The 144,179-nt window shown below is 40.3% G+C and overlaps 1 protein-coding gene across 2 annotated transcripts; it reads right to left on the bottom strand.

Moving 5' to 3' along the window:
- Nucleotides 1-32,112: 32,112 nt before the first annotated feature.
- Nucleotides 32,113-94,441, bottom strand: ABCA5 (ATP binding cassette subfamily A member 5). 2 transcript variants are annotated; one of them, XM_082860864.1, is made up of 38 exons: nucleotides 83,150-83,610; nucleotides 81,873-82,077; nucleotides 79,916-80,077; nucleotides 78,924-79,012; nucleotides 77,152-77,381; nucleotides 75,405-75,546; nucleotides 73,880-74,068; nucleotides 72,301-72,448; nucleotides 70,217-70,385; nucleotides 69,024-69,082; nucleotides 67,703-67,813; nucleotides 66,061-66,236; nucleotides 65,422-65,541; nucleotides 64,225-64,363; nucleotides 63,644-63,734; nucleotides 63,317-63,456; nucleotides 62,227-62,346; nucleotides 59,263-59,464; nucleotides 56,397-56,566; nucleotides 53,745-53,872; nucleotides 53,214-53,351; nucleotides 50,921-51,034; nucleotides 49,427-49,597; nucleotides 48,340-48,453; nucleotides 47,815-47,949; nucleotides 46,383-46,457; nucleotides 45,514-45,605; nucleotides 39,517-39,643; nucleotides 39,095-39,212; nucleotides 38,902-38,993; nucleotides 37,962-38,137; nucleotides 37,510-37,585; nucleotides 36,823-36,917; nucleotides 35,977-36,096; nucleotides 34,730-34,879; nucleotides 34,272-34,351; nucleotides 32,928-32,983; nucleotides 32,113-32,410 (listed from the first exon to the last, which is right to left on the bottom strand). In XM_082860864.1, exons 1-38 carry the CDS (start codon nucleotides 83,249-83,251, stop codon nucleotides 32,303-32,305), a joined length of 4,929 nt encoding a protein of 1,642 aa, XP_082716990.1. In that variant the 5' UTR covers nucleotides 83,252-83,610; the 3' UTR covers nucleotides 32,113-32,302. The 2 variants fall into 2 exon arrangements, with proteins under 2 accessions (XP_082716990.1, XP_082716989.1); XM_082860863.1 differs by lacking the exons at nucleotides 32,113-32,410; nucleotides 32,928-32,983; nucleotides 34,272-34,351; nucleotides 34,730-34,879; nucleotides 35,977-36,096 and adding an exon at nucleotides 94,394-94,441 and having other exon boundaries at nucleotides 36,733-36,917; nucleotides 83,150-83,269.
- Nucleotides 94,442-144,179: the final 49,738 nt, after the last annotated feature.

The raw sequence follows: 144,179 nt of genomic DNA on the forward strand, positions 1-144,179 counted from the left end.
TCTGCTTCTGTTTCGTGGGTGGGTTCCTTTGTGACCTGGGCTGTTCATTCTATTTCATATTTCCTCCTCCATCAGATTTTACTTAAATCAGGCAGCTCTTCCGTGGACCTAGCGCCATTGCTGGGCAGATCATGCTTGCTGGGGAAGCCACGTTCAGCACCTTTACCGCTATTCGCCAAAACCATAAACATCAGGTAACACCCTCAGATTCCCCAAGCTTTTCGTCAGGAATCTTGGCTTATCTCAGGGCTTCTCACAGTGACGGCTGGAGTAAAAAGGACATCCAACTGGTATTACTAAATTTAAGAATAACTGATAGATTAAAAGTATTCTTTTTCCTAAAATTTTAAAAGAAGGAAGGCGGATGAGTAGCTCCCACAATTGCCTTTTCACAGCAAGACATTAAAATACTGAGTGCTTTTTTAAAAAGCACAACAAATTTTCGCTCCTTTGAGCGTAACATTTAAGCACATGCAAGGCTGGTTTACTTTTTAGAAGCAGCAAATGTCCAGGCACCACAGCTGCTTTCTCCCTCACGTGGAAATTCTTTCTCCTGAGTATTTCTCCAGTGCAGTGTGGGTCGTTATGGATCCTGGCTGCCAAAGGGTCCAGAGCATCCCAGTAAGAATATGTTTAAAACACGTGCCAACCACCCCAATCGTTCCGTGTTCCTTGTTCCCGAGTCTCTCAGATGGACCTGAAGGCGGGAGCCTGGACCTTCACCTGACAGGTTATCTGATTCCCGTGTGACAGCCTAACGTTGTAAGTCTGCAGTGTGGAGCTCCAAAGTGAAGACGCCAGCTATGTGCTTGGAGATGTCTTGCGAGTAAAAATGCTCCTTGGCCTTTAAAAAAAGAAAAAGAAGGGGGAAATGCAAAAAAAAGCAGAAACGTGAATAAGCCCATTCTAAGCCACTCGTCTTTGGGTGAATTTGGATCAGGGTCACGGAGCCTGTGGGCCCATCCTGCTGTGTTGGAAGGGCAGTTTCAGGGCTTTGCAAACAAGTCGTCGCAGAGCTAGGACTCCGTGCACAGTGAATTATTTGAAGCCTTTACAATTAGAGACTCACTCCAGGAAACTGGCCACGTTGCGACAGACTGGCCTGGCCATCCAAACAGCACAGGACTACAGCAGTCACCAGCACTGTGAAACATTCCATTTTAATACGGGCGTCACTACCCCTGGGCTGTCCTAGGTTCTTTCCTAGGGCTCACATCACGCAAACTTCTGTGAGTGACGAACTTCATTCTGCAGCGTTGTTTCGTTCAAATTGAGGACTTTTTCCTCGGATGCACAGAGCGGCCAGGAGAGCACATGCTACACACTGACAGGAGAGGGAGTGCTTGTAACTCTGTAACGACAAAAACCATGGTTTTCCCTTTATATAACAGGGCTTTGTCTATTTCTTAAAAGCAGCTCTTTCTACAGCTGCGCGTAGCACTAGATGTTCTCGTTGTGAGGTTTGGGCACGGAAAGCTTTCTGAGGCCCGAGCACATGTTGTTTCCAGAATCCCCACCTACGCTGTTTTTCCATATTATTTACCCAGCACAATCCAGTATTCTTACCACCATGCAACCTGGAAGCCCGTGCAATCCCTTAAATGTAGAAAAAATAAACACACGCAAACTAGAAAGAAGAGGAAGGAAATAAAGTAAAGAGTAAACCCAAAGTAGAGGACCTCGGAAAAAGCTGGAAACAGGGCGGAGGAAGTGTTTATGCCTGGTGAAGATAATTGGCTGAAAAGTAGAAAACAAACAGACAAACAGCCCACAATGCCTGCAAACTCTAACTATTCATGTATTTTGTTTCCATTATGCAAAATATTAGGCTTTACATTTTTCCACCCAAACAACTTATTTACATCTTACAGACGCAACACAAAGGGGAACGAAGACAATGTGAAATCCGTGTCACAGCTTGTGTGTCTTTACTATTAGATAGAACCACATGAAACTGTCAACATTTGACGGTTTTTGACCTACAGAAACGGCAGCTTCATACCGTTCAAACTCATATTCTTGCCAGCGAGACAAGGTTGGGGATAGAATGTGTACACATGTCACAAACTGATTTGAACCAGTTTGGTTATTACAGTGATTAACTTCTTCCTAGGAAATATCATAATGAAGGTGGTGAATTGGCCTGTAAGTCAAATCTGGCCTGTTTTGTGTGCCAGTTAAGAGTGGTTTTTATATTTTTAAAAGGTTGTAGGAAAAAAAAGAAAAGAATATGCGACTGAGACCATGTGTAGCTGCAAAGCCTAGAGTATTTATGATCTGACCCTTTACAGAAAAAGGTTGTGAGCAATTGACTCCCCAGAAGGACCAGAACCCACACTGCTTTATCTCATTTTGCCTTATATCTGTTTTATTTTTCTTTCATCATGGTAACCATAACCTAGTAACTATTGAGGACTAACCAGCCATGTGTCAGGCACCGTTCTAAAAACGTATATGTTAGTCTCTTTAGTCCTAACACAATTCTGCAAATAGGTACTATTATTATCCTCATTTTACACAACTGGGAAGATTTGAAACAGGGATTTGAACCCGAGGACCTGACACTACCAGTGGAAGGTGTAAGACGATTTCCTTCTCTTGGTGTGATTTCAGACATGATGACATGTAGTTTCAGACAAACTACAGGCTAGTGGTTTGTCAAGGAGGGGCATAGGAAGGGAGAGAAATTAATTTTCTAAGCACATGAAGTCTTTTTATTCATTTGAATTTCAGTTGCTGGGCCAGCGTATCTTGCTTAATGTTTAATTCAGCAATTGACCAAATTATTTATTAGGGGATTATTTTGTCCTAGGAGTCTGGGAGCTCTAGGTGGTTCTGATAAGGACTGCATAAAAGAAAAAGGAAACAATGAAACACCAAGAGCCCAGCAAAGAGGTTACTGTGGGCAAGCCCCCCACCGAGTACTGTTGGTTGTGCGCTCATCAGGTACTCTGGTAACTGATGGTCCATTTAACGCATTTAGGTAGCATTGACCTACATTCAGTCTACTTCTGTGCGTGATTTCTGAAAAGGATGAAAGAAAGAGCACATGACCCATCTAAAGAACTCCTAGATGAAATCAGGTTTGATCAAACACTGATAGTCAGGAGGCTTCTCGTGTGCCCTTTGCTGGATCAGTAGTCAGCCTGGGACATGGCCAGTGTGACTTTAAGGTGGAAGGCGGTGGTGGAGCTCTGTCTGGAACATGATCAAAATGTTAGGTTTTCTCCTAAATATTTTAATAATTCGTGGGGTTTTTGTGGATAGGTTTGTAATCAATTTAGGGCTTTCATTTCTGAAACATGTGAGGTAAAGATCAATATTTCCTTTCCCCCAAATCTTTGAAATGGAACGCTTTCCATTTTTCCAGCACCATTTATTAATCATTCTCTCCTCCACAAACAAATTACTCCTGTTTGTGCAGAAATATGTGTAAGAGAATGTTCATAACAGTTATTTTTGTCATAATAAAAAGTAGAACTTCATTTAAATGTCTATCACTACGTAGAGGTGTTCACATCATATTTATGCTGCTTTCGCTTCCGGAGGGTCTTGGAAATGTAGTTTGATACTTTCATCAGTTTGGGAAAATTCTCTGCTTGTCTTTTTTCTGATACAGCTTCTGCCCCATTCAGTCTGTCCTTGCCTTCTGGGAATTCCAACTGCATGTATGTTAAACCTTTTGACTACATCACACGTATTTCTTGTGCTGTGTCCCAGCTTTCCTTTCTTTTTTTCTCTTTGTGCTTTAGTCTGGATATTTTCTGATGACTCGTCTGTGAGTTTACTAATCCTGTTTTCTGCTGTGTCTCATCTGTTGTTAATCCCGCTGAATAATAATCAGTATCAAGGTTGCAAAGAACAAAGAACTTTATTTAGGGTCTTAGGAGTTGCAATTCGAGAGACACAGACTCAGGTAAAACTGAAAGAGGATTTCAGGAAAGACAAAGTGGCTTACAAAGGTAAAAGTCACAATGTATTTAAAACTGTCTGGTGAGAATTGTGATCGACTCTGACACAAGAAAGGAAATATTTGTTCTTAAGGGACAGGCGACCATGAGTTATTTAGGGTAAGGGTCCAATAAGTATCTTGAGTTTCTGGAACATTATGCAGATGTTCTGGGTCCTGCGTTAAGACAATAAACGGTCATAATTCAGATTCCATCTGGGCTGAGACATGCCTGAGTCTCACTGCCTCCAGAGCCTCCGGGCTCCGTTCAGAGAAGCTCTTTTTGCAAAATACAGACTCTGCTTTGATTTTCCTTTCACAAGCCTGTGCAATGAGTTACTAATTTCAGATATTATATTTTTATTTAGAAAATATTCATTTGATCAAAAAATTCTAGTTCTCTATATAAATTGCTATTTGTTTATCTGTTCTTTTTTTAAATTTTTATTGGAGTAGAGTTGATTTACAATGTTGTGTTAGTTTCTGCTGTACAGCACAGTGAATCAGTTATACATATACATATAGCCCCTCTTTTTTAGATTCTTTTCCCATATAGGTCATTACAGAGTACTGAGTAGAATTCTCTGTGCTATACGGTAGGTCGTTATTAGTTATCTATTTTATATATAGTAGTGTGTATATGTCAATCCCAATCTCCCAATTTACCCCTCCCCCCTTCCCCCCGGTAACCATAAGATTGTTTTCCTTTTAATATTTATTTATTTATTTAGTTGCAGCATGCGGGATCTAGTTCCCTGACCAGGGATCCAGCCCAGGCCACCTGCATTGGGAGTGCGGAGCCTTAACCACTGCACCACGAGGGAAATCCCAGTGAGTTTGTTTTCTACATCTGTGACTCTATTTCTGTTTTGTAAATAAGTTCATTTGTACAATTTTTGTTTTGGTTTCCGCATATAAGTGGTATCATATGATATTTGTCTTTCTCTGACTTACTTCACTCAGTATGACAATCTCTAGGTCCAGCCATGTTGCTTCAAATGGCATTATTGCATTCTTTTTTATGGCTGAGTAATATTCCATTACATATACACCACATCTTCTTTATCCATTCCTCTTGCTTGTCTGTTCTTTCTTTTCTTTTTCAGTTCAGGGTGGACATTAAGGTCCTCACCTGCCAACTTCAGTATCTGAAACTCTTGAGGTTCCAGTTCTCTTGTTGGCTGTCTTTCTTAGCTGATAGTCAACTGACTCCCTTTTTATCATTGGCTGAATGATAAGTTATAGGGGCTCTGGTTTTCCTTCCAGATGGGTTAAGCTTTTTTGGCAGCAGACAGAGACCCAGCAGTGCCCCCTTGACCATGAGCTGTGTAAGGGCTTGTCTACTTAAGTTTTGCCTTTCTGTTTTTCAACAGAAAACCCCTCTAACTTGGCAGACTTTGCAAGTACAAGGCAGCTTCTGAAACCTCTGTGAGCAATTTCACCCCCTTCTGCTCCCTTCCACGAGATTTCTTGGAGTTCCAGCCTACACTGAAGCTGTTCAGGTATACACCAACTATTAATATTCCAGGGAAATGTGTGTGTAGAACTTGGGGCTCACATTTTGTGGTTCCCTCCTTTCTAGGATTAATCTCCAGCCGCTATGAAAGCCATGAACTCTGGGCTCTGTCTCCTGAATTCAGTATGACTGCTACCTTCCACTTAGGCTCTATTCCCAGAATTGGTAAGTACTGGAAATTTCCCTTAGGAGAAAAGCTGGGTACATAATGGAGCTTGCCTAGCATGTGTCCCTTTTTTTAAGGATTATATTCTATCCAGTTTTTGCATGCTTGGGTTGTTCTCCATTGCTTTTGAGTAATTTCCCTCAAGTTTTGTAAGGGTTATGTCATCAGGAGGGTCACTCTGACATAAAACTATTTTGTCAGGGTGGGTCTGGCACATTTTTGTATGGATTTAAGTGTACATTGCCCTCAGAAGAGTAAGACAGGACTTTAAAACTTGACGTGATACGGAGGAGGGGTTGGGGGAGGGATGGAGTGGAAGGCTGGGTTAGCAGATGTGAGCTATTATACACGGAATGGATAAACACCAAGGTCCTACTGTAGAGCACAGAGAACTATATTCAGTATCCTGTGATAAACCGTAATGGAAAAAAATATTTTAAAAAGAATGTATAAATATATGTATAACTGAATCACTTTGCTGTACAGCAGAAATTAACACAACATTGTGAATCAACTGGACTTCAATAAAAAAAAGATGCAAAAGAAAATTTGACATGATAAACGATTTAGTGACTCAAATAAATAAGAGAAATTACAGTAGATTGTGTTGGAATAAGCTTCAGATTGCAGGGTTGATGCCATTTTGAATATGTATGAGAGCTGGAAAATACACAGTGTGTGGACTCTTCGTTCCTTTGGCAGGAGACAGCACTACAGGGCAGCACAGTGTCCCTGGTGTGGAGACTAACTGTATTTGTAGGACATAATGTTGACGCTTAAAAGCGCCTTCAAATCTGCAAGCATTACACTTCTGCAATGCGCATCCTGTAGGAACGCATTTCCCGCGCGCGCTCGTCAAGAAGCTTGGGTCAGATTCTCAGAAGATTTGAGACATTTGATGCCACTCAGGTGGTGGGAAGTAGAAAGCAAATGTTTCTCTATTAGTGCAGGGACCATGCATAGGAAACTTCTAGAAGCATCCCAAAGTGGAAGTCCAGGGATATTTAACAACTCAAACCAGAAGGTGGCATCCTTTGAAAATTTAGCTTGGCAAATAAAAGGAAAAAATACAGACAGGTGCTCCATCAGTTCCAAAACGTAATGCAAGCTGGGAAAAGAACAGCACTTTATTAATGACCTGAAATGACATCTTAATGATGCTTTGAGGGATTTTTCTTGTTAAATTGTTTTCGGTTTTGAAAAAATTGGTAACAGAATCTCATGTGCTTTCTGGGAAAGTTGCAGACATTTCACAGTGTTCTAAAGAAAGTTTCAAAGGAAACTTTTTTTGTTGGTGTAAATGACAGCATGGAGTCAGAGGCACCTTTCTTTTCATTCTCTCGTTACTAGGGAAGAATAGCTGCTAGCTACAGAGGCAGGAAGTGAAATAAAGCTGTCAGCCCTGAGACTTCTTGTACTAATGGTACATGTAGGGGTAATTGACTTTCTAGCATCAATACCTAGCATTAAGGTTAATTACTTCTTAGAATCAGGAACCAAGGCTGGCCAGTATAAGAACTCAGTTAAAATCCTGCCATGTTTAGAAGCTGTTAACACATAGAAATTTCTTTTGCTCTGACTCAGAGGGTATTCATATTTTGCATCCATATCTGGAAAATACGATAAGTCCCAAACACAGGAACACAGAATTTAACATTTACTGGGGTTGCTGCTATAGAACATTGGAAGAGGTTTTCTCTCTTCCACATTTCCATATTCCTAGCCTTAACGGTGCTCTCCGTTGACTTGATTTCTGATGATGGAGTTTCATCTCTTAGGGCACGCCGCCTCACCGACCATTTTTCCGGGACCCAGGAGAAAATTTTAAAAAGTAATATGTTGTTCCCAAATTTTGGGAACCCACCCTCTCCGTTTATAGCCTTCAGATATCCTTCTCTGCTCCAGGAATCCCTCTGGCTTTGCTTGGTCTACTACCAGCACATTGGGAAAGAGAATCTTAGTTTCATTATTATTCCTTCTCCAAATAAATCCACGTCCCTTTCACCCAAATACCTACCTTTGTTTGTTGCCAGGGAGCAAAGCGTTGTTTGTGGTGGCTCACAGTATGTGTGTTGACAGGGAAGGGAACAGGGTATCTTATGAAGAAACCAAAATAGAAAGCGGGGCAGGTAGTCCAACTTGGTCATTGATCCCAAAGGACAAGGATGAGAAGGGAAATGCGCTGCGAAATAAAAGACAGAGGCCAAAGTCGAGTGGAAGGCAGAGCCTGGAGAGGTCGTCTGGATGTAGGGACACTTTATAGATTTTATAAGTTGCCTGGACCCTGGCATACAGGCAAGCAGTTCTCAGGGGCGCTCATCTGGCTCAAGGTGGGGAGGTCAGAGTAGGATGATGGGGTCAGTACATGTCCATATGTTGCCACAGGTTGACTGTAAAGATAGAATTTGCCAGGGAATAGGGTGGGGAATACTTTTCTTCTCTCCCATCGATATCAGGCAATTTCCGAGTCTCTGGTTACTGTCTGTTTCAAACTATTTTTGCTCGGATATCAAAGGAGTCCAGTTTTCCACCCTTGAGACTTACAGTTTACTGCTCACACCACAGTGAGAGGGTCCCTTTCAAAACATGTGCTAGCTTGAGTTAGGGCTCAAACTCTCCTGTGACTCTCCACCCCTCCCCTCTCCAAGCCCAAGTCTAAGCCCTTACAGCCACCCCTCCTCCTGCATCGTCCCTGACCATGGCTCCTGCTTCTCTCCATTGCTCCGTCCATTGCAGCCCCCCAGCTGTGTCTTTTGTTCCTTGCATATGCCCGGCATGGTCCCATGACAACATCCTTCCCCCACTCTTGCTTCTCCTGCCTGGAAGAGTCCTGCTTGCGGTTAATTTCCTCACCATCTTCAAGTCTTGGCCCAGATCTCACTTGGTGCTCTAACCACTCTATTTAAAAGGGCGATTCACCCTCTCTTCACTCCTCATTCTCAATCCCCCTTTCTCTGCCTCCTGTTTTCTCTTCATACTTATCACCACCTAAGGTATCCTTTACTTATGATGCTTATTTAATTGATTGCCTGAAATAATTTAAAAATGATGGCAGTCAAGACATGGAAGCAACCTAAATGTCCACTGACAGAGGACTGGATAAAGGGGGTGTGGTACATACATACAATGGCATATTACTCAGACGTAACAAGAATGAAATAATGCCATCTGCAGCAACATGAATGGACCTAGAGATTATCATACTAAGTGAAGTAACTCAGAGAAAGACAAATACCATTTGATATCACTTATATGTGGAATCTAAAATATGACACAGGGACTTCCCTGGTGGTCCAGTGGTAGAGAATCCGCCTTCCAATGCAGGGGACACAGGTTCGATCCCTGGTCTGGGAACTAAGATCCCACATGCCACGGAGCAACTAAGCCCGCACGCCGCACCTACTGAGCCTGCACGCCACAACTAGAGAGAAGCCCGTGCGCTGCAATGAAGAGCCCGTGTGTCACAACTAAGACCTGACACGGCTAAAAATAAAAATAAATAAATAAAATTTAAAAATAATAAGTAAAATAAAATATGCTTTAAAATATGACACAAATGAACTTATCTATGAAACAGAAACAGACCCACAGCCATAGAGAACAGACAGTTGCCAAGGGGGAGGCGGGAGGGAGAGGGATGGACTGGGAGTTTGGGGTCGGTAGATGCAAACTATTACATTTAGAATGGAGAACAAGGTCCTACTATATAACACAGGGAACTACGTCCAGTCTCCTGGGATAAACCATAATGGGAAAGAATATTTAAAAATAATGTACATATGTGTGTAACTGAGTCACTTTGCTGTACAGCAGAAATTAGCACAACATTGTAAACCAACTATACTTCAATAAAAATAATTTAGAAAATGGTGGCAATAATTATTGTTCCATTGGAAGGAATACTTTTAGGTGATGGGATAACTTATCTTGAAGTTTATGTACATTCTGGGAATTTTCTTTTGCGGTATGCGGGCCTCTCACTGTTGTGGCCTCTCCCGTTGCGGAGCACAGGCTCCAGACACACAGGCTCAGCGGCCATGGCTCATGGGCCCGGCTGCTCCGCGGCACGTGGGATCTTCCCGGACCGGGCCACGAACCCGCGTCCCCTGCATCGGCAGGCGGACTCTCAACCACTGCGCCACCAGGGAAGCCCCAATATTGCTTATTTTTAAAATCTCTGTTTCTTGTCTTTGAAGAGAAAGAGGGGTAAAGCGCATATTTATGGCAAACACCCTCCCCAGTAACTAATGCAATATTAACTGAATTTTAAAAATCTCTAGCCAGTGCAAACCCTGCTACCTTGGACAGTTCTGTATCAGGAAAACTTTATGCTGCTAACTGATACATGCATCACATTTTTTTTTTCTTCAACTCAGGGAAGCATAAGCACAATCCTTACTTATTTTCTACCGCTATTAAAATCTAATACAGGGGTCTTCCCCGGCAGTCCGGTGGTTTCGACTCCACGCCTCCACTGCAGGGGGCACAGGTTCGACCCCTGGTCAGGGATCTAAGATCCCACGTGCCACGCAGTGCAGCCAAAATAAACAAATAAATAAATTAATTAAAAAAAAAATAAAATCGTAAACAAGTGAGGTCATTAAATTGAACACATGCAAAAACAACTCGTCAATGCATCTCATTTCTTTATAACCTAATGAGTTTCCCCATGTATTAATGTGTAATACACAGGTAACTTACCAGAAGGCCGACTGCACTCTGGGAGACCCGTCACTGTCATCTTAAATTTTTTTCATTCCTTTGTAATGTTTAATGATGTATACAAAAGGGGAGAAATAAACTACACAAATAAACCATTCATTTGTAGTTTCTTCCTTAGAAATGAAAGGGGGTGTCCTCATGTTTATTCCAATAACTGATGTCAACTCTTCCATCACAGAACGATTTGTTGTGACCTAAATTGGGTTGTTAACAAACAAATGCATTATGTTAACTGTAGAAGAAATACACAAGAAAACCACATTTTGTTTCTTTCCATTTTCATATAGAAGCATTTACATATTTCTATCAGCTTTTTAAAAATATGGTGAGATTCATAAAAAGGAATGAAATGGTGCCATTTGCAGAGATGTGGATGGACCTAGAGATAGTCATACACAGTGAAGTAAGTCAGAAAGAGAAAAACAAATATCATATAACATTGCTTACATGTGGAATCTAGAAAAATGGTGCAGATGAACTTATTTGCAAAGCAGAAATAGAGTCACAGATGTAGAGAACAAACTTATCGTTACCAAGGGGGGAAGGAGAGGTGGGACAAATTGGGAGCTTGGGACTGACGTATATCCACTACTATATATAAAATAGATAACTAACGAGAACCTACTGTATAGCACAGGGAACTCTACTCAGTGCTCAGTGCTTCCCTAAATGGGAAGGAAATCCACAAAAGAGGGAATATATGTATACATATAACTGATTCACTTTGCTGTATAGCAGAAAGTAACACAACATTGTAAAGTAACTATACTCCAATAAAAAATTAATTTTAAATGTTTAAAAAATTTTTTAAAATATGATGTGTTAGATAGATAGATAGATGAGGCTGGAGGAATAAACCACTCTCACAGTTCAGGCAAGAGATGCTAATGTCTTGGACAAGTGCTGGTGGCAGAGCTGAAGAGAAGTACGGAGATTTGAGCTTAGAATTAACAGGGCTGGATGGGAGACAGGATGTGATGGGTGAAGCAGAGGAAGTGATCTCTGATAATTCCCCAGTTAAGTGCATGGCTTTGGCATTCACTGAGATAGAGAAAAAAATTTTAAAGACTCAGTCACATTTAGAGAAAAACACCCACATTCAGTTTGGAACATACTGGTTTGAATTGCTTATGGGGCATCAAAGTAAACAGTCAGCTACTTGGGACTACAGTAGAACAAACCTCGTCCGCCACCCGTGTTTGCAAATAAAGTTTTATTGGAACCAGTCACGCACATTGCTTTATGACTGCTTTCACATTACAACAGCAGAGCTGAGTATTTGCAACAGAGACCGTCTGGCCCCCAGAGCCTAGAATATTTGCTATCTGGTCCTTTACAGGAAAAGTCTGCTAGTCGACAAGTTGAAGCAGGGTTCTTGGAGTTACCAGCATGTAAACTGTAATTAAATTTATGTAAATGGATGACACTGTGTAGAGAAAGTTTATAGGGTGGAGAAATATGCGTTGGATAGAACCTTGTGGAACTACAGACTGAAAGAGGTGGGAGTGTAATGATGGATAAGATTGCAAGAAGACTGAGAAGGAATGGCTAGAAAAGTGAAAGAAAGCCAGGCGAATGCTGCTGTTTAGTTAAAAGATCAAGTAAGACAAGGAAGGAAAATTGTTGATTGACATGAGAGCTGTTACTGACCTCAGAAAAATTCATTTTGGTGGTGTGGTGGGAATAGAAATTATAATGAGTTGAGTCGAGCCTTAAGTGAAGACAATCCTTCCAAGAAGTGGAGATGTTACAGGAAAGGAGAGTATTTGCTTGAGGAGGAAACATGGATGAGAGAAGGTTTTGGTAATAAGGGAAGAAACTGATCATTTTAAATACTGAAGAGAAGTATCTAGTTGAAAGGGGGAAGTTGAAGAAAGATGACACAGAAGGGAAAATCCGTTGTGCAACTTTCCTGATAGTGTTAAAGGGATAATGTTTCCAGCCTTTGAACTGAGGAAAAGGGTGGGTGTAGAGAGGAGTACGGCCATAGTTTGTCAGGGTTTGTGTTGGGAAGTTGGGGAGTGTTCCCATCCTACAGGTTCTATTTCCTCTGAGAATGAGAGGCAAAGCATCATCTCCTAAGAGTGTAGGGGTAGAGGGTGGAAGAGGAGGGAGAGACTACAAGTGAGGGAAAGGATACAGAAGATTTAAAATAGGCAGTTACTTCTATAATTGCAGCATTAATTGTGGTTTGAAAAGCCACAAACCCTCTTTGCCAGTATGTTGTCAAGGAACAAAAAATTTCCTCACGCATAGCCCAGCAATGTTCTTTAAAGAGGAAGAAAAACATTCCCATCATTATGCACTGGAATCAATTAATGGAATTAAAACACTAACTTTGGCTCTGAAGTGAAACATCCAAATGTCTGCTCCAAATCCATGGTTACACAATCTGGAGCATTTCTAAAGCACTCTGCAAAACTGGAAGAAAGAAGAATATTATTAAATGCTTGCCACGGTAGTGAGACTCATTCTGTAACAAAAACTTACCGTTACGTTCAGGAGCAAAAAGCGTATTACTTCCTTTCTTGATTTTATTAATGTTTCTATCAGTCATTCCCAATGGGGGATTCGATGAAGTAGCAAAAAAGATTGGAATCAATTCTCATGTAGTTACCTGAGTATTCAAAGTGTTCTCTCATGACTGGGACTCTATGTCCCCAGCTAAACTTCAGCCAATATGAGTGAGTATCATTAAACACAATTCCCACCATTTCCGAGTAGTTTTTTGCAAGTACTATGTCCATGGTTTCTTCATCAGGAGTCCCAACGATTGTTCTTCCTGCCATGTGTAAAAAAATATAATTAATCATATAAACTTATTACTAGAGGACACAAAACCAAGTTGCAACTGCTTAGGGTTCCCATAAAATTATTGGTGTTATATACTACCCCAAAGAGGTGCCTCTAAGTTAGGGGCTGAAAGTCTTTCCTATTGTTTTAAGTTCAGTGTGAATACGTGAGAAGATGTGAGTGATACACCATTGACCCTCAACAGTGGAGGTTTCAACTGCACGGGTCCCCTTATATGTGCATTTTTTCCAAAAGTAACTGCATTACTACACTACCCAGGAACCGGTTGAATCTGAGGAGGCAGAAAGGTGGGTGGAGGAACCTCAGATGCTGAGGAAACACAGATACAGGGGGCCGACTAGAAATTGCTTGGATTTTCGACTTCCTGGAGGGTGGGCTCCCCTAAACCCCCTGTTGTTCAAGGGTCAACTGTATTGTTTTTAAAAAACCAACTGGCAGCATATTTTTTAGCATAATCGTAATCCCCATTTCAGTAAATAAAAACTGAGTTTGTGTGCCTATGTGCATAGAGTAATATACGTCTATATATGTGACCATGTGTATGCTTGTGTGCCTACTATCCAGAAAAGATACACACAAATTTATAGGGAAGGAAATGGCGGCTAGGATGAGGGCAAAAGCTCTCATTGTTTGCTTCATACAAGTTTATATTGCTTAACCTTTTAGGCTGGCTATTACTTTGGTAATTAAAATAATTTTAAAACTAGAAAGAAAAAGTATTTTAAATAACCAATAAAAATACTTGAGAATTTGGTGGGGTTTTTCCCTGCCAAGATCAGAAACTGATTTCTCTCATGTGAAAATAGTATGCCAGTAGAAATAAATTGCATGCAAAGAACCAGAGTACAGAAATCAGAAGTAAAGTTAGAACCCACAGAGAGTTTTTGGAGTCAAGGACACTAACTTAAGAATTAAGCTCACACAACATTTATAATGAATGAGTTTACAATCTGCAGAAGCAATCCGCCCAACAGGTGGTTAATAAGTCCGCTAATACTTTACGAAGTCCAATTTATGGCCTCCTTTTAGTACTTTTTTATATTTGCATGTTTTACGTCCTAACACTTTTACTCCTTTTAGCACAGTGTTTAAATCCCATGCAGGCTGATGTCTACGTGAAGAAGAAACAGATACTTATTTTCATAGGGCGGCTGCATCTTTCAAAACTACTCAGCCTTCCCAACATAGAGTAAAAGGCCGTGGAACTTTTATGAGGCCAATGCAGATTTCACTGATTTTTCTCTAGAGGTTATACAAATCCTGTCAAGGTCAGAACAGCAAGAGTTAGAAGGATACAGACCGAGACAGTGAAAGAGGCGCTGTGGCCGGGCCGGGCTGGTAGCTGGCGTTGGGTGTTTCTATAAGAAAAGGAGAGAGTCCGATGAGCCCTGAGACTGGGGGCTGGAAGCAGCAGCCGGCTTGCTGCGTGCAGCAGAGACTAGTCCCCGAGGCTCGTGTAAATGCTTCCGGAGTCACAAAGAGATGAGGTCAGGGACCACACGGAGAATGCACGGAGCGCCAGGTCTGGGCAGAATCCACACTGGGCAGGAGAGCCCGTGCCCAGCGTGGGTAAGCGAGGCGTGCGTAAGTCAGGGTTCCAGAAGCTGCAATGAAGAAAAAAAGAACGGGGCAAAGTGGCCAGGGGTAAAGTGTGCAGTCATCTAGCATAGGGTCCAACCTTGTTTTCCTGCTCCAACCTTACTTTTTGGGGCATGCAACATACGCACAATAATAATGACTCACAACACCACAGATTTCCAGGACGAGAGGGTGGAAGGTGTGGTTGCTCTTTAAAAAGCCCCCCGTTAAATCTAGTTCCCTTCGAGAGGCGCCCTTACTTGTAGGTCCACAGCAACCCCTCCACCACGTATGAAATGAGGATCCTGCAGCCAGTTGAAAACCACTAACCCACAGGCTGGGTGAATAAACTCAATTTGCAAAACAAACTTCAATTTAAACGTGAATACGTTGCATGATAGTGAAACGCGGGTCACTGAACAACACGCCTTTCATAAAGGAAGCCAAAGCCATCTTATCCATTAGCCTCCGTGTAGGCCACCACCACCAGATCAAAGGCATTAAGCTTATCCACGCGTCCCAGGACTTGAAGAGGCTGTTCATGAAAATGAGTAGCTTTGAAGAGCGCTGAAAAGAAGCACAAAGAGAGCCCCAGAAGCAGCGCTGTGGTCCACTCCTCCAGCACACGAAAGAAGAAAAATGAGCCAGGTTATCATGTGGTCCAGAGCAGTGAGAAACCGTCAAACACGTTTTAAGACGGAAAGTATCGTCACTGAGCGTGGCGTCATTTCACCCTCCAACTTCCTTCCTTTCCCAGCTACTATCTATCCTTTAAAGAAAACACCATTTCAAAAAACATACAACTTTGAGATAATATCAAAAATGTCTATTGATCTTAATCTAGAAACACAGCTCCCCTAATAGTAGAACCACTGCTGATTGTATGCCCTCATATGGATGTAATATAATTACATAGCATCCCATAGGAGATATTCTTGTCCAAAGGGTTTAACCTGAAGCCAAAATCCAATTTTTTGATCTAAATTCTGTTTGCAAGAAATGTAGGTGGTTGTAAATCAACTATACTTCAATTAAAAAAAATTGCTTTAATAAAAAATAAATAAAAAAGAAACGTAGATGGGAAAGGAATGAGTTAAATCACAGAATGCAGAAGCGATCAGGTAAATACAGAACGTGGGTATTCAGCAAGAGAACAGCTGGGGTCTGGTTGGTGCCTCGCTTGAACAAACCAACTTTAAGAGACGTTTGGGGGCAATTTTAAGAAACTGAATTTGGACACGGAATTCGATGATGCTGTGCAATTACTGCTAACTTTATAAAGTGTACTAGCGGTCATGAAGGAGAATATGCCCTTAATTTTCATAGATGCCAGCTGAAGGCTTTAGAAGTCCAGTGTCATATATTTTAAGAGGGGAGTTGAGGGGAGATGGGGAGAGGAAGCCAACATGGCAGGATGTTAGCAGGTGGGTGAACAGGATAGGATGTGAGTTCATTGGACTAGCATTTCTGCATTTTGAGATTTTAAACATTATTAATACGTTTTTTTAAAGGTTACGTTGGGTGATCCCTGTAAGTGTACCCTTTATCAACACAGCCACTAAAATATTAGAATTGAATTGCTTTAGGAGCTAAGGATGGCGTGAACTCTGCTAGCTCCCATCCAAATGTTATTGGCAACCTAAATGGGAAAAGAATTTGAAAAAGAATAAATATATGTCTACGTATAACTGAATCACTTTGCTGTACACCTGAAACTGACACAACATTGTAAATCAACTATACTTCAGTATAAAATTAAAAAAAAAATTAAAAAAAAATTTTTTTAATAGAAAAAAGAAATGTTATTGGCTCTTTTTCAACAGAACACAGCCTCTTTGTGGCCAGGGTGGCCCCAGATAGACCTCATGGGAACATACAGCAAACCTCTTTGTGCTGATGTGCACGTCCTTATACTAGAAACTAAAGAGAGCGCAAAGATGCTGACAGTCAGTGATCTGGATCCTGAAACCACTCTTACGTTTGTAAAAGTATAGTCTTCAAAACAAATCCCCCCAAAGTTCTCTACGGTTGCTCATAATTTTTTCCCCCAGCCCCACCAATTAACAGAATCTTATCAAAATGTCCCCAGCAGAGTGCTATGATTCAACCATTAAAATCTATTTCATTTTGCCTGGCTTTTTTACATTTCTTTTTTTCCTACTACTGAAGTTTGCCCAGGGTAAGTCTGAATCACTCCACAGATTCAAGTGGATTACTTATTTGGAGAATGGCTAGCTTTATTCAATAAAATGTTACTTACTTTGTTTTTCAGGAACTGACATATGAGCCCATTAGTTAATTTTACCTTTTGACATAAATATTATCCTATTCTGCAACATTTGCAAAATATTATGTTTACAACCCCAAATCAACTAGCCCATAGAATGTGTGAACATCAAAAAGCAATAAAAATGGCATACTATGAAATGATGGATTTTCATTCACTAAATATGGTAAAATATATATTGTGAACCATACCAATAAGCTCTCTTTTTTCATTCTCCATTTTTTAAGAAAATTCTTAGACAGAAGGGCCTGAGTTTGTTGACACACGTGCCTCTCTTTTTTAATCATTTTGTCCTGTTCATCAAGAGAAGAGACAGTAAATATCACACAGCAACAACCAGGCAAGAAAAAGAGCAAAAAATAAAAAATAAATCCAGTTACCCAAAATAGCTTCTGAACACTTTGAAAACATACTCCCGGATGCCCTCGTTGAATGCCTTATTTGACATTACAGTAACACACATTCACTAGTTTTTAAAGAGTATAAAATATTAATGAATGTAAAATATCCTGCATGTGGGCCTTTCTCTCCAGGCTTTGGTAATGAGCTAGATGAGGGCTAGGGTGTGTCTTGTCTCAAAAGTAAAGTTTTCTGCCACATCTTGACATTACAACAACCTAGAGTAAATAACTAACACAACATCGTAAAGCAGCTATACTCCAGTAAAAATTTTTAAATAAATAAATAAAGTAAATCGGAGAATAAGATGTTAGTAATGTTTAGAATCCAAAACAGACTTTGCCCTTGACTTAGTTTTTTTTTTTCAAGTTATAACAGAAGTAAAGGAAAGCTGAATCACTTTACAGTCATTCTTAGAATCCCAAAGAACTCATTTCTCCTCTTTAAACTCATGGGTCTCCCTTTAAGAAGTAAGTATGCCAGATACATACAGATGAAAACCAGAAACATTGGTTAGCTAGTATGATTGGAGTATACGATACGTGTAGAATCATGATGGGTAACAGGGAATCCTTCTGTGTTTTCAATTTAAAATTCCGGAGATGATCATTTGGTATCACAGCTCTGGTGACTTAAACGCATTCGAATAAATGTTGATGTTATATGCAAATTGCAGTGTTTAGAGAACTTGCTGGATTTCCTTTTTTTTTTTTTTGATAAAAAGCTAAAGCTACCAAATGCCAAAATCATCTCTAAATTCTAACGTGAGAAAGTGTCTAAGGAAAAACACCCATCTTCATGAAAAAGAACCCACGGGGAGAAGCAACTCGTCCTAACGCACACACATTCCCAAGAAGCTAAACTCTGCAAATTCTCAGACGGCCAACCTGAGAAGTGTAAATCTGGCACTCAACAATGTTAATTATATTTACACACACTTCTGAGTCTATCTTCCATTTTACTCTCATGCTAAAATACGATTTTACTGAGTTTAAAAAATTAAATCACTCATTAGGTCTACAATATAAAATACAGAATAATTGAGAAGTATCAGAACAATCTGATAATTTAACAATGTCAGTCGAGATGCTTGGCACTGGCTATGTCCTTTGCGCCTTAATTACCTTATACAGAGTAAAAGGTAAAAACAACAAGTTTGACTTACTGTCAGGAAAATCGGAGTGAGGACCTGAGAAGCACCTTTGACTCACTGGTTTCTTTTTGTCCAGAAGAACAGTTAAGAATCCTTCAAGGACTTTTTCACAAATGCTTGCCTCTTTTAAAGCTGTTTTCATTCAGTTTGGCTTCTGAAAACAGGCCATCGTCTGTGTGTAACAAGCCTGCCAAACACATTCTTTACTTGGTAAGTTGTTTTCTTCCCAGGTCTTTCTTCTAGTCCAATTGTGCCACAGGAAGGGTGCAGCTGTGGATTGGTCCCTACGTGTATGTCACGTGGTGTTTGTTTATTACTCTACCTTTCGGGCATATGCAAAAAAGTGATCAGATTCAAAAAGGGAGAAACAAAACCCCCAGTTCTGGGTAAATCTATATTAACTCTGAATGATTAAAAATTCAACAGCCACGACAAGAAAGAGCAGATTCAAAGGAAAGGACGTTGAACAGAGAAAGAAAGTGAGGATCTCAGAAATCACAGTAATTTACACGAGAAAACTTTACCGAAGACTTCACTGCACTTCAGTGAAGTGGTTCTTTGTACTGGCTGATTCCTATGTGCCAGAAGGTATGCTAAGGGTTTAAAATGAATTATTTTATTTACCCTCAAAGCAAAGCTGTGAAGTTGGTACTATATTTGTACACAGTTCACAGATTTGAAATGCAAGACTGAAAGTCGAAGTAATTTGCAGATGCTCAAATAGAGGCAGAGCCAATATGTGAGTCCAGAGCAGTGTCTGGACTCCAAACCCACTCACGCTTAACTACCACTGTGAAAATTATGCTAATAAAAACGATATCTAACATTCATTTAAATAGCTTAAGAGTTTAGACTAGATGGGCAGAATATTTTTTTTTTAGCTACAAATGCTGGACATTCTCAGAATTTAAATAACCCCTGTTTATCAACCCTGAAAATCTGCTTACACGATTTTAACTGTAATCTATACATTTCTTGGGATGTGTACACAAGTTAATAACCACTCATGAAAGTGAAGGAGAGAGGGTGAAGCACTCAGAGACTATTCAGGTGATCACCATTTTCATTAAGAATATGGAGATAGGGCTTCCCTGGTGGCTCAGTGGTTGAGAGTCCGCCTGCCGATGCAGGGGACGCGAGTTCGTGCCCGGTCCGGGAAGATCCCACATGCCGCGGAGCAGCTGGGCCCGTGAGCCATGGCCGCTGAGCCTGCGCGTCTGGAGCCTGTGCTGCGCAACGGGAGTATGGAAATAAATGTTTTCTTTGACTTTAATTGCACTGCCTCCCTGTTGTGAGTCACATTTCTCTTCTTGTTTTCCCACTCGTTGCTTGAAGTAAAAGTCCATGAACAGGAAAATACCAAATATTTAACCTAGCTCCAATCCCAGACATTATTGACAACATTTATTTTAATGGGTGGAAAAAACAACTAAAATGATATCGTAATACACACACACTTTCTTAGTAACTAAACTCAAAGGATAATTTTTCTACTTCTGTAACTTTAAGGATTGTAATCTCCAATATGGTGCAGTGAAGCGGTTACAGGGTTAGGAGTCTGAGGCCTACATTCCAAGCTGTCGCTCACCAGCTATGTACCTTGGACAGGTGACAAAAAGTCCACAGGCCTCTGTTCCACATTTATAACAGGAGCCAACCTTTCCTGTTCCAGGCCTCTGTGCATTGATGACGGTGCAGCACTGCTACAGGTCGCAATGCTTACATCCTCCAAACTTGGATTTACGCATGACCATGCTACGTGATGTTAACCCAGCCCCCCTCAGTACATGTCTGATATCTAATTTTTTTATATTTCTTTTTTTAGTTGAAGTATAGTTGATTTACAATATTGTGTCAGTTTCAGATGTACAGCAAAGTGATTCCATTTTATATATATATATTTTTTCTGATTCTTTTCCATTATAGGTTATTACAAGATTTTGAATATAGTTCCCTGTGCTCTACAGTAAATTCTTGTTGCTTATCTAGTTTACAAATAGTAATGTGTATCTGTTAATCCCGTACTGCTGGGAGTTCCCTCGCGGCCCAGTGGCTGGGACTTGGTACTTTCACTGCCGAGGGCCTGGGTTCCATCCTGGTTGGGGAACTAAGAGCCCACAAACCACTCATCCAAACAAACAAACCAACAGCTCATACTCCTAATTTATCCCTCTCCCCCCGCCTTCTCCCTTCGGTAATCATAAGTTTGTTTTCTACGCCTGTGAGTCTGTTTCTGTTTTGTATATAGATTCATTTGTGTTAATTTTTAGATTCCACATGTAGGTGACATCATATAACATTCGTCTTTCTCTGACTTACTGCACTAAGTATATATTCTCTAGGTCCACCCATGTTGCTGCAAATGGCAATATTTCATTTTTCTTTACAGCTGAGCAGTATTCCGCCGCATGTATGCACACCTTCTTGATCCAGTCCTCTGTCGATGGACACTTAGGCGGCTTCCATGTCTTGGCTACTGCGAACAGGACCGCTCGCCATGAACACTGGGGTGCGCGCGTCTTTTCGAATTAGAGTCTTCTCCAGAGGTACGCCCGGGAGTGGCACTGCACGATCACATGGCGGCTCTGTCTTTAGTTTCTAAGGGCCTCCACGCTGGTGTCCACAGCGGCTGCACCCGTCTGCATCCCCACCAACCATTCAGGAGGCCCCCTTTCCCAGCTCTCTTTTCTCAATCGTCTCCTTAGCCTTCTTCCTCCCTCTGGGTCCTGGGCCCGAGGTCTGACCCTTTGCTCCCGGCAGGTGCACCTACCGTCTCCCCTGCAAACCCAAGCCCCCGGGGGAGGGGCAGCTCAGCACCCTCCGTCTTGGCTTCACGGAAACGTGCAGAGACGATCAGCCCATCCGTCCTCCCCCGAGTCAGAGGCCCAATCTCAGCAGAAAGCACTTGATTGCTGAAACGTGCCAGCCAGCCGCTGAGCCTCTGGGGGGAGTCGTAACCTTTTGCTGGTCGAGGGTCTGGAATATTCGAGAATCACCAGAGCGCGGGGCAGGCACGCGCGGGGCGGGGAAGGGGCAAGGGGCGGGGCCTCCGCTGCCAGAGTCTTCCAGGCCTGGGCAGGGGCCTCAGTCGCGTCCTCACGGCCTCAACGACACACCACGCGTTCTGTTCGCTCGCAGGGCCGCACCCTTAGGAGTCCCGCCGGGTGGGGCCCGCGGGCAGAAGGCACCCTCTGGGGTGGGGGAGGGGCGGGGCGGCTCGCGGGTCAACCAGAGGTCACGTCCTCCCCGTGACCTTCCCCCCCCCCCACACCCTAGCGGCTGTTGGCCCTCACAGCTGACGTTTAAGAGAATTCACTTCTGTATCACCGTGAATCCCACCCTCCCCGCAACGTGATGAAACTCGTGTATTTGGGTCACTTTTACATCTTTCAAGAAAAGTCACATGTTTTGCCCTCAAAGTCTTCCGTGTCTTTTGCAAGATGCGTTTCTACGAAGCACAGAGTTTCTGTTACAAACGTGATAGGATCTATTTTTTAACATTTTCTAATTAATTGTTGCTGGCCTGGAGGAGCAGGGTTCATTTTGCACGTTAGTTTTGAGCTCTGCGGAGCTCTGTTTATTCTGATTGGAAAACTTCGGAATTTTCTAAACCAAACGTTAATCTGCATAGATTGTTTTACGATTTCTGTTTTCTAGCAATTCTCACGATTCTCTGAAGTTGAATTCCTGGGATAAAGCCGATTGTTCCTGATGTAGTCTCACTCTCTGACTCTTTTATAATATCCTGTTTCTTTTCACGGTGCTGTATTAATTGTATCTTTCGTAGTTGGTATTTCCTTCCATAGTCTCCGCTTCCTCCAAATTGCTTTTTTCTCCGTTTGCTCATTAATTTTAAAAGCACACAGCTAAGCTGTGCTCAGATTTCTGACCTAGAGAAACTGTGAGTTGATTCATGTACATTGTTTTAAGATGCTACATTTGGGGATGATTTGTTATGCAAAAATGGATAAGGAATACACCAGTTACTTCTGTGTAACTCCCCAAAACACTCTAAGCCCTGTAAAGTCAAGACTCTGTATCGTTAGCCTCCGTTTCCCCAGCTCCTAAGCTAGTGTCTGGCCCAATGTAGGAATTGAAGAACAAAAGAAAATGAATTTAATCATTGACAGACTGACCCACTACAAAGCTTGTGACTGAATTTCAGTCCAGCCTGGGGGGCCCCAGGCACTCCAATACCTCAGAGCGATGTAAGACTTTAACTCGGTAAAAGAATCTTCTGATTACGGATTCTTCACAAATGTGGCTTATTGAAGTGAGCGAACGGCACCTAAGTCAGGTAGAATTAATTTTCAGGAGCCTCCCAGGGGAAGTTGCTAAAATCTCCAGAGAACGGTTTCCTTCTTCAGGCCTTTGACAACTTTTGTCCAGACCCCTCTGGTTTCACTTGAATCAGGATCTTCTCGAAGCAGGCAATTTGGATACATTCAAGCCTGAAAATCACCGCTGTAGCTAATGCTGATTCTCGTTTTACTGCGCATTTCACAACCGACCACTGCTGACTGATATCTTCAGCTGACTTGGCAGGAAGACAAGACAAATGGTGGGACTTCAGCCACCACTGGCCACCTTTGGCGACGTGCACCCCACCTGTGTGTGGGAGTACGTGAACACCCCTGAGAGGTCTGCCTGTCACGCATGGGGCTCCCACTAGTGAATTCAGTATTCTGCAAGTATCGCAAGACAGAAGCCAGATGCCATGACAGGGCTAAGTGTCACTTTATGGCAGGAAGGGATGGAGAATATAAGCCCTGATGTTACACTGCCTGGGTTCAAATCCCAGCTCAGCCACTTAGGAACTCAGGGTCACTGGGTAAATCACTTAACTTCTCTGGCCTCGGAGTTTCCAGCTGTAAAGTGGAAGGTGAAAATAAACGTCCTTCTTTCTCGGGGTTGATGTAAGGATTAAAGGCGATAGTCAACACCAGTGGTTCTCAGACTTGAGCCGCATCAGAATCACCAGGACGGCTTGTTAAAACACAGATGGCTGGATCCCACTCCTGGGGTCTCTGATCCCGTAGGTCTGGGGAGGATCTAAGAATTCACACGTCTAACAAATCCCCAGCTGATCCTGATGCGTCTGGCAGGGAAGCATGAGCCTACAGAAGTGCATAGAACAATGGAACAACGCCCTGCACAGAGCGAGTCCTTGATAAATGTCAGCAATCGCGCTTTCTAAATCTTAGGTGTTACACATCGAGTCTGCTTTTAAAATAGTCCAATAACATGGCACTCTTGACTCATCTTGATGCTTTCTCCCGCCTGAACATTATCATGGACATTCTTAAGTCCTCATTGATACGGGAAGAAGATAAACTGAGTTTTCTCACATGTGTGGGTATCACTAGTCTTCCTATTAGGGGGAGCAGTAAAACTCAGACTGTGATTATATCTTTATTGCCAGTGGCTCCCGGAGAACCTGTTTCCTGGAGGTTTTGTGGTCCCGTCTCTGCCCATCCGTCTCCCCATCATCCCGGCTGCCAATAACATCGACTTTCGGGATGAGAGATAACAGGATTCCTTGCCTGTCTTTTCGAGAGTCCCTGAAAGGTTTACTTTTTGTGGCTCCTTAAAGGGACCAAAGGAGACATTTAACACTGATGGTTTAAAGCCCAGTCTCAAGCTCTTGCTGCACACAGCTCTGGTCCTTTCTAACCTCTGGCTGTCCTGCGGGGACTTCTCTGGCTCGCTCATCACGTGTTCTTTGTTCTGACATTCTGAACCTTGCTGTCTCCTATTTCCCAAATGAACTAGCACAAGGATGACCCTTCTGCTCCGTGGAGTTTAGGCTCCGGCTTCCCAGGCTGACTTGCTGGCTCCAGCTTGGGCTCTTGGGCCACGGCTTGCGCTGCCTCCATCCACCCCTTTCTGGATGGGGACGGGGCTCCTGCAGCACAGCCCTCTGCTGCCATCTGGTGGCCAGAGGCTTCCCATTTTTGCCGTGTCTTCACGAGGCACTTGCAGCCTGTACTGTGTTGCGTTCACATCTGGCAGGATTGGAAACTGTGCGTCTAAATATCTCTGCGGTGGTGGTCGGGGGGCGGGGGGAGACTGGACCTTAATTATGAAGTCTGAGATAAAACGTTTTTGAATAAAAAACTCCCTGGCATTGCCACATTTCCAGTGTGAGAGTCATTCTCCTCCAGCTTTGAATTTAAACTGTAAGCTGTTATTCTAATTTCTTTTGACTTTCAATTACACTAAAATGACCGAGAAACTTGCAGCGGCTTTTTAATACAATTCAGTCCTCAATTTTATTTGCTCAGTAGTCTGCTGGATAGGCCTTGTATCTCCTACTGCACGAGAATATCCAGGAAGCCCAAGACAAGATCCTGGGGTTTGCATCTTGCAGTAACAATATATGTGTTGATTTAAATGACTGTAAGTCAAATAGAGCCAGTAGGACTTTTTTAAGGTTCTTACCTTGAACTTCAAGATGTAAGCAAAGATATACAGACGTGTGGCTCTGTATAGACAGTTATGTTTATCTCGGGCACACATTTCTAATATTCATAATGAAGGCTTGTAAATAGTGATCCCCGCCCCCAAACGAACAGTCCCCAATTGGGAACCTCATTAAGAAATGGCTTAAGAGGAGCAGAAAAATAACTTGACATGTAAGAAGAAGATAGGTCACAAAATAACCAAAAGATAATCCAAGATGAACTCAAAACAGCACTAAGAGAAGTCTTCCAATATGTACACAAAGACCTTCAGAATGTTTGCAGACGGATTCTATCGAACTCTGATACAACATCTATATTTTAAAAATCAGAATTTAAAAGATGTGTCTTCTACCTCAATCCGAGTGGACCAGAACCAGGAACCCACCACCCTTGAGCAGAATATGGAACACTACCTGTGTGTGCAAAAACCACAGAAATGTGTTAAAGATAACTTCTCCGCGGAAACCTTTGGGTAAATGAATTTATTTTCAACTCAAATCTATGCATTAAATCGGTGTTCTCAAAGAGGGATATTTTCTCCCGAGGGGACACCTGACAAAGCAGGTTATGCCAACTCCCAAGTGTGTCTATTCTGATCATAAATTCAGGGACTGCAGACAGAAAGCCCAGAACATTGCAGACATGAGAACACTGGGTCTCAAATGTGTTCTCAGAATTGCCTTTCTCTGGATGGGATCCTTGACTTCCGGCGTCGTACCTGAACGTTATCCATTTTACTACTGCTAAGACATTCTGCACTTTTTACGCCACTGTGATTCTCAGCTTAGGAGCCGGTGCCGAAACCAACACTGCTTCAGATGTTCATTTCCTTTACCTACTGGGCCTCTCCACTCAGACGTCTAACGAGCACCTCAAACTTTAAAACTTATTCCCAATCTTTCCCCCACATCCTTAAACCTGAACTTTCATGCTCTTCATCCCATCTGATGTTAATAGAAGATGAGGTCAAAGAGATAATAACTGAGGACAATTCCACCCTTCCAGTAGCTCAGACAAAAGAAAACTTGGGGCCGGTGACTCTCTTTCCCACTGCGCCATCCTAGCTCTACCTTCCAACCATTTCTCACCACTTCCTGATTCAACTCATCTTAACCTCTTGCCTAATCAGATGCAGTTGCCTCCTACCAGGTCTTTCTTTCTCCCCCTTCCCCTCCCCACCACTGCATCCCTTTTACGTTCAACACAGCAGCTAAGTTGCTCCTGTTCAAATATATCAGATGATGTCCCTCCTTTACTCAAAGCCCTCCCATGGCTTCTGGTCGCACACGAAGTCCACACAATGTCCATCACAGCCCCTGGGGTCTCCCTCTGAGCCCATCTTTTACTAGTGCCCCCAGCTTGATCCGTCCACTCAAGCCTCACAAGTCCTGTTGCTCTCAAACAAGCCACACACTCTGCCTCGGGCCTTGGCACTTGCCGTCCCTCTGTCTACACTGCTCACTCCCCAGCTCACCGTCTCAGTGTGGTGTTACCATCACTCACCTGCAACATCCACTCCACTCCAACATTCCTTATCTTCTTTTCTCAGCATCTAATGCATTATATACATACATATTTTTTAGTAGTTTGTCTCATTCTGCTATATTGAAAGTTCAGCGAGGGCACAGATTTTTTTATTTCAGCTACGTATCCCCAGTGTTTTTAAGTGCTGATTCAAAAGAGGCATGCAATAAAATATTTGTGAATACACGAATGATACAGGAAAAGCAATCTTCGTTTAAACCTTAAAGATTTTGGACACCGTCACAGTTCTCAAGGACTACCTAATGCCTTGGTTTGGGGAAGGTAAATTCTGAAGCATGCATACTTAGTGGTTACAACCACCCTTTTAAAGTTGTATTTCTTTAACCAGCCAAATAAAAGCTAGACTTGCATATATTTGAAGACCAGAACTTCCATTTTTTAGTTTGTAGGAAGATTTATTCTTTCCTTAAAGAGCAGAAGAGCAAGGATGACTTACTTTTTTATTCTTTACTTTTTACTTTTAAATTTTGAATCATGTTGTGTATATTGTCTATTCATTAAAAATTAAAGCAGGGACTTCCCTGGTGGCGCAGTGGTTAAGAATCTGTCTGCCAATGCAGGGGACACAGGTTTGAACCCTGGTCCGGGAAGATCCCACATGCCGCGGAGCAACTAAGCCCGTGCACCACAACTACTGAGCCTGCGCTCTAGAGCCCAGGAGCCACAACTACTGAGCCCACGTGCCACGACTACTGAAGCCCGCGCACCTAGAGCCCGTGCTCTGCAACAAGAGAAGCCACTGCAATGAGAAGCCCGCGCACTGCAACAAAGAGTAGCCCCCGCTCGCCGCAACTACAGAAAGCCTGTGCACAGCAACGGAGACCCAACACAGCCAAAAATAAATAAATTTATAAACAAAAAAAATTAAAGCAAAAACGCCTTTAAAAATTAAGGAATATAGTTGACATTAGAATTAAGGGTTTATCAATTTATAAAGCTGGACCGAGAACACTTTTGATCTCATTCAGTCACAGACTTGATTTCACATACTTTTGACGTGTTTGGATGTAGTCAACGGAAAACAAGTATCAATTACATAATAATTACTTAATAATGTCTACAGTATAATGTGGCCAAAGAAATTATGGGCCAATACATAAACAAGAGAGTTAGCATTCAATATCTTTTCCTACAATAAGAATTAGATAATGTGATGCAGAACAGTAATGATATCACACTGTTAATAAGATGACTACAGTATTGTGGTTAATGAGACATATAAGAATTACAAATAAAAGGGAAATAAAATTGCAACCCAAGTGAGGGATTCATTTAGCCAGTCTTCAACTAAGAAGGTTACACTATAGTTACAACACAGAACTTGGAAAATCCTATTACCACGAATTTAGATGCAACCTGACAATAAAACTTAAGTGATATCCTGTCTTAGGAAAAAGCACTGGGTTGCAAAAACCTGAAACTGTTAAGTCACAGCCAGAAGCTCATAAAAAAGCAGTCACCTGAACAGTTGCCAGCTGACTCTTTGAGGGTAGATGCGGGTTTTATGCTTATGTTAGCATTTACTGTAATTACGCCCTTGAGCAGTTCCAGTCTTCACCTGGGCAACCTCACCAGCATCACCCACCTCTTAGTCTCAAGTTATCAAGAGGTGAACTTCGGTGGCCTGAGATGGCCCTTTTATTGGCAACTGTTGTGACCCTGGGAAGGTCTGTGTGTAGACATGGGATGAATTGGGAGATTGGGATTGACATATATACACTACCATGTGTAAAACAGATAGCTAGTGGGAACCTGCTGTAGAGCACAGGGGGCTCAGCTTGGTGCTCTGTGATGACCTAGATGGGTGGGAAGGGGGGAGGGGGGAGGGAGGTCCCAGAGGGAGGGGATATATGTATACATATAGCTGATTCATATGGTTGTACAGCAGAAACTACACACAACATTGTAAAGCAATTATATTCCAATAAAAAAAATTACTTTAAATTAGTGATTTTTTTTGGAATTCTGTATTTATGCAAGTGTGGTAGCAAGCTTTCTAATCATGTAGTTTTGAGTATGCTATTTTTAAGGTGCTTAAAATTATTAATTTGCTTAATCTGATGAATTAGATTTGCAAGAGCTGCTTTAGGTACTTGAGAAAAATTGGTTCATTAAATTTAAAATCTTACCTAAGTGTTAAGAGAATCAATTTATTCAAACATTCTAAGGAAAATGATAAATATGTATTAAATATTTGGGAATAATTTAATTTGTTAAATGTAATAAAATGTAAGTAAAAATGATTGCTTTATATTTTCACAAAATAGATTGGAGGTAAAAAGATCTAAAGAATATCTAGTTTAAGATTAAAATATGAATATGAATTTAAACACAAGTAACTGTCAGTGTTCCCCCTTGAACATTCTTGTAAAAACCCCACAGATACTAAAAATAAATTACTAACAATTCTAGTGCCAGGTTTTTTCTTTATTTTTAATATGAGACACTCATTATTCGTTTATCGACACTAAATAACAAAGAATCCATTTCATACAAAATGAAGGGTTGTCTTAAGTTTTCAGTTCTTAAAGCTTATTACTAATAACATAATCATATTTATTTTTCTTAAATGGCAGCATAATTACTTACATATAACACATTATGAATGAAAAATAAGTAAACTTTTACCTTATAAGAATAGCTGATATAACAATTATTCACCTGAGAATAGATTCTTTCATTTTATGTAACGTGTTCTTTCAGGAAAGAAAATGAAAAATCAATGTTAGGAATATTAAAAATACACGAGGGGTAAGCATTTCTATTAAAAAAAATTAATGTGTATTTATGTTACATAAAAATACAGCATGATTTTTCCTCAAATTCAGAGCACATTTAGAAGAAAATGTTGTGTGACCAACAGAACAACAAAAGCATGACAACACTTACCCTAAACAGAATTGTGCCCCAATAAAATAGTGTTACTACCACTAGCAAAGCATCTGTCATATTATATTAAAGTACATAAGTATCTAACCTCTTTCTACTAGACTATAAGATCTTACATGGCCAAAGTGGATAGTTATTGTTCTATCCAAAGAACCCATTGCTTGAAACTTGATCACTAAGATGTCTGTTGAATAAAATTACTCTAAAAACATTTCAATGATAAAGATATTGGTTTCAGATAGTTTGGGCCAATTTAAAGGAAAAAAAGGCTTTAAAGAAAACCCACGGCCTTTTACTGAGAACAAACTGGAAGAAAGATTAAGAGCTCACAAAGAGAAATGTAAAGGACGCTCATCATTGTGTTTTTCAGGCCTCATTCCTGACGCTGCAGACAGATGTTTGCATTATTAGTCACGAACCACAGTCGCTCTGTGAAGTCCGGGTGTTCACTTTTAAGATTTGATTGTGGGTGGAAAATATAAGGCAGGTGATGTGGCTTTTTCTAATTTTTCCTAATATATGTATTTATATTTATTTGTACTGGTACAGAAAAAACATTTTGAGATTATAATTTAAGACATTTTGAACTGTACACTGTCAATAAAGATAAATTTCATATTTGACCTGCTGTGTCCTTTTCTTCCCACCCCACTTACCCTTGTTTTCCTAAGTAGTAGTTAAATTATATTTCTGAATAGAAAAAATTCTCTTACTGTGAAAAAATGGGAACAGAACACTCCTACATTTTAATTTTAATTAAATTAAAATAATTTAATTCATGACCAAAATATATTCACTCAAAGTATGTAAAAACTTTAAAAAAAAGTCCTTTTTCAAAAAAAATGCTTACAAGAGCACAATAATAGTGAAGTAACTGAATGAACTTAATAGATAGGAAACGTGATTATGATTGGTCAGCAGAGCTACAAAAACACCGCCCCCCCCAAAAAAAAAGAAACCCTGGGTATTTACATGAATATCAGACACTAAAAGATATCTCTTTACGGCACTGGTTAGCAATGACTTGCTTAGAAAATACAATGTGCTATTTACTAATTTATCTACAAAGGTAAAGATTTTCTTTCCAAGGTTTCCTACTTGTCTTCATCGTGTAGTACTGTGGTGTAAAAGTTACAACTTTTACTAAAGATGGAAAAGCGAGATTCTCAGGTGAAGAACCAAAAGGTAGGTATCCTGAGGCAAGTGCCCTGATAATAAAAGATTAAACGCACTAGGCCACTGAATCCTACGAGGAGAGGTAACTTCGCTGCAGGCTGTGGAATCCGACCAGAGGCTGTGTAAAACAGCTCATTTAGATTGGTTAGAAGACAGACCTCTGAGACGGCACGTAACGTACCTGCACTGTTAGCAACGTGGCCAAAGCAACAGAGGAAGGTATCAGTCATGTACCTTGTACCGAGGCTGAGAAAGGTACACTATTGTACATCAGCTGCTAGAGCCTAAAAGCACAGCTGTCTTATTACACGGGATGGCGAGTTTCACCTACGTTAGTTAATAGCTTCACTAAAGGGTTTGGATCTTTGGAGGAGCTCAGTACCAAATCCTTCTGCTGTGGCTGCTGTGCTTTCAGACACTTCACCCCTAATACATTTGTTTTCACAAAGTTAATAACTTTCACTCATCTGGTTGAAATATCATGTCCACTAGTAGGATTTATATTATATTATATCTATAGTCCACACGTGGGCTCTACAAGGAAATATTTCTAAGACTGTCTTAACCATAATCTTACTTCAACCCTGTCAGAGAGTGAAATTCTGGCTTCTTATTAAAGAGAATTATGTATAGTTTACTTATCCTGAATTTAAGGCCCCAAAGCTTATTTACATTCCACCACGTTCCAAGGTGAATCTGAGATGAGTAACTACATAAATCTACACGGTGATACAGTTAAAACTCTACAAAGGAGAGAGACATTCAAATAATACGGTTTATTTCTAGAATAAAAGAAAATGTGTCCTTTGGAAGGAAGATGACAAAAAAATTTCTATCTTCCACGAGGGGTGGAGGTATGGCTTAATTCTTGTAGCTTTATAGATGTCTGTCATTCTAGCCACAAGCAGTCAAAGAATCAGACTATTACACAATAAGATTCTACACATAGTCTTCCACAATAATGGAAACACCTCTGAATTTTACCGTAAGCAAAAGAACTGTGACGAGAGCACCGTACCTGAGTTACTTGTGTCTAAAATCACTAACAGAACGAGGTCTCCTTCCAGTTATTCTGGCTGATGAGTGCCACCCAGTGAATGTCACTTCCTGCAGACCTCTACGTGCACTGAGACCGTCCAGTGTTCAGGTTTTTAGGACGCCAACTTCCATTCAGTTTCTTTTAGAAATTAAAAAGGAGAAGCAAACTTTTGCTTTATGTCTCTGTTCTATGTGTTATTTATGTATTCGTTTTTTATTTAGATTGGGGTATTACATACTTATGTAACAAGATGGTATAAACTTAAAAGATAACTGTTCAAAATAAGATGATTCTATCACTATTTCTTCAAATCATAAAATCACAAGCACTGTTTCTGAAAAGTGAAAAAGTACATGTTCAACTTCACATACAGACTACAGTGCAGTATACTTCAGATACAAACGTGCAGTTTCAATGCATTATACACAAGTTTTATTTGAAGAAAAGCAAAACACACAACCAACAGCATTTCAATTAACGAAGTCAGGAAAATCCCACGTGCTTTCATGGTTCTCCAATTACCGTTCAAGCAATAAACGTTTAAACCAAAGTTAAAATAAAGTGAAAAAGAAAGAAATGCAGTAAGCAGACTGAGCAACACAAATTCAAAATACTACTCTGTCTTCCTGTGTCCTTTCCCACCAAAGTGTGCTGTTCGAAGTACCACAAGTGTTATCTTCTTCCTCTTGTTCTTTAGTGAGTTCTATAAAAACCTAAATGAAAATAAATTAATGAATACAATATGCTGCTGTACAATTATCTTACAAAAATTTTAACTAAATCAGCAATAGCATAAGGCAATACCTAATTACATTAACAATTCAAGTATCAAGAGATATACTGCCATTAATATTATTTAAACAGAATAATCTCCACTAATCCCACAAAAAGATGAATGTTACTTTAGAGGATTAATAATTTGTTTTTTGATTAATATATTAAAGTAGCATCATAAAAATATTTATAAATATTTAAGCAATGTAATTTCAGATGTGCTAATATGAAATACCACCCATCATGACTCATTTTTTTCCAACTGAAGAAAAAATACTGAGCTATTCAAAATAAGCAGATGGAGAAGCTCAAGTTGTTATTTACAAAGTTTAGGAATATTCTATAGCGATTGGTCTCTGGCTCACAATCTCCTTCCCTGTCCAATATATACCTAAACAATTAGATACTGGACACTTTCTTCTACAGAAGAACTTTTAAAATTTAACTTTATAGTACCTGTTCCAATGTCGCTTGAGAAAAGCTGTATTCTTCAATGGCAAAAGTACGTTTAGCTGTTAAAATATAAAAATAATATTTCACTTATTAATATTTTCAAGTAATAAAATGGCAATAACTACTGAGTGGCTAACAATCTGGTTTTTGTTGTTGTTGTTTTTTTAATCTCTATAATCAACTCATTTCGATTTAAAGCTGCCAATACAGGTCACTTTCCTCTATCTGCTTCCTTTCTCTCCCAGCCGCCCAATTCTCTACGGCCCTAAGCGCAACGTATTTCACGGGACGGACTTGCCTTACTCTCCTTTTCCAAGCAGCCCCTCTTTCCCCTCCTTTCCTCTTCTCCCTCATTCCTCCTGTTTTCACGTGTCTTCTGCTCCTGCTCTGTCTCTCCCATCCCCCAGTCCCAGTCCAGTCCACTCTGGACTTCTTACACTAGGTTCTGGATATCATGGGTCACGTGTCCACACGCTTTTCTGTACTTATTTTAGGTCCGTTTGCATTCTGGCCCAATATCAAATTTCTGGTTTTCTATTCATTCCTTTAATTCTCCCTAATTACTTCAAATGTTCTCTTTAATCATAAAGAAAACACGAGGAGGGACTTCCCTGGTGGTCCAGTGGTTAGGACTCTGTGCTCTCACTGTGGAGGGCACGGGTTCAATCCCTGGTCGGGGAACTAAGATCCCACAAGCCGCAAGGCGCAGCCAATAAACCAAAAAAAGTATATTTAATGAAGTAACACTTTTTTTTTTCTTTTAAAAAGAAAGCACCAGGAAGTTTCGTAGTTTGCAAATGCCGTAAAATAACCTGTACATGAATACGTGCCCCACCCAGGAGACTGCCTCTCTCTGCTGGTGAGGTATCTTTATCCCACCTAACATTTATTTTTTAAATGCCAAGATCCAATAAACTTCTTTAAGATTTAGATTTAGGAATGCCTACCCTCTTGCACTATGAATTTTCCTCTCCCTTCTCTGCCTGCCACTGGTGTCTTGCTACCATTGCTACCTCTCTGGTCTAATACGAAGTAAGGATTCACGAAATTCAGTGCTCCCACTTCTGGACTGAACTGGTGAGGGCTAATTAGGATGAACTTTCTCAGAGATGCAACGTGAAAAACCGCGGTGATGTCCAGAGCGAAAGGTTTACGCTACAATACAGTTAATCTACAAAATCCCTAGCGTGTGAGTATTTACCTACAGCTTAGATTAAATTAGTAAAAGGTCATCTTCTTACTTACCATAGTTTCTACAGTAAACTTGAGTCCCAACTTCTAAACTTTTTAATAAAATTCTTTAATAATTCGAAAGCTACCTCACAAAGTTTTTCAAATATTACTTACCTTCTTCCAGCTTAGAAAAAGATTGTGAAAGGGATTGAACATCTTCCTTAGGAATTTTATAAGCCAAAATAGAAGAAAAACTGAAAGCAAAGATAAAATACAGGTAAATTCAAAATAACTACTATGCATTCTGAAGCTTTGAAAGTTCAAAATAAAACTCCAATAACTTATTTTGATACTTATTTAGACAAAAATTATTTGAAATCTTAAAAATATTTCCATGCACAATAAAATAACTCTCTCATTACTCCTGGATAAGAACTTTAAAAACTTTAAATACTATTACATGTTGAAAGATCTAACATTAAAAATGAGTCAGCTTCATAAAACTCCATTCATCAAACTACATTAGTCCAATATTGGTTATACTACATTTTTTCATTAATCCTTAATACAATAACCAATTTTTATGATTATTGCTGTACAAAGAAATGTAACTAAATTTTTTAAATCTTTACCTTTCCTGACGGCTTGCATTTGGGAAAATATGCTGAATTTCTCTTTGAAGACGGTCTACTTCTAGGTTTTCTATCCAGTCCTTTAATTTGATTTCCAAAAAGTATCCTTTTCCAAATTTACTCTTTAGATGTTGGACTGTCCCAATACATCTGTAGTAATTTTTAAAAGGAAGTACAGATATAAGATAACCTGACAGTTTTGAAGATAATTTCTCACTTAAGAATGATTTAAATAAAATTCCCACATTAGAATACTTGTCAATTTATATAAAAGGTGAAAATATAAGAGATAATACAGAGTTTTCATATACCCCTTCCCCAACTTCAGTTTCCCTAATACTGTCATCTTGTATTACCGTGACACATTTGTCAAAATTAAGAAACCAACGCTGGTATATTATTACTGAGTTTACTGCCTTTACTTGGACTTCACCGGTTTCTCCACTAATGTCCTCCTTCTGCCCCAGAGTCCACCCAGGATCCCACTGTGCTGTGTGGCCACACCTCCTCAGTCTCCACTGCTCGGGGACACTTTCTTATTCTATCCTTCTTGGTCTTGGTCATGACTTGGACAGTTTTGAGAACTGTTTTTGTAGGATGTCCCTCAATTTGGGGTAGTCTGATGCTTTTCTCATGATTAGACTGGGGTGTGGGTTTTTGGAACAAAGAACACAGAGCTGAAGTACTTTCTCATCACGTCCCAGGGGGCATGTGATGACCACGTGGCCCTGCCTGCTTAGGGTGGTATTTGTCCCATTTCTCTGCTGTAAAGTTACTATCCACCCCTTCCCATACTTTAGAATACAGACTGGCTTTAAGTCCAGGCGATACTTGGGAGATACTACACAATCTGGCATCTTTCTGTAAAGAGATGTGTCTCTACTCCCACATTTATTTACTTACTCCATCGCTTACCTATATGAGTATGAACTCGTATATTTATTTTACACGCTGGGTTACAATCCCATACAATGCCTACCAATTTTTAAAAATAGCAAATATCATGCCTGAAAATAACACTCTCAGTTGTTGAATAATTAAGCCAATTCCAAACGCAGAGTGGCTGGCCAAGTTTTGGAAGAAAGTAACATACTTCCAAGTGATTCTACAGAAAGCTGATAAAACAAGGGAGCATTTTTTAACATTTAAGCTAATGTGTATTATTATAAGTTTCTGAAATGACGGCGTTCCAAATCCAGACGCGTGCTCCGCCCTGCGCGCCTCCCCCCTCCGCGGCAAACAGCCACCTTAGCTGCCCAGACACCAGGATAGCCACTCGGTCACAGACAGCCTCCACCTCCTCCATGCAATGAGTGGCCAGGATAGCTGCCCGCGTTTTGTTCTTAAACGCAGCTCTAATTGCTCTCCTACAAAATATAAATAAAACGAAAAGAAGGGAAGGTGGCACCTGAAAAGTTCATGAAAATACCTGAGTTTTAAAAATCCAACTATTTGGTTAATTTAAATTTATCAAATATCATTGCTATAATTAGTATATTCTGCCCAACTGTGATTCTTCTATCCCAACTCATTTTACCTTATTTTTGAAAGCTTGTCAAATGGAAAGAAAGTTCACGATTTCAAGCGTTTCTATGGGTTAAAAGTATGCTAACCAACCGATTACAGAAACCGATGGCTTTTCACGTTATAACAAAAATAGCCACAGAGTCATAGGGAAAACTTAACATGCGTCTGAACCAAACCTCACATTTTATAGACATGGAAACCTAGGCTCAAAGAGTTGCTCAAACAATGATGAGTGCCTAGAAAGAGAGTTCCAATGGACATTTAGGACAATACTGTTATGAGATGTTTACTTACATATGTTACTTTATACAGGAAAAAAAGCCTTTAAAAAACTATTCAGACAACAGTACACTCATTTTTGTCCTGGCACACATAATATACTGTTAACAGCTGATGAAAAATATGATCAGGTTTAAAAAGTTTAAGGGGATCTCGAGAAATTTTTAATTACGATTTCTCCTTTATGTGCAGGATTTTTAATCGATACATGTATGTAACTAACACAAAACCACCCGTGATGATGCTACAGCACAATGGGTCTCAAGCGTCCCTGACGTCATACTTACCACATGTGCTGTTTGGCTTTAGGGTCCATACCTGTGGATGGCTCGTCTAGCAGAGTAACGGGAGGGTTCCCCAGCATACTCAGAGCAAAACACAGCTGGACGGAAAGAAAACGGAGCGCGGGGAGGCTATAAGAAACTCTATCAGGTGGACCTAGAGTCTGTCATACAGAGTGAAGTAAGTCAGAAAGAGAAAAACAAATACCGTATGCTAACACATATATATGGAATCTAAAAAAAAAAAAAAAAATGTTCTGAAGAACGTAGGGGCAGGACAGGAATAAAGATGCAGACGTAGAGAATGGACTTGAGGACAAGGGGAGGGGGAAGGGTAAGCTGGGACAAAGTGAGAGAGTGGCATGGACATATATACACTACCAAATGTAAAATAGATAGCTAGTGGGAAGCAGCCTCATAGCACAGGGAGATCAGCTCGGTGCTTTGTGACCACCTAGAGGGGTGGGATAGGGAAGGTGGGAGGGAGACGCAAGAGGGAGGGGATATGGGGATATATATACACGAATAGCTGATTCACTTTGTTATACAGCCGCAACTAACACAACAATGTAAAGCAATTATACTCCAATCCAGATGTTAAAAAAAAATAGAATGTGAAAGAAGAAAAGAAAAGAAAAAAGAAAGTCTACCAGGCACCAGACTGTACACACGCTTGTCGTTTAATAAAAGTACCTTTCGCTTGATTCCTGCAGGTAGTTTCTTTACCGTTTTCTGGAGATGTTCTTTTAGATCAAGTGCATTTGTTATTCTGCAAAATACACAATACAAAATGAGTGTACCATGATGCACATAAATACAAATATAAAGTGATCACGGACACTGTTTTTTTCCTAGAACAATTACTCTGTTGAAGCTCACTTTAAATAAATTAATATCTTGATTAAAAGGTTCACTTTAAAATAGGTTTCATGACATTTATAGGTACATCCATTCTGTATTTATAAATAAAAATGTTTCCTTTTCATTTTCATGGCTGTCATAATTTGGTAAAGAATATATGAAAAATTAATGACCTTCTTCTATGAAAATTATGATCCACGGAAATGCCTGTTATGAAATTTTAAAGCCGTGGCATGTGAACCTTTCTCCAGGTAACAAAAGGGCTCTAAAGACAATTATTTTACCGAATTATGACCTCTTTCATGTCACTGGCACTCATTCCTTTCACAGCTCCATAAATTTCAAAATGTTCCTGTAATGTAATCTCCGGCCACAGTGGGTTTATCTGAGGACAGTAGCCCATACACTTTACGGAATCATCATCTCCAGCTGGGTCTGAAGAATAGTCTCTTAGAAATACCTGCAGAAATATAAACCAAGTGTAATGACTATTTTTGCTTAACTTACATCGTAAAGGAAGTGGCAAGTGGGTTAATTCAAACTCCTTCCAAACTCCTGACTTCCTAAAGTCAGGGTCACAGCAGGTCAGATTCTCACCCTTTTCTGATGAAGAAGCGACACACATGGCTGCGTCAGAGATGAGTGACATGGCTAGGAAAGGTGGCCGGGGATGCAGGGTTTGGTGGGAAGGCAAGGCCCGTTTTAACCAGGAGGATCAGGGGGCCCCACGGAAAGGCGTTTTCTGAGCCAAGGGAACATGTGAATTTGCTCATCTGGTTTTCTGTGGGGTAAGGAATAGCCAACATAAGGAAAACCTAAGGTAAAAGAAGAGTGAAGTGTGCCCGGCATTTTCCAGCAAAGAATGAGCCAGCGTGGCTGGTGTGATCGAAGGCTAGCTGACAGCAAGGTCAAGGTTAGCTCCTCTATTTCCTGAAGTTAATACAACGGGCTTCTATTAAGTCAGTGGACAAATCACCCATGCTTGTAATCAGCATAAAAGCAGAAATACTGTACATGTGTGTGTTCTGCATGTGTGCATGCAAATTTGACTATGTACATTATTCTCACAGATAACCAAAAAGATCATAATTTGATTAAGCTATCCTAAAAAGTAAATATTAAAAACATGAAATTTGAGCATAAAAATCCCATTTGTCACTAAGAAATTTATTGTAATTAAAAATATAAATCATATTCAATATATCCCACACCATTATACCATACCTGGCCTGAAGTTGGTTCTATATCACCAACCACAATATTAATAATCGTACTTTTGCCTGCACCATTTGGACCCAGTAGTCCCAAGATCTCTCCTAAAGGAATTAAAAGAAAAATTGTCATATGTAAATCAAACTAAAGAATGAAAATTACTCTTCCAGAAAAGTTATTCAAGAAAAAATAATTAAATACCAGCCTTTTTTCACACAGAAGGAGACATATTTATTTGCCACTTTCTTTATTTTTCTTGTAGGAAGAAAATCTTTCTTGTCTTCATATTCTTTATGCAAATTGTTGACCATAATGGCTGGCTTCTAATAAGGGAAATAGGATTTGAAAAAGAGTTATAACTCAGATATCCATCGTTCAATGACAGGCCGTACACAGCTCATGGCCGTGTCGTAAGAACTATATTTGCTAATAAGGGATACTGCCTAGATAACTATCCATCTATGACGGGAATAATGGCTTGTTCAAAAGAAAGTGGACAAACATATTTTTTCAAGACAAACTTCCTGGCAATCGATTCATATAAGGGGACAATTTTCGAGGCTAACCCTGTGCAGAGGGGCTGCTCACTGCTCACCGCACGCGGCTCAGCACGAGAGACTGAGTTACCTCCTCGTGGCGCTGGCAGCTCAGCAATTCTTTGACCTTCACCCTTTCAGCTCTGACATCTTCATCTTCATCCTCATTGTTTGGTGGTTCTGGAAACTTCTTACTTTTGGACTTTGTTGTAAGGGTCCTGAAAGTATAAATAGATTTTCAAATAATTAAAATGGTAAGAAATTGAAGCACTACCTAGAGAAAAGACTGAAAAAAATATAGCAACATGAGATCTGTTGTCGGAGATCAGTTATCTCTTAAAGGTAGAAATTACAGAGCTATTTTTCACTCACTGACATCATTTGGATGATAGTATCTAAATTCATTCATTTATTCAACAATTATTTATAACCAGTATGTGTCAAGCACTAGTTCACAGAAAGATAAAAAAGATTTAAAAAAACCCAACACAGACCCTGCTCTCAAAGAATTTACGTCTTGGGTGTACATGAGATGACCCAGGCAGCGTGGACAGAGAGGCTGAAGTCAGCATCCGCAGCAACACCATAAAGGTGGGCAGAGGAAAGAGCGCTTCCAAAGGAAATTCTGAAGTACTATTAAGAGAGGTAAAGAGGCAAATAGAAGTTGACATTATGGGAAAAAAAAAAAGAAAGAAAGAGGAGAAAAGTTTAAGGGAAGAAGTCAGTCACATTTAAGGCTGTAGATCAGTTAAAGAGGGTGAGCCTACTTTACCAGACAGAGAGGAGCCGTTAGTTTACCTTACCACAAACAGGAGCAGCCAAGAGGTGAGGGCAGGAGCCAGATGGCAGGAGTTAGGGAGTAAATGGGACATGAGAAAGGAGGTGACAAACCGGAGGTGGAAGCTTTCTGGCTATAAAAGGAAAGAGACTGTCTTTTCTCCATTGTATATTCTTGCCTCCTTTATCAAAGATAAGGTGACCATATGTACGTGGGTTTATCTCTGGGCTTTCTATCCTGTTCCATTGATCTATATTTCTGTTTTTGTGCCAGTACCATACTGTCTTGATTACTGTAGCTCTGTAGTATAGTCTGAAGTCTGGGAGACTGACTCCTCCAGCTCTGTTCTTCTTTCTCAAGATTGCTTTGGCTATTCGGGGTCTTTTGTGTGTCCATACAAATTGTGAAATTTTTTGTTCTAGCTCTGTGAAAGATGCCAGTGGTAGTTTGATAGGGATTGCACTGAATCTGTATATTGCTTTGGGTAGTATAGTCATTTTCACAATGTTGATTCTTCCAATCCAAGAACATGGTATATCTCTCCATCTGTCTGTATCATCTTTAATTTCTTTCATCAGTGTCTTATATTTTCTGCATACAGGTCTTTTGTCTCCTTAGGTAGGTTTATTCCTACGTACTTTATTCTTTTTTTTTTTTTTTTTTTGGTGGTACACGGGCCTCTCACTGTTGTGGCCTCTCCCGTTGCGGAGCACAGGCTCCGGACGCGCAGGCTCAGTGGCCATGGCTCACAGGCCCAGCCGCTCTGCAGCATGTGGGATCTTCCCAGACCGGGGCACGAACCCGTGTCCCCTGCATCGGCAGGCAGACTCTCAACCACTGCGCCACCAGGGAAGCCCTAGATACTTTATTCTTTTTGTTGCAGTGGTAAACGGGAGTGTTTTCTTAATTTCATTTTCAGATTTTTCATCATTAGTGTATAGGAATGCAAGAGATTTCTGTGCATTAATTTTGTATCCTGCTACTTTACCAAATTCATTGATTAGCTCTAGTAGTTTTCTGGTAGTGTCTTTAGGATTCTCTATGTATAGTATCATGTCATCTGCAAAGAGTGACAGCTTAACTTCTTCTTTTCTGATTTGGATTCCTTTTATTTCTTTTTCTTCTCTGATTGCTGTGGCTAAAACTTCCAAAACTACGTTGAATAATAGTGGTGAAAGTGGGCAGCCTTGTCTGGTTCCTGATCTTAGTGGAAACGGTTTCAATTTTTCACCATTGAGGACAATGTTGGCTGTGGGTTTGTCATATATGGCCTTTATCATGTTGAGGTAAGTTCCCTCTATGCCTACTTTCTGGAGGGTTTTTTATCATAAATGGGTGTTGAATTTTGTCAAAAGCTTTCTCTGTATCTATTGAGATGATCATATGGTTTTTCTCCTTCAATTTGTTAATATGGTGTATCACATTGATTGATTTGCATATATTGAAAATCCTTGCATTCCTGGGACAAACCCCACTTGATCATGGTGTATGATCCTTTTAATGTGCTGTCAGATTCTGTTTGCTAGTATTTTGTTGAGGATTTTGCCTCTATGTTCATCAGTGATATTGGCCTGTAGTTTTCCTTTTTTGTGACATCTTTGTCTGGTTTTGGTATCAGGGTGATGGTGGCCTCGTAGAACGAGTTTGGGAGTGTTCTGCCCATATACAATGGAGAAAAGACAGCCTCTTCAATAAGTGGTGCTGGGAAAACTGGACAGCTACATGTAAAAGAATGAAATTAGAACACTCCCTAACATCATACACAAAAATAAACTCAAAATGGATTAAAGACCTAAATGTAAGGCCAGACACTATCAAAGTCTTAGAGGAAAATATAGGCAGAACACTCCATGACATAAATCACAGCAAGATCCTTTTTGACCCACCTCCTAGAGAAAGGGAAATAAAAACAGAAATAAACAAATGGGAACCTAATGAAACTTCAAAGCATTTGCACAGCAAAGGAAACCATAAACAAGACGAAAAGACAGCCCTCAGAATGGGAGAAATTATTTGCATGAAGCAACTGACAAAGGATTAATCTCCAAAATTTACAAGCAGCTCATGCAGCTCAATATCAAAAAAACAAACAACCCAATCCAAAAATGGGCAGAAGACCTAAACAGACATTTCTCCAAAAAAGATATACAGATTGCCAACAAACACATGAAAGGATGCTGAACATCATTAATCATTAGAGAAATGCAAATCAAAACTACAATGAGGTATCATCTCACACCTGTCAGAACGGCCATCATCAAAAAATCTGCAAACAACAAATGCTGGAGAGAGTGTGGAGAAAAGGGAACTCTCATACACTGTTGGTGGGAATGTAAATTGATGCAGCCACTATGGAGAACAGTATGGAGGTTCCTTAAAAAAACTAAAAATAGAACTACCATATGACCCAGCAATCCCACTACTGGGCATATATCCTGAGAAAACCATAATTCAAAGGGAGTCATGTACCACAATGTTCATTGCAGCTCTATTTACAATAGCCAGGACATGGAAGCAACCTAAGTGTCCATCGACAGATGAATGGATAAAGAAGATGTGGCACGTATATACAATGGAATATTACTCAGCCATAAAAAGAAACGAAATTGAGTTATTTGTAGAGAGGTGGATGGATCTAGAGTCTGTCATACAGAGTGAAGTAAGTCAGAAAGAGAAAAACAAATACCGTATGCTAACACATATATATGGAATCTAAGAAAGAAAGAAAAGAAATGTCATGAAGAACCTAGGGGCAGGACAGGAATAATGACGCAGACCTACTAGAGAATGGACTTGAGGACACAGGGAGGGGGAAGGGTAAGCTGGGACGAAGTGAGAGAGTGGCACAGACATATACACACTACCAAATGTAAAACAGCTAGCTAGTGGGAAGCAGTCACACAGCACAGGGAGATCAGCTCAGTGCTTTGTGACCAGTTAGAAGGGTGGGATAGGGAGGGTGGGAGGGAGGGAGATGCAAGAGGGAAGAGATATGGGGATATATGTATATGTATAACTGATTCACTCTATTATACAGCAGAAACTAACACACCACTGTAAAGCAATTATACTCCAATAGAAACACTAAAAAAATAAAAAATATACATATGACCAAAAAGAAAAAAGGAAAGAGAGGGGATAAGAGCTAGAGAGGGACTCAGGTTTCAATGCGATTGATGAGTACTTTGTTTTATATGGGAGGAAGGCGACCCCCTCCCAAAGGGAAATATACCCTAATAAGATCCAAAAGGGAAAGACACAGAACGAGAGAGCTGACTGAGCAACATCCTTAAGCAGACAGAACACAGGAAGACCTGGGTAACAAGGGGGACACCTTCCTCTGGGGCTGGGAAAAAGCAAAAGTGACGAAAGATGTGGACAAGTGTGTACACATTTTATCATTTATAATCAGGTGCTTCTGTTTCCTGAGACAGATGGCACGATCACCCACTGAGAAGTAAGAAGCGAGGTGAGCTGAGGTGACTCTGAGAACCTGAGGGATACAAAGAAGGCCTGCGAGAACGATGGAAAAGAAAAACATAGGAGGGGGCTTCCCTGGTGGCGCAGTGGTTAAGAATCCGCCTGCCAATGCAGGGAACATGGGTTCGAGCCTTGGTCCGGGAAGATCCCACATGCCGCGGAGCAACTAAGCCCGTGCGCCACAACTACTGAGCCTGCGCTCTAGAGCCCACGAGCCACAACTCCTGCAGCCCGTGTGCCTAGAGCCTATGCTCCGCAACAAAGAGAAGCCACCGCAATAAGAAGCCCGCGCACCACAACAAAGAGTAGCCCCTGCTCGCCACAACTAGGGAAAACCCACACACAGCAACGAAGACCCAACTCAGCCAAAAAATAAGTAAGTAAATAAAGAAAAAAAAGAAAAAGATAGGAAGCTGCTGAGTAGGTAAAGGCGTAGGGCTGCCAAACAGCGTTAAAACAGAGCTGAGTTTCTACGGGATGAGTATGTAGCATCATCAATGGCTCTGATGCAAACAGAGGGTGAAGTGGAACAGAGACAAAAGTCCCTGGCTTGGAGAAAATCAGAAACTGAGGGGTTACGATGTTGGAAGGGTTACCTGTGTGGATGCTGAAATCTCCCCCAAAACGAGAGCAGGAATAAAGGCAAAGACACAGAAGGAGAGCCAGACACTCTGCCTCAATGGATGAGGGGCGGGTCCAGTGGCTAGTGAATAACCACTATAGGTTTTCCAATACTTTCCAGTTTTCTCCAGAATGTGAATATTCAGCAAATAAACAAATACGTGAGAAATATAAAAAAGAAATTCAGAACCAATTTGGTACCAATGGCCATATTTCAAGAAATAACTCTTCTTCAAATTTGAAACATCCTTTGGAAAAAAATGCACAGACTTGGAGAAAATATTTTAAAATATATCTGATAAGAGATTGTAACCAGAATATATTAAAAAAACCTCAAAATTCAATAATATAAAGACAACCCAATTTTTTAAATGGGCAAAGGATTCAGATTGACATGTCTCCGAAGTAGATATAAAAATGAACAATAAGCACATGAAAAGACACTCCACATCATGAACCATCAGGGAAGTACAAATAAAAACCACAATGAGACACTAATGTGCACCCACGAGAACAGCTAAAATCAAAACGACAATAACACGTATGGGCAACAACGTGAAGAAAACAGAACCCTCATCCGTTCCTAGGAGTAAAATGGTGCAGTCACTGTGGAAAACAGTCTGGCAGTTCTTGAAGAGGTTACACATAAAGCTTGACCCACAATGACCCATCAATTCCACTCCTAGGTATCCTCCCCAGAGAAATGAAAAGATACGTCCACACAAATACTTGCACCCAAATGTGCATCGTAGCATGACTCATGGTAGCCAAAAAGTGGCAACAGCTCAGATGCCAACCAACCGATGAATAGATCAAGTGTGGTATATCCTTACAATGTAATATTACTCAGCAAAAACAAACAAAAAGGTAATGAGGTACTGCCACATGCTACAACGTGGATGAACTTCCAGAACGTTACGCCCAAGTAAAAGAAGCCAGACAAGAAAAGACCCCACCTTGCATAATTCCATTGAAAGGAATGTGTAAGATACGCAGATCTATGGAGACAGAAGGTAGATCAGTGATTACACAGGGCTGGGGGCCAGCTGAGCGGGGGAAGGACGTGCCCAGCAGACACAAGGTTTCTTTTTGGGGGTGATGGAAACGACCTGCAATCAGATTATGGTGATGGCTGCACAACTCTGTTAATACAGTAAAAAAAAAAATTTTTAATTAAAAAAAATTAAACCTGAAATTTAAAAAACTGACCTGAAAAAGGGATCCTTTCTTAATGATCTGCCTCCGTATTTTTTCTCATAGTACTGTAAGAGGAAAATCCACAGCACACACTGCAGGTAAGGCTAAAAGGAAAACAGGTTACAGCTCGTGACTGAATCATTTTGGGTTTTTTTTTTTTCCCCCGTGTACCAACAGAACCAAAACCACATACATCAGGTTCCTTTCCATCACTGAAAAACTTCATCACAATTTTTTTTTGCATGTCATACAATGAGTTAAGAATAAATGTTAATGGATGGACATATATACACTACCAAATGTAAAATAGATAGCTAGTGGGAAGCAGCCGCATGGCACAGGGAGATCAGCTCAGTGCCTTGTGACCACCTAGAGGGGTGGGATAGGGAGGGAGGGAGGGAGACGCAAGAGGGAGGAGATATGGGGATATATGTGTACATATAGCTGATTCATTCTGTTATACAGCAGACACTAACTCGACATTGTAAAGCAATTATACTCCAATAAAGATGTTAAAAAAAAAAAGAATAAATGTTAATACAAACCAAGGTTGATTTTTAGTAAAATGACCCTTCACATACTTTTCTACCTCTGTAAAGTTCATCTGTTGTCAGCTTCATAAATTATAATTTTAAAAAAGCTTTGTTTTTGCTTCTATGGAAGGCAGAATTATCATTAAATAGAATTAACGACGTGAAAAACACAAGTACATTAAAGTGGATGTACTCAGTAAGTGAAATGCATATTAGCTAGCATTAACTAACACACTTGACTTCTCATGCACCTTCATTTTTATGCAATGGAATAAAAACTAAAAAGAGAGTTAAAACCATATGACCAAACCACTCATAAGGTAACATGCTAACACAGTTATTTCTTACCGATATAACAGCCACCAAAAGGCGATCCCATGGGTTGTAGGTGTCCTCTTTTTTTTGCATATTCTTCCAAGAAATCTAAGACAAAACATTTTGAAAATTTATATGTGGCTGTGATACTGTGATATAATGAAATGTGGTGTTTGACCACAGTTCCTGGCACAGAACTTCTAAAACCCTTGGAATTCTCATCGTATAAAACAAGCCCCTCTCAACCTCAGCTGAGTCTATGCTAATGAGGGGACTCTCAGAGGAGGATGGAGGCGGACTGACAGAGGACCAGCCAGACTAGAGGGCTGGAACTTCCGGCCCCAGGTGCCACCACCAGGGAGGGGAGAAAAGCGTGGAGACTGATTAGCTCATCCTGCCCGGGTCATGGGACCTCCACAAAGCCTCTAACATGCTGGGAGGACGACTCTCTCCGAACTGCACAGGGACAGGAGCTCTGCCCTTGGGACCTTTCTGGGCCCTGTCAGCCAGTTCTAGAGCAAAGTACTGACCCCCGGCAAGGGGTCCAAGTCAGACAGACGTGGGTGGCCTGGGGACCCACGACCCGTGACTGGAATCTGAAGCGGGGGGCTGCCTGCAGGACTGAGCCCTGAACCCGTGGGGTCTGCGCTAACTCTGGTCAGTGTCAGAACTGCTGAATGTCAGGGAAAACCCACACGTTTGGTGTCGGAAGCGCTGTGCGCAGAGGAACCAATTTTCTTTTAGCTGCGACGTGTAGAAACGTTCAGTTAAAACGAAAAACATGTATTTAACAGCAAACACGTCTTCTCTATAAATTAGCTACCTGTTAATATTTATAGCCATGTTTTGTAGTTAGATTAAAATCTTCCTCACCCCAAAATATGCCTATCAGAGCAGGTATAAATTATAAACTTAAGCCAAAAAAAGGGAAGGGAGAGAGGTAAGGAGGTGTGTCAGTAGAATTAATCAGCAATCGTCCTAAATTAATTCATCACTTAATTTTTTTCCTAACCACAGAAATTGTTTTCAATTAACCAGGCTTAATAAAATTAATTTGTTCCTCTATTTTTTTCTTGAAAAAAAATCGCTCAAACTTCATTTTTCCTCATCCCTGTATAGTACAATACACTTGAAAAACTCCCCCAAAACACTCCCCCAAAACTCCCCAGTCCAAAACATATGGACTGCAGTCAGATCATACTTCTAATTTATGTACATTGTTTTGGGCATGAAAGACCATGTAATGAACACAGTCCTTCTCCTTTGAGAATCTGCAGTTTAGAAACATGCTTGAAAAGATTCCACAGTAATTTTATATTTACTGCTACATTAATAATATTTAAAGCAAGTACTAGCAGTCAACATTTTTTTTTTTTACCACTTCAGTACAAGAGCTAAGACCCCAAAGATTAGGCAGTAATTATTTACCCTTTTTAAAAAATACTAGAACACCTAACAGACCTACCTTTATGAAACAAATCAGGCAACCTAGAAGCGGATAGATTGGAACGGCTATGCACAAAGCATAATGAAGAATAACTGCAACTGTATATCCCATAAAATAAGTTATTTCGGTGACTGCAATGCAAACCAATGCTGTCTAAAGAAAAAAATGAGAAAACAAGTGAAAAGACGTTTAGCAATTTCAAACAAACTTACTGGGTGCCTCAGCATTAACTATGTCTTTAATCTTCTAATAAAACCTGGAACCACAGCAGATACTTAGCCAGAAAGTGTCAGAGCGCTGATACCAGTTTTTTGTAGCTGGCATCCTTGTCATGCTAGCTGTTAAATGCAACAAAATATCATCCCTTCATGGAGTGGGTGGGGCTGAAGACGAACATACACACTAACAGACGCTGCTAGCTAGCTAAGCTCTGCACTTAGAAAAGACACAGTAACCCTTCCAGTATAACCATGAAAAGAGTTCATGACTTTCAAATAACGCGCTAGGAAAAGCTGAGACAAAATAATATAAAATGTGACTTACCGCAGAATAGATAAATGACCAAAATTCTTTGGTATTTACAATGTTTTTAAAAGTGAAAGAAGTAATATAGGTAAACAGAATAACTGATGGAACATAACCAATAAGGCAAAAAACCTGGAAGACAGAAATGTGTATTTTTATTTAAAAATATGAGTAGCTAACCGTATATATGATGTAAAATACCAGTCACATTAAATCGTTAGGGAATAATTACTCTTCAAGTTTCATTGCTCAGCAAATCGCTCCAAAAAAACGGAAACCTTAGTTCCTTGAGGAGTTTCTCCTAAATCAATAAAGCTCATGTTTTTACCTGCTAACACAATCTTGAATAAGCCATTTAAACTAAATACTATTTGTAGCTCTTTTTTTATGCCAGGTAAAATACTGTCTCTTACCATGTTATTATGAAAAGCAAGCATGGCTGGTTACGGCTTTATCATCTCCATCAACTATTAGCTTCCTTTTACTGTACAGCATTTAATGCACTTTGTAAATTTTTAAGAAAGACATTTATTAAGTTATAAGGTGGAAATTAATCTGTAAGGTCAGGATGGCCTCTGGCAAAGCTCCTAAGTGGACCTTCAGCAACCCCAACCTACCAAGCTCTGTTTTCGCTTTTTTCTAATATGATTCATAGGAAAGGATCTAGTGTCAGTCATTGACATACGAATATGAATATGAATACAAATCACACTCTTCCTTAGTATTTGAAGCCATACTTTAAATCATGGAATAAAAGAGCTTCTTCTCTGTGAAATTATTTTTGGGCACAGAGACAAAGAAGACATTTAAAGGAAGGACTGTTTAAGTATTCCTGATTACATACAAGTAGGCAGTCTACATGAAAGACCACCTCAGTTTCAAGGAATTATTTCATAATGGTAAAGTTATTGTTTTTAAAAATCACTCAGGGCAATATAAACTGCACTGATGATAGGTATCGTACACAAAAATTAAACAGATGTCGGTTCTGTTTTCTGGAACGTCACCATTACTCAATCAGACAATTATCACATTTATAAAGATCTAGCTTTTTAAAATAACATTTTATTTATAAATAGCATGAATACAACTGATGTTAACTTACCACAGAAAGGAACTTGACAGCATAAAAATATAATCCGTGATGAAATGAAAATAAACTGCCTAACATCAAAGTAAGAACCACAGTGAATAAGGGGACGTCAACAAGAGCCTGCCCAATCCAGTATGCAGAAGGCAGAAGACCCGAAAGTTTAAGTTGAGTGTAAGCTTTGATCTAAAAAAAGAAAAAGGCAAAAACTGATTGTCATTTTAAACATCTTGCAAACGAAAAACTCTAGCAAATGACTGTGGAACTTTTAATTTTACATCAACAAAAAAGGTCACATTCTGTCTACAGGTAATAAAAGCCCTCCTACAGCTAAATATAAATTCTATCTAGCCTGTAATCTGGCTCATTGTTTCTGAGGTGTAAACATTTCAACAGAATTTTTCAGCATCAGGATACAGCAGTGCTGCTAAGAAACACAAAACTAAAATAAAGTAAAAGGTGTCATGGGGGTTATAGCTGTGCAAACAGTAAGCGGCCAAAACATAACTGCTTTGGAAATTCTGTGGAAATAGAGAGAAAAACAGGTTTCTCACTTTTAAATACTGACCTTTCATGAAAACACTAATAAATGGCCAAGTACCTGCTGATTTACACAGGGCTTTCAGCTAAAGCACTGGTGATGCATTTGAAAGCCTTTTACACACTCCTGTGTATAAAAAATGTTAGCTGTTTCTTATCACCACAAGGGACTAGCATTTGCAAGTGTACAAACAGTAAACTTAAATGATCATTGTTTTCCTAACCCTCTCGTTATTTAATTTGAAAATTTAAGAATCCTTCATAAATCCAAACACCTAACAATCTTATTCAGTTGATTTTTGTCATCTATGAAACATCTGTTCATAATAATTAAATGTGTTATAAGAAAGAGCTAGCCATACAGGAGGTAAGAGAAGAGTGGGCTATAAATATTAGTTAAGACAAAGAAGAGAAATGATTTAAGAAATGGACAACTTTCGTGTTCAATGAATTAGAAGAGGGAAAATATAAATTTCAATATAGGTATAAAAACATAGACCACGTCCAACGCGATGATTTTGGATAATCCATGCTTTTGTCATTCACACATTGCTGGTAGGAATGCAAGATGGTTCATCCACCCTGAAAAGCAGCTCAACAATTTCTTATAAAACTAAACATGCAATCACCATACGACACAGCGAGTATACTCTCGGGCATTTATCCTGGAGAAATGAAAACTTACATTCACACAAAAAGCTAAAGCAAATGTCCATAGGATCTTAATTCATAATAGTTAAAACTGGAAACAATCCAGATCCACACCATGGAATACGACCCAGCACATGACGGGTCCTCAAATAATAAGTGAGAGTTACTACTATTACCGTAATAAATGTATTTATACTCCATTTACTTCTTGAAATAATGATTGCACAGAAGTCTTGCACTCACACAAGGTAGGCTAACTTTTTGTCTAAGATTTCTTATTAGTCAACTGCACCTGTAATTTTTTAACTGAGTCATTACCTTATGATTCTCTGCATTCTCCATGGCAAAGTAAGGTGGCATCGCGGTAACAATAACCCCAAGTAAAGCTGCTTGAAAATACAGCTCGATTTTAAAAACTATGTCTGTAATTCCCTGAAAGACAACCACAGAATAAGAAATAGAACTGGGAATCACTTTATATCATGTTACTACTTTCTAAAAGACTATCAAAACCTCCGAAGAAACATGTTAGGATACCTACCCTAGACAGCAGTTGACATGAAGCAACAGGTGGCAGAGTCAGCGGGCTATAGTACCAGTTTGACACATTAAGTAGCTATAGGATCCTGAGCAAATTACTGTCCTTCCATTTTCTTACGGAAGTACACAGAATAATATAGCATATTAATTAAGGTTCACCATTTAGTTAAAAATTATACTGTCCGTGAAGCACAGTTAACCTGTCTCCCAGTGGTTCTACGCAGGCAACGAACGTGGCTCTCTCAGAATGACCTTGATGCCTTCACCAGTACCTGGACTGGACTACAAGTCAGCTGGGATCTAGGAACCCCCCTTTTCTCCGCTGGGAAAAGTCATACCCGAGCTCAGCTTCCTACGGAGCCAGGAGCTGCTTATTCCCAGCAGGGGGGACCGTAACTCCGATAGGCCTTTGGATCCAGGTGCGGACAGCAAACGCTCCCAGACAACCTAGTAAACAGCTGGTGCCCCAAATGCAAACTACCCAGAACCACTCTCAATGCCACGGGATGATGCGGAAAGAGGCTGCATTCTGTCGGCCCTGGCCTCCCGAGTTTCTAGCAATAAAGCCAGTTCCTTAATTCATGCCATATGACGTTGTCAAATTTGTCCCAAACTCTGGTACCTTACAGTGGAAGACCCAGACAGAACCAACAAATGTGTAAGCTGAGTAGCACAAGAAGTGGAGATTAATGAGATGACAGTTGGACTCAATTACACAGAATCTCATCACTGAAGGGGAAAAAATGTGGAACGTGAACAAGATTGTATCTGTGAATAGGGAACTTTAAAAAGTCTCACTCTTTCCCTCTGGTTTTAAACAACGGTATGGTTGTATGTCAGTGTTTGATGGAAAATGTTAAGAAGCAAGATCTTTTGTAATAGTTACAAAATAGTTACACAAATGTGGTAACATGATAAAGACGTGCACAGGAATTAAACATTTGAACTGTGGAGGAAAGAAGACCGGGGAGGGATGCACTGGAGGTTTCACCTGTGTCTTTAACGTTTTAATAAATAAGAAAAAACAAGATACTAACATTTGAAATATGTGGGTACTATATACACAGTTGTTTACTTTCTGTAGGATTGAAATATTTCACAACAACAGCAACAAAAATCACAAGGGATGATCTACAACTTCGATGATGATTTCTATATCACCTATGCAATGCTGACACAATATTTATTTATCACAATAAATATTTATCACAAATATTTATTTCCTGCCCAGAAATCTCTCCAGATTCATACCTTCAAATGCCACCAGGATAACCAATCCCTCCACAGGCTCAAAGCTGAAATCAGTATCTCCATTCTACCAAAACGAAGCCAAAATCTCTCTTCTGCCTATATTCTCAAAATTGGTGACTGATACTACTACTATGTACCGCTTTACCCCCAAAATGTAAGAAATACGATGCCTCACAAAAGCAAGAGTGATAGAGTATGTCACGTCTTTTAACACAGAGTTGCAAAACTCTATGAACATAATAAAAACCACTGAATTGTACATTCATATGGGTGAATCAGATGGTGTTTGAAGTACATCTCAGTAAAGCTTTTGAAAAACAGTATGGCAACAGAAAGCAGAAAATGCTATTACCGAAAGATATCTGTCCATTTATTTTTCAACATATGAAAAACAATACTAGTATTCAGAGCAAAATGTTGACTGTTTCCCTGGAGACTTAAGTGGCTTTTCGTATCTATAATCCAACAGTCTGTCCTAGAGGAAAAATGACTGGGTGACTTCTCAAGGTTCAATACCCAGCATGTAGATTTCCGATGAACAATATTCATTTTTAATTGTCTAAATTTTTCTTCTCTAATATAAAAACTACTCATGCTTTACAAAAATATCAGTACCAAGACAGAATCTCCTTGACCATGAAGCGAACTCATACTACAGACTCCTAAACCCAGGATGTGAACCATCCCCAGCTCAAGTTTTAAGACTAGGAGATGTCACAAGATGAACTTCTACAGATTTCATCGGTTATTATCACTTGGCTCTTACTAGTTATTTTATGCACACACACACACACGCACACCTATTTTTAAGTTTGCTTACTTGAACGAATGGGGTATTCCAGATCTGGATGCTTTCGGCCACATTTGAATGATAAAGATAGTAGTTGCTAATGATATTCATCAATACAGGTAAAGAATAAACCATAGTACCGTTGAAAACAGCAGTAAAAACATAGTCCTACAATTCAAAAAAATAGAGTTATTATACAGTATACAGAAATATAAATGACTATATGATGGCTATGTACCAAGCTTTTCTCACCAGCTAAGTTAACTCTCACTAACCGTACTGAAAACGGGTTCAACAAATCATAGAAATAATACTCAATGATAGATAAAAATAACCTGGTTTGGAATCTAGATATTTTGATATTTTAAACAAAAAAATGACATAAAAATAATTAAATTCTTCAGAGCTTTATTTATTGGTCCTCCATCGGGGCATAAAATATATTCTAAGTAAACATAGCCAGCTATTTCCAAAAGTAAATTTTAATTTCCAACTAATAAGGTCAAATCAGCAAACAACTGATTTTGGAGGAAATAGCTTAATCCCACACACGACTCTTACCTTTTCTGACTGCATCACATTTAAAGCTGCGCTGTGCGGAGCGGCAGACACGTAGTCACTGTCATTAAACATTGTCACCATTATGTTCTGGGTGGTGAAAAACCTAAGAAGATCACTGATATCTGAGTCTGGTATTAGAAGATAAGCAAATAACAAAGAATCAGTTTAAATGAGAAACAGACACAGGCTTTTAGTAACATTTAGAGCTCTCTCTTTTTTTTTTTTTTTGCGGTACGCGGGCCTCTCACTGTTGTGGCCTCTCCCGTTGCGGACCACAGGCTCCGGACGCGCAGGCTCAGCGGCCATGGCTCACGGGCCCAGCCGTTCAGCGGCACATGGGATCTTCCCGGACCGGGGCACAAACCCGTGTCCCCTGCATCGGCAGGCGGGCTCTCAACCACTGCGCCACCAGGGAAGCCCAGAGCTCTCTTTTTGAAGAAGTATTTTCTCTCCATTAGCTAAGACACGATTAAGAACATTGGCTCTGGGACCAGTCAGCATGAATTCAAATCCAGGTCCAGACACGCAGACCTCAGAACAGAGCCTGACACACAGCTACTGCGCCAATTTCAGCTGCTGCCGCTGCTACTGATATTACTCGCATTCAGAGTGTACCTATAATATGTGAGATCTGGTCAAACAGTAAGAGTACAAATCTATCTGGCAATTTTATGTAACAAGGTAACATGCCACGCTCAGAGAGGTGGGAGCCAGGGTGTGGAGTTACGTGGCATCACTCCCTGGAGGCTTGCTGCATGATTTGAACAGACAAACAGTATAAATGTCAACTGCGTTACTACTTTAAAATAGTAAAACCCATAACCAGGTCTCCATCTATATTCTCTAAATAGCCTGGAGCTAAGGGGGAGCGTCTGAATCCTGTCCGAGGTCTAAATCTATACCAACATGCCTGATGAGTGGAAACACTTCTCTGTCCATCACAAAAGCCAGGATTCAAGGACGGACAAGTGTGGCTTCGAGAGAAATCAAAACCAAACAAAGGAAAACACTAGCAGTAACTGAGCAGCACGGCCGGTGGCTCAGACTCAGCAACAAACCTGAGTGTCAGAAAGAAGGGTGCTTCTAGTGATAGGACATCTACTCCCAACCTAGTGCCTTAACTGATCTCTCATTTCCAGATGCCAGAGAGGCTCTGTCCTCTCGAGAAGAGGGCTCTGTTATAACTGAAGGAACTGTATCACCTGTAATAACAGAAAGCTTTGCCAGGAGGATAAGAGACCACCCAATACATACACACAGAGACCACTGAACACTAAAGGAAATGTGCCTTTAGGACCAACAACAAGGTCTAGGAAAATGTGAGATAGACAGATAGAAAGACAGACGGATGTAAGCAACTCTAGAAATACCTAAAATTAACAGATGGGACAAAACTTTGAAAATACTATAATTGCTGCAGATCAGTAAGAGTGAACACCAAGCAGAAATACTTGAGATAATGTACAATTCCCAAACACACAAAAAAAGTCACAATATCAGAGTGTAAGGCTCCATGTAGTACTATCTTTCAGCAATGTGAAATGTACATTAAAACCAAAATAAGAATTCTAATGGGAGCAATAAATTGAGAAACATAACGTTTTCTATTCAAGAGTGTTTTCTATCACTAAATACCTTCTTCCTCCAAAAGAATAAAAACAGAGAGCTAGAATTGAAGAGCCATGATTGTAACGGCCATCTGTAACTGTCCCTAACTATCACTATTATTTTAACACCGGGCAAAGCTTTTCAGTTAATAGTGAATCAAAAAGAAAAGATACTACAATACAGGTGAAGTGTTGGGAAATGTTAAACTCCAAAGAATTTGTGCGTGTAGAAAGGGTGTACGAAATGCAACTTTCCAACATAGTTCAGCAAGATAAGCAAAGGAAGCTGCGTCTGCTTTACTGTGAACTACAGAGCAGCTCACTTTCCTCTTCAAGAACCTCAGGACTATAAACTATCCACACAGATGGGAGATGGTGTAGAAACGTCTAATTCACGTCAAATTCTGAATTAGGTTTTAATATTTTGAAAATGGAAGTCCTATATCAGGCTTTTAAAAATTTATCCTGAGGTTTGCGCAAAGCCGTATGTTTTAAAATTTCTTTCATATTTGATTTAATTATGTAATAAAAAGAATCAATAGCAAGTCCAAAAATATCCATTACAGATTTAATGTATTTGATCATAGAGATTTCTAAGACAATTGTCCTTAGTTCTAGTTTTTCAGATAGTCCTTAAAAATTGTTTAAACACTTCTATTTAGATATATAACTGCATAAATATTACATGCTGTAACTCTTTCTAAAGAGGGTTTTTCAACTTCTGAAGTTTATTTTGCGCATCATAAACTTTGAGATGAAACATGCTGCTCTGAGGATAATTTCGCTACTCTTAAAAATGGAAATTTTATGATTATATACAGTATAAATCAGAATATTTTAAAAACTGTCATCTACACTTAAACCAAAATTTCATTTCTGTAATATATTACTCAGCATCAGTGAGGAGTTTTACTTAATTTAGGTTCATGCACACAGACCACGCCTTTAACATATATATATTTCTAAAATCCAAATCTCTGGCCTGTATCTACCTCTCACCCCAGGCCCCACCAACACACATTCACAAACCTGCACATACTCTCACCGGTAGAATTTTGAAGAAGCAGGCTTGTTCTGTATTTATGAGGCTTATCTCCAGGCTTTAGGAAGTATAAGTCTGGAACAAGTTTGATAGGAACAACAGCATTTTTAAAAGAGTGATGCACCAGAAACATAAAAATCTGAACTGCGAAAAAAATTAAAAGCAGAAGCAACCTGAAAGGAAAAAAAATACACAGTTCAAGGCACATTAATATATAAATCTACAAAACAATCTTCCTTCACATGACAGTTAAAAGGTACTCATTTAAAAAAGAAAAAAGAAAAAGAAAGAAAAGAAAAGGAAAAAAAAAAAAACTTGAAAAATTCCCACTTGGGAGTAGAAATTCGACTCTCCAAAATGGTCTCATGACAATGTTGGAAAGAAAGCCAATATTCAATAATAAAATTAAAAGTTATAAAAGTATATTTTAGATCAGAGCCACCCTGAAATTTTTATAGGTCATGTAAACCTGTAGTTATAACTTTAAAAAAAATACACATTATGTCACATTTATATCTCTATTCTCCTGAAGGAACTATTTCCTGCCCTAGCTCTATCCTATGTACTCTCCAAATATTTTAGAAAATATATGATACCAAAATATTTTAGATACAGTGAAGAAAATAAAAATACAGTGAAAACTTCAGATGACTGGTATCTTTGAAATGTCATCCTAACCACATCAATTTCCATTTCTCCTCTACAGTGAGTTATAAGGACCATAATGTGCAGCTGGCCCAGCACATAATTCTACTATAACCACTCAAAATGCCCTTCCACCTGAGAGACAGGTAATTTTTTTTTTTTTTTTTTTTTTTGCGGTACGCGGGCCTCTCACTGTTGTGGCCTCTCCCGTTGCGGAGCACAGGCTCCGGACACGCAGGCTCAGCGGCCATGGCTCACGGGCCCAGCCGCTCCGCGGCACGTGGGATCTTCCCGGACCGGGGCATGAACCCACGTCCCCTGCATCGGCAGGCGGACTCTCAACCACTGCGCCACCAGGGAAGACCCGAGACAGGTAACTTTTCATCTCAGCCTGCAAAAAATCTCTACAGTGTGTGTGACAGGTGTCACAACAGTGGGTAGAGAGAGCTTAGGTTATCACACATCAGCATTTTATAATTTTCAGAAACCCTACAATTTTAAGTCATTCTTAAATTGTTGTAAGTAGACCTATATCAGCACTGCCAGAAGCACACTGCGTTGAACTCTAGTTCCATAATAAGTTAGTGGGTGTTTTAGGTTAAAAACAAAATTCATGATTAAAAAATATTTGGAAACTCCAAGTTAAACAAAGTTGAAATAATTTCTTTAGCATAGAACGGCTCATGTGTTTTTATATGCTAATGGACAAATCTTTAAGAGAGGAAATGTAAGTTATAATATTTTCTACATGCATGGTCAATACAGATTTGACCATGGAACACTTCTTGTAGCAGGCTGAATGTCTGTCACCCTCCTCCCAAATTTATACACAGAAGCCCTACGCCCCAAAGCGATGGCATCTGAAGATGAGTCCTCCGGCAGGTCATCGGGGTCAGATGGGGTCACGAGGGCATGGCCTCATGACGGGATTGGTGCCCTGAGAAGAAGAGGCACCAGAGAGCTTGCTCTCTGGTGGCTCTTTCTCTGTGTGCACACACAGCGAGGGGGCGGGGGGGGTGCCCAGCTGCAAGCCAGGAGAAGTCCTCAACAGGACCCGACCATGTGGACCCTGACCTCACTCCCAGTCTCGGGAACTGTGGGAAAATAAACTTCTGCTGTTCAAGCCAGAAGATAAACTTCTGCTGTTGTTATGGCAGCCGGAGCCGAGATTCTTTTATTACTTTTCAGGGAGTATTTTATGAGAGTAGTATTCAATTAAATAAACGGACACATGCTGATTTAAACAAAGGTTTTTCTCTCACTAATGCTGACACAGGAATAAATCAGATACGTGATTGACATTTCTTTGATATTGAATAAGTCTGGGCAAAAAGCAAATGAATTCAGCATATTTCAAACATATAACAAAACTCTTATTCTTTATATATATATATATATATATTTTTTTTTTTTGGAACGCGGGCCTCTCACTGTTGTGGCCTCCCCTGCTGCGGAGCACAGGCTCCAGACGCGCAGGCCCAGCGGCCAGGGCTCACGGGCCCAGCTGCTCCGCGGCATGTGGGATCTTCCCGGACCGGGGCATGAACCCGTGTCCCCTGCATCGGCAGGTGGACTCTCAACCACTGCACCACCAGGGAAGCCCCTCTTATTCTTGATTATTAAGTTTTATTTCTACCGCCATTCTGGATCTAACAAGATAGCGTGGTGTATAAAAGTACTTAACGTTACTTCTAAATAATTCAGCGTCTAGTAGCCCATGGGAACCTAACTGACAGAGACACGGCTAAGTGGAAAAGACGTCATTTTGATCCCAGTTCTACCCGCTGTAAGCCCTTCTTTATATTTCTGTTTCTTCACCTTGATAAATAAGGATAAAACTTATTCTTCCTGCTGTTTACCAAAAAATGGTCATAAATATTAGTAACAGAGGCAAAACAATTGTGAAAAATGTAAATGCAAAATAAAATTTAAATGCAATGACAGTAATTCAAAAATTACACAATTAGAGAGAGAAAATTATTTGTCACTCCCTCATTTTATAGATGAGACCAAAAAACTGCTAGTTTTAAAAAAGAGTTAAGGCTCTAATGATATCCAATGAAATCACCAGAGGTATAATTTTTTTCTCTGACATTGTGAAATTGCCATTTTAATCTCTCAAAACTACACAGATTATTTACATATGTCTACAGTTTAAAGATGGTAAATCTAGTTTGTATCCTTAAGAAAACAACTCATCAGACGGAAGAGCAGTTATACTTACACTGATCTCACTGATTTGCTCTCACGTTTCAAGGTAAGGAAGTGAAACTTTGCAATTTTAAACACCTGCTGTTTCCAAACACTCATGGTGCTCACCAGAGAAGCCTTGGTTTCAGAAAGAATAAGCAAGCTCTGCTCCATTTCATCAAAGGGTTTTGAATGCACTTCTTCCTCTGGTGGCCGCTGAGTAAATACACTATAATCTATTTGCCAAAACAAAACGATAGAAACTTATGTTATCTTCCTTAAAAAGATGAAAACCTTTCTGAAGCATGTAAATTTCAAAGCAGCACACACCTGGCAGTGATACAGGACAAAGGGGACAGTCATATACTTTGGCAATGTTATCGAAACTGAACATGTGCACAGTTTATGACCCAGGACATTCTCTCTCAGGTATAAATCCAACAGAATTATGTACAGAGGCTCACTGAAACACATGCACAAGAATATCCTTAGCTAGTACCCTGTGCAATAGCCACATGCTGGAAAGAACCACATGCTCTATCAACAGGTGAAAGAATAAGTCATGAAATATTCCTGTAATAGAATAGTGTAAAACAATGAACGTGAACAAACTATTGTATAACCATAGTAGTTTGATCTTACAAACATTACATTAAGTCAAAGAAACCAGAATAAATATAAGCAAAAGAGACATGCTATATGATTGATTCCATTAGACCAAAACCTGACAAAACTACTGGATGGGGATAGAAATCAAGATACGTTATTTTCACAACAGTGATTTGACTTAAAAGAGATGAAAAATAATAAAAAGAGACGAAAACTGGTTTCGGTATGAAGAAGGACTTAGGCTAAGTTTAAGAAATGAGTAAACATTAAAAATTTTAAGAGTGGAGCAGAATAATGTATAAAATAATATTTAGGTACAACCTGGCTGTCTTGGCATCTTACCAACTCAACAGTCTGAACGGATGACTCAGTAGATGGACAAGTCCAGTCCCTGTCTTCCCCTGACACAGCGACTAATCAAACTAAAAGCAGGTCCTGAAATACTGCATATCACAATCATAGTACTCAGTGAGCTCCAACTGGCCTTCTACAGAATTTGATATATACTAATCTTTAAAAAATAAAACAATTAAAATCGACCAAACTGAAAGCAAGCTGATGTTAGAGGTAAATTTATTTTGCATAATGGGCTTAAAGGTACTATAGAGAAAAGTGAATAATACCTGAACAGAGCTCACCCTTCTCATTTTCATTCCCACTTCCCAGATGTTTCTAGAAACTACTTCGTATGCCTCAAAGTAGTGAGCAACACACACACAAGCACCTTCTCCATCTAGCTCTCTCCGCCATCCTCAGTATTACGGACATACGCACTGTTAACGCATTCTACATCCTGACCTCTAGCTCCCTTCATTCCTTCCATTCCCATACCTTTATCTCTACTCAGTTTCATCAAACTGACGGATGCCCAAATTTAAGATCTTGCTATCGCTCCAACTGATCCAACATTTTCACGTGAACTTTCCTTCTCTAGCTGCAATCCACCCCTACGTCCTCATCGTAAGCTCACCTTTCTTCCTCCACGTTTGAGAGAAACATTCTTTTTCCTTCACTCTCAGGACCCAGCACCACACCAGTCTCGCTACCCTTCAACCCATTCTCAGCTTAAACCTCATGGATCTCGACGGCACCACTGAAATCACTCGCGTCAAGGTCACGACCGGCTCCCACCCTTCCACATTCCCCGTCTTCTAAGCTACCAAACCCCCTTTTTGTGCCGCCATCTTCCTCTTCACAGCAGTCAGCAGAGAACTGCCCACTCGCTCTTGCCTCAAACACCATGCTGCCCCAGCTCCTGCATCTTCTTTCGTGAAGACAGAAAGGGCGCTACTGGTGCCTTCCTGGTCAGCCCTCCCTGGCCCTTCACTGCTCACCCTCGGGGCTTCCGTCCACTGCGTCCGCGCTCGCCACCGAAGCACCTCATCCAGTCCCACAGGGCCATCGGTACACAGGCGGATCCAGCGTTTGTATCTTGAGCCCAACGCCCTCCTTTAGCTCCAAGTGTGTGAATCAAACAGCCCACAGGCATCATCTCCACTGGGATGTCTACTAAACCTCTCAACAGTATAACCAAAATTCACACCTGGAGTCCTTCATTCCACAAACCTGCTGCTCCCCGTTTCTCAGGAAAGGGCAATTCCATTTCCAGTTCTCAAGCCAAAAACTTAGACACTGTTCTTGACCTCCCGTTCCTCAACCCCTAGCGCTAAGCCATCAGCTGCAAGTCACCAGCAGCGCCTCTGGGAGAAGCCCGCGCTGTGCATGTTTCCCTATTGTCACAACCATCCTAGTTCAAACTAAGACGAACTGAAATAGCTTCCTAGCTGCTCTTCTGCTTCCACACTTCCCTTAAATCCACTCATCATTCAACAACCGGAACGCAGTTTTTAAAAATGCAAATCAGATCACGCTACCCCTTTGCTTTCAAACTGTCTGGTAGCTTCATATCACACTAAGAAAACAAACAAAATGTTTTTCCAGACTAAACATGTTCAAAGACTAAATATGATGTGGCCCCTGGCCTCCAGCTCTGAGCCCACTACATGCCACCCTCTCCTTGGCTCTCCACGGCGGCCTTTCTTCGTCATCAGAAACATCCAACCCATCCCTCAACCAACACCTGTGCAGTAGCGAGTCCCTTTACCTGGAAGGCTCTGCGATGAAATCTCACTTTTCTTGCCGTTCAGGCCTCACTTTAAATATCACCCCAACCCAGTCCCCCCTGAGATGCCATCTAAGCTATCTGCCTCCTGAGACCGCCCCACTAATCCCTTCATGACTCCTATCACTCTCTGTAAATATCTATTTACCTGTTTATTTCTACCCTTTCTTCCCCAAAATACAAATTCCACATGCTTCTACAATTATTTGTCTTGATCACTATCTGTCTGGCTCATTGCCTAAAATGTGCCGTTAGCTTTGTTTTTACCTGCTTGGTCAATTTCCGCTTCAACTTCTAGTTTTAAGAATACATCTTCCAAAGTCGTCATGGAAACACCATAAGAAATAACACCCAAATCTGAATGAGTGTCTAGAGCAGCAAATAAACCTAAAGGAGAAAAATGAAAGAGCGTTGTGTCATTAAGCACACTACCATGAATTCTTCGAAAATGTCGTTTTAAAATAGCACATGACTAAATTTACTGGGCCGGCACAGTGTTCTCAAACTGTTTGGTCTCAGGACCCCGTCAACATTCTTAGAAATTGCTAAGGACCCCAAGGAATGTTTGTTTAGGGAGATATATATCTATTAGACATGCATCATAATATAAATTAAAACTAAGAAATATTTTATAGACAGAGTGATGGGCAGAGTACATTACGTTGACACATGTACTTCAATTCAGTTAATTAATGATTCCTTATTCTCAAAAGGAAACCATAGAAAACCGCATAGAAAATTTCTATCTAATTACAGGAATGCTATGGGAATTCTGCATAACGTATCTTCAAGAGTAAGAAATATCCTTTTGTTTATTAAGTCATCTGTCAACAGATAAAGGACACTGAGTTTGAGTTCCTCATCAAAAAGCAGAAAACTAAATGTCACAAATAAAATAATTCAAGGGTTTACCGTATAATAATGTAATTCATTATGAAATCATGAAACTGGAAAAGAGCTTAGGACTTATACAAACAACTGTGTGTGTGTGTGTGTGTGTGTGTGTATACACATTTGTGTGTGTACGTATGTATATATTTGTGTATATGTATATTTACATTCTTATTCCCAGAACAAAAAAAGGGAACAATTTCTTTCTTTCCTGACAATAAAACAATTATTTACGTAAGTTAACACACTAGTTGGAGTTTCTTGCATGCCGTTTATAAAAAAAAGAAATGTTAGCTTACAGCATTTCTGATTTTCAAAAGCAAAATAAAGCAGAAATGGAATATTAACTCTGGCGACCTGCGAGCACGTAAATATTATATAGAAAAATAAACCAAGTAAATTAAGAAAACTCATCCCCAATGCAAGAACCTGGTTCAGCAGTCAAGAAACTGAAAGTAAGGAATACCCGAAAATTTGTCCATGTCCTTGAAAGGCAAGCTATACACAAGCTGCTGGTCACTCTGTTGTAATAAAGTAGCTGCAGGTATATGTTGTTTAACCAGAGAAGAGAGAGATTCCGTGGCACAGCATCTGTCAATATACATGCTAGAGAAAACCAAAAACGATAATTTTTTATGATTACTCAGTCAACAGCCAGAAGTAAATTCTGAATGCTTTAAGTTAAAGTTAGTGCCATACAAAAATGGCCGAAGCACATCATGGCAAAGCTTAAACACAGTAACAATAGCTCAAGAATATAATAAGGAACAAGGCAGTAAAGAATGAATGATACCTCAGGCGGTAGCCAATCCCCCATTTACTTTTGAGAAAAATTGAAGAACCAACACATTTTAACATTCCTTGTGATATGACAGCTTTCCGATCTGCAAAAAGAGATTTGCGTTTCAATTTCAGAGTTAGTAACAGCATTAATAATTGGCATTTATATTTTCTGGATTAACCTATGAGACACCAGTGTATGAGCTCATTAAATTATCACAACAGCCTTATGAGGAAGGTATAGATTATCATCACCTGCTTTTTCGATGAGAACAGGAAGGCAATAAGAACATGTACAGTTTGCCCACGTTTCACGTGGCTATTAAGTGACAAAGCCAGGGGTTCCACCCAGGCAGCGTAAGTCTACAGTCTACTTTCCTAACATGCTCCAAATGTCTCGAACTCTTCCTATAAGGTTACTAACAGAAGTGCTTTCACAACTTCCTTGATAGCCAAATGTACAAACGACAAGAAAGCAACAGAAACAAAGAACGCACAGCTTCCTTATTTATTCCTCAGAATTTAGCGTTTCTATGTCTAATCTCCCATTTGGCCCCATGACCTTAACCTTTAAAAATAAAGTAAAAATCTCACCAGCAAGAATGTCAGCTTCATCCATGAAATGAGTACTAAACACTGTCACCCGATTAGCTTTTCTGTATTTAAGAAGATTCCAAACAATATGACGCGAACAAGGGTCCATTCCAGCTGTCGGTTCATCCAGCAACAGTACCTGTGTGCAAACGGGTGGGCAAGGCAGGGAATCCTCAGGAAAACTAAAATATATAAAATTCATGCAGACCCTGCAAACCTTCCCCACTTAAAGTTACTCTATCCAATCAGAAATGTATTAGGTCTGAGTTTTCCACTCATATATGAGTTAGCATAAATTTAAAAAACTATCGGTTTGGCATATGAATACCTTCTTTGGTTTAATTTTAAAGTACAAATGTCTGTAATGTATAAGACATAAGTATAATAACAATCAGATAGACAAACTAAAAAACAAAACACCGAGTATTTCGCTTTTACCTGAAGAATTAAATTTTGTAGATGTAACAACTGCTCGTTAGAGAATTATGCTCTGTATTAGTTCAGGGAAAGAAATTTATTTTAAGACTATTTTTAATTTTGAAAATATGGTGGTGGGGATTGGGAGGAAGATAAGTTGACACAAAGCCTGAACCACAGTCCTCCCCAAGCTACAGCAGCAGGGCATGTGGCAGGATGGTGGGCACCCAGGGGGCTCCCGGCCACAGGTGTGCACCTGGCAGCTTTCTAACACTGTGCAAAGCAGTGACCAGCTGGTTCTCTGCTTCTGCCAGACAGAGAAGAGCACAAAACAGACCAAAAAATCAAATCAACAGAACAGTGAAAAACGGAACTGTTCGTTTGATTTTGTTCTTACTTTTAAATTTTTATTATAACCATTACAAATGTATAGAAAACTGAAGAGAATAATAAACATAACAATACTTTTATAGCCACCACTGAACTTTAACAAATGTTATTTTACTTCAGATCTTCTCTCAGAGAAATAAAACTCTGCAGGTATAAAGAAAGTCAGTCCTATCCATTCCCCTTCCGAGAGATGGCCACTAAATTAAAGATGCTGCATATCTTTCTGACTTCAGTTTTAAAATCTTATTACTGTAATTACATCCATAATAACATACAGTATTTTATGTATGTTTAAAATTTATACAATGTGTGTATGTGTATCTTTCTACAACCACTTTTTAATTCAACATAATTTAAAATTATCTCATCAATGACACTATATCTGCTTACCTTTGGATCCCCAAGAACAGCGATTCCTACAGACAGTTTTCTTTTCTGGCCACCACTTAACTTTCTGGCCTGATTATCTTTGATAGCCTGCATGTCTAAATCCAGTAAAACCTTCTGCACCTATGAAAGTAAAGTGTCAATAAACGTTTTTAAAATCACATCATTTACATAATTATCAATATGAATTTTTAAGTGTTCTAATTTTAATGCCAACTTTTAAAATGTTCTTTTAGTCCAGAACTAAATTTTGACATATATCCATGCATAATTTTGAAATAATAGCTAAAAGGATTCCTGATGGGAAGGTCTGCTGTACTTTTGTGACCCCTGGGTGGTGGGAGGGGATCAGTGCAAAGGCTCCGTGTGTGTCTGTGTGGCAGGGGAAGGGGGTGGAGGCGAAAAGAAAAGAAAAGAAACATCTATATTGAGTGACTAGAATCCTCCAGATGAAACAAGGACTATTTTCTATGTGCTAAAACTTTTGCTCCAAGTTCTAATTCTTTATAATGACTTTCTGTTTACTGGCTCAGAACAGGTTTTATATTTAGATTTTCAAGCATATTTTTATTACAGAAATTATTGCACAAGGTTACTAATTTACAGCAAATAAAAGTAAAGATTTCTATATAAATAACATACTTCTTGTATTATATTATTGGCTGGTACTCCTTTGATTGAAGCCAAAATGGATAAATTTTCTTCTACAGTCAAAACATCAAAGTGTATATCTAACTGTGGACAAATGCCAATCATTTTTCTTGCTTCAAACATTTCATCTATTTCTGAGACTCTGTGTCCATATACAGATGCAGACCCTAAAAGCAAAATATATGTATTTACATTAAATATATTAAGAATCAAAAAGTATATATGTTTTAGTATATACTAATAATTTAGTTATTTGTATGTAACAGACATAAAATAAGAGTCAATATAAATTTGGAGGACACAACGCACCCTCATTTCCATACTGGTGGAAATCACCATCATACTGGTGATTTGCTGCCACGTATATTCCAATCTCATTTTCCTTCATTTTCAGGGCATATTACAGAGTGGAAAGAGCAAAGAACCACAAGTTTAATACTAAACAAAATTATCTATCAGTGCATTAACTAATATTCCAGGCACAATTTTCCCTCATTTCCAGGCATTATGCAACAGTAAAGAGAACAAAGAACTTAAAATTTACCCCTAACCAGCTGTGTGGCCTTGAGAAAATCACTCAATCTAAATCCAAGCTTTTTCCTTCTATGAACTGAACACTAATATATCCCCCTTTACTGAAGAACTATTAAACCAGTGTGCTAATGTACGGAGAATTGTAACAAAAATAATAAATCCTTATATGAATGAAAGGTATTATAATTACCCTCAAAGAGTGACACAGAGATAAGCAACAAAATCAAACTAATTTTAGAAGTGAAACTACATCTAAAAAGATGCAGAATCAGGGCTTCCCTGGTGGTGCAGTGGTTGGGAGTCCGCCTGCCGATGCAGGAGACACGGGTTCGTGCCCCGGTCCGGGAAGATCCCACAAGCCGCAGAGCGGCTGGGCCCGTGAGCCATAGCCGCTGAGCCTGTGCATTCGAAGCCTGCGCATCCGGAGCCCGAGCTCCGCGACGGGAAAGGCCACAGCAGTGAGAGGCCCGCGTACGGCAAAAAAAAAAAAAAAAAAAAAAAAGATGCAGAATCAATACACGGAAGTTTGGCCCTTTCTTAAATTAAAATATTTATTGTTCTGCCACTCTATTTGGTTACTGCGGAAAAATGGAGCTGCTGTACTGAATTCTCACCTACAGGGCAGTCACATGTAACAATTATACGTTTGAGGCATTGCTCTTACAAATCTATTTTAGGAGATTGTACTGACACTCGTCATTCTTTCCTTTTGAACTACTGTTGGATACTTAGAAGTCTTTATTTTCTCAACAAAAATGTCTATGGGCCTCATTTAATTTCCAATTAATTACTGATTTATCCTTCCTTGAAAATGAACAGTAAACAAAAACACAAGTAAAATATCTGCTAAAACAGGCACAAAAGTAGATCCTCCTTATTAAATATGACTGAGTCACTTTTATTTTCCATTGAAGAGAAAACAGATGTGTGTAATCAAAAAACAAAGAAAAATATCTTTACAGACACAGAAGTTGATCCCAAATCAGTGACAAAAATCAATCGGTACATATCACAAGGATAAATAATTACCATGGTACCTTAGCTAATAACCCTAATAAAACAAAGTAAGGGATTTTTCTCTTTAAGTCAAAAAACTCACCATCCGAAGGTGGGCACAGTCCACAAAGAATATTCATCAATGTACTCTTTCCTGTTCCACTGTGGCCAAGTAACGCAGTAATCTGGCCCTCATATATGTCAAAGGATAAATCTAGTTCAGGGAAAAGGAGAAGTCTCAAATGTGATTCTTATTTCTGTTGGGCCATGTAAGACAATACACAATACTTGAGCAACCTTGAAAGAAGTCAATACATTTAAAGACAGATTTAAAGTTACCGGCATATTTAATAACATAATATTTAATATTATAACACAATAATAATTCTTTGTTATAGTCAATGGTATGAACAATAAGAAAAATGATACAAAATAAGCTTTTTCTTTTTTTATTACACTAACCGATTTAGAGGGGGCACAAAACATGGCGGGGGGGGGATTTCTGTGTACCCGCTTTGGGGAACTTCCAAGGGAATTAAAACAAAAGGACAAACAAAAATTTGTTCCCAAGGGTACTTAGAGGCATGTTAAATCTACTGGCAAAAAACCAGAAATTAACCAATAGCTTGGAAAAGGCTAAGTAAATGCTTTAAAAGTTCAATTTAAACAGGAGTAAAGTAGAATGAATATCACCAGATGGATGTGTCAGTGTCTGAAAGGAGACAGCAGAAAGGGGGCTGAAAACCCAGCTTCAAATAACTGTAACCCCTGATCTGATGAAGGTGATCTCACGCTGACAGCATCCCAAGACCTGCAGGCCAGACGCAGCTTCAACTCCTGCCTGAGTGCCCAGCCTGCCAGCCCCGTCCTACAGATTTCACACTTGTCAAGCCCCACAGTCGTGTGAACCAATTCCTCAAAAATCATCTTCCCCCCTTCCCGCCCGCCCCTCCCCACAGTGCTCTCACTCTCTGTGTATATGTGTGTATATAGATTCTAACGATTCTGAAGAACCCTGACGGACACATTGCTAAACACGCCACAACTGTCAGGACAGCTCCCCGTGACAAAGAACTATCAGACCCAAAACGTCAATAGTGCCAAGGCTGAGAAACCCTGTGTTAGGACAAAAGGAAAAAAAAAAAAAGGAACTAACATGTATACACATGCTAATAATAAAATGAAAAAGGACACAGATTTGTTCAAGGAGTTGACTATTTTTCATCTCGATAGATATTACTTTTTTCTTTTACTACTTTGATGCTAAGTTTTATTATGACCGTTAGTCACATAAATAAATGGAAGTATCCCTAAAGGAAAGAGAGAAAATTGTGGTAAAGAATTTAAATTTCCCACAAGCTACGTACGTTGTTTTTCCATTTGTACTTTAATGCTATGGACTGAACACTAGGAAAGCTACTTACTTCTCAAAGCCTCCACATTTTCACCTTTCTTTCTGTATGTCTTCTGAATACCACTGATTCTGAAAAACACCATGTTCTACTTTATAAGTATTTAAAGCAATCTATAAGTACGTGTTTCCATGTATAATATTTTTAATCAAAGCTGTCATATTTAACGGGAATAATAATAAAGTATCTTCCTACTAAAACAATAAACCAAGGAAATCTGACAATAATAATAAAAGTATTTTAAAGAAACTACAAGAGAAAAGTATAGTATTCCTCTCCATTTTAAGTGTTATTCATTCAGTTTTCATGACAAGCCAACTTCTAAAAAGAAACTGAAACATCTGACTCAAGCAATTTATAGATTTCTTATTTCACATTGGATTCTTTTCTGTTTGTAATTAATCAATACTTGTTTATCAGTTAAGGGAGATTAAAAACCGAGTGCTATTTCACATCAGCACTTGTCTATAAATGTGAAGTGATTCTCTCCTTCCACTTTGAATGTTTTACATAAGTTTTGAAGGAATGAACGGTCTTGTTCACCAGTTTAAATTTTACTCTTAAGAAGGCAGACCGCCAGCCCACTGACTGCACCTTAAATATCTAACTCTCCCTTGCTTTTATACATTTTTCTTAAATTTAAAAAACACAAATTATACTCCACTTTTTCTTGCACTTTTATTTCTTTTCTCGGTCTCATTATTTTTTTAATTTGGTTTTGACTGAACTAGAAGGAACAGTAATGAATTTCCTTCATTCTCAGAAATTAAGTTGATGTGACAAGTTAATTATGTCACAATTTCTAAGGGTCTATGAAATCAACAGAGCACAAGTTAGTGTGGTGTATATCTCAGACAATGTAGCCTGAATAAAAATAGAAAGTTAATGTTTATTCTGTTTTAATCTACATAATGAGGAAACTTTAAAATAGCTTAATTTTATAAATACTAGGTTTTATTACTTTTAAAAATTTCTATTCAAACATAAAATTTCAAACCTAGCAGCAACCTTATTCTAAATGGCCGCAAAGAAAATAAAAACTTAAAAGAGAATTAGCCCTTAATACTGGTTTTTAAAAAAGCATGGAATGTGCACCAAATCTTCAAAGATACCATACGTACATGCATTATGTAAAAGATAGGATTTAAATGTGGCATGTTCCATGAGCAGTTCTTAGACCTAAACTGCCAGAGATTAAATCATACCTTATGGCTTCTTTTCCTATAAATTCTGAAGAAACAGGCTCAACAGTTTCACTAAAACTAATACTCCCACTAACATTGCCCTCCGATAACTCCTTATAATTTCTTCTGCTCTTTGACCAATATGATGGCTTCAAAAAATAAAACGATGATCTCCGTAAACCAAATTCTCCTGAAAAAAACAAACAAACCTGAGTTATCCTAACACATTATTTCTGAAAACTAGTTATTAAATCATAAAGGCAGTCTGTGAAACCTAAGACAACCTAGATCTAAAGTTTAGACATAAAATACTAAATAGATAGTGTGTGAAAAATAAAAGTTTTACTGAAAATAACTCTTGTCCATAAATAGTTTCAGAGTTGCTGAGAGTCTAGGGAACGTAAATGTAAGCAAAGCACATTTTCTGCCCTACAGAAACTTACATCGTTATGACTACACGTACATGCTAAACGGCTGAAACACAACGTACAGCATGAGGCGTGCCACGCACAGTGCTAATAAGAGTTCAGAAGAGGAAAAGTTTACATCTGGATAGCCTGAAGGCTTGAATGAGTATCAGCTTAGTGTTTGAAAACAGACAGTATTCAGAAAACTTGATATTGTTCATAAAGAAGACTTTTTAGAACTAGGAGAAAAACACAGCCACCAGGACCAACACAGGAGACTTAGCTCTGACTGCCCACACAGCATGTACGTATTTTCTCCCTTTCTCCCCAAGGAAGCGACCCTTCCTGTCCTTTCTAACGTCCACCCCTCCTCTAGACGAGCGCATGTTTCAAAGGGCTCTGATCCCAACTACAGAGAGATGCCAGTGGACCTAATGAGCCCCTGGCAGGCTCTGGTGGCTGCTACCACTGCAGCCACAAGCAGGTGCCAACCAGACAGGAGCGAAGGGTTTACTGGGGGAAAGGCAACCTCTCCCTCTCTCTCTGGACGGGAACAAAGAAGCACAACCCCGTGCAGCCAGGAGGAGAGCAAACCTGCCAGATTGAGACCAAGAGGCAAGAACTCGGAGAAAGTGGGTCCCTGATGACACAGCTGAGCAAGTCCAACTGACCTGGGGTCCACCCTATCTTTGGACTTTAAATACAACGCTTGGTTTCCTTCTTGTTTAAGACAACTAAAGAGGTTCTCTGTTATGGGTAGCTAAAAATAATGTAACGGATACACTGCAGGTGTGTTTAAATAGATAAACAGGACCGTGTGGATGGATATAAAATACAATACAGAGGGGCACAGTGGCTAAGAAGTGACTAAATACATAAAAGCAGCGTGGAGGAAATTAACATATAACAAGTTTCTACTTGATTCTCCAGGCTGTGCCCACCCTGCAAGGTGTCTGAGCAGGAGGTTAGCTTGATTAGAGGGAACGGTGAGGTGCTTAGACAGACGTGAGGTAGGCAGTTAGATGGGAGCTGCCACAGCGGTCTAGACTAGCAGAGCCCACCATGCCTTCCTGCAACTACAGAAACGTCCTCATCTGAGCTCTGCAGTGTGGTGACTAACAGCCAAGCGCGGCTACCGAGCACCTGGCCTGTGGCCTGCGCTACCAAGAAGGAACTGTTAGCTTATTTGATTCCAAGTAACTCAAGTTTTAAAAGCCACACCTGTCTTTCCATATAGGACTGCAGGTCTGGCACACAGACAAAATGAATGAGGAACTCAGGGGGAAAAGGAAAGGGGGTGTTCGATATTTGGTAATGTTTTGAATCCGCACAAGTCTGCTATCGGTGCAGGATGAGGGATGTGGGGAATGGGAGGGGTCACCAGGTTGCTCGTGGTGTCGGAGCTTATCGGGTGAAAAAACACTGTAGCCGAAACGATGGACGTGGGGAAGGACTGAGTTGAGGAGTTCAATTAGGGACTGAAGGTTTTCAAAACAAACTGACCTCTTTTCACCCACAATCTCCTTACACATTCACTAGCAGTTAATGAATAAGGTACGAAATATGCTTATTTAAAATTAAATTAAAAGCTGTAACAGTGAATACGACTTAGAAGAAAAATTTTTTAATTAAGTTAACCTTATGTGGGCAAAGAAACCTAAATATCTTTACCGTAAAATCCAATAACTACCTGCATACCTGGAATGACTTGATCAAGATAGACAGCCAGAAGGACATAGAATATGCTGTTAAGGGCCAGCATGATAATAGTAATAATCAGAGGATACGGCCCTTCAGTCAAATTAGAAAATAGAGCACCTTCATTAAAATCTTCTAAATGCATGACCTGAAAAACAGAAATACCAACTTTATTATGTAAAAATGATAACATATTTTATCATTTTATAAAATAGCTAACACTATTTAGAGCTTCTCATAATATCCAGAGTCAGTAAACTGGGCCTTTGAACAGATTAAACAGTCTCCACCAAACTGGTAACATGAGTTTATAAAGAAAACAACAAACTTGACCAAACCGTGAGCTTACTACAGCAACCCCTTTCAACCATGTTTTCAATGCTGTGCTTCTAAAACCAGTATACATCTATTCTTGGGGCATGTGCAATAATTCTAATGCTATGATTATCAAATAAAATAAAAACTGATGCAAACAAAAGGGTTATGGTCCACAGAGAAGTCAGACAAATTAAGTATTAGAGGATAAACTTATGGTCAGCACCTTTCAACACTGAAAAGGGAGAAGGTGCTATAATTAATGAACACAGCTATTAAATTATTCATAGTAGATACAGGTGATAGAGCAGAAGGAAAGCAATAGAGACTGAGGCCTCGTTTAGGTCTCAGCCCTGCCATTAAGTAAATAAACTTTAATTATGCTATTCTGGACTTCAGTCTCCTCATCTGTGAAATGAAGGTGAATTAAATGACATTCAAAGTCCCTCCCACTCAACAAAAACCTATGAATCTATAATTCTCCCTTCCTAAGGGGACTCAGTGGACTCTCAAAACACGTAATAACAGCTCTTAGGTCTCAAATAATTCAAATTCGTTTAACTCAATATTCATAAACAAGCAAAGTCTCACAAATAAGAAGTCTATCCAGCCAACATGAATAATCTCTTGTATTAAGTAATTACATTTTTTCTTTACACATTAACCGAATTTGTGTTCTAATACATAAAGCAGTTTCTTATAAGAATTTTCCCCTTAGAACCTGAGTGCCCCGTAAAGACAAATAAAAATCAAATTTGTAAATTAAATACTATTTAGGTAAAGATAATCTCATGAAGGTTGGACCTATAAAATCCACAAGGTACTACTTTCACTACTACAGTCAGGAAACATTTGTTCTGCTTCACACACAATTTTCTCCCAGGCGCACCCTGAGATAAATTTACAACAGGGAGCAATAAATCCGGGCCACAGGGCAATCTAGATTGCCTGACTCATAAACCCGTGACTCCCAGCAAACTGAGTTACTGCAGTGAGACAGGCTACTGGGACACACTAAAGCGAAAAGTGGAGACCTTATTTACAAACAGGTCATATAAATAAAAAACTTTAAAAGCGGAGAAAATATAAATGAAACCAATATAAAATGTACTCCAATATTCAAATATCGTTCCTTTTTCATGTTGAAAATTTTAAATAATTTTTTTTGCAAACTAAGGGCAGTATGCGTGGTAGTATAATATGCTGCATGGAAGTGGAGAGAAAAGAAAATATTTAGTGAAAGCAAGATATGTATATTACCTACCTGTGCAATACCAATCAAGAAAGTACACTGACAGAAGGGACTTAGAAGCCACACTAAAGATTTGGGAAAACTTTCCACGAGGACTATCAAAAGGCCAACAAATCCAAGAGCCACAGTGACTAAAAATTCAACTATTCCCACATGTTTTGATTTTTTAAAAAGAGGCGTCAGCATTAAAGCAAAAAATACCTGTAAGATATAAATATTAAGGTTAAAGCATTGTTCATATACACTGGTATGAAAACAAAATTAAATTTTCCTTGTGAAAGAACAAGTTAGTTTCATTAGAAAATACATTCATTAAAATACAATTAATTTCTAAAGGCCATGGTGAGATATTTAATTTTCATACAAATAGTGCTCTACATTAAAAATTTAAACTGACAAATATTAAAAACTGCAGTATATCTATGTAATAGGCAAACATGATCATCTCAGCACTGTAGAAACCATAAACCACCGTGTGTTTCTGCAGTTAGATACGGACAAATATGAACAAAACAGTATGTCAACAAGCTTTTACACAGAGCCCATCTTTTCAACTTCACGTGTTGACAAGAAACAGAGCCAGTTAAAAACCAGACAATTATATAGAGGAGCGTAACGGTTATTTGTAAATTATCATGTTAAACAGCAGGAATGGGGCTTCCCTGGTGGCGCAATGGTTAGGAGTCCCCCTGCCAATGCAAGGGACACGGGGTCGAGCCCTGGTCCGGGAAGATCCCACATGCCGCGGAGCAGCTAAGCCCATGCGCCACAACTACTGAGCCTACGCTCCAGAGCCCACACACCACAGCTACTGAGGCCCGCGCACCTACGGCCCGTGCTCTGCAACAAGAGAAGCCACCGCAGTGAGAAGCCTGTGCACCGCAACGAAGAGTAGCCCCCGCTCACCACAACTAGAGAAAGCCCGTGTGCAGCAACGAAGACCCAACGCAGCCAAAAATAAATAAATAAATAAATGTTAAAAAAAAAAAAGAGCAGGGGTGATAGTCAAAATATTTAACAACGGATACAGCATGGGCACATAAGCCAATCAGGATGGAAACTGGGACCACTTAAAACAAAAGCTTGTCATGAACATCCCACATTTAACCTAACTACCCAATGGAAATCAACACTGTCAAAGAGCTACATTTACAAAGATATATCTTTACACGACATCATCCTGTAACATAAATTAACTTGAAACAGTCAGGATCTCATAAAAACAAAGGAATAAAATGTCTAGTACCAGACAATCTTAATGGTGTATAATAAGCACAATTAAATGAAGATAGTGAAAGACAGACACAGAGGAACTGTATGTGGAATACATCATATGAAAACAAGTTAAATTGAAACTTGAGAATATTCTGTAACTTTTCTAAAAATATGGAGGCACAATGATACAACTCATGTATCAGTAGCCTAGTAACAATCTTGTCTTTCACGGGAAATCGACTGTAAGTAAACCAAACAGTAAGACTTTATTAATCACATACTTTGACAGTTCTTTATTCCCATTTCAAATGAAAGTACTTACAGATGATAAGCCATACAGGAAAAAAAGTAGAAATATCACAAAGCAGCTACTTTGAGGAAATAAAGAAGAAGCTGTTGCAATGACTGCCATGAGAAGGGACATGAGAAAAATCAAACTTGTATACAGAAGGACCCAGGAGAGCCTGCAACGGGAACACAGATACATTTATGGCTGAAGATATAGGCTTTAACAATTAAAAAAAAACAGAAACATTTTAAACAAAACTTCAGCTTTATTTTAGCCATTTTATTCTTAAAATTAAGCCAATCTCTTCATTTCTTTGTATGCTCATCTATTGAAAATTAAAGCTCTCCTATGTAATTAAAAATACAGCAGCATTGGTTAAGTTGTCAGTAAAAGTATCATCTGACACAGAGATAAAATGGTGACTATCTTTCCAAGAGTCCAAAAAAAAACTGTACAGATTTATAGCAATTCATGATTAATTTAAATCTAAAACCCTCAAAAGTTCAACAATGCACAATACTTCTGATTTTCTTAAAATATGAAAGAGTTTAATGACTGACAATTTTCTTTATGGTACATGCAACAAACTGATGGCTTTTGGTACTTTAGACAGTAGAGGTTACCTTGCTAATCGACAACATAATTACTACAGGAACACAATGTGAGATCAGGAAGATCAACAATGGATTCACTACAGGACTCAACATTTCTCCTCAAAATCAGAGCTCAGTGAAATCACCACAGTATTTAGTTTCATTTTATTTTCATTTTTCAAGTTAGCAGATAATTTAATGTATGCTATCATAAAATCACCAAAATAGGGCTAAAAGATATCTGAACTACCAAAACTAAAACCATTATTTTACAGAGGCAAAATTGAGGCACTGAGAAGCTGATTTGCCTACATTCTTCCAGCTACTGTTTCCTCACAGAATACTTTAATAACCAATGCATCTCAAAAACCAATCACTAGTAAAACGACAGGAGAAAAAAAACTGCGCAAAGATGCTATGTCATACAGAATGACCCCATTACATAAAGTGTTTTAATTAACTGTTGCATTGAGCTAAATGGAATAAAATGGTCTACAATAATAACTCACATGCAACAGTATTAACTTTCCCCCCCCAAAAAGAGGTCAAAATAATGTTGTTATTACATAGTGGAAAAAGTACGAAAAATACACCTAGAATTATTTATAAAAATGCATGCCTCTATAAAATTATCATTGTATAAAAATGCTAATGTGCTCATTTGTGAACTTTTTTCATTTGTTTCTCTAGAAATTACTTGCACATTATAATCTTAAAAAGTTCACAAAAATAACTTTCTCCAGGGGAAAGAAAGCCCATATACTACATACACAAACTTCTGTCATTTTGATTACATTTTAATAACATGTATATGCTATGATACCTGAGGAGGACTGTAACAGGCAATTCATTTCTAACTTCCCCAAATCTCCTATTTCCTATACACTGAAATATACACTGAAATACATGGAGCACGCCTCATCAACTCAAACAAAATATGAAATAAAATTTAAATATATAATATCCACATGAGCTTTCCAAAGCTCACCTCCCTTATGTTAAAACAAGCCAATCAATTGCTGAAGCATTTTGATTGGTCTCAGAAAACTCCAAGACAAAGGCAATAACTGTGAGAAAACAGCATCAGCACCTCATCAAGTCAGGTGAACAACAAAATTACAATTCTGAAGATTTGTATACTTATACGATTATTAATCACACTGAATAACAAAGTTTTAATAACATACCAAAAGGCAGTGTCATGCAGTCCCATTATCTTTAAAAACTCTTTTAACTTCTTCTCTTTTTCTGCTACGATATGAATTGCCAAAAAGTATCCGAAAGGTGAAAAGGCTATAACTAGGTATATTAAAATTACTCCTCGGGGAAAGGTATCTATTTCCACAACAGCAGTTTCTCCCATAAGGACAGCCTTAGTTGGCTCCAGCTTCTTCCAAAAAGAAACATTGGTCTTCAGCTGTAATTAGAAAATGTAAATACATTCAATTAATTTAGTTCTGATAGTAGCCTCTAAAATAATGTGACAGTTATACCCCCAAATTTAATCAATAACCTCGTACAAATACCATCCTCAAAAAGCTACACACCAGAAATAAAGTGATTGACCCCTGCATCATGATACCTATAGAAAACTGCTTTTACTCATTCTGGAGGCATGTCATAAAGTTTAAAGTCTGAAGTTCGGAAGTATATAAATTTTTATTAAATAATTTGTCAAAGAAAATAAAACTGCACATTATCATCTTTAGCTGACAATTATATGCATCTTAATAAAAACATGCATTTATAAAACTGAGGAATTAAGGAATGATCACTAGTACGATGAAAGAATGACTCTTTTTAAAATGTTCTTTTAGATAGTAAGTCCTTCTAGTGTTTTAAAATCTATATATGCAGCACGCATATAGAGAGAACAATAAAACTAGTTATGCCATATGATACACTTCTACTTAACCTTCAAATGAATGGCTAAAATGAGATCTGCTCTACCTGTTCATCTAGTATGGTCTGGGTTGTGGACAGCTAAGGTCTTTAGCCAAAACACAAGTAAGTACTTTTAACACTGTCAATGTGATATGCCCTATATTTCACTGTCATTACCTTAATCTTCTGCGTTACTGAATACTGTATCTACAGTACATTTATACCATGTTGTGAGAGTTTATAAGATAATTCTATATACATCATCTCATATGGTTCTAACAACAACGCAGTCAAGTAAAGCATTATTTTTGTAGTCATTTTACTACATAGCAGTCTAACAACTAACAGAGACAGGTCTCCTGTTCAAGGTCTCCTGTTCATTTCTGCTAAAATGTCAAACACTGGATCAGGCCTAAGCATGTCTTTAGAACGTAAATGCAACAACATTTATACACAATATTAGTGGCAGTACAGTATTAAAATACAGAACTGGGAGCCCAAAAGCGATAGTCTGAATTAGCTTTGCCACTAATTAACTGAGTTTTGGAAAGTCACTTATAACCTTCCTGTGCTTCAGGTGCACATATAAAATGCAGACAATAACAGCACCCTTTAACATAGGGGTGTTAAAGATTAAACGGGTTGATCTTAGTACATAACTTTTTAGAAATAATGTTTGGCAAACAAGTGATAAATGTTTGTTAAATAAGAAATAAAATCTACCACTGTGATTAAGATAAAGATACTCACCTTCTTTAAACTAAGTTATTCTTATTCAAGGGAAAAGGTCTGCAAATGTAGACCTTTCATAAATATTATCTACAGTCAACACAGATATGATAATACTGGTATACAGAATGCTGAATCACATGCTTAGAAACCATCAAATAAGGTGGGTTTCAAAAAAATTAAGTCAGAGAGTATGACTTCTCCCTTATCTCTTTCCATAAAGGAGTTGTATTAAGTTATGTATTTTGTACATTTGACAGCAGTCAAATGAAATCCTGTGGTAAAGACTTCGGGGATGATTGGTAAAACACAGTTTGACTCTATTTTCTTCCTTTTTCATATTTACCTGTATAATGGCAGTATCTATCGAGGCCTGTAAAACTGTGAACCCTGAGGACCAGTACTGAACAGCCTCACATGATTTTGAACAGCCAGCTACGGAGAAAAAAAGGTGAGACGTAAGATTCTGCAATATACAAGTGTTTTCTTTAAAGGCAGCACACATGGGGTTACCAAAGTAATATAATTAATCAATCTCTACAGGACCAAAGAAAATAAGCAATGGCCCTCCAAAGGCAAACAAAATCTATCACGTTCCTTATTGTTTACTTCAAAGTTTTGAAATTGAAGAGTTACATGTGTTAGGATACTGAATCGTAAATGAATACAAATGGAAAGAAAGAAATTAACGGTAAACACAGTTATTTAAAATAAATCAGTTTTCTGTTTTAAGGCAAGCCATTCTAAATGACTTATCAGCTTTAAAGATCTTCCAGACGCAATGGCAAGTTCAGGCGAACGGCACAGAAAAAAAGAAAAATTCTGTAAGGGCTTTGCGGAATCAAGTCACAAACACAGTACTTAACAGTGACTTTAATATTAGTCAAGAAATGTTTGTGGTTGATAATTATCTTTTCAGAGGTTTAGGCATTGAAGGCTGTTTTCCATGTTTCCAACATAAAACTAATAAGGTTTATTGGTGGAAGACCCTGAGATTTTAAAGGTACGCGCCATACCACATATGAAAACAATTACATGGAGAAAAGAACAGACTTAGAATGTCATACAATTCAAGATAAAATTCTGTTTTGTTACTGTAAACAATATAAATGTATTAAAATTAAGGTGGATGTTACATAAATTATACTTCATATTATGTATATAGATGTAGACAGATAAATACACATACATTTTTATGCTACAGTTGACAGTCTTCTTACCTGAATAACTATTATTTAAAATGCCAATGGTGGACACCATCAAATTTTGCATATGAACTATAGGAGCAGCAAAAATGGGAATTTAATTCATTTTCATTGATTTTTTAGGGCCATTTACCTCTTGAATCCATATAAACAGAAGACACTGGAATCATATCAGGAAAAAAACGGAGTTCATAGGACATGAAGTCTTTGAAAACCACACCTACAAAGTTGCTGGGCTTAGAAAGACTGGATGCTAGCAATTCTTTTTCACTTGTATATTCTTCGGTAGTTATGACTATAAAATATTATAACAATTTAGTTAGCTCACAAATTTGAATAGTTTATTGTAATACAATACACCAAGTTTAACATTATATTTGATGAATGTAATATTTTATAAGCACTTGTCTGATGCTCTAACTTCTTAGAAAATGAATACAGCTCTTCTAAAAAGAAACTAAACAATGAATATTAAAATAGTGCAATTTTACAGACACTATTTCTTAGCTGTCATTTGATGACATAAATTATGTATGTGTCATGTAACACATAAGTTATTAACGTAATAAAATAGATCATATGCTTTATATGCAATATATGTAGTCCACTTATCTACGTCAAAGTAAAACCATACAAACGACTCCTTGATAAATGAGTGGATATTTGATTTTCAAATATTCCTTCTTACGAAGAAAATTCCGTAATCCTTCCTCAGAAACTAAATGTGTATGTTAGTAACTATGACACACTCGTCTTTGAATAAAAATTGCCATTTAAACCCAATACTGCTTGTTCCTTTCCTAGAAGATACATGAAAAAATACTGTAATCATCATTAAGCTCTTTTCATACCATAATCTTAATTTTTCAACATTTTCTTGAAGTCTTATTTACAATCAAGCAGTCTTCACTACAGGAGGCTCAGAACATGTCATGAAATGGGAAAAAACACGTAGGATCAGTACTTAACTTTACTACTTATTAGCTGTGTGAGAACAGGTAAGCAATTTAGTTCCCTGAACTTTAGTATCCTCACCCACGATACCTAGCTGATCACAAGGGGTTGTTAATATCGAATGTAGTTACAGACATGAAAATGCTTTGTAAATTATAAAGTATTACTTAAATGTTAATTCTCATGATTTTCCAGACCTTGAAGGTGTACATGGAACTCCAGGATTGATCTGAAGGAAGAGGGTGTTAATTCAACATCCTACCAGTTAAGTTACCATGTATGTATGTACAATCTCACGTTCAGAGTTCTGCCATTAAAAAGACAGAACTTAAAAAAAAAAAAATCTACATACATTTCTACTATTCTGGCATCTAAGTTAATACACACTGACTTGGATTTCTTTAGCATATATACTTTTGTCCTACTCAGAATTACCAATGAATTTCATTCTCAACATTTCTGATGAGTTCTTCTTAGCTGACATGCTAAATTCTTATGGCTATCATGCTGCTTATGCTTAATATGATAAACCAACAAATGTATTCTATACTAGTAAGATAAAAATATTAAACAGTAATACACCAGAAAGAAACCACTGGGGAGAAAGCTATTTGGCTCGTGGTTGTATCAACATCTTCTGTTTAGTGCCACATTATCCAATAATGCGTGACACACACTAAAGTCAATTACAACTAACAATCCTATATGATGGAAGATAACAGGTTATTTTCTTATTTTCTACAATTCAGCATTTCATTAAATCAATCATCCTGGCATCAGCATTACCGTCTTTATGTATTTCTAGTTTCTTAATAGTTACGTGAGTCAGAATCAAAATGAAATATTCCTTCAAATCTTTTATACTATACAAATACGCTATTTTATAAATGGTCTATGAATTAAATATAAAATAGTAAAACATAAAATATGCTTCCTATTACCAAGACTACAAATTAAAGTTTCACAAGAATCATAAGGCAGCAGAATTACATGATGTTAGTATTTCTATAAAACTATGTTTTGGTGAAAGGACATATATCTAAATGTTAAGAATGGTATTTACTCAATAAAGCAAATGGCAAAATACTGAAGAGGCTTTCTGCAAGAGACAGAATACACGTGTAAACTCACAATACCGTTAGGAAGGTGATCAGTAGAAACCTTGTGCATGATGTCTCTTGTAATATTAGTCACTGGTGTAAATCCAAGAACTAGGTTAGAGAGGACAGATTTGTCCATGGGGTTAAGTTCCATGTCAGGCACTTCTTCATAGATCTTATTTGGATGCATCATGCTTATTAATACTAACCAAAATAAAAAAAATAGTGGAAAAAGAATTTCCTATAACAAAGGAAACAAACAAAATGATTACAAAGTATAACAATGGCAGCAAAAATCATCAAGATTTCTATGAATATAACTAATACTAACAAAAAACATGAGGAACTTGGGTCTCCTCCCTTAAGTACAAAAAATAAAAGCAATTCCATCCTAAAAGAAATACTGTGCTGAACCTAACCCAACAGCATATGAATTTTTCCTTTACATTCAATTTTACTAAAATATTTTAAAATTCAAGACACCATAATACATTTAAATGACATAAAAGCTAACATTTAAACATCTTAGATTACTAATATAAACTATAATAATAAATTTACTCATACATGACTTTATTCAAAGTAACTTACCAAACATCTGTAATAGGGATCACCATAAAAATGTCTTTATTCAAGTCTGAATTAAAACTCATGCTTTAACTACAGCTAAGTTTCTACTACTAAAACTATACTCAATTATATTCAGTAGTCAACTTTAACAGGGGTGAACTCATTATTGTTTCATCTTGCTGTTTAATTGTTCTGCTGGCTTCAGGAGATCAACAATACCATTCCATCCTTTAAAATCTCTAGTAACTGGTTAGCCAGAGTTCTTACTTTCTTTCACCTTTTAAAGTAATGTATGCTAAATAAATAAATAATAAAGTAATGTATGCTTGTGGGAACAAATATGTGACATAATTTTAGTAATTATGGGCAATTCAATCCAGAGTCCAAAAGATGGCCGGCGATAAGGAATAAACTACGGAATAATGTTCCATGAAGTTATCTGCAGAATCTATTTTTCATTCCATGAAACGTGAAATGCATGCCTCAAGGTTCAAAATCAAGCACTGATATTAGAAATTAACTAAATTTAGACATCATTATTAAAATTTTTGACATCCAGAAAACATGGGATAATTTAGTTATTTTTCTGAGGCCAACACAACAAGTTTTTACAAGCAAATTAAAGGGACCTAAGAATATAAAATTATAATAAAAATGTATCCAGCAAAACAAATCATCTTTTAAAGATGGAACATACTAATGCAAAATAAACTGCAATAAGACATAATGGTCACTTAACTTACCTGAACGCTACTTTTTTTAGTCCTGCATTTAATGAGGTAATTCTTCAGTAGGAGTGTTCTGGTCTGTCTCCAAACTCCAACTTCCCGAATTGCAGTAGCCATGTTTTCTGGATTAGTTTACTAAAGAAAGGAGATTGGAAAAAAAGAAATTGGGACCACACAGTCAAGTATATGCCATTTCTAATGTCAAAGACAGACAGATGTTTCAGCCTCAGGCTAGACAGTTAAGCATACTCCACACTGTCTCTCCTTCCCGGACAGAATGCATGGAACGGCAATGTGAAGATCCTGAAAAGTAAATAGTAGCATGTGAAACAAGGGGGAACCGGAATTCCACTTTTTCTCTTCCAGTGTCCTCTAAACTGAACGCACTGCAAGTGGGCACTGGGACACAGAGAAGGCTCCGGAGGAAGCTCTCTAGTTCTGGCTCGGTAGGAAACGGAAGTCTTCTGCTCACGGAGAACGGGGAAACACCCAGTCTTTTATTCTTTTCTACATTCTCCTGTGCCCTTGTCCCCAAGCAACCCCGTTTACAGCAGTGTCAGACTGCAGTGATGAAAGCTGAGCCCAGATAAACTCTCTCTTCTGAGTGGAGCTTCTTCCACAAGGGTCGGGAGACAAAGCCCGCCGCTTTCTGCTCTGCTGCCTTCCAGACACAGGACCCTGAATGCGGCACATGCAGTCGCCGAAGTGCGTGGCCCAGTGGGGCAGGAAAACCCTAGCTTGGCGGCTGGAAGATGGAAAAGAGAAGCCACAGGGAATCAAAAAGTAGCAGGGAGAGCAAATGAAAAGAGGAGTTCAGGGAAGCAACGCAATGAAGTTGTTCATTAGCTCCTGGACTAACACACCCAATCTGGGTAAACATGCATCTAATCCTACTCTGTGCACCAAACACTTGAGGAACTGAATTCACAGACAGACCCACCGCCCAGATCCGGATGGGTCACTGGGCGGCACTCACGGACAGGTTCAAACTGCACTGCAAAGGCTTCTGAAAACTAAACCGAAATTAGAACCACAGTTCAGAGAACGTGGGCAGAAACTGAAGACCTGAACCTAACCAGGTGGACAGCACGCTAAAAGAAGACATCAATGCTCTCTACGGGATGAAAACAAAACCCGCAGTCGCACACAACCCAAAATGACTCCGGTAATGAAGCATGTGAAAAATGTCACTCTACCCACAGGTGCCACTGCCAAGGTGACACAGATTTTGAAATTATCTGACGAAGACTTTAAGGCAGCTATTTAAAAAGTGCTCCAGCAAACAGTGGCAAGAAAACATTCATTCTTGAAAACAATGAAAGTGTCAGCAAAGAAACAAGATATCAAGCAGCACCAAGTAGTCATTCTAGAACAGAAAAACACAGCAACAAATACACAAGATCCACAGAATGGGCTCAAAAGCAGAATGGAGACAACAGAAAAACAGTCAGTCAACTTGATAGATCAAGAGAAGCTACTCAATCGGAACAAAAGAGAGAAAAGGGGTTTTGTTGTTGTTGTTTTAACAATTAACAGTACCTCAGAGAACTGTGAGACAGTAACAAACGGTCTAACATTCAAACGATCAGAGACCCAGAAAGAGAGAAGTGTGTTAATGCTGCAAAACGTATTTACAGAATTACTGGCTGAAAACTTCCCAGATTTGGCCAGAGATGAAACACCTAAGAGTTTCAAGACGCTTGATGAAACCGAAACAGGATAAATTGAAGGAAATCCACATTCAAACACATCGTGATTAAACTGCTAAAAATGAAAGACACTGAAAAATCTTGAAAGCAGCCAGAGAATAACCACTGCATCACCTACAGGAATACTGCTTTGAACGAGAGCAAATTTCTCGTAAGAAACTCCGTGGCTAAACTGGGTACTCATACACTGCTGGCGGGACTGCAAAGGGGTTTAGCTGCTGAGGAAAAGTTTGGCAGCTCTCCAAAAGTTAAACAGAGTTCCTACATGATCCCACTACTCCATGGGGACTCAAACAAGTGCACGTTCACGCAGGGTCATAACTGTTAAACAGAGTTCCTACGTGATCCCACTACTCCATGGGGACTCAAACAAGTGCACGTTCACGCAGGGTCATAACTGCCAAGAGGCAGAAACAGCCCAAATGTCTACCAACAGACGAAGGGAAAAGCAAACTGTGGTGTATACACGCAATGATTTACTATTTACCATAAAGAGGAATGCAGTACTGATACGTGCTACAATGTGGATGAACCGCAAAACATTACGTTAAGTGAAAGAAGCCAGACACAAAAGGTCAAATCGGATTCCATTTCTGTGAAATTTCCAGAATACATAAATCCACAGAAATGGAATGCAGACTGGTAGTTGCCAGAGGAGAAGGGGAGAAAGTGCTTAATGAGTACAGGGTTTCACTTTGGAGTGACGGAAACAAATTTCACCTCAGTGTACTTTTTGAGCTGTATGACCTAAATCACTGCATCACAGGCCCAGTAGCCCTCTTCCAGGCTAAGCTGACCCTCTGGAGGCCCCTGGGGCCCCTTCTGCGAGTGGACCTCTGTTGCAGCCACATCGCAGGTCTTCAAAGAGGTTATATGCAAGCAGAAGCCAGCCTGGCCGGGCTCCCGAGTGCACTCTCCGTGGTCCCTACTCCAGTTGGCTTGGCCCCGTCACCTAGAAAGATATCGAGAGGGCAGCTTGGAGGAGACACCAAAAAAGTCCTGCTAAGTCTTCTTCAGAGAGACATTTGTTCCTTGTTTTATATAAACCTATTTGATGGCAGCCACTGGTGTGACCCCCTCTACCACAAGGACAGTCTGTTCCAAGCTGGCTGACCGTCTCCACCTGGATAAAAAAGCAGGCAACTTTTTAGAGGCAGCTTGTCTTACCCCCCAAAAGGCAATATACATAATTGAAGTTTGGATCAAATAAACATCCTCTTTATATGTACAGAAGAGAGCTTTTTCTTAAATTTAACGATGAGATTTAGACAACTTTCATTCCCTCTGTGCTTTTTTCTATTTTCTCAATTTTCCCATCAATATGTGTTCCTTATATGGTGGGGGAAAAAAGTAATTACACAATTAGATATACTGTAAAAATATTAAATGAGTAAATTAAAAAGAGCAAAATTGCAGCAGCCAAGAAAGGAGGATACACTCAAAATAAATTCTCCCAACAGCCTCATTCCTGTTATATCAGATCCTGTAATGAGCTGGTGATCACCTCTAGGCCGATGAAAGGAAGGAGGGAAGGAGGGAGGGAAGGAGGGAGGGTGGAAGGTAGAGAAAGGCAGACGGATCACACTCATTCGACGATGATTTACTACGAAACACAGAAACACTAACCAACTTAACAGCAAGAACATTCTCAAGCTATCTGCCAAACACATCGATCTAGTGGGAGCCACTGAATTATTCATTCCAATTGAACGCTGCAAGCTCGACGCCTCATTTTTGGAAAACAGGCCCCTCCTGAAGCAGCTGATGGACTCACAGTATTCTTGCTTCCTTTGAGAACTGCTCCCTGAACTCAGGGTTGAGTCTTTAACAGCCTTGCCTGAAGCCCACGAACCTGTGCACACACCCCGCCATCCCACCAGACACACCACGACTACCATCACCACGGCCACCTCTGAGCGGTAGCATTTAAGTTTTCTCCAGGCAGAGTGGAATTTTTAACTAAGAGACCCAGAGACTGGGACTCATGGAAACAGTTAGATTAATAGAAGCATTTAAGAAAGTTCATAGATTCTCGGAACTGAGCTTTCCCCTAAGGTTTGATACCTACTGTGCCCAAAACCTGATTCTTCTTCCTTGGACTATGTGAAATGCCCTATTATCTACCCAGTATATTTTATTTTCACTTAAGCTGGCCAGATCAGTTTCTATTTCTCACATCAAAGGACTCAGCCAGTGTTACAGTATAATGTGTTCTTAACTCCATGGTTAGAAAACTCCGAAAACAGCGGTTTTCAAAGTGAAGTGTGTCAGGAACAAAGGGAAATGTTAAAGACCCACGTGCCTCCCTGCCTACTAAGTGTACAGTTCCACTGACGCTAACGGGAGTGAGCGTGCAGGGCCCGATAAAAAGCGGAGAACCACTGATGTAGTTTTTAAAGTAGCTTTAAAGTAATATTAACAGGGAGATAAATGTCTCTGCAGACGATGACGCACAATGACTAATCAAAGGAGTCACTTCGGTGTCTATTCAGCCTCAGTTTTGTCCTTTCTTCCAAAGCACAAAATCCCTTCTGAAGCAAAAGGTGTTTTCATGCTGTTTTCCTTTTGCCCCTGAGCTCTAATTTTTCTTCCTCATCGTTTTTCCTCAGCCAGAATGTCTTCTGTCTCAGCGCAGAAAGAATTCCGGGAGAGGCAGAGTGAGAGGGAAGGAAGAGTTTGTTAGTACAGGACGCTTGTGAGAGATACAAGCCCACAGGCAAGGGAGTGCCGTCCTGAGAACTCGGCGGGCTACATTTTTATAAGCAAGGGAAAAGTGGGGAGGGGGGAAAAGACCACCTTCTTTTTCATTCTTCAAGTCTTCCACTATTAACTCCTCCTACTTGGTGGGCGGGGGAGTTTTTGACCCCATATGGCCCAACATGGCGCTATGGAAATGAGCAAAACGGCGGTCCTGTTACACATACTATGATATTGTAAATTATTCCAGGTTTTGGTATAATGTCACCTTTCCCCGATATCTCTGCTCTTAGTGCATGCAGACATGTAAGCCCCTTCTCAAGGATCATCAACTTGCCGACTTCACTGGGCAGGATGTGGGTCTCATGCCACCATCGTTTCATTGTTTGGGGCCATGTCTCGTGCTTCTGCTGCTTGGTTCTGTTGTTAAGCAAACCTGCTTTCTTGAGTGATCGTTAACTTACAGGGTCTCCCATACTTTTTTATTTATGATCCCCTAGTGGGATTAACTATTTAATTACCTACTTTGTCTCCCTACTCTGTCCCTGTCAGAATGACCAAAAGAATAAATACACATAAAGCTGAAAATGGTGCCTGGAACATGGCAAGTAATTACACATGTTGATCACTACTGTCTATAAAAGTAGTATAACTAATATCCTCAAGGGATATCATACTCATGAAACAAGGACAAAGCAATTCAGAGAAAGCTACTAGAGAACTTGGAAATGGAACAGACAGATAGAAATAAAATTCTTGCTAGCTGGGGTGAGTGCCAAATCGGTGAGTTAGAATGGACTGAGTCAAGGTAATTCCCCCAGAATCGATGGCCAGAGGACAGAGGGAAGAAAATGCTGACCAGGAAGCACTCTGTTATGAAGTATACAGACGAATCAGTGCTATGACTCACCTGAACAAACCGATGTTTTTTATATTCATAAGCTCCAGTCTAATCATGTGAAAAATGTTAAATTTCAATAACCTTGAACTTCCATCTACTCAAATTATTAAAACAAAACATCTTCAAGAAGAAAAATCAATGGACTTATTGTTTTCTTCAAGAAAGTAAACACCTGGTTTGGGTGTTTGAAAACTAAAATGAAACATTCTTAACATTGATTCTTCATTAACTTTTAGTTTAATGTTCACCTAACCAGTAACTTCAAAGCTGTAGACAGGTTTTTATAAACTGACAACAATGAACCTATTTGCCCACCTGGGCACCCACAACCCACGGAGTTTAAGCAGGTGCAATTTGAAAAGGGCCGTGGGGAATAAATCAGGCGAGGATGGCTCTGCATCATGATGTGAAGCACTAACTACTGTAAAAGGCTCCTTGCAAACCACAGGTGCTGAGGGAAACATTGTGCTGCTTCTTCAAGTGCTGAGACCACAGTGTCTGCGAATTAATGTTTGTCCTTTGGGAGAAGACGGAAGGAAAACGAAAAGAGGGAAGCCTGCACCTCCCACTGGTGGGGTGATCATAAAGTCCCCTCTGCTCCCCCCGCCCCACACTGCTTTGCAGGGTAGGGAGGGGGGATTTGGGATGGAGGAAGGATATGGGAAGGCAGTGCTTTCTATACTGAAGACCTCTGCCGAAGATAAAGAGACGGTGTCTGAGCTGAAACCAAGCCCTATGGGCAGGGCACTGAGGTTTCCTGAAAGAAAGGTGGAAATCCACCCCGCAGAGGTGACATGAAAGTGGCTCTTCTGACTCCAGTGCACAGCTGAAAGCGGGGCTGCAAAGTTAGGAACGAGGCACGGCCAGCAAGGGGACATCTGTAAAAAGTTTAACTTGTCCTGTGCCTTTTCCTGGACCAAAAGAAAACCCATATTTAGCATAAAGCTCTAAATTTCCTCTTTCTACACTGTAATTCCCCTGAATGACCCCAAGCGTCATAGCCTTATGTGGTGAGATTCAAAAGGACAAAAGCAAAAGGCAGTGAAGGATGCTTGGCCTGCCCCGCATTTAACGTTGGCTGTTAAGTGGGAAGAGAATCATACAGTCAACATCCAGGAGGAGTTTACTCACAAGTAACAGAGTTCACACAAGCCCAGGGCACTGTAAACAGAGACGCCCAGACAACCGTACAAAAGCAGCTTTTTGAGTAGGCAACACGTGTAAGACCTCTTTTGCAACGTATATTAGAAGATGACCCTTGAAAGCACAAATTCACAACTTAAGAGCAGTAAAACTTCTAATGGCATAGTTTTAACAAATTGCACTTTTTGGAAAACTTACAATACTTGACACAGTTCCAAAGTCTTACCAAGGCAGTACCTTTAAAACTCTTAAACAAAGCCAATTCTTAACTGCTCGAGAACTATGACAAAGACATAGAAATATGGGTACAAAATTATTTTTAAGAATATTTAAAGTGTCTTTCCATTGCTCCACAGCGTATCTGGGGAATGTGTTAAGTTTGTTATAGAGCTTTAAATAATAATTAGTTTTATGCACCTAGTATCACTAAAGGTTTAATTAAATATTTAACTTTCTGCTGGAGGAAGGAGGGAACGAAAAGTGCTCACTGAACTGAGAAAGCACCTGGAGACCGAAAAACAAAACGAGGCAGGCAGCTGCATGCAATCAATGGATCCGTTTATTACGGGGTAACTTACTCACAGGGTGGGCTCCGCATCGGGGAAAAAACGACCTGCAGCTGCACTCCCCTCCCCACCGGCGGGGGCCATGGGACGACTTTAGAGTTAACCTAGCGTATGGAGGCAGTGCTTGGAAACGGGACGTGTACTCCTAAGTCAAAATTCATGACTGGGTACCTAGTCTCGTGGGCACCGGGAATATACATCATCGTTGTTTGGGGACTGACAGAGCATGGAGGCCACCTGATCCTAACGATTATTAAAACAGTTTCTATTAACTGCAAAGCTTTGACAACAGAGAAGTGACTTACTGCACAGTTCAGTCCTGGGTAGGGTGGGTGAAAGGGCAGGATAAACTGTAAGAGCCCAGGATGGCATCAGTAATGCTAACAGCCATATATCCATACTTTTCCTAGATAAAAATAATTCACATTAAATCTAATAAGTTGCAAGAAAACGGAAAGCCCACTAAAGCCCATCTTCCTTTTCTAATGTATTAATAGTTGACTTAAAGACTGAATTTACATAACCCCAAATTCAGTATCAGAAATTCACTACTGTATTAAAGAAACATTGATTACTATATGTGCTACGAAATATATTTCACCTTTCTCAAAGCAGTAAAAATGTGCATGACCTTTAGAAATAACTGTCAGAAAAAATTATCTAGAATGTATTAATTTTAGTTCTGAGAGGAACAAATTAAGATTATATCCTATAAAAAAGGAATTGAGGCATCCGAATGTTCACAGCCATCCTGGCAAAAGATGTGGTCAGTCACCTTAGCAAGTTTGAAAAGATTCCTGGAAAGGATCTAAGCTGAAAGTATCCCCAACAGACGACTATTAGAGGTGACTTCTCATCCACCCAAGCAGAGCTGATTATTACTCCTCTGTTCCAATAAATAAACTGTAATTGCGGTTACCATACTGTGTCATCATGACTTGTTTACATCTTAATCTTGAACTTGACCATGAAATCCGTGACAAAAAGACGGCCTTCTTTGCTTCTCTACCACCCATGGTAATACTAAAACCAGTATCATCTTACCGCAAGTTCCTTTATCCAGATTTGCTGAGAGTCTATAGATCAAAGGTGTGTAACGGAGCCCGAGGGGGTTAAATCCAGCCCACAGACTGTTTTGTACAGCCCAGTAGTTAGGAATGGTTTTCACATTTTTAAATGGGGGGAAAAAATCAAAGAATAACAGTATTTTGTGACATGTAAAAATTATAGGAAACTCAAATCTCGAGTCTAGAAATAAAGTGTTACTGGAGCAGAGCCATGCTCAGCTGTTTCTGTGCCGCCTGTGACCGCTTTGTGCTACAACGGCAGAGTTCAGTAATCAAGACAGAGACCATGTGGTCCACAAAATCTAAAACATTTAGTGTGTGGCTCTTCACAGAAAAAGCTTGCTGACCACCGCTACAGACAAAAGGAGGAAGAAAGAAGAAAAGCGGCATAGTCATTAAACATTTACTGAGGGATTTATGCACCAAACTTTTTAAAAAAAATACAAAACGGAGTTAGACACTGTCACTGACTTTGCAGATAGATAAAATTTAATATAATGTGGTAAGTGCAACTGGGGGAAAGAGTCTGGGAAAGAGTCGAATGCAAATTCCAGGCAGGGAAAAAGAATGGAAGAACTAGACTCCCCAAAGGGGCTTGACTTGTGTAAAGAACAGGGAAACCTGCAATGAGGCAGAGGCTCGGGCAAAGTGAATTGGGGCAAAAAGGGCAGGTGTACCCTCTAGATGACACTATTAGGACAGGCCCTGGAAACAGGTTGTCAAATACCTTATATGCAAAATTAGACTAGACATCTTTATTTTGTGTACCCATACTTCCTTGACTGCACTTTTCATACCTAAGAATAATTGTTTAATTGCCTGGCAATCCCATATTTCACTAGTCCTTTCACTTTCCTAATCCCCAAAGCTTCCACCCACAGCATCGCCCTCAAATGATGACCTTGATCCCCACTTCACTGAGAAACTGAAGCCATCAGGAGAAATTTCCGAAACGTTCCACTACCCCTTCTATCCACCTACCTACAGCCGCATCAGAGGTAATGTTATACATTTCAACAAGGTGCCATTTCGGCCTAAACTGAAGATTTTGTTTCCACTAGAACTCTAAGAGATAAAAGCTAAATGGAATCTGGTATCAATGAGACCTTTAATTTAAGATTTATTTTTTAGAAGAAGAGGTTAAGAACATCTTTGGCAGATGACTTGAAAGAAGTTCCTGCCCAGCTACACACATCACTGGCTTCCCAACTAATAAAACAAAAGCACTATCGGGACTTCCCTGGTGGCGCAGTGGTTAAGAATCCACCTCCCAATGCAGGGGATGCGGGTTTAATCCCTGGTCAGGGAACTAGATCCCACATGCATGCCACAACTAAGAGTTCACATGTCACAACTAAGGAGCATGTGTGCCCCAACTAAAGGAGCTGGTAAGCTGCAACTAAGGAGCCCGCCTACCTCAACTAAGACCTGGCACAACCAGAAATAAATTAAAAAAAAAAAAAAGGCACTATTAAAATCAAGCCTTTTACAGGAATTCCATGGTTAGGACTCGGCACTCTCACTGCTGAGGGCCAGGTTCAATCCCTGGTCGGGGAACTAAGATCTCACCAGCAGCGAAGCACAGTCAAAAAAAGAAACCAAGCCTTTTAACTTAACAGGGAATAAATTATAAATGTTCTCTTCTTCTCTAGTGTTTTAAAATTTACTGAAGGTAGTATAATAATAAAAGAAAATAATAATTGTCAATATGATTTAACCTAAATTTTATGACAGTATTTCTTGCTGAATGGGAAAATAATGCAATGGTACCCACATGACAAGTTATCCAATACCTTTTCTTATATATAACAGGTTCCTAAAAACTTGTGCTTAAAACTATTCTAGGACGATTAATTCACACACTAGCAAAGATCCCAATTTATGAGAATACTACAAAATTCTTTTATGCAATCATCTCCTCAAGCTCAAGGGCAGAGATTACAAATCGTATTCATCTTGGCATTCTTGGCACATAGCTTAGCATCTAGAATATAAAAGACACTCAGATAAACCTGTAATGTATTAATAATGTATTAATGTATTAATAAACTTGCTTTGACCCTGAATGCAAGATTTCCCTATACTGAATCCTGTTTGAAGGAAAATACACTTAAACAGCACATATTCCAGGATTAATGCCTTACTAGTTAGCTTTTAACCCAAATACCCCCAAGAGCCCTAACTGCCCTAATAATGTTCTCTTGTACGGAGCCTTCCCTAAAAATATGTAACATCGCTCTCTGGATAGAAGCAAAATATAGGGCATCAAGGACGAGAATTTAGAGTCTGGCATCCCTGGGTTGGAAGCTCAGCCCTTTTGGCTAGTTGGGACCGAAATAAGTGACTTAACTTTTTTGGGAAGCGTTTTCCACATCTGCCCAACAGAATAAGACCCCTCCGACCTCCAAAGGATGCTGGCAAGACTGAACGAGATAATACTGAACCTGGCTCACGGCTGGGAGTCCAACATACACTCCTTTTCTCCCCTTCCGTTCCTGCACAACGTCCTCGATGGAAAGTAAACGTGACTGCCTTTATTCTTTCAGACTTATTTAGAAACGTCTGTCCAAGCCTTGGGAGCCCAGGAGCAACCCTCCTGCAGCTATTAGCGCCGGCAGCCTCCCGAGCTTTCGCGTCTGCTGTAGTATCAATACTTCCACGCCCGGAGCCTTGCGTTTCGGGAACCAGGGCACTTCCCCCAAAACCGTGCCCCAAGCTCTGCGCATCTCTCCCGAACTCCTCCTAGCGCAGAGCGAGGAGCAGCCCGAAGCTCCCAGGGGAACCCGCGCTCGCGGCCAGGTGTTCAGAGGGAATTTCCTTCCCAACATCTCCGCCCTCCGCAACGGCGCCCTGAGGATGGAGACCACCCCGGCCAGCCCAAGGCAGGGGTCCCGCGGCGACCCCGGCATCCGCACCCCGACACCCCGGGGGGCGAACAGCATCCTCCTCCACAGGACACGCCGCAACCGCGCTCTCCCCGACCTCGGGGACCCTTCTGCCCCCCAGCTGCCGGCTCGGCCCCCTCCGAGCCCCGCTGCACTCCAAGCCCCAGACCCCCCGGCCGCACCCACCGCCCCTCCCCCGCCGGCCGCCCCTCCTCGACCCCTCACCCCCTCCCAGGGGTGACAGCCACCCCGGCGGGCCTCACACCCCGCAGCCCTGGGCGACCGCGTCACCTCAGGGCCGGGCCGAGCGCCGACCGGCCGGGACGCGCGGAGTCCGCGGGGACCTCAGCTCGGAACAGTGTCCGAGAGGGCGGGCGCGCGCGCGCGCGCCCCCGACGCTGCTGGACGGGGAGGGCAGGGGCGGAGAGGGGAGGGCGCGGTGCCGGAAGCCGCGCTCCGCCCCGCGCAGGACGCACCTGAGGGCGGGGCACCCCGAGGACGCAGCCAGCAGACGGGCGCGCTCCCGCCGCTCGGCCCGGCGCATCCCGGCGCAGGCGCGGAGAGCGACCCTGGGGGCGGGGCCTCGAGGGGGCGGGGCTGCGAGGGTGGGGCTGCGAGGGGCGGGGCGAGCGGGCGCTCCAAGGCCCGGGACCCCTGGGTCCGCCTGGACGCCCGTCTCTGCAGCGCGGCCTCGTGGCTCAGCCCCCGGGGCCCCCGGCGCCTCAGATCTGCCTCCTTCGTGGAGACCTCGCCCAGCTCCCCCCGGGACACTGGCAGAAACAACGGGCTTGAAGTCAGGGACTGCGATTTGAGTCCAAAGTCTGCAGTATCCTGGCGTGTGACCTTGGTCCGCCGCCCCATCCTCATCTGCCTCCTGCGTCATACCCACTAAGAATCCTATCTTCTCTGCCTCTCGGCTTTTAAGCGGTCCCCTCCCAGGTCTGCATTCCGCAGCCCCTTCTCCTTCCCGCCGCCCTGTGTGGGGTGCAGTGTCTTCGTGCCATCAGACCCTGACCTAGCACATGTGGACATTAAAAGATGCTTCAGATTCCGAAGTGTCCTCCTGAGAGTCTGGGATGTGGCAGATCCTGAATCTTCCAAATGGCCTGAGACATACCGCATCTGTGGGAGATTCTATACCGCACTTATATTTGCTAAAAATGTAAACTGGTGTTTGCCCAAATTGCCCAAATTGACCTAAATGGTGGTCAGAGTTATTGCAAAGGAAGAAAAGCTCACAACAGATTTTTACTCTCCAGATTTCTGTATGGTCACATTTCTTTGCACAGTTTTTTTACTTTTGGGGAACTTAACTATTTTAAGATCTTAAAAATTCCGTTGATCCTGTACACATTGTGTTTTGTTGTTTTTTTACTTATCGTAGTTTTTCTGCTTCTTAAATTTAAACCAAATCTCTCCAACAGTCACTCTAAGTTCTACCAAAATAAACAAAAAACAAAAAAACAAGGAAATGTGTTATTTCTCCTACTGAATATGGATTAAACAGGAAACTCAAAGAGCTTTAGCGGAATCCATTATGATTAAAAATCTGGCAGTGAGAGTCAGGGGAAGGGAGACAGAATGTTCCAGGAATTACATCAGAAAACTGAAGAAGGCAAGTAGTGAAAACTATACATGATGTATTCTTTTCTCTTTTGGAATATCTAAGACATTTTAGTTACAAGTTCAGAAGAATGCATTATTAATGGCCTAGGATTTGTGGGCATGTAAATAAATGGAGGTCAAAAATAAATCTACTTGAGAAAATGTGTTACCGAAATATACATTCACCCCAATTCTCCGATTGTACTTCTCACTAGTTGCCTCAACTGCTTTAACTTCAGAAGTCTATGCATCATTTCTACCACTATTCTAGACATTTGTTTCCTGAGTTTCTTATCCTTGCAATGTTCTCTGTCATTCAGCCTGCCTATACTTCTGCTCTTGCTTCAGTATAACATGACCAAAACCAAAAAAAACCTCATCAGCCCAGACAAAACGATCTCACTTTCCTCTCAACCGCACACATGCTGCCATCTTGTCCACGTGGTTTTACTTATATACTCTGTTCAATCATATGGTAAGTCGCCTGAGATTAAGAGCTGTTTCTTATACCAATTTAAACTTCCAGGTCTTGTGCATCATAATGGTGTAGAGTAAATGCTGTGGATAGCACTGCTGATGAGAAAACACATGTACAACAGTATGTAAACACTGTCATTATTATCCCCCCAAAAGGTCACCATGCACCGAACAAAATCTACCTAATAAAAGAAAGATATTAAATTCTTCTTATGGATGGATGACAAAGTTATGAAAATATGGTTTGTGGAATCATAAAACAGAGAGAATGCTAAATAAGACCTTTTTAATAAAAAGACTGCTGCAAAGTGATGAACCGGCCATGACATGTTTTACTGTATCTTTGAGCCAGCTACTTAGCAGACTGCATGTACCTTGTGAACAATTTAGCCACATAATCTCGATCTAAATTTCCATAGTTACCAGGTCCTGGTACTAAATAAGCAGCTGCAGCAAAGATGTTCCTTTCCAAGCTTCTGTATCTAGGAAAAAGCAAGCGAGCTATACTGCTTGGTTGTCATGGTGGCAACCCAAATCCCCATATCCAATTAATAGAGTTCTAGACAAATAAATCACATGGGAATACACAGACCGTAGAGGTCGTAGATGGAGATGTAACAAGTTGCCTAGTTGAACAAAATAAACGAGGACGCACCAGAATTTTCACAGTATTTAACGTAGAAAAAGAGAATTTTTCTTGCTTGCTACTCTGAACGCCAACCTACATCCTAACCTCCTGCTGGCAAACAATGGATTCTATTTGTGTTGCTTTTTTACTTCCTAGAGACCAAAGCCTTACTTCATGGCTTTCTGATGCTATTTTATCCAAAACTGAGAGCAAAATGGCTAAGTTGTTAGGGCATGGTTTTTCTGCAGCCAAATTAGTACATTATTTTGCATGATTATCAATACACTGAAAACTACATAAACCATTTTAAAATCTACAACTATTAAACACTATTTATTATTTTTAAGCATTTACCATTTCTACAAGCTAAAAAAATGTGCCAAGAGAGTGATGTGCTTTCTAAATTTAGTGTGTAAATGAGGTATAACTTCAAAGAAGTTCAGATTGGTACCTTTTTCTAGAATAAGGCAGGACAAATCAAGAAACACAGCCTTGACTGACAAGGCTGAAAGAGAATCTCATGTCTTTAACAATAGATTTCCAAACTACCATCTCAAACGTGGCTGAGATTGTTAATAAATGGCTTAGGGAAATGATTAACAATTGGTGGAAGGTTGGAGAAGGGAATGACTTCCAAAGGTACTTTTAGTTTGTTGGGTGTTTAATACTGCTACTACTACTAATTATTACTACTGTTTTCATTACCCTAAAAAGAATTTCAAGTATTATATTCTTTCTTTGTGTTTCCCCAAATGGAAAAATGACTCAAGGAGATTAATATTTGAAGAATGTCTAGCCAAATTTGATACTTAAAAACTCAACCAACCAACAAATGTCTATGGAGTTCCTAGTAGTCTTGCTTAGCAAGAAGCCCCACTGTTCAGGGGAACCAAAAAAAGGTCAAGAAATCAACAATTATTCTAAGATCACAAAATAATAATTAAAGAGCATCTAATGGAAGATAATACCCGTTCCACTGTTAAACTATGTGCTGCAAACTATAAAGTACCACAGAGAATTCATTGAGGTCTAGAGTTACCAGGTACCTTCAAGAGGGAAAGACAGGGAGGAGGATGCTTTAACCAGAGTGGAGAATGTATCAGAGAGCACAGAGAAACAAGCCTGCATGGCTTTTTATAAACACAGGATTATCAATTTACCTAAAAGAATAATAGATAGGTTAAAAAAGAGACGACTTAATCTGTGCGTCCTTTCCTTCTTCACTCAGGAACATGAACTTGAAAGCAGTAGAGGCAAAACAACATAGGAAGAGAGCTGAAACTTGAGATGGCTGAGGAGACTGTACACAAACACCTATCTGTTTCAAATAAGTTCATGTTTCTGGGCACAAACGACATCCCACAGCTGTTTATAGGTAATCTAAGACCTACTGCATTGCTGGTAAGTTCAGAGAAACTGTAAAAAATGAAAAAGGTAATAGATCACCTGCTTTAAAAAAAAAAAAAGGTTTAAAAGACACTGAAAACTTTAGAACAGGAAAGTAAAACTCCAGAGTCCATCATTCAATATATTTTATGAACATTTATAAGAGAGGTTGGTGGTCACTAAGAACCAGAATCACTAAACTAAGGATGTCATGCTATATACTATACTTCTTTTTTAATCTTTGAATTAAAAATGGGAATTATATAGTCACGATAGAAATTAATTTCAGCAAAGCATTTAATCTGGCCCTTTATGATGTTTGTGGATGAGACTTGACATAATAATAATTAGGTAAACTCAAAGCTGGGTAACTGTAGCCAAATTTTTGTTGATAATCTTTCATAAGTAACATAGGTTAGGATACAGAAATCATTTTCTGGTCAAATCAGAGTATGAAACAAAACCTACATAGCATAGGAAATATGACTGAAGACAGAACCAGGAAACAAAATTCATTTTAACAATTTGAACTCTAAAACCTAAAAGATACAATTTAACAGACATATATAACAACCCCCACATTTGTTCAAGTTGGAAAGAAAACTGCAGAAATACAAAATAGGCTATAGGTCCTGGCGGTAGCCATGTAAACAGCACGTGGAGGGTGTAGTGTCTGCCCAGATCTATAGGAGTTACTAGGTCCACTCAGGCGGCTGACAGTCATACCTCCAACCCTTCCATCTGAAGACACTATGCCCACAATCACCTAGCCCTTGCTTTCCTTTGGGGATCCCTTTGCCAGGATTCCCCTTAGAATTCACTGTTCCTCTGGAATAGGCAGGATAATGCCACCGTGCACCCAAAGATATCCACACCCTGATCCCCGGAACCTGTGAACATGTTACTTTACACGGAAAAAGAGGATTACGTTTGCTAACCAGCTGGCCTTAAGACAGGGAGATTTTCCCGGATCATCGGGGTGGGCCCAGAGTAAGCCCAAGGACCCTTAAAAGTAGATGAGGAGGGCGAAGAGGTCGTCAGCAGGCTGTGCCCTGAAGTCTGCCCACCACTGCTGGCTGTGGAGCGGCAGGAAGGAATGGAAAAGGTCAGGACGCTGATTCTCCCCCAGAGCCTCCGGAAGGGATCGCAGCCTTTTGCCAACACCGTGGTTTTATCCCAGAGTGAACTTTGTGTTGGACTGCTGACCGACAAGGACTCTAAGCTAATACATTTGTATTGTTCTAAGTCACTAAGTTTGTGCAATTTGTTAGAGCAGCAATAAAAAAATAATATGCCCCTTACAAGTTAGTTTCATCCTCTGCAAGGTGGCCCTGTGATCACGTAGCATCCAAACGTCCTTTATTTTCTTCTCTCCCTCTAGGTAAGCAACATGGTGACAAAGAAGGGACGATGAATATTACTTAGTGTGGATTCAAAAACGTAATAACTGATGTAAGTCCGTAATATGGTTATAGCCTCTATAATCAGGAGTTTTCTCATTTGTAAAAAAGACTTTTGAGGGGGCTTCCCTGGTGGGGCAGTGGTTGAGAGTCCGCCTGCCGATGCAGGGGACGCGGGTTTGTGCCCCGGTCCGGGAAGATCCCACATGCCGCGGAGCGGCTGGGCCCGTGAGCCATGGCCGCTGAGCCTGCGCGTCCGGAGCCTGTGCTCCGCAACGGGAGAGGCCACAACAGTGAGAGGCCCGCGTACCGCAAAATAAATAAAAATTAAAAAAAGACTTTTGAAATACCTGCCTCCTTTGACTCTCTGGGTGGCTTCAAGGAGTTTATGAGATGAGAAGGTGAAAGAATAAAAGTGCCAACTATTAAACACACATGATGCGCTACACACTGGTCCATAGGCTTAATATGCAGCCTTTTGGTTAATCTCTACAGTAACACCATGAGCTATTTTCCCCTGTTTAAAAATATTTAGTGCTTAACTATTTTTAAAATACTTAAGTATTTACTATTTCAAGTAGTATCTTAAAAACTATTTTTCCCCCACCAAGGTAGAGAGTAGCTAAGGACTCTGAAAATGATAAAGCACCAGAGATTATAAGTAAATGGACTTCATGTGCAGAATCAACATACAATGAAGAAAAATGTTTTTCTTCTACTAGTAATTTTCCTGAAAATATTTTCGTTTTTCGTTTAAGCTTGACTGACACTAACTTTCAATATGTGTTCCTTGGACATTTCTATCACAGTTATTCTCTTCATTTATCTGTCCCTTAATTTTGTAAATAATATATGTGGGGTGCCTGTTAGATGGCAGGTACTACCCTAAGCATTACGGATAGAAAAGTAAACACCAATAGCATGGTACCAGCTGTTGAGGAGTTTAAACTGTAATGAGGTCTATAGACGAAAACGGGAAGTGACAGTGCAGTGTGGTCACGGCATCGTGGAGATGGTGGTCGCTAGGAGGACATTAAGTGATTCATCTAATCCAGACCTGAGAAGTCAAGGAACACTGTCCAGAGGAAGTCACATCTCAATTAAGATCTGAAGGCAAAGTAGGAGTTAGGCAAGGGGGAGAAGAGAATATTCTGGTCGAATACCGCTACCTCCAGTATTTCAGCCTCTTCCTCATTTACGTGGACTTGCCTTTTCTTGACTCTCTTTAGAAACTCAACTAGGTCCTGCTTTAAGGTTCATTCCAAAATACAACTTGATGTTAAGTCCCTGATGTGAAATTTTCAAAGGTTTCATGTTTAAGAAGTCCTTGGTCTATAATCCATTTTTATCTGATCCAATATTCTCTTAAATAAATGACAAAAGTTGTTTGAGACAACTTGATTTCCCTGTCCAGTTAGAGTGTGGCCCACTTTTCTTAGCTAATCATTATATAAGCAAGAAGTGAAAAATAAATGTTTTCTATATCGATTTTCATTCCAGTGCTTACATTCTTTGGCCACTAGATGGAGCTTGTGTGCCTGAGAGACAAAAATGCTGATTCAGTTTACCTCGGAAACTAGTGAAACTAAGCTATCAGGACATTGCGAAAAGGAAAACACTCAAACTAAATTTTAAGTGATCCTGGTTCTTAAGTTTATCCTTAAAAGGTAAAACCAACATCTTCCTTTCCTTTTAGATAAATAGGACAGTAAGAAATTTTAAATTAAATTAAATTAGTGCCCATCTTGTCCCACCTCATCCTGACCCAAGCTTTATTTTCATTTCTTTTATTTTGACATTCTAATAATACTGTCTTCTAACAACCTAACCTGGCAACTGGCACTACTTGCTGTTCCTTATTTATGCCCTCCACTCTCCCATCTCCTTATCTAAACGGATGCTTTCCTCTCAACCTGGAAGACTCACTTCCTCTCTTCCAATACTTCCCCCTCCATTATTATTGATACTTTTAGAAATCCCACTCATTATTCAAGACACATTTCAACTAGCACCTCCCCCATGAAACTCTTCCGGTTACTACTGCAAGAAAATGCTTTCTTTCCATTCCCTCTTCCTTCTTTTAACGAGCTTACTATTTTGTTTAATAATACATGTAGCATGCATTATTGCAAAGCGATATGCATCTCTCTAGCACGTAAAGATTTTCTGCCTTATGATTATTTATGAACATTTCTTCATCTCTGTACTGTATAATGTTTGCCTCTAGAGTGCAGAGACTATCTTAGTCATCTTTATGTTTCCTGAAGTATTTAGCACCATATTATTTATTGAGTTGATTTGAATAATATCCATATGTTGTTGCCCAAAACTCTAAGAATCACAAGTGAGATGATGATTCTTCGTGATAGTCTCTTGAATAAATTGGATGAAGTTCGTTTAGCAAGACCTGTGGAACCAAATCGTCTTTCTACCTAGAAATGACGGTCGTGGCATGAGACTCCAAATTTATAGAAATGACAGGTACAGTGTAACTATGTTAAAATATAAAACTGATCTCAAAATAGAGAAAGCAAAAGCTTCAGATGGCAGAAATAAAGGTGAAATTCAAATCACAGTAGTAAGACCCAGGAACTGAGGTCTTAACCCAATGAAGATGCGGCCCTAGAGCCACTTAATGAGAAGCTGAACTGAAATACCTGTGTAAATTAGGACCCTGAAGAGATTTTCACTTTCTGAAGCCTCAGGAAGTTGCCAAGCTTATCCTCTGCTCAGCAGTCTCAGCTGAGTAGGGAAGGTAATGGTTCCCGTGGAAATTCAAAGTCCTAGTCTGTGAGAGTGCAATTTTACATGTTGGGGGAAACTAAATGAGTACTGGTTGTAATAATAAGGCATTCTAACCAAGAAAATTAAAACATCCTAACATGAAAGAAGGAGAGGTTACAGTTGAAACATTTTGTGTTCCTAAATTATGGTTTTTCTGAGAGGAGGCTACAATCAATTACTGATTAATTTCGGACAGCATAAAATCAAGTATGCATGTTAAAAATTTGTAATCACCTGTCGTGTGTTTGCTGCAACATTTAAGAACATTCAATTCTGTAATAGAAAATGAAAGAAAGAAACAATGAACAGATACACAGATATGTTGCTATAGGTAAAGAAAATAGACTATATTGATACTGAACATACAGACAGAAAGGGATGGGAGGACCAGGTTAGCACATTCATGAGACATACAAGACAACAAAAATTCGTGAGGATTTACTGTGGCCCCGTGTGCCCTCTGCTCAAGCCAGTCAGATAAAATACATGGACGCTCAGCAAGTTATCAGGGTTGAGTTACAACTCTAGCCAGGCACCCCAGTCCCTGAGTCTGGTAGAGAAAGTATGAACTGGCTCCAGACACCTTCTATCTGCTCACCCTCAATGCTGGTCCTCACAGCACAACGTCAGAGGGGAAGGCTGGTGCAGAAAAATGGGGTCGGGACACACAAACGTTTGCCTCTACAGGATTCAGGTAACTTGGTCCTTCCGTCTCAATTGCAGCCTTTCCTAAGAACACGATTAACCTTACTCCCTCTCTTTTCCCTGGCCTCTTGCTATTGGCTTTACATAGGGTCAACAAACCGTGTGATTTCAGCATCTTCATTTGTTCTGTGAGCCTTTCCAAGTTAACCCCTTGGTAGTGGCCTCGGAAGCTACCATTGCATCACAATAATTCCCCACTGACATACCACTAAGAAGTAGAGATAAACATCTAACTCATAAATAAAGGAGGGAGGAAAAGGGAAAGAAAAAATCACTCAAACAGAAGGCAAGAAAGGACTAAAGGGAATTAAGAAATGATATTTATAAAATTAGATTCGATTACCTTCTCCTCTGTTTCAAGAATGGACAACCAGTTTTTCATTCACATTCTGACTCACATGGCTCAGTAGTGGCTGAATAGGACACCAGGTTAAGGAGTCTAAAACCAATCCTCTTAGGGAAGAAAGAGGACCCTCATCTATCAGCCGTCTGCTAAAAGGCACTGGAAATGAGAAGAAGTTATATGAGGAACACATATTGGCCTTTCCTGGTCCAGGTTTTTGAAGCTTAAAAATATCACCACCAATTCCTAGGGCTTTCAACAACTCAATTATATCTTCTTTTAGTGTGTGTGTGTGTGTGTGTGTGTGTGTGTGTTTTCAGGTGGTGCTCTTACACACAATTCTTGTACCTAGCTAGGAGAAAAGTGAACTTATATACTATTAACTTAAATATGAGTATTTATAATAACCACAACCCCATCAAAGTCATAAGGTAACACATATATGTGTGTATGTATAGTGCTACAGCATAGGAAAGAAGGTACAATGAGGTGCTTATACCTGGCAAGAGATTTCAGCCGTTATTCAATTTAATTCTACAAATGGTCATTGAGTTCTTACTCTGACATGTGCAAGGCACTCTACTATAGCAAGGCACAGTTCCTGCCCTCAAGAAACTTAACTATAGTGAAGGAGAAATCCATGCACAGAACCAACTGTAAAACAGAGTATGATGTCAGTAGATACTAAATCTAACTTGGCATCATGGTCATCCAAAAACCTGGTTTTTAAATCGAAATATATTTAACATACTGTGTAAGTTTAAGGTGTATAGCATGTTGATTTGGTACATTTATATATTGCAGTATAATTGCCATTGCAGCATTAGCTAGCACCTCTTTCACTTCACGTCCCATCCCATAATTATCATTTCTTTTTTTCTGGTGAGAATAATTAAGATCTAGTCTCTTAACAAGTTTGATGCTTATAATGCAATACTGTTGCCTTAACACATGAATCATAATTTAGCTGGGCACAGAATTCTTGGGTAACGCTCTTTCCCCCTCAAAGCTCTGTAGATACACACATTGTTGTTATTATCCAAACCATCTGAGAGCAACTTGCGTACATCAAACCCCTTTACCCCTACGTATGGTATGTATTACCTGAGAACAAGGATAGTCTCCTGTACACACATACATATTAGTTTGCTGACTTTCAGTCTTTCTTCTAAGAATACGAGCCCCGCAGAGGCAGGAACTACTTCTTTCTTGGCCCCCGCAATATCCCCAGGCGCTAGAATAGTGCCTGTCAATTAAAGAACAGGGATCGGCAAACTTTCTCTTTAAAGGGCTAGAGATGTGTATTTTAGGCTTTGCAGGCCAAAATCTAGGATGTTATATCAACTCTTCTGCAACAGGGAGAGAACAAATTTTCACCATTTTTTAATTGATGGAGTTCAAAATGTAAGAATTCTAATTGAATACAATGTTTTAGTAATACTACAGGCTGGATTAGGAGGCAGCAGCGGGCAGGCAGCAACGGTTTGGCCAGCAGAGGATCAGTGAAGCAGAGACAGTTCTTTGGGGGAGGAGAGAGCAAGGGAACGCAACAGACAGCAGCGGATGCTGGGAGCCTCGTCCACACCCGCAGCCCGAAAGGGGCCCTCAAGGGCTCCACGGTACTCAGAGAACTAAGGTGGCGCAGGAATCCCTCCAGTCACTCGGAGTCTGGTTGGGGAGGGGCGGGGGTGGCGGCCAGGAACGAGCCGCGAAGAGATACAGCAGCGAGAAGGACGGTGGTAGAGGGCAAGGTTAGATCAGGTCTCTGTAGCAACTGAGCAACTGTTGTAGCAGGAAGGCAGCCATACACAATATATAAACTCATGAGCGTGGCTGTGCTCCAATCAAGCTTCATTTATGGACGCTAAAATTTGAATTGTGTACAATCTTCCCATGCCCCTAAATATCACTTTTCTTTTTTCTTTTTTAAATTGCTAAAAACGTGAACATCATTCTTGGCTAGTAGGCTATACAAAAACAGGATTGGGGTTAGATTTGGCCCCTGTAATAGATGCTCAAATAGAAGGAAGAAATAAAGAAAAAAGGAAAAAAAAATGTAGGGCTTCCCTGGTGGCGCAGTGGTTGAGAGTCCGCCTGCCGATGCAGGGGTCACGGGTTCGTTCCCGGGTCTGGGAGGATCCCACATGCCGCGGAGCGGCTGGGCCCGTGAGCCATGGCCGCTGAGCCTGCGCGTCCGGAGCCTGTGCTCCGCAACGAGAGAGGCCACAACGGTGAGAGGCCCGCGTACCGCAAAAAAAAAAAAAGAAAAAAGAAAAAAAAATGTAATGGTGAAGTCATGAGTCATATACAAATACGATGTGAACGTACGTCAAAGATTTTATTTATAAAGAAGATGTGGCACATATATACAATGGAATATTACTCAGCCATAAAAAGAAATGAAATTGAGCTATTTGTAATGAGGTGGATAGACCTAGAGTCTGTCATACAGAGTGAAGTAAGTCAGAAAGAAAAAGACAAATACCGTATGCTAACACATATATATGGAATTTAAGAAAAAAAATGTCATGAAGAACCTAGGGGTAAAGCAGGAATAAAGACGCAGACCTCCTAGAGAACGAACTTGAGGTTATGGGGAGGGGGAAGGGTGAGCTGTGACAGGGCGAGAGAGAGTCATGGGCATATACACACTAACAAACGTAGTAAGGTAGATAGCTAGTGGGAAGCAGCCGCATGGCACAGGGATATTGGCTCGGTGCTTTGTGACAGCCTGGAGGGGTGGGATAGGGAGGGTGGGAGGGAGGGAGACGCAACAGGGAAGACATATGGGAACATATGTTTATGTATGACTGATTCACTTTGTTATAAAGCAGAAACTAACACACCATTGTAAAGCAATTATACCCCAATAAAGATGTTAAAAAAAAAAAAGATTTTATTTAACTCATTAAATTATGGGGGAAGTCAGTCAGACATTACAGCTGGTTCAAGGAAGAATTCAGACACACACACACAGTCTCACACACACAATTAGGAATGCCGAAGTAAATTTACTCATGGAGGCAAAATTGGGCGGTATCTACAGGGCGACGATCCTTTGTATTCCTCTGCACAAAATTCATCTGCATTACTCCAGCTCTGAGCTAGTAAACTAGCTCAAAGACAATGAGAGGCCCTGGGCCCTTCCATTCAGGGCTACATTTGGGAAAATGAGACCACTTACCAGTTAAAAAATCAAGTATTGTGAAATCTTAAGCAGGTACTGGTTTCAAAATGTCAAACGTGTACTCTGTGCTGCTTTACAGGCAATGCTAAAAATGTATTTGTAACCAGTTTGTTCATAAACTATCATAACATTTTAAGGATATGGTAGTTGCAGAAACATTTTATTCCAAATCCTGCATCCCAAGCATACCGCCTGCGGCCCACAAGACTTTATGTAGGATCAGGGGCTTCCCTGGTGGTGCAGTGGTTAAGAATCCACCTGCCAATGCAGGGGACACGGGTTCAAGCCCTGGTCCAGAAAGATCCCACATGCCGCAGAGCAACTAAGCCCGTGCACCACAACTACTGAGCCTGTGCTCTAGAGCCCGTGAGCCACAACTACTGAAGCCCGCGCGCCTAGAGCCCGTGCTGCACAACAAGAGAAGCCACCTCAGTGAGAAGCCCGCGCACCGCAACGAAGAGTAGCCCCCGCTCGCCACAACTAGAGAAAGCGGGCACGCAGCAACGAAGACCCAACGCAGCCAAAAATTAATTAATTAATTAATTAAAAAGAAGACTTTGTGTAGGATCAGGAACAACAGAGTAAAGTAGCTTTTTTCAAAATGTAGATTCTGGTCACAGGTCCAGCACGTACTGTCTGCGGGATCTTTGGGGGAATAAGTTTGACATGTCTCAGTCTCAGTTTCTTCATGTGTTACTTAGAAATAATAATAGGAACTATTTCAGAGGGCTGTTATGAGAATTACATGATATAATACAAGTGACACACTTGGCGTACAGAGTAATCACACTACACGGTTATTCTTTTTCTTTGAGATCAGGGCTTGATAACTTCTAATTTGCCTAAAATTTGTGTAGGACCACATACCATTTTGGGGCAGTCTTGACAAAGCCGTGAGTTACTATTTTATGGCATGTTTGTATATTATGAGAGAAAGTTCCCTTTTCTGGGGGAGCACGAATACACTTAAAACTCTGGATCTTAACTGAACTGTCGTGATGTGGAATTGCTGAGCTCTCCTGGTTACCCCATCTCTCAGAGGCATGCATGTCAACAGAAAGAGGAGAAACGCCACCTGACTTTCTGCAAAAATCAAAATGTTCTTTGAATTAGACACAAGTCTTTTCTAAAAGTCTCCACTGAAACTATGTGAGTATTATTCTCCAGCATGCATTCAGTTATATGAGATCCTAATATTAAAAAGTCATCTTTTTCTATATGGCTGTTAAAAACTGGCAACTCCCACACTACGGTGGGCACAGAAGAAGAATTGGATTCGAGCCTAATTTCATTCCAAGTACATTACACACTTAATTACATCTTTTTCTGTTCAATTTAAAGAGCATTCGACAGTTAAGAAATTAGAATTGCTGTACCTGCACTTCTAAATTGAAGAAAACAAGCGTCACTGAAGTGGCTTTTTTAAAGAACCACAAGAGTTTGGTTTTTTTTTTTCTCCTGAAATAGAACATTTTTCTATATGAAGCACTGGCATTTTTGCTCCATACCCTACCCATTCATCACTCTGCTCAAATTATCTTTTCAATTCCTCAACTCAGTGGTTTGTTGTTATTGTTGTTGTTGTTTCTATTTATGGTAAATGAAAACCAGTACTGATGCTGTAAAAATAACATTTAGATGCAAACTCAAACCTCATAAGAAAAACTTTCTGAGCTGAGGGCATTTCTGGCTGGGGTTTCCATAAAATGAAAGTCCCTTGAGATTGACTCTTGAAATATCCTTTGTTTGACCTCTTTTGCCCACTTGGTCAACCCAGGTGAATTTAATTTTCTCTCTTCTCTGTGCCATTATCAACTCTGCAGGCAACCCTTCCACGGAAATCCAAACTGCTGTAAGAGGACCCAGTAGGGCAGAACTGTCCTTGAAACGCTACAATGGGGAAAACAGCTTGAGAATGTTATGAGGCAAGACAGACTGACGTGAAAGATATTTTCATCTCCACTCACTTTTGCCAGCTCAGGGCAAAGTTAGGAAAACAGTGCACAGTGTACTGTAAAGTAATACTGTATGGAACAGGTGAGTTAAGAATGGAGAATGGAAAAGTGAGTCAGACACAAGTCACACCATTGTGAATCTATCCTCAAGATAAACTGTCAGTGGCAATAACTGGCAAATTTCTGTTCCTGTTTAATAGTAAACTAATTTATGCTATGAACATCTGCATTCTGCACAGAGCACGGTACGATGTTCTTAGCATAAAAGTAGACGAAAAGTGGAATTTGGTTCTCAGATCCAAGCTGTCTCTTAAGTTACTGATTTCTATTGCAAGCCGAAGGAAAGAAAATTATCGTTCAGGAAACATAAACAGTCTAGGGTGCATAGTGAGGAAAGGAGAATGCTCTGCTAGCCAGGGCTTTATTTAAGAGCATGATAAAAAGTTACTGAGGGAGAGTATGGTTTCTGTGCATGTGACAATTTTTCTACATTACTGTTTTCTAACAAAAATGACGTCTTTGGGGACTTCCCTGGTGGTCCAGTGGTTAGGAATCCATGCTTCCACTGCAGGGGCAAGGGTTTGATCTCTTGGCCGGGGAACTAAGATCGCACATGCCCCACGGCACGGCCAGAAAGAAAAAAAAAAATGACATCTTTCATTGCAAGATAGATGAGGGCTTCATATTGAAGAAAGCCTATATCCCAGGTCTTTGATTGTGAATCCTATTAACAAATTGCCTTGAAACCATCTCAGGTTCCTAGTTCTTAGCTTTTCTTTTCCATGAATATAAAATGGAGATGATGAAATAATGGAAATTTTAAAAAAGTTTTTTTTTTTTTTTCATATGTGTTTGCTTTAGGATTCCTGAGTGGCCATTTTTACCTCTATGAAATACTACTAACACTGAGAACTTCAAAATATAGTGGTACATCCATGGGGCAATGCCTTAGAAGCTAAGTCTATTTGGATGAAATGAAACTTTAAAAGAACAAGCTTCAAAAAACTTTAAAAGAGGGAATTCCCTGGAGGTCCAGTGGTTTGGACTCTGCTCTTTCACTGCCAAGGGCACGGGTTTGATCCCTGGTTGGGAAAATAAGATCCCTTAAGACCTGAGCCGTGGCCAAAAAAAAAAAAAAAAAAAAAAATCTTTGAAAGAATAGATAGAGAGATAGATGATTGATACATAGATACATCTTGAAAGAATAAAATTTAAAAATGTTTTGAATGTGCTAGTGAGAGTACAGGGCAATAGGACTCCTTACATACTGCTGGAGAAATGTATGTTGGTAACAACTTTCTGGAAAGTAATTTATCAGTATGTATCAATAACTTTTAAAATGTGTTAGTCTGCTCAGTCTGCCATAACAAAATACCATAGTCTGGGTGACTTAAATAACAGAAACTTATATTTCACGGTCCAGAGACTAGAAGTCCAAGATCAAGGTACAGCAGGTCCGTTTCTGGTAAGAGCTCTCTTCTTGGCCTGCAGACAGCTGCCCTCTCCCTATGTGCACACGTGGTGGAGAGAGAGAAAGATTTCTCTCACTTTCTTTTCTTATAAAGCCATAGTCCAGTGGGGTTAGACTTACTCCAGGAGCCTATACTGCGTGTGAGGTGAGGGTGTGGATTAGGGAACGGTAACTGGAAACCCTATACTGCGTGTGAGGTGAGGGTGTGGATTAGGGAACGGTAACCCTATATGAAAACTGAAAATCAGTCCTTGTATTGTTTATAATGTTAGACTAGGAAAACAAACACACCGTTCAAAAAATATTAATAGTTGAGTATGTTGTCATACAACATAAGACAGAAAATTAATCAATCAATGAAAGGGTTAAAGTTTTTCTCCTAACCATGGAAAATACTTATTTTACAAAGTACAGGATGAAAAATTATTTAGGTACTATGATATCAACTATGAAAATAAATGTGTAGACGCATAGAGAAAATCCTTAAGGAATATATAGCAAAATATTAAAAGTTATTATGTCTGGGTAGCAAGATTATGCCGATTCTTTTCAAATCTCCTACAATAAGCATATATTACTGCTGATAATATAACAATCTTCTTTAAAAGTCAACAGATATGTAAATGTAGGGTAAACAAAGACAGAAGAGCTAAATGTGTATTATCTAGGAAGCCCACCAACTACCTTAATAAGAGTCATTAAAGAATTTTATAATGAAATCTTATGTAAATAACTTGGGATATTATTATTATTATTTGGTCTATCCTTTTTGATAAGCCCAAATGGGGCATTTTCTTCTCATTTTGCCCATGTATACATGTTGCAGATAGGAAAATAAGGGAGAACTGCTTCTCTATCTGACGTATTCCCTCATATTGGACTATTTAAATTTACAGTATGTAAATCTAATTTATGTTCCTCTCAGATGGGGCTGCTGAGTGGAACACAGAAACATTTATTTTTTTTTGTTTTGCATCTAACACTTTATGCTTTGCCTTATTTCCAACATTGGGATGCTGAAATTTTCTAAACACAGTTGAATTTCAAGCTTCAGTGGAAATAAAAACGCGTCTGACCTTGTGCTACTGAAGAAAGCTCTTTCCTGTTCCCTATCCTTCAGTTGGAGGTGGTCCCTTCCGAAATTCAACTTTCATTAGTATTACAAAAACTTCAGCCGGACACTAAAAACACAACTCGTGCTCTTGTGCATCGGTTGCCTTTGCTCCTAACCTCCTCGAGTCTTTCTAGAGGAGCACCTTCAAAAACAATTCATAAGTATTTGCATCTCTAAGTGATAAATGCACATACCTCAAAACCATTTTATGTTTTACCCTTATAAGATTTAAGAATAAGTCTTGCTACTTTGTTACTGAGTTGTAAGTCGTCTGGTAACCAAGTAGGTACATGGGCTCACTCTTGAAGAAATACACATATTAGGAAGAGCACAGGGGACAGCGCCCCAAACGCAGGTGTTTGTAATGATAATTTATTTTTCTGAATACTTAATCCCTATAGAGTCCCCATTTTGTCTGCTGGCTGACAAGGCAATCTAATACCTGCTAAATAAAGTCAAAGACTTCAGTCGTTTATCCCTGCATTCAGGTTTAACACCGTCAGTCCCTTCAGGACGTGGCACCTTCCCACCAGCACAGACTCAGGGCTCAGGGTATAATGATGTGGCAGGCTAGCGGGGCTCCTACAGCAGGGGAAGAGTTCGGGTCTGCTCTCACCCTCTCTCTTCCACTGGCCTCTACAGAGAGGCAATTTGTCAATTCAGGTCATCGATTTGGGCTGTACCCCTGCTATCACCTCATCACGTAGTCTGGCCCATCACTTACGGACTTCAAGTTCATGAAGTTCATCCCATGTTATCTTCATCCCAAACAGCTCCACGACCTTTCTTCCCTTTGCCATTTTGATGACCGTCAATGAGAATGGAACATTTTAGTCTACGCCCCTGGGCTACGTCAGAGTCAAGTAAGACTTAGGCAGCCACCCTGGACCTTCTCTATCCAGAGATGCCACGACACCACCCCTCCTTGACTGCCACTGAACTTTGCTGGGTGGAGATTCTTCTTTCATGGACTTGCCACATCCTTGGGCTTTCTTGGGAAGCAGGACACGTAGGTCCTTTCTACTCCCGGATGTTCAAGCCCAGAACTGTACCGTTTGTAAACTCCTCTGGGACCAGTTACGAGGAGGCATAGAGAACCTTAGAGTTCCCTCCAACCAGACCCTCCTCCTCCCCCAACCCAAAGACACTCCTTCCACACTTTGGGCAAACTTGGTCGAGTTGAAGATGGGGACAAGCATACCTTGGCTCTTTACCTATTCTCTCCCTCTCCCATTTATTATTCTTAAATTTTAAATCTCCATATGTTTGAAACTCAAAACACTATCATCTTTCCAAAACCCAGCTCTGAAGGTGAAAAGTCTAGAGTTCCAAGAATATTTTCTCATGTGTGTTTCAAGGGCTTATCTTCGAGGTCAAATGCCACGCATTTTATGGTTCCATCTCTACCCCCAGCATAATGAGTAGTTCAAATTTCACAGTGCAACTTACGGGGATGAGAACCACCTCCGTAAATAACTCAAACTTACCTAACTACCTATCCAAGGCCCCCACCCATTTATTCAACATTTATTTATTGAGCACCTATTGTGTGCCACGCACTGTCCTCAATACTGATGTGTATATGGCAAAAGGTAGAAATACAATTGGTTTTCATAACATAACTTTGTAATGTTTATAAATTTCCTGAAACGTTTTGAAAAGATAGTGGTGACCGAGCCACAAGCTGTACTAGATTTACCATGAGTTGAAAACCAGGCAGTTGTGCTCCGGGCACCTAGGCAAGGTGGGCGTATCATCTCCTGAATAAAAACCATGAGCTGGTCGCAAAAGCAGAATCCCATTAGATTTCCAAGTTGGCATCAAGGTAAACCGGAAGAGTATTGCACAATTCAAGCCAGGCACAGCAAGAGATTAATGAGCTAAAAATTCAAGTAAGTCACAAACTAAAGGGAAACCAATGCAGAAGGAAGTTGCAAGTAGGGAAAAGGAAGGCGAGACTGGCATAATTCTCTGAGCCTCCTTGAAGCGTTCATCAAAACTTTTTTTTTTTTAATTGTATGGGTGACCTCAAGCCTGCACGTGCTATGGTGTAACCTCTTTTGGCTTTTGCACTTTCAAAACAGTTATAAGCGACACTATTTCAGGAACAAAACAAGTAATGCTTATGCACAGAGTAACAATTAAATTCTGAAACAAATTTCTCTTTGGCTCTTTCGTCTGTTTGCATGACCTCAATAAGGACAATTCACAAATCTGTTACCCTGAAGACCCAGCGCAAACGAACGCCCTGACACATCTTGTGGATCTAGGGATGCAGGGCCAAATGCCTGATGCTCATTTCCCTCTGATTGTTTTGGCATCTCAAACTCATTTCATCTCAAACAGAAATCGTCTCTTTCAGAGAAAGGTGCTTACCACCCTGAGATCTTTATCTCTCTCCATCGCATTCCTGCCCCTGGAGCCACCCAAATTCGGAACCTCCAAGCTGTCGTTGATTGTTACGTCTTATCCACCGGTCTTCCTCCAGCTCACGTTTCCCATTCAGCCTTGGGTTGACATTAAATTGAGTTATAAATAACAGATGATCATTACATACTTTGCCTTTTTATTTTTCTGTGCTACAGAGAAGCTATAGCTTTGGGTCATATTAATCAATGTATTCTTTTTTTTTTTTTTTTTGCCATTTTAAGGCCATGTAAGAGATGTATGTGTGTCTTAGCCTGTTCAGGCTGATGTAACAAAAATACCATGGACTGGATGGGTTACACAACATTTATTTCTCACAGTTTTGGAGACTAGGAAGCCTAGGATCAAGGTGCTGGCAGATTTGGTGTCTGGAGAGAGCCTGCTTCCTGGCTCAGAGATGGGCATTTTCCCTCTGTGTTCTCACATGAGTGACATGTCTTCACATGGGTGATGGGGTGGGACAGCTCTCTGGGATCTCTTTTATAAGGGCACTAATCCCATTCATGAGGGCTCCACCCTCATGACCTAATCACCTCCCAAAGGTACCATCTCCTAACATCATCACACTGGGGGTTAGGATTTCAATATGTGGATTGGGGTGGCGGGACACAATCATTCAGCCCATAATAATACGGCTGCAGAAAGTTATGTGCATTCATGAGTGCTGCTAGTCTGTTGAAAGGCTTGTGTCTGATAGTTCCCGACTGTCCACTCCCTGCTTTCCTCTGTGAGATAGAAGCTCATCACTTTCATTAAAGGTTATAAACAAGAGGTTGAAACTATACCAAGAAAAAGAGTGACAGAGAAATACCACTGTTCTTTCACTTTTCAAGGAAGACTAGTTTTGTTCTGAAGCAACAATCTTTAGGCTTTTTAGTCTCTGAGTTACTTTATACTTTTAGGACTTGTTGAGTATCCTAAAGAACTTTTGTCTGTGAGTTATAAATATCAAGACTTAATGTTTTGGAAATTGAAAAACTGAAAAGTTATTTGAATGGTTTGAAGATAGGAATAATGAACACACTGCATATTTACGTTAATGTCATCCTAGTATTAATATTAGTATTATTTTGACATCATACGCTAAGAAACTACTGTCCTAAAATGTCAGTTTGTTCCAGAATACGAAAGAGCATAATTAAGTGCAAAACTCTGAAACTGAATTTTTCTGCTTTGATTTATTATACCTGAGTCTCAATAAAAAGCTATGAAATGTTAAAAATTATAACAAAATTTTCTCAATTCTGATGGGCTGTCTTCCTTGGTTCACCAATTATTGCCTTCACCTATGATATCAAAGTTTATTGTTTACCTGATGTGTAATCTGCCTACAAAGCAGAGAGTCTGTGTCTTAAATAATTTTCTTCATTTTATATTGACTGCATTATGAACTCGATTATTCAAGAAAAAGAAAAGCAAAGACCCTCGCTTATGAAAGAGCTAAGTTCTGTACAATAATGCTATTTCTATGCTTTTAAAAAATTAATTATTTAATAAACCATGGAAATTTATTTCTCACTGTTCTGGGGACTTGGATCTGAAGCCCATGTTCAGAGTGCTGGCAGATTCTGTGTTTGGTGAGGGACCACTTCCTGGTTCATAGATGGACATTTATTTTCTATGCTTATTTTTATTTTTGTTTTTTTCAGCCACACCATGTGGCATGTGGGATTTTAGTTCCCCAACCAGGGATTAAACCCATGCCCCCTGCAGTGGAAGTGCCAAGTCCTAACCACTGGACTTCCCGGGAAGTCCCCTCTATGCTTATTTTTAAGTGTTATACTGTCACTTCGATTAAATAGTTTCTCAGGCACCCATTATCCTATCTTAATCAAGTCCCCCCATTTCCTTTGACATTTTCTATATAGAATTTTTTTTTAAATTTCAGACTACCTTTTATAATAAAGCCATCTTTGAGATTTCCTAGAGGGCCTCTGGAAAAGCACAAAGGTTTGTGCTTTTATTTTATGAAAAGAGAGATGCTAGAAATAATTTGGTTACATTTGTTTGATGTGTTACAATTGTAAGAGTTGCATAGGAATATTTTTCAAAGTAGAAAGTGCACACAGCCTAGCCTAGGTTAAATATGTCTAGGTGAACCGTTATCAGTATAAATATTTCAGAAATCAAATATGGTAGAAAAGCCTGGAGATTCGTTAATGCCTTTGCTGATGATAACGTTTTACACTCAGAGTGAACACAGACAATCAAAATTCTTTTTTTAAAAATAAATTTATTTACTTATTTTTGGCTGCGTTGGGTCTTCGTTGCTGTGCACGGGCTTTCTCTAGTTGCAGCGAGTGGGGGCTACTCTTTATTGTGGTGCGCGGGCTTCTCATTGCAGTGGCTTCTCTCGTTGCCGAGCACAGGCTCTAGGTGCATGGGCTTCAGTAGTTGTGGCACACAGGCTCAGTAGTTGTAGCTTGCAGACTCTAGAGTGCAGGCTCAGTAGTTGTGGCACACGGGCTTAGTTGCTCCATGGCATGTGGGATCTTCCTGGACCAGGGCTCGAACCTGTGTCCCCTGCATTGGCGGGGGATTCTTAACCACTGCGCCACCAGGGAAGTCCCAAAATTCCTAAGAAATAGTAATTCAATGTTCCCTGATAAATTCAGTATCTTTCATTATGATATCACTGGTTATAGTAATAAATTAGTGGGACAATGGCTTGGACCAAGGTGAGGTGGAGGTGATGACAAAAGTCCGTTTCTAGATAAATGTTGAAGGCGGAGCCTACAGATTTATTCATGAATTAGGTCTGCATTCGTGAGAAAAAGAGAGGCTGTATGGTCTACGCCAACTAAACATGGAACTCAGGCGGTCTCTGCATTTACTGAATCACTAACTCAGGATTAAAAATCATTTTTCTCTTCTCTAGATTAAATCCCAGTTTCATTTAACCTCTATAGTCTGTATACTCAAATCCCAATTTGCAATTTTAATAAAGTTTTTGACAGACCCAAAGTGTTCAATATAACATTCAGATGGTGGCGTCTAAAACTCGTCCCGTTGCTGGAAGGAGAACCAATTAAAATTGCAAGTACAGTGAAGAGATTTCACAGCAGTCTCTCCAACATTTTTGATTTTTCCAGATGCAAGATGTACCTGAAGAGAAAATCTCATTATGTTGGGAATGTTTATGCCTTTGCCAGCACAAGTAATTTTTTTAGCCAAGCATGTACTAGCCCAGGACAGATGATCTCTATTCCAAAGAAGAGATTGCAACACTTTTTCCTTGTTCACCAGATGCGCTCCAGCCTTTAGGTCATAAAAGATCTAAACAATCTTTCTCCAACACTAATGTTGACTGATTAGTTGCTACTTTGGTCAGAGGATTGCTTTCTCAAAGTCAGAGTGAATGGTTTTGGAAAACGGACATAGATTAAGTAGAAAAAACCAGTTATATGTGATTCAGTCCCATGCGGGAGCCTTTGCTTATTTCCCACAACAGTCAGTTACTGCACCTGTTCACTTACTGTTACACAGGCAGAGCTTGTGGCGTTGCTTTATTGTGCTTCACAGATAACGTATTTTTTTTACAAATTGAAGGTTTGTGGCAACCCTTCATCAATCAAATCTGTTGGTACCATTTACCCAACAGCAATATTTTTTAATTGTTATCCACATTATTTTTTTAGACATAATTTTATTGCATACTTCACAGACTATAGTATAGTGTAAACATAACTTTTATATGTACTTGGAAACCAAAAAATTCATGTGACTCGTTTTATTCCAATAGTCGCTTCATTTTAGTGGAACTGAACATGCAATGTGTCTGAGGGTCTGCCTGTCTTGACAACTACAATATGAATAAGCAGATCAATGGATCTCCAGGACTTTCCCACTTGTGAAAGTGTGTTAAATCAAGCTGTATTGATTACCTATAGGTGCATTTCAGTAGCTTAAGTAGCAAAGAAACACTGTAACAAACTGATTTGTTTATATATATATATATATATATATATATATGTACATATATATGAATCAAATCTGAACATGACTTGATTTTTAATTTAAATATTGTAGCTCTCAGGTTGCTTTTCTGTTGGATTAAATGTCAAGTACATCCTTAATTTACTAAATCAGAGTTCAAGTCTGTAATTGCAGTAATCTCTTTGATAATGTGTCCTTAAGGCAGGGGAATACTTTGACTTAATTAAAAAGAGAATGTCCGTTGATGAGCATGTCTTTTCGAGAATGTCTCCTGGCAGATATATTGAATCAAAGAAATAATACTCAGTTCAGTGAAACCTTACAATTAAAGAAAATATTTGTAAATCTTAAAATGAATATACCATTTGTGTCATTAGGCAATGTGAGTTTGTCACTTTTGCCCTGATGGGAGCAAATAGGTTTTCTGATAGCAGCACGGTCCCTGATCTTATCCTGAACTATGATCCTAGGGAATCTTCCTAACTGATACTTGCTTCAGTTCATTTTTATCGTAGTGAAACTGAGTCCCCTTAAAACCGAGTTCCCCTGCCAAGTTTATGATTAACTTCTCCATCCAAAACTGCATTCCTTTTCTTGTCCCACCCCTGGTCCCCCTAGGATTGAGGAATATCAGAGAAAAGGGGGGATTAAAACTGACCAGGGCCCTGCAGGGCCCTCCTGGGTACAAAAGGGCCTCCATGTCCCCTGTTTCTCGTTTGGAGAAAGAGGCTTAATCTTCTAGGCCTTCCCTGAGTTCCACAGAGCAGACCCAAGCAGTTACTAATTAGGGAAGTGAGGGGATGCAGACACAAAGTAAACGCAACCAAGCGAGAAAACGAGTGATGGTTTAAACAACGGTTCAGTGATAAAGCAGAGCCCTGCTTACCCCTCGAGGGCTGCACATCACCATCTGACACTTAGCTTCGAGTTGTTCTGCAGAAATTCGTCCCCTACCCAGGTGGAGGGTGGTGACTGCATGCTGACCACAAGCACGTGGACCCCAGCCTGGCTGGAACCAGAGGTGACGATTAAGATTCCAGAAGCATCACCCTGTCACCTCACCACCCACCAGTCAGAAGAAAGTCATGCCCCCTGCAACCCTAACTGAAAGAACATGGCCTCTAAGAACCCTCCTGTGAAAGCCAGCAGGGAGTTGGGGTCTTTTGAGCCTGAGCGGCCTGTTTTCCTTTCTGGGCGCCCCGCCGTAAACGCTGGACTTTCATTCACCACTGCCCAGGGTCAGTAGACTGGCTTTGCTGTGTCATGGGCAAGCAGACCCCAGTTCATCTTGGTAACGATAGAGGGGTAATTTTTTTTTTTTTTCGGCCGTGTGGTGCAGCATGTGGGATCTTAGTTCCCCGACCAGGGATCGAACCTGGGCCCCCTGCAGTAGAAGTGTGGAGTCTTAACCACTGCACCACCCGGGAAGTCCTGAGGGGTAATCTGTTAATTACCCCTCAAGTTTTAAAATTTAAGGTTTTAAATTTTTTTTGTTTCTCTTTATTTTAATAATACTCTAGGAGAAAGTCCTGGTCTCTCTGTTCTTCTCTTGACCTGCCAACACCCAGCTTTATGACTTTAGGCAAATTATTTAACCTCAGATTCTCTCATGTATAAAATGTGAAGTTTTATCTGCAACGTTTGATCCAGATCTAATATTCTGTGATTACTTGCTTTATTTAAAGATCATCTTTTGTTTACCAAACATTTGAAGATTTTTATTTATAGTAAACGGATCTTTTATTCCTATGCATTGAGTTCTAAAACCTCCAAAGTTGGAATCATACTGTCAGGAAAACACTGAAACAACAATAGTAAAAGACTTTGAAATGGATGAAGAGTATTGGGTGACCCGTCTAGCACAACCCTCTGGGTTATCTCTACCTTTCATTGTCCTTAAGCTATTTTTTTAAATTTAATTTTTATTTTTTATGGAGTATAGTTGATTTACAATGTTGTGTTACTTTCAGGTGTACAGCAAAGTGAATCAGTTATACACATACATATATCCATTCTTTTTCAGACTCTTTTCCCATATAGGTTATTTCCTTGAGCTATTTTGTAACTCCAGGAGATGTAAAATACTGATAGTAATTCAAATGAGTCTTGTCCATATGCAAATTGTGTCTACTGAAATGTAATTGATCATTGTCTCTGGATATTAACCTGTTTTACATTTATTTGCAAGTTCATTTCAGTATTCCTAATTGACTACATGTGTGTAGTTCTTTGAACTGTTCTTTGAATCAGTTATAACACCTTATTGGTTTCCTCGTTTATTAATAAGTTATCATTAAATAAAATGCACTAAATGAAATAAATGGACATGTGTGCATTTTATATTTGTATTAGGGTTACGATTTTAACCTTTAAAAAATTACCCTTCTAATTAGCTAAATAGGTTTCTGGGGGGATTAAATGAGATGACACGTGTGAAGTACTTGGCATCTAGCACCTGAGACACAATGATGATGATTTTTCATGTTTAGTCTAATGATCAAGTGAGCTTTGATTCTAGTGCACAGATGTCTTCAGAGTTAACTGGTAAGAATTCAGAATAACATAAAGGATTTAGCTGAGGTGGTTTGAAGCTAATAAGACTACAGAGTTCTTGAGAGACAAACCTATGTATCATTAAACTACATATATTTTGGTTATGAATCTTCAAAATCAATATCTCACTTAAAATCGTGTTTTGATTTCATATTCAATACCTTCAAAATCTGCCAATGGGCTAGCAGAGATTTTGTTATCACCGGAAGTGCCTAAGGCTGCAGACGCTCAAGAAAAAACCCTGGAAAAATATGTAGTGGAGTCTGAAGGGAACCCCCTCCTCACTGCTCATAATTCTGCCACTCAAAGAAGTCACCCACTTGCCAAAGAGGCATTAATAATGTGGGGGAAATAAAAGAAGGAATGGCAAATAAATGAATCAAAATAAGGGAGTTAAACTTCCAGGGCTTCCCTGGTGGCCTGCCAGTGCAGGGGACATGGGTTTGAGCCTTGGTCCGGGAAGATCCCACATGCTGTGGAGCAGCTAAGCCCGTGTGCCACGACTACTGAAGCCCACGCACCTTAGAGCCCGTGCTCCACAACAAGAGAAGCCGCTGCAATGAGAAGCCCGTGCACCACAACGAAGAGTAGCCCCCTCTCGCCGCAACTAGAGAAAGCCCATGCGCAGCAGCGAAGACCCAACGCAGCCAAAAATAAATAAATAAAATAAATTTAAAAATAAATAAATAAACAAAATAAACTTCCAACTGTCCTATCTTTTTCCTCCTAGCCTACCTTACCACCAAAATAGATAGACCTTGCAATGCAGAGAGTGAAGGATATTTATTTAGGTATGTATTTCTATGTTACCCCATTGAATGAAGACACTTAGAGTGAAGGATATTTTATTTCGGTATGTATTTCTACGTTACTCCATTGAACAAAGAAACCTGAACTAAGATGCTTAAAGATGTAGTTGGATAAACTGCTCTAAAAGGAAGGAATCCTGCTTAGGAACTTATTACACCCTGGAACAGGTTGACTGCAAGCTTATTACACCCTGGAACGGGTTGACTGCAAGCTTATTACACACTGGAACGGGTTGACTGCAAGCTTATTACACCCTGGAACGGGTTGACTGCAAGCTTATTACACCCTGGAACGGGTTGACTGCAATCTTATTACACCCTGGAACGGGTTGACTGCAAGCTTATTACACCCTGGAACGGGTTGACTGCAAGCTTATTACACCCTGGAACGGGTTGACTGCAAGCTTATTACACCCTGGAACGGGTTGACTGCAAGCTTATTACACCCTGGAACGGGTTGACTGCAAGCTTATTACACCCTGGAACGGGTTGACTGCAAGCTTATTACACCCTGGAACGGGTTGACTGTAAGCTTATTACACCCTGGAACGGGTTTTCTAGGAACAAGACTGCCTTTCAACAAGATACATGAAATAGGTTGTTGGAGAAGACTGAGTGAGAAGGGTGGAAGGGGCAGGAGAAACATCCTCAAAGAACTTCTCTCCCTCGACGTCATGAGCAAAATAAATCAAACAAAACAAACAAATAAGTTCAACCAACATTGATGAAATGCTGTGTGCCAGGTGCTATTTTAGAAAATCTCTGCCCTTGTGATGCTTATCTTGGGAGGGAGAAGAGCAGAACAATCTGTAAATAAAATGAAGAAGGAAACCGCACCGTATATTAGACAGTGACAGGTGCTATGGAGGGGAAGGAAAACAAGCAGAGCTGAGGGCTGTAGCTTCAATGAGCTTGGTCAGAGAAGGTCACTTTGAGGGGATATTTGAGCGAAGACTTAAAGAAAGAGAAGAAGCAAGCCCTGAGGATACAGGAAGGGGTGGAAGGAGGGAAGAATGTTCCAGGTAGGAGACCCTGAGGCAGGTAAACACCTGATGAGCTTGAGGACTAACAGGGAGGACAGCGGGTCTCAGCAGAAAGAGGGAGGAGGAGAGAACTGGACCAGGTTAGGGAGGTACCGGGAGTGAGGATGCTGGCAGAGCCTTACGGGCCCAGAGAGCCAGTGAGAGATTTCAGCTTTCACTCTCAAAGAGGTGGGCGGGGGCACTGGAGAATTTTAAGTGGAGTGATATGACCTGACTTAGATTTTTAAAGGACCACCAGGAAAAAAAAGAAAATTCAAGAGTCAACACGAAATAGAAGCGTCTACAGAGAAAGAGAGGGAAGCACTGAGTCCAAACTGGCTCCTGTGCTTCCCCCACCCAACCGCCTACAGCCAAAAAGCCATATTGAAAGACCTCCTTCCCCCCACCCAACCCCCTACAGCCAAGAAGCCATATTGAAAGACCTCCTTCCCCCCACCCAACCCCCTACAGCCAAAAAGCCATATTGAAAGACCTCCTTCCCCCCACCCAACCCCCTACAGCCAAGAAGCCATATTGAAAGATCTCCTTCCCCCCAAACCTGGAGACAGTCAAGTCGAGCTGGTTCACTTCGGTTTTTTCTCTGAGCATTAGTAAAACAGTTTATTTTGGGTTCTGGACCCAATTCCAATGCACAGAGGGGGGCGTTTCCCCTACACCACCAATCAACGCTCAGGATACTAGCTGGGTGTACTACAGTTCAACCCAATTCTGACACTACAGGCATGCCTGCTTTCATTATACTTTGATTTATTGTCCTTTTTTAAAAATACATATATAAATTGAAGGTTGTTGGTAATCCTCCATCCAGCAAGTCCATCAGCACCAGTCTTCCGACAGCATTTGCTCACTTCGTGTCTTTGTCACATTTTGGTCATTCTCACAATATTTCAAACTTTTCATTATTATTATATTTGTTATGGTGATCTGTGATGAGTGATCTTTGATATTACTGTTGTAAAAAGATTATGACTTGCTGAAGGCTCAGATGATGGACTGCAATATTTAACAATAAAGTACGTTTTATAAGGTATGTGCTTTTTGTAAGACATAATGCTATTGCACACTTAAGTAAATTATGGTAGTATAGTGTAAACATAATCTTTATATGCACCGGGAAACCAAAAAATTCGTGTGACTCACTTTCTTGCCATAATTGATTTATTGCGGTGGTCTGGAACCGAACCTGCAGTATCTCTGTGGTCTGCCTGTATCTACCTGGAGATAGCCTGAGATTCCATGAGATTCTACAGATAAAGGACTCAATCCCACAAGACTGTCCTCCACTTCAGGTGCCAATTGCAAGCCCAGCTTGGTACTTGTGCTTCTGACCCACCGGCTACAGATTTGAGGCTCCAAGACTCCCTCCTTGGGTTCAATTAATTTGCTAGAGTGGTTGACAGAACTCAAAAAACCCATTGACTCACTAGATTACTGGTTTATTACAAAGGATATTAAAGGATTTGAGTCAACAGCCAGATGAAGAGAGGATACACAGGGCAAGGTCCTGAGCAAAGGAGCGTCTGTCCTCCTGGAGCTTGGGGACTGGTGGCACGTGAAAGCATTGTGGTTCCCCCACCTGGAAGTTCTCTAAACCGCCCCCCCCGGAAGTTCTCTGAACAGCCCCCCTCACCCGGAAGTTCTCTGAACAGCCCCCCCTCACCCGGAAGTTCTCTGAACCGCCCCCCCCCCCCCGCCTTTTCTGGGTTTTTATGGAGGCTCCATTACACAGGCGTGATTGATTAGGTCACTGGCCATTGGTGATGGATTCCTGCAGCTCCTCTCCCCTCCCCGGAAATCAGGGAGTGGGCTGGTTGGTCTCCCTGGCAACCAGCCCCATCCTTAGGTGCTTTCCAAAAGTCACCTTCTTAACATAAACCCAGTTGTGGCGGGAAGAGGCTTGCTATGAAAAACAAGACACCAATTCCACTTTTATGGCTCTGAAGTTTTGCAGGAACTGAGGACAAGACACCAAACATTATACCAAAAATGCTCCCATTTCTCTTATCACTTAGGACGCTAAGTCCACGGATTTGGGGAGCTGTGAGCCAGGGATTGTGGACACAGAACAAATATATATGAGAAATATATTTTGGTCATCTGAATGATCAAAAATATATATTTTCCATAAATCACAATATTGCACTGCTGCTGGGGGCGAGGCGTGACATCAGCACAAGGAGCCTCACTGGCTCATGGATACAAAGGTTCTAGGGCTATACTGTGAATTGAGGGAAATGGTTCAAGGGTTGAATAAACAGCTGCAATGCACGGTGGAAAAAGTCAAGAGGTTACCTCATGCTATCAGGTGAGACAGAGGTACCCAGACCTTCAAAAGCAACTGCTTCCTAACTATGCACATACCCTGTAAGGGGAGAGGAGTACAGCTTGCAAGAGGCACGGAGCCGCCTTAGAGGAAACGCAGCTCAAGAACAGACCAAAAAGGGGTCTTATTGACCTAAGGAAACCCATCGCAAGCTTCAGTACAATGTAATTAGAGAACTAAGTAAAAAAATTTAGAAGTAACAATTAATAGAAATAGACACTACTGAAAATTGAATTACTGACATAGAGGAGCTTCAAATAATCAGAGTGAATGCATATGAGAAATACAGAGAATAAAGCAATAAACAAAGCTAGAGATCCAGTTACTGGGGGTGTCGCGGGATAAGGATAAACTGGGGATTGGGGTTGACATATGCACAGTACTATATATAAACTAGATAACTGATAAGGACCTACTGTATAGCACAGGGAACTCTACTCAATGCTCTGTAATGGCCTATATAGGAAAAGAATCTTAAAAAGATTGGATATATGTATATGTACAACTGATTCACTTTGCTGTACACCTGAATCCAACACGACATTGTAAATCAACTATATTCCTTAAAAAAAAAAAAAAAGCTATGAGATCCAGAACACAGACCAAGGTCATTCAATAAGAATAATTTCTCCCCATGAAATAGATGGACCCCATCAGATGGTACAGAAGATGTATTTTAAATTATAATTCAAGAAGCATATCCCATAAATGAAGAAAAAATTGCATCTCCAAATTTAAAAACACATTTTTTTTTCCTACTTAAGTCTGATAGAGAATGCTCAAATCCAATGTGATGATTGAATCTCAGGATAGACGAATTCTTCAGGCATCCAGGCAGAAGAAGCAAATCATTTTTAAGAGGAGAGAAGTAAAGCAGGTGTTAGACTTCTCTGCAGCAGCATTTGGGATCCAGAGATAACGAAGCAAAATCCACAAACGTGGTAGCGTGAACAATACTACCTGGGCGCCTGTTAGAAATGCAGAATCTCAGGCCCAATGTCAGGCCTGCAGAAGCTGCATTTGTAACAAGTTCCCAGGTAATTTCGATTGCAGATTAAAGTCTGAGAATTAGTCGTCGACAAAGATCTCACAGAGAGAAGGTGCTGTCAGGAATATCCTATTGCAGTTAGTATGTCATTCTATTATAAGGTCGTATTTTCAAATGTGAAATTACTTAGAGAAGTAGCACCCAGAAGCCTTTCTGAAGGCTTGATAACAAAATTCAGATGTGTCTCAAAGAATTCAGGAACAAAGAAGCAAGAAGTGAAAGCCCGGTGTTAACTTTGAATCCATTTGAACAAAGAGCGAAACAACCACGAGAATTATGGTAAAGAACTGAGTTTCAATGCAGTAACCTGGATAATGTAAAAACAATATAACTCACAACAGGGAAAATGGGAGGAAGAATACCCTATCTTGCATATCTTTCACAGCAGACAGGCTATAAAGACTTTCTAAATTTGAAGCATGTAATGTTTTAAAAAAGCATAATGACTCATATCTTAATGTTTTTAATGTTTACATCTGTGCTTTTTTTTTTCTTTTAAATTAACCTAAGAGACATATTTTAGGAAATGAGGTTCCTTGTGGTAAAGAGACATGTGAAGTTCAACATTTCCCTCAATTTCACTTCCTTTTATTTTTCTTACACTAAATTCAAGAAAATCTAATATCTTAATTACAATAACATTTATAGTTATCAGCTTTACAAAAGTAATTTTATCTTTCTATCTACTCATCCATCATCAATATTTTCTCTCATCCTTATGCAGAAAAAAGTTGCACATGTGTTAGTGTCTAGGATGTTGGTGAAGGTTGACAACACAAGTTTTAAAATGCTCATATATTTACATTTCTTTGTTGTCTAAATTACTTCAAAATAGCATTAATAATTTTTAAAAAGTAATATAGCAAAACAAATATGAGAGGATATAAATAGTAATTAATTGTAGGTGGTGGAAATGAAGTTGATTATTTTTTTCTTTGGATTTTTATGTATTTTTTACTTCAAAGAAAAGTTTTAGCTAACCTTTACATTAGAGCATCAAAGACATTTTTGAGCTAAAGAAGATATCTGCTGATCCCTCATACTTGGGCTTTAGTTCCTTTGCCTTAGGTGGAGTAAAGGTAGATGCCAGTGACCAAAGTACATCTAAAGTAGAGTGCTTTAGAAAGAACCCTCTCTCACTATATGAGCTGGGACCCCATAAGGGTACATTCTCAGGGTAAAGATAAACGACAACTGGTCTCCCCGGGGCCCCAACTTCAGGGCTGCCCTGGCATAAAGGTTGCACTGGCATGTTGTGGGGACAAAACTACTATTCTTGCCACAGACCAGCCTCACGCAGATCTGCACCCTGGACAGGCAGAGCTGGGATGGGCCAGGGAATCCCAAACTTTGAAGCCAGTTTGAGGTGGTCCTCCGCTGGTAAAATACACTCAGCTATTTTGGCAGATGTGAACGGCAAATCTCTTTAGAAGGAGGCCACCATCACTAGAGGCACTGGAGAATCCCCAGCAAGTTTTTCAAAGACAATGACCAGTATTCCATCAATGATAACCAAGACACAAGGTAACAGGGAAACATGAGTGATGACCAGCAGAAACAAGAGACGGCAGAAACAGCCCCACGAACAGCCAGATACAGATTATAAGACAAACATCCTCAGTGTTTAAAGGAATAAATGACAAGCTTGGAAAATACCTGCAGTCGGCAGGAAACTAAAAGCATGAACTTGCAGTTTAGAAAAAGAACCGAGTGGCATGTCTCAAAGTAAAACGTATATATAAGAGCTAGAATTAAAAGCTCAATAGGGAATTCCCTGGTGGTCCAGTGGTTAAGACTCTGCATTTCATTGCCGAGGGCCCGGGTTCAATCCCTGGTCAGGGACCTAAGATCCCACAAGCTGCAAGGCACAGCCAATAAAAATTAAAAATAAACTAAAAGCTCAATAAATCTGTGAAGAAGCAGACAACACAAAGTAGAAGAATTAGTTAATGGGAAGATTGAAGTAGCTATCCAGAATTTTAATACAGAGTAAAAAAAAATGTGGAAAATTACAGAAAAGAGCTTAAGAGAGGCAGAGAATTCTAACATATGTTTGATTAGTTACAGAAGGAGAGGGAAGACACAGAGGCCATATTTGAAGAGATAATGGCTGAGAATTATCCAGAACTAATGAGGTCACTAATCCATAGACTTAAGTGGCTCAGTACATCCCAAGAAGGGAAAATAAGAAGCTAAATGTACTCATATGCATTTGAGTGTGTAAAGCACAAGGCAGCTGGGGTAGTCAGATTGATATAAAAAAAATGTAGACGTTAAGATAAAAAGCGTTACTAGGGATAAAGTGGACCACCTCATAAGGATAAAACATTTAATAAAGGGAAGGTAACCATTTTCCATTTTGTGTACACCTAATAACACAGCCTAAAAATATATAAGGAAGAATGAAGAACCACAGAAGAAAGAAAAAGATCCATAGATCATATTGTGGGACAAAAAAACCCCCCACTTTTAGTAATTGATGCAACAAAAAAATTAAAATGTCAGGACAGATAGAAGATTTAAACAACATGATTAACAAAACTTGAACTAACAGACATTTGCAGAACAGTGCTCGAAACGACCATGGGATGCGCATCCTTTTCAAGAGTATAGCACTCCTTCAGAGTGTTGATATTTGCGTTTCAGCAGGCAATTAACTGGGTTTTCCTCCAACTGCAGACTGTCAGCCCTGTGTTAGGTGGTGCCTTGGCCCTCAGTCCATACTGACTCAAGTTTGTTCTGCTCATGCGTGATCCCAGGCTGAGCCCTGGACGTGGCAGGTGTTCACACAGACTGTGGGGTCCTGCATCTCTCATCCTCTCCTTTCTGGGATTCCCTCCCCACTCTCTGAAAGCTCTGACTGCCCTGAGTCCCTTCCCTGGTTCACCTGACCAGAAAGAGGAGGAAACTTCTCCTGTACTTCCAATGGGACTGCCCATGCCCTCAGGGTGAAGTGACACACACATGAAAAAACAAAACCCCAAACAAACAAAAAAATGGGAGGCTTCCACCAAGCCATACACTCCCTCCAAGTATTGCCTCTCTTCCAAAATCTGCTTGCTTTGGCTTGTTGACATTTTTTTGTATTTTGCTCAGAGTTTATCTAAAGGAAGTCTGGGTGGGCTGTTAACTCCACCATGTTCAAAGCAGAAATTCCCTGGAGGGGAACGGTGGTGTGCTAGTTTTACATAAGTTTACGTAAGCTGGATTCCTCGAGTATCATTCGACATCCTTAGACCTTATCCTATCACGGACTCTTGCACACACTCACTAATTGAATCCAGTAGAATCCCTGCCAGTTTGGGCTGCTGCTCTCAGTGAGTACCTGTTCATGATTGGTGGTCCTCCTGTTACCAAGGTCATTAGATGCTACACTGCTTCCCTTGCTTCATCCCACATGGATGGTGATTCCATCTGAATCTCGCAGGTCTCTGTGACGTAACACCCAGTGTAGGACTGTTGTAACAAATGACCACAAACTGTCTTCAAATCAACAGAAATGTATTCCCTCATGGTTCTGGAAGCCATAAATCTGAAATGGAGGTATTGTTAGGGCCATGCTCTTACTGAAGGCTTCTCTGCTTCTTCACTTCTGATGGTTGCTGGAAATCCTTGGCATTCCTTGGTTTATAGATAGATGCATCACTCCAAACTCTGCCTCTGTCATCATATGGCCTTCTCCCTGTGCGTCTTCTGTGTGCCCCAGTTTCCCGTGCTTTACAAGGATATCACTCATTGGCTTATGGCCCACATTAATCCAACATGACCTTGTCTTAACTTGACTGTATCTGCCAAGACCCTATTTTCAAATAGGTCAACTTCGCAGGGGTTAGGACTTGAACGTATCTTTTGGGGAATGCAATTCAACCCACAATAGGTGATCTGCCCCCAGTGGATCCTACTGGGAGTAGAAAGAGTGGGGATAATTTGTAATCTAGTTTTTTTTATAGAGGTCATCCGTGGATCTCTGGTCTGCTTTTCTAGTTTTTTTTTTTTTTTTGGTCAGGAAATTTAGAGAGATTCCAAAAAGGTGAAAACGTCAGATATCGAAGTAAGCGAGCGAGTTGCATGAGTTTTGTAAGTGGGAGGAGGGGTGTTGTTACAAGAGGACAAATGATAAAGAACAAGATGGCAGGACTATAAACAGTTTCCCTTCAGCGTTAAGTCTCACCCAAGACATGAATTATAGTCCTACTTAAAACAGGCTAGAAAATGCCTATTTTAAAATTAATGAAAGATTGAGATGAAAACATTTAAAATATATATCTTGGGATCCAAATTTCTAAATTAGGGTATTTATTTCATACATAGTAAAAATACTCTAAATGTACAGAATTAAGTGACTTGTGTAACACCACAGAGACAGTAAATAGAATCCAACCCACTGTGTTCTTGTATGAATGTAAGTTTCACTTACTTTACATTTGTTTCTTTTAAAAATGGGAAACCACTAAAACAATACTGAAAATTTGAAAAAAGGGGAAAAATCATCCGAGCTCCCCTATACTCTCCTAAGACTGAAAATATTTTCTTTTTTTGCCTATCACCTTCCAGTCCTTTTCCACGTGCACCAATATTTCTACATATTTGCGAGAAATCAGTGAACCTTTAAATAAAAATAAATAAACAACAGAAAGCATGTATAATTAAGGAATTCAGTTACAAGAAAATTAATTGCCTTGCAGTTTCACTTAAAATTAAATCCATAACACCCAGGGGAATTTTCAGAGTCTTGTCAGTTGCTTCTTGGAATCATCGTTCAGGAACTGCTGATACTGGTCTTCCAACTGTTCAGTCTCATAAAGGCACATTACGTGATTCAATATCAAGGCTCCAGTACACCTGCCCAAGCTAACAATTAGGCCGCCATTATTACCAGCCATTTCACTCATTAATCTCAATGAGTTTAGGGTGTGATGACCACAAATTGAATAAATAATTTCTGTGACTAACCAGGATTCAGGACACATAGATTACCATCAAACTCTGCATGCACTTGATGCAAAAGATGGTCCTCAATTCAGAAACCAATGCCCTGAAGTGAAATCACCCAGAGATGCAGCACAGAGGCAGATGTGCATTGTAGCTAAGAGTGAGCTTTGACTTTGGAACAGATGGGGTTTGGGTCTTGAGACCTCTTCTTGCTGTCTGGCGAAGGTGCTTGAACCTCCCTAAGTGTCAGCTTTGTTATCCTTAAGTGGAGAAAATACAACTTAATTCATAGGTTCTTGAGAACGTTACAAGAGCAGAACAATGCCTGACACTTGGGCCTCCAGTTACTGAATTATTCAACTGAATGCTGATTGAATACTGAATTATTCAATTATTGAATAAACAGTCAAGAGTAACAGGTACTACAGAGATGCCATCTTATTTTATTTTTTAATTAATTAATTAATTTATTTATTTTTGGCTGCGATGGGTCTTTGTTGCTGCCCACGGGCTTTCTCTAGATGTGGCGAGCAGGGGCTACTCTTCGTTGCGGTGCGCGGGCTTCTCATTGCGGTGGCTTCTCTTGTTGCGGAGCACGGGCTCTAGGCACGCGGGCTTCAGTAGTTGTGGCTCGCGGGCTCAGTAGTTGTGGTGCATGGGCTTAGTTGCTCCGCCTCACGTGGGATCTTCCCGGACCAGGGCTCGAACCTGTGTCCCCTGCATTGGCGGGTGGATTCTTAACCACTGCGCCACCAGGCAAGTCCCCTAGAGACACCATTTTATAAAGCATGCTGCTCACCCAACTGGTTCGACTCTGGTCACTGGAATCTTGATTGTAATCACCGCTCTGGTCTGCCTGATTGAGGTATTTACCTTTAAAAATAATCAGCGGGGCACTTTCTACCCACGACTTTACCATGATAATAGGAAAAAGTAGTTATAGATTAAAAACCCAAAACATGAAATAAACTTTATATAGTTTACTAAGATAAATATGTAAATTGTATATATACACAATTAACACGTAGTCATAAGCATAGTATAGTCCAGAACTTAATTCCCAGGTTAAACTTCAGGCCGAAGAGGGATATGTTTTGATCCGGTACCAACCTTCCTCTTCTTTTATTCTCCGGGCTCTGGTCCTGTTCTGTCTCCTTGTTTACACTGATCTATGACAGGTCTGTCACGTCTTTGCTCCAGGAACGGGGATCTCCGACTACAATTACTCCAAGTTGACGCACAGTCTTGACTGATGGTATTTATTTTTTGGTACTGTTTTCCAAACCTGCAGACTAGGTTCATACTCCTCAGAAATGCCTACTCTGCCCAGCCGTCTGACGCAGCTGCCCTTGGCCTTGGATGTGGTAATGTGCCCAGATGGAAGGTGACATCCAGGAAGGCTTCGTAGAGGCTATTCCATTTCAGCGGAATTTTTTTTTTTTTTTGCTCTTTTTAATAAATTTTTAAATGAATTTTGACTGGAGTATGGTTGCTTTACAATGTTGTGTTAGCCTCCACTGCACAACAAAATGAATCAGACATACATGTACAGATATCCCCTCCCTTTTGGACGTCCCTTCCATTTAGGTCACCACAGCGCATTAGGTAGCGTTCCCTGTGCTACGCAGTGTGTTCCCATCAGTTGTCTATTTTATACATAGTATCAATAATGTATGTGTGTCAATCCCAGTCTCCTGATTCCGTCCATTCCACCACCTTCCCCTTTGGCGTCCATACATTTGTCCTCCACCATTTCAGTGGAATCCTGAAACATGTCACAGTGGAGCAGGTGGGCTCGGAGGGCATCCGGGAGCCAGGAAAAGCCTCAGAGTGTTGACAGCACACCTTGTTCTCACCCGTCTGGCTAGCAGGAAGGGCTGTTTGGAGGGCAGTGCGACAGGAAAGTGTGGGCAGCTGAGCCGTTCTACGACGAGCCTCACACTCCACGCTCAAGGGCAAGCGTTCCAGCCGGCAGGGAAGGTGTGCAGGACGAGGAGCCGCTGGTGGAGCCGTGGCTTGACGTTGCAATTCCCGCTCTGTTTGCTTTGCAGCAGCCACACAGATAACGGAGTGAAACCGGATGGGAAGAAGGAGCGTCTTAAGTGTTAGCCCTTCACTCGCCCCAACCTCCTCCTCAACACACGGCAATCCTCCGTGCTCTACCACCTGCTCCTCTCGGCCGCATCCCTGCATCCTGTCCGTCTCTGCTGCACTCGTGCATCCTGTTATCTCTATTGCATCCGTGCGTTCTTCTCTTTACCGCAGGCCTCTCACTCTGCTGCCCTGATTTATTTACACGCATGTGTCCTCTACGAGACTGTAAGCTTCTCTCTTTTCCCCCCACAGCTGAAAGGTTTTATTAATCCATTCTTTAAAAGGCAGCCAAACCCACTGAAGACCTACCAAATGAGAGGATGTTAACACATTCAGTGGGTTGTACGTTTGGGGTTCTGGCTGGAATCTCAAGCTCACGTTAGGGGCTTGGCTCGTGGTTGCAATTTACACTGTTCATCAGTACGACTGCTGCAGTGCTAAGGAGCTAAGGAGACTGTAAGCTTCTCAAGGGCAGGGGCAGTGCTGCACTTACTTTCCTATACTCAGTATTCAGCCCGATGCCTAGAGGAAAGTGAGCAGCGAATACATTCATCACCACATTCCTTCAGTATTTATGGCGTGCCTACGACATGCTTTCTAGGAAAACTGCTAAAAGCACTGCGCGCAGGACAGTGAACAAAACAGAAAAGTCCCTGCCCTCGCGGAGTCTGCGAAGGAATTCTGAGAGACGCGCAGCAGATCAGGAAGTGAGTCAGTAAATAAATGGGTAGAATTTTCGTATGCCGGACAGCGATAAAGGCGCTGGCAAAAAATAAATCAGACGAGATGAACTAGGCTGTGATTTGAAATAGGGTGGTCAGAGAAGCCTGCACTGTGAAGCGGATCTTAGAACGGAGACTTGAGAAATGAGGGAGGAGGCCGGGTGGACACCTGAGTGGGGCGAGGGGGAGGCTGTAGGCACATGGACGGACAGCAAGGCCCTGAATCAGGACAGGCCGGGTGTTCAAGGCGCAGCAGAGGCCAGTGGAGCTGCAACAGCGAAGGGACAGTCGGAGAGGCCGCTGGAGCGGACGGGGGGAGGAGAGCAGGGCGGGGGAGGCGGACCTTGTGAGACTGCGCTGAGGCCGCTGTAAGGGCTCCGGCTTTTACTCTGGGTGGAAGGGGAGCCGCTGAAGGATTTGGAGCAGAGGAGGACTTGCTAAGTAAACAGGGCAGCTTTAGCAGATTGACGACGGACACGTACTTTCGGGTGACAGAGAAGGTAGCCGGGACCCGTGTGCTAGCAGTGGATGTGGAAAGAAGGGCTGGATCCTGTTTGAAGGTGGTTTTCTTCAACTGGACTCGCTAACGGTGGACCGGGGTTATGAGACGATGAGCAGAGCTAAGGATGTCTCCAAAGGTCTGGCGTGAGCAACCGGGAAGCTGGAGTTGCTGTTTACAGAGACATGCTGGGTAACAATTTAATTCCCTGTCCAAATTATGACACTTCTGAGAGAGAAAGAGATGCTATATATATTTGGGAAAACATGTAAACTTGGATTATCTTGGAGAATCTGTTCACCCTAGAGCAGTGGTTCTCAATCAGGGGTGAGTTTGCCCCCAAAAGGGGCATTTGGCAGTGTTGGAAGACACGTTTGGTTGTCACAACAAGGAAGCTTGCTGCCAGCACCCAGTGGGAAGAGGTCAGGGTGCAAAGGACAGCACCCCATGACAAAGAACTACCTGGTCCAAAATGTCAATAGTGCCGGGGTAGAGAAAGCCTGCCCTAGAGATGGAGAAAAGAATGAGGAGGCCAGGTTTGCTGATGTGAATTGAGGTGAAGATCAATGCAATCGAAGAGATAAACTATGAGGATGCTTATTTCTTCATTTGTTTATCATTTCTATCCAGCCTACTTCTACAAAATATATAACGCCCTTTACCAAAAAACAAAAACAAAACAAAACAGGGCTTCCCTGGTGGCGCAGTGGTTGAGAGTCCGCCTGCCGATGCAGGGGACACGGGTTCGTGCCCCGGTCCGGGAAGATCCCACATGCCGCGGAGTGGCTGGGCCCGTGAGCCATGGCCGCTGAGTCTGCGCGTCCGGAGCCCGTGCTCCGCAACGGGAGAGGCCACGGCAGTGGGAGGCCCGCGTACCGCAAAACAAACAAACAAACAAACAAAAAAAAACAAAAACAAAAACCAGGCATATACCCTTGAACACAGCAGTGTATTAAGAAATTACACAACTGAAAGAATCTACAGAACTCATTAGCCTTAACATTAAAGAAGGTTTGAAAAACAGTACAAAGAAATAAACTCCATCAGTGACCATTATGATCAGGGTCTTACTGGGACCCTCACCCACTCCCCGGCTACCCTTTCCTTTACCCAAGGCTCAGTTCAGCTACAGCACCATTGCTGGCTTCTTGGGTTTCCAAAGTAGATATATAAGGAAAGGAAGTTTGAACGCAACCTTAAGAAAGATGATCGCCGTGATCACCACCCATCTGAACACGGTCCGCTGACACTGATTTTACCAGCAAAGTTCTTCCTGTTCACCACAGACGGGTGAATCTCTCAGGAAGACGATCAAGGGAGATAGCCAGGCTCATTCTCATCCTCACTCCATTTTCCCTCCAAAGCTGAATGAATGAATGAAAACACCATTAAAACGAGTGGCCGACTGCCAGATCTCTGTAGCCATCCTTTCTCCCCTTCATCTGTTTGGACCATCTGTGAAGTTATAATGAAAACTTCACACTAGCTGACCTAAAAGCATTCTTATAGTCCCAGTTTAGGTTCTTGCATTTTTATTCTCCCCTTCTTTTTTTTTTTTTTTTTTTGCCTGTTAAATGTAGTCATAGAACGAGGTGACTCCGATAGTTGGATATATCTGAATAAGCCTGCTGGCTTCTGAGCAGCCAGAGATGAAGAGTAGCATCTCAGCCATTACGCTAATGAAAGAAATGAAAACTTTCACACCAGCCCTCATTTTCCGCACTCAGCTCTAACAGACAAGGGTATAGCATCTCAAACCCTTTCCTGTCTCATTTTCCTCTGTGATCTTATAATGGGGTCCCAAGCTTTAGCAAAAGGGGCAAAAGCACCTTTCTGCCTAAAATACTGAGACCACAATGTTCTGTTTCTGGCGGAAATTGTATCAGGGCTTAGCTCCGTACCAGCCCCTTTCTCCTGGCGGTTTATACGCAGGCACACAAGAGCATTTACAGCTATCATCTAATGCGACCAGTGGGCAAGGGTTTGTGCGTGCACATTTGAGAACTCTGCCCTCAGTCTGGAATGTGACAGAAACAAGTTGAAGCAGGACTGTGCCCCCGAAGGCAGGGGCACCTGAGGGGGGGCACATGGAGACCGTCAGCAACCAGTCTCTGTGTTCTGTTCACTCAGGTGAGATGTCGCGTAAAGACAGGAAAGCTGAAAAGGACCTGTGTTTCTTGCAATCTGTGGATTTCCACAGTTGACTGTCTGTCAGGTGGCTACGAACGTGTTAAACACAAACACTGTTTCTACCCACGTCATGAGGGAACTGGCTTGCCCATAAGGCACCCTTGGTGCCTTGAAGAATAAACAAGCCCACCTAAGCATTCAAGGAACAAAGAGACAAGCAAAGATACAGGCCTGCTTTTGAACTTCAGAGGCTCCTGCCTGGCTACCATAGGCTCGGAGGCCACAGTCACGGGTCGAGTCACATGAGGGGGTCCAAAGAGGTGGCATTTCTACTCTCAGCCCTACACGTCTCCCCAAAGTACAACAGAACAAGCAGCCCGGCTAGGAGGTGCCAGAAGGATTAATACATTGTCCTTACTTGACCTTTTCCTCACTTCCATTTGAAGAGAACAGGTGGTTCAGTCCAGCGACACAGAGATTCAAGACCCGATCTGGAAACCTAGACCGAGGATCCTCACAGATCAGTTGGATACCTGTTTCCTCAGGAATAAAAGACACTCCTGTTCAGAACGATGCCAAACCCTTCCTCTATCTTCCACAGCACTCACTGTTAATCACTACTTGTCAATGCTTGTTAAGAACCGCCTGCATCCACTTTCTGAATCTGGGAATAAAACAGATGCACAGCGGGCATACTTCCTGAGGCTCCTTGTGCACGAACCCGGCACGCTTCATCATCTCAACGTGACAACATGAAAATAATTTTTTTTTTTTTTTGGCACTTGTAAAATCCAAGAGTGCTCATACCCTTCAGGGAAATTGGTCTTTGTTCTTGGAGTCTCACAAGTGCATTGCATAAATTGCCCATCCCAAGGAATACGGAAATAGAATGAAGAGGGCGCACGTATAGTCTCTTGAAACGTGATTTCACATTACTTGTTATTCTGTTTCCAAAGCATTATACAAAATTGATTGAAGAGACAACTGGAACAGCATCCACCGCAGCTCAGCTCTTCATTCCCCTGAAGACTTATTTTAAAAATACTGCTTTTTAAGAGACAAGGCTCAATTCAGGTTTTGGAAGGTGCTCTGATACAGAGCCTTGCTCAGCTCTTGCTGCAGAAACTTTTTTCTTTGCAGGAATCTCAGTCACTGTGAACATGGGATCTTAAAAATACTTTATTTTCTTCACTCTCTATCTACTCAAAAGCAGCACGGACCATAAATGGCTAAAATAACTCACCCATATCAATGAAAGTTAAAAGGTTAAATGTATACTCTCTTAGTAAGGTCAAAAATTTAGCTTTATGATTCATAATACCTGGAGAAAATAGTAATAATATTACGGAAAGAAAGCAAGAGCACATCCTACTTACAGGTCAGACTTTTAACTTTTCCTGAACTCTGAAAAATTCAATATAATCCTAGGTGTCCTTTTGAAATTCTGCAGATTCTTACAGGACGGTTTTCATGTCTGGACCTCTCTTAACACTGATAAAGGAAGAATGTGCACTTATTTTCTATGTTCGTTTTTTTAATTCACTATGATGGAAAAGAAAATATTTTAGCTAATAAAAAAATTAATTTGTCTTTGTTTTCTGGTTCTCTTCTTTCACCCCTGCCTAATTCCAAACTATCCACATGGATCACTTTGGATAGGTAGTATTAAACAGTTATTTTAAACAAAGACTCAACTAATAAGTGAGAATTAAAATAGACTCAATAAATGAGAATTTCTCCATTTTAAAATTATAAAATATCTCCAATACATGCTTAAACTCCTCTACTATTCAGTTATTAGGTAACTAGGCCACCACAGAAAATGTATTTTGGTGGTTTAAAAAATATGCCTAAGGTAAATTTTAAAATTGAGCTAATTAGTTAATTAGTAGAAAGGTAGCAACCAGTAGTAACAGTCACAAGTAAAACGTTAGTACAAAAGCAATGAATAAGAAATATGCAGATGGAATAAATGAAGTGGAAGGACTTAGAATAGTAAGGTCCTAATGCGTTCAAATGAGTGGAAAGGACCAAAATGTTATCAGTCTATTTCTTTCATAAGGAAAACCATATCATAAAAGCTGAGCACTGAAGTCTGACAACCATTTCCACCTCTCATTAACTACCACTCTGCCCCCTGCCGTTTGCTTTACAAGGCTGTGACACGCTATGGTCAACAGCCTACATCATTCATGCCCTAGCTATTCAGCCGTCCTTCGACCCAGTCCACACAGTGGAGTGGAATTGTTTTTTCCAGATGGTCTCCATCCCTCTTCACAAGCATCCAACAGAGTTCTGATTTGCCACAATAATAAAATATGTCTTCTCCCTTTCTCTTTCATTAAACTAAGCATTTCTGTTCTTATGTCCTTAGGTCGGTGGAAACATTCCTCTAAGATCATAGCTTGCTTATCTCCTGTCTTAAAAGGTTTTTTTTTTTTTATCACCATTGGGTAGGACACATGTTCTTCTTCTTTTTTTTTTTTTTTCCTGTATGCGGGCCTCTCACTGTTGTGGCCTCTCCCGTTGCGGAGCACAGGCTCCGGACGCGCAGGGTCAGCAGCCATGGCTCACGAGCCTAGCCGCTACGCGGCATGTGGGATCCTCCCGGACCAGGGCACGAACCCGTGTCCCCTGCATTGGCAGGCGGACTCTCAACCACTGCGCCACCAGGTAAGCCCAGGACACGTGTTCTTACATCTCAGTGTTCTTCTATTTCCACTACAGTATCTTCATTCTCAAGAAAGGAACCAATGCTTGGAAATGTAATAGCCATAATGGTAAGAAAAGCTCCAGTAGCTAATAGCCACTGAGCATATATCATGGGTCAGATACTCTTCTTAGAGCTTTAAGTGTATTAATTCAGTGTCTTCTCAATGACCCCATGAGGTAGGTACTACTATCATTGCCTTTGTACAGGTAGGAAACTGAGGCATAGAAAAGTGATCTGTTTAGCCTGTCGCAGAACTAGTAACTGGTAACTAGTAATTAGTAACAAGTCACAGAACTAGTAACTACAGCTGGGAGCCCAACCCACGCAGTCTGGCTCCAGAGTCTGTGGCCAAACTATGTAGGTATAGCATAGTCAAGTTACACCTACGAACAACTAGAAGAAGATAATGGAAACTGGAATTGATCACAGAAGCAAGGACTAGAGTTGTCAATTTATCTGCTTCTTTGGAATACTGTACAGAAAAATATATATTCCAATGGTATATTCTTGGCATTTGACACTTTACTATTTCTACCAAAGTCTTCAGAATGTAAAACTGGGGTCCAAAATTCACATTTACTTGAATGTTTATTGCACCTAATTCTTCACAATATTTACAGCCTAAATCACAACGAACGGTATCCCATCAGCTGAACTGTCTTTAAGTCCTCAATCAGCAACTGTTCAGTTAAATGAAAACGATGTCAATTATAAGTGAGATAACAGAGAAGCTTATATACTTTTCCATCATATATACCTGAAATAATTTATTTAATCTAAAATTGATGACTTTGCTTTTTCTGTGTATTAATTTAGGGTTTGAGGTATAAGTTATAAGTAGATCAAATACACTCCAAATTATCCGATTCCCTTTCATTTTTCTCAGAGTCTGACCATATTTACCAATTCTCATGAAATACTTATATTGTAATATAACATGTGAACATTCTGAATCTCTCTATCTCTTCCAAGCTAAACTGGTTTCAACAGAACACTTGAATTTAAGAAACAGTCATCATATTTGACTCTTCCATTAACATAACTTTTAAAAACAGGTAGGATAGGTATTAATTTACTTCCTCAAATTCCCTTCCCAATTTACACGTGAATGGCTGAGAAAAGAGCTAGCAGGAATCCTTAGAATGATTTTTTTTTTAATGTAATATCTGTTGCTACACTATCAAAAATGGGTATGGAACAGAACACATGAAACACAGAATGAGAAGGACACTTGAATGGCATCATTGGTCAGTAAATTCCGTATTTCAGACTCATCATTGCCCTTGAAAAATAGTCCATGGCTACTGGTTATAAAAAGACTTGAACCTGAAATAATTAAACAACTTTATAGAGCACAAGCTTTACGTATCTGAGTTGGGAGGTGTATTAATATGTCGGTAACATCCAAATAAGTGTAATCTTGTTTTAATCGTATTTTGGAAACCCCTGCTTCTCTGATGCTTAATTTTAAAAATAACAGCGAAAATAGCTAGTAATGGTTTCAGTTTCACCTTGGTATTGCTCCCAGGTCAACATCATGTAAATCAGGTCACTGAAAACTGTGACAATGAGGGTTCTCAGTCTTCAAACTAACACAGTGCCTTCAGCTCACCAAACTAAAATCTGAATTGACTTGACTCCTCCAATGTTGAGGAAAAAAGGCATTAACAGACACAGGAATACACAGAGCAATGCATTTTACATTTGAGGCGCCTTTTGACTCACTTCCTGTGAGTTATAATTCTTTTTACCCTAGCTTAGTAGTTAGATGTCATAAGCACGTGTAGAAGGGCTCTGCTTCCTTTCCTGGTTATACCTGTAACGTCACAAACACACACGTATTATGGACGCACTTCGGTTTCCCTAACTTCAAACTGAGAGGCGCTTTGCTTTGCCCCCTCATTAAGATAAGAACTAAAATTATGATGTAGCATATGCTCTATTTTACACAAAATTAATGAGTCATGGAAAGCTAAGAGACAAGCATTATATTTTTCACAAAGCACTATCTGGGTGTATAAAAAAAAATCACTGAAATGTCTGTTGAAACCCTACAGAATGAGTTTGCTAAATCACGGGTCTCCTGGAAATACGTTTAAGAAAATTATACACAAAATCTCCTAAATTTTTCTTTGAAGTTTCCACAGCATTCCAAAACTCACTCACAGTGCCAGATGGTGTGACCATAATCCACAGTTTCCTCACGTACAGTAGCATCTGATTTGGCAACATGCCCCCAACATGTTTAATAAATGCATTTTGATGTTTATTTGGATTAAAAAAAAAAAAACAGCAACAAGAGGAGAAATAAGGCCCTGTGAAGTGGACACCTCTAGTCTTTAGTGAATGAGCAGGTTTTGGGGTTCACTTCAATTCCCTTGTAGGTAAATTCCCAGTAGGTAAGGCTGCTGGAAAGGGCCCTAGAATAATTTCCAAAGACTTCCAGCGGCAGTAGACTACTGTCTAATGTATCTCTGCTGTTTCACTCCTTATACTGTAGGAAAAAAAGTTACAGACAGGTTTGAGGCATGTAACTCACGCCAGTGCCCAAAATACCATAAAATACCATAAAATACCATCAGGTGTTCATTACAGCCTCAACTAGCTAATTTCTAATATTATACAATTTCATACTACTTATACTTTTCAGTTATGCAATATATTAATTTAAAGAATACATTGAACCCACTGTTTTAGGAGTTTGGCCGACAGATAAAAATGATTCGTCTACCCATCTCAGAAAGAGAGTAAATATGAAAAACTGGTAGTATTTTCCATGATTCTGCCATAGGCTGTTACTAATAAAACAACCCCTTCGGACACTAATCCAAATGGAATAATTTAAGAACAAGCTGATTTATTATATTGACTCTAATTATTTCTACACCACTGTAATTCAGACAGTTTCTTAATTTTCTGTGGACTTTTGAACTTTTTCTATAACTTGCATATATCACCCATCTAAAATATTTCCCAGAATATTTTATAGTTTTTTAAAGCAGTGCAGCAGGTCAGTTTGACCTGAATTATTCAGGCCTGTGACTGAAGCCCAGAACCATCTATTAATATCAATGTAAACAGATCAAGGAGCCTTGAAGGGCACAACACTGCCTTATATCAGTGTTTCTAACTCATCCTCAAATAGTCCAGCATTTACCGAATTTTCAGTGTATCGGCTAAGGCGCAGCGTGTAAAGGAGATATACTGATTTACTAGGGACTTCGTAAGTCCTGAACTGTGCTTGTCCCACTAATAACGCATAGAAAATGGGGCAAAATGTTACCAGACTACACTTAGCCTGAAGAAGGCACATATCTAGGGCATTTATTAAAAGTCACTTAGCTTAAGACAAGACTGGACCGCTTAAAGGAAGGGACTAGGGGTCAGAAGACTAGTTTTTACATCTGCAGTCAGGACAGTTTTAAATCACGTTCTTCCACCTTGGCCAAAGGAAGCAACAACATGAGGTGATCAGGATAAACTGAGATGTTGGGACAATGCATTTCACAGTGTCATTGTAAGGATAAAATGATGTAGAGAGGACGGAAAGAGCCTGTAAACTTTAAAATATTACAAAAATGTTATTAAAATTAGCCTCAGGATTTTAAGCTTCTCAGACCAGGGATCATACTTTGTCCATGTGATCAAAGACAACTTCATGGCAGAGATGACCTTGAACCTTCGAAAGGTAGAATTTGGAAAAACGAAGACTCAGGTGGGGACCAGAGAAAGGTGAAGACAGAGAATAGCATGAGTTAACAAACAGAAATGGTAACATGTAAACTCATGTCTCCAGTAAGATAAGTAATCCTGTTTTGACCAGACTGTTTAAACAAATGAAGCGTAGAGTAGACGAGACAGAGAGAGAGAGAGAGAGAGAGAGAGAGAGAGAAAGAGAAGGCTGAACAGGTACGGTTGCGCCATATTGGGGAGGACAATGGAAGCCCAGCTGAATCTATTTTGGGATTTCTAGAATTTCTGCCAGTAGACATAATTCACTGTGATATTTTGATACAGTAAAAAAAAAAAGTACTTAAAGATACTGTAGGGCTTCCCTGGTGGCACAGTGGTTAAGAATCCGCCTGCCAATGCAGGGTACACAGGTTTGAGCCCTGGTCCGGGAAGATCCCACATGCCACGGAGCAACTAAGCCCGTGCACCACAACTACTGAGCCTGAGCTCTACAGCCCGTGAGCCACAACTACTGAACCCGTGCGCCAGAACTACTGAAGCCCACGCACCTAGAGCCCATGCTTCGCAACAAGAGAAGCCACCGCGGTGAGAAGCCCGCGCACCTCGACGAAGAGTAGCCCCCGCTCGCCACAACTAGAGAAAGCCCACACGCAGCAACGAAGACCCAACACAGTCAAAAATAAATAAACAAAATAAAATAAATTGTTTTAAAAATAAAAAATAAATACATAAATAAAAAGATACTGCATAAGCACAACTCATCACCCAGTCCCCTAAACCAATCCCCCATGTGGGGAGATCCTCAACAGACTTCATTATATATTATACATAACACACTATTTATACCACAATTTTCTAAGATCTAGAAAAGCAGATATTCAGACCTGAACTCTTAGCTTTACCTTTGGTGCCTTCCTTTCCCTTGTTCCTGAGACCTAGTGGACACTGTTGGAAAACATTCATAAATGTCACATGCAGGTGAGTATTGCGACCTGAGCGGCAATGTTTCAAACTGTAATAGGAGTATTTCCTGTCTCACCTCCGAAGTGATGTTGTCATGGTGGTCACTGGCTGTCTTGCTAGAGCAGGGGATCAGGAACCCTTCTAATTCCTGAACAGAAGGACATGTAGCCAATGTGAAAAACAGGATGTATGATCACGACTCTCTTCAAATCATGAGTGGTCTTAATCAGACATCTGAGCTGGGTTCACAGATACGAACTGTTAGAACTGGAAGGGGCCTTAGTCTGACCCTCCTTATTTTATTGGAACGAGAAGAGGTCCAGAAAGGTGAAGTGCTTGCCTTAGAAGACACAGCTAACTTTTCTACTGCCAGGACTCGAATTCACATCTCCTAGATTCTAGATTTCTTATGCCAAAAGTTACACCTTGGGAATTCCCTGGTGGTCCAGTGGTTAGGACTCAAAAGTTACACCTTGGGAATTCCCTGGTGGTCCAGTGGTTAGGACTCCATGCTTTCACCACCAAGGGCCCGGGTTCAATCCCTGGTCGGGGAGCCAAGATCCCAGAAGCCGTGTGGTTTGGCCAAAAAAAAAAAAAAAAAAAAAAAGTTACACCTTACCAAATCTCATTAGCTTTAGATGAACTTAAAAAAATAGAGCATAGGTAACTTCTCATGGTACTACTACCCAGCAGGGTTTCTCAAATGCAGTACCAGATGATTTGGACCAGACAATTGTTTGTTGGTGGAGGCTTCCCATGTACTGCAGTACAACTGCCGGCATCCCTCATCTCTACCCACTAGATGCCACAATCACCACCACCCCTTGGTTGTGACAACCAAAACCATCTCCAGACATTGTCAAATGTTCCCTGGGGGTAAAAAGTCACCCTCGGTTGAGACATTCTACCCCCAGCCCCCGCCTTCTCCAGCTCACGTAACCCTCTAGAGCAATTCCTTCAGAGCCAGTCGGACCTAACCTAAGGGCCTCCTTCCCAGCACCTCATACCTCTAACCTGACAGCAAAGGGCCCTTCCCAGGTGTTCCAGTTTCCCCTGTAGGTGTTAGCTCTGTCGCTGGCATCTAGTTATTCCAGGTCATCGAGGTGACAGGCCCTCTTCCATCTACTCCTTTCCCTA

The sequence above is a fragment of the Leucopleurus acutus genome (assembly GCF_964270905.1).
Source record: "Leucopleurus acutus genome assembly, chromosome: 19".
Classification (NCBI taxonomy): Eukaryota; Metazoa; Chordata; class Mammalia; order Artiodactyla; family Delphinidae; genus Leucopleurus; species Leucopleurus acutus.

Coding starts and splice junctions, on each gene's coding strand:
- ABCA5 (XM_082860864.1), bottom strand. CDS start 83,251: ATGGCTACTGCAATTCGGGAAGTTGGAGTTTGGAGACAGACCAGAACA. Junction 62,347..63,316: donor GGACATGGACAAATTTTCGG/GTATTCCTTACT, acceptor TTTCTCCTTTAG/GTTTATTTGCTGCTCTAGAC. Junction 38,138..38,901: donor TAGAACCAACTTCAGGCCAG/GTATGGTATAAT, acceptor ATATTTCTGCAG/GTATTTCTAAGAGACTATTC.